General features: G+C 42.7%; 6 protein-coding genes across 12 annotated transcripts in view; 4 read left to right on the top strand and 2 right to left on the bottom strand.

Moving 5' to 3' along the window:
• Positions 1-21,832: 21,832 nt before the first annotated feature.
• On the bottom strand, positions 21,833-30,122 carry gmppab (GDP-mannose pyrophosphorylase Ab). The gene is made up of 12 exons (XM_027004692.2): positions 29,885-30,122; positions 29,489-29,586; positions 29,279-29,382; positions 27,682-27,874; positions 27,517-27,576; positions 25,788-25,918; positions 25,237-25,371; positions 24,948-25,045; positions 24,703-24,749; positions 24,530-24,622; positions 23,736-23,904; positions 21,833-22,683 (listed from the first exon to the last, which is right to left on the bottom strand). The coding sequence occupies exons 1-12, from the start codon at positions 29,922-29,924 to the stop codon at positions 22,583-22,585; spliced, it is 1,269 nt and encodes a 422-aa protein (XP_026860493.2). The 5' UTR covers positions 29,925-30,122; the 3' UTR covers positions 21,833-22,582.
• Positions 30,123-36,613: 6,491 nt separating this feature from the next.
• On the top strand, positions 36,614-49,644 carry mylkb (myosin light chain kinase b). The gene is made up of 17 exons (XM_027004617.2): positions 36,614-37,577; positions 38,487-38,603; positions 38,844-38,897; positions 40,084-40,134; positions 41,998-42,125; positions 42,298-42,454; positions 42,695-43,000; positions 43,173-43,214; positions 43,559-43,649; positions 43,824-44,027; positions 44,683-44,900; positions 45,345-45,468; positions 46,819-46,971; positions 47,269-47,392; positions 47,631-47,721; positions 47,813-47,947; positions 48,141-49,644. The coding sequence occupies exons 1-17, from the start codon at positions 36,818-36,820 to the stop codon at positions 48,380-48,382; spliced, it is 2,997 nt and encodes a 998-aa protein (XP_026860418.2). The 5' UTR covers positions 36,614-36,817; the 3' UTR covers positions 48,383-49,644.
• An 829-nt stretch (positions 49,645-50,473) lies between these two features.
• fmnl2b (formin-like 2b) lies at positions 50,474-65,573 on the top strand. Of its 3 annotated transcripts, none has more exons than XM_035532879.1 (27): positions 50,474-51,022; positions 52,443-52,526; positions 53,287-53,367; positions 53,914-53,990; positions 54,151-54,234; positions 55,389-55,538; positions 56,155-56,263; positions 56,390-56,466; positions 57,005-57,098; positions 57,290-57,364; positions 57,520-57,630; positions 57,954-58,103; positions 58,433-58,534; positions 58,872-59,244; positions 59,594-59,773; positions 60,134-60,258; positions 60,456-60,658; positions 61,013-61,247; positions 61,339-61,407; positions 61,493-61,573; positions 61,735-61,864; positions 62,668-62,831; positions 62,959-63,060; positions 63,185-63,286; positions 63,421-63,544; positions 63,692-63,806; positions 64,230-65,573. In XM_035532879.1, exons 1-26 carry the CDS (start codon positions 50,906-50,908, stop codon positions 63,781-63,783), a joined length of 3,291 nt encoding a protein of 1,096 aa, XP_035388772.1. In that variant the 5' UTR covers positions 50,474-50,905; the 3' UTR covers positions 63,784-63,806; positions 64,230-65,573. The 3 variants fall into 3 exon arrangements, with proteins under 3 accessions (XP_035388772.1, XP_026860534.2, XP_026860535.2); XM_027004733.2 differs by lacking the exon at positions 63,692-63,806 and adding an exon at positions 59,894-59,914; XM_027004734.2 differs by lacking the exon at positions 63,692-63,806.
• A 3,218-nt stretch (positions 65,574-68,791) lies between these two features.
• On the top strand, positions 68,792-89,948 carry arl6ip6 (ADP-ribosylation factor-like 6 interacting protein 6). 4 transcript variants are annotated; one of them, XM_027004656.2, is made up of 5 exons: positions 68,792-69,268; positions 69,380-69,433; positions 69,517-69,649; positions 89,034-89,236; positions 89,827-89,948. In XM_027004656.2, exons 1-5 carry the CDS (start codon positions 69,025-69,027, stop codon positions 89,880-89,882), a joined length of 690 nt encoding a protein of 229 aa, XP_026860457.2. In that variant the 5' UTR covers positions 68,792-69,024; the 3' UTR covers positions 89,883-89,948. The 4 variants fall into 4 exon arrangements, with proteins under 4 accessions (XP_026860457.2, XP_026860458.2, XP_026860460.2 ...); XM_027004657.2 differs by lacking the exons at positions 89,034-89,236; positions 89,827-89,948 and adding an exon at positions 80,206-82,649 and having other exon boundaries at positions 68,796-69,268; XM_027004659.2 differs by lacking the exons at positions 89,034-89,236; positions 89,827-89,948 and adding an exon at positions 73,145-73,450 and having other exon boundaries at positions 68,800-69,268.
• Positions 89,949-92,367: 2,419 nt separating this feature from the next.
• Positions 92,368-99,720, top strand: kcnj3b (potassium inwardly rectifying channel subfamily J member 3b). The gene is made up of 3 exons (XM_027004655.2): positions 92,368-94,059; positions 94,909-95,125; positions 98,782-99,720. Exons 1-3 carry the CDS (start codon positions 93,382-93,384, stop codon positions 99,501-99,503), a joined length of 1,617 nt encoding a protein of 538 aa, XP_026860456.1. The 5' UTR covers positions 92,368-93,381; the 3' UTR covers positions 99,504-99,720.
• A 9,952-nt stretch (positions 99,721-109,672) lies between these two features.
• Positions 109,673-114,229, bottom strand: part of ino80db (INO80 complex subunit Db) — an 8,961-nt gene continuing 4,404 nt past the window's right edge. For both annotated transcript variants that reach the window (XM_027004687.2, XM_035527721.1), the window contains 5 exons: positions 114,002-114,111; positions 113,657-113,790; positions 112,438-112,670; positions 112,187-112,344; positions 109,673-111,697 (listed from right to left, as the gene is read on the bottom strand). In XM_027004687.2, coding sequence (XP_026860488.2) covers positions 110,931-111,697; positions 112,187-112,344; positions 112,438-112,670; positions 113,657-113,790; positions 114,002-114,111 — 1,402 coding nt within the window. In that variant the 3' untranslated portion in view covers positions 109,673-110,930. The remainder of the gene's footprint in view (positions 111,698-112,186; positions 112,345-112,437; positions 112,671-113,656; positions 113,791-114,001; positions 114,112-114,229) is intronic.

The raw sequence follows: 114,229 nt of genomic DNA, 5'->3' as shown, positions 1-114,229 counted from the left end.
TGTAGCCAGGAGGTAGAACTGGTGATCCACTATGCTGTCTCCTTTTATGGGGAGACTCTTATTGAATTGTGTCCAGAGGAAAAGCTATTTGGGGCCCCTACAAGGACAAACATATGATAATATGACATTTCACTCCTGCCCTGTCAACAGATCTATTCTGGCATTTGCCATGAAATGTTAGGCAAACATATCCAGAGCCCAAACTATCCATATTAATAAAACTTTACATTCAATTAATGAATCTTCTCATATTACCTTCGCCAAATACTAATTGATCTCTACGCGATTGTTCGATGACACACTCAAGTCAATTAGAAGGTCATTAAGACACTTTCCTTAATCAATCATAATTACCCTCATAAATTCCACCTAAGGGTAATTAATGACAGTCTGCCGCAAAGTGATTTAATGAACTTGGAAATTAACCATTGTTTTCATCAGAGGCCTTGAAGACATCATAATGGCCAAGATTGAGGCTTCAGATGAGCCTTAACAAAACCCTACAGTTACAGTCGCAGGGCATGAGACAGAGACAGAGGACACAGAAGACATGGTGTGTATAGTGTGCAGTTCATACTATGGAAGTTTCAGTCTTTATGGCTTATAGTCATTTTTAAGGTGGTAGTGGTTTTGCCACAGTGAACTAATTAAGAGTGATGATAAAAGGCACTTTAAACTGGACAAGACTTTGGATTCATAATTTACATTTTAATTCTACACATTATCTGAAAGCCTTCAAAAGGTTCAAACATTCAGCTCTTAGAAATATGTGTTCAGTAGTTTCTTGTTTTACATTATAATTTCAAAATCTACTCTTTTACGAACTACTTTTTTGCAAACTACTCTTTTCACTTCACCAGCCTCGTACTTGTGGTGTGTTGGCTTCACCCTCCCATCACAATAAGGCCTGATTGAGTTACAGCGAATTCAAGGGCTCATTTCAGACAGCCTGCAGGCATCGAAACCACTAACACAGACTCCAAAAAAATTACGTTTGCGCGCTCAAATACTGCTGCTTACACACAAGCTCCTAATGGTTGCTGCAGGCTGTTACCGTGTCCCGCCATGCCACCCACGTCCTACTGCACGCAAAAACAGGTCACCATGGGGGGATTTACTCTAATCTAATACTGCATGTTTACAACCACAGGAAACATTAAGCACTCACCATCTTGGACTGGCCTTGAAGAATCACTTTCACAAGACATGAGCTGTTTGAAAGTAATGAACGCCATCCAGGTCCCATTCGCTTGTGGAAAATGGCAAGCAACCTCTGAGTAACCCAGGCATAAAAACACAATCACAGCACAGTGAGCCGCCAACTGCACAATGGAAGAGTTTCATGTTTAATTAGACACTGTGATTGCAGGGAGAAATAACCTAAATGGGCCAGAAGAGCCCACTGTGACAGGACAGAAGAGCTCACTGTGACAGGACAGAAGAGTCTACCATGAAAGCAGGACAGAAGAGCTCACAGTGACAGGACAGAAGAATCCACCATGACAGCAGGACAGAAGAGTCCACCATAAGAGTAGAACAGAAGAGCAATGACAGTAGGATTTTACTGCTAATTGTGTTGTGGAGAAGGTTTGGTTTTAAAAATCAGTAGAGTGAAATTTAAACTGGACTGGCATAAAATATGGAACTGCCACAGTAAAAAGAAGAATCAAGTGGGTAAAAGGGGTTAAGATGAGGGTTTAGGGTTTAGGGTTAGAAGTCAAATATTTGTAGGAAGTCAAACACTCACCAAGTTTTTTATAAAAGAAACATTTGCTGTAAAATGGGACGATTTCCTTGAAAAAAACGTTATATAAGTTAAATGTTAAATGGGCTTAATTCAGAAATGATCAAATATACCATTATTTAAGTCAAAATGGACCAAATAAAACTTGAATGAGGTAATTTTTTGTAATTGTTAACTCCAGCTATAGCCTGGCTCCGCCATCTCCATCATTGCCTGCACGTCTATATTTACAGTTGCTATTGTTTCATTTGTCCTTATGAAGCCTTCTGTGTGTTTTGCAAGTATTCAGTGCTTAATCACATGTGTGTGTTTTGCAAGAATTCAGTACTTAGTCGTGCGGTTTTGCAAGCATTCAGTACTTAGTCTTATGTCATTTTCTTTGTTCTCCTGTTCTCAATATTCTACTGGTTTCTTTGGCTTTTGTGATATGCCTCCCAGTTTAGCATTATTGACTCTCTTTAGGTGACTCTCTCTTGTGCCTGTCTCCCTGTTTGCCATGATGTGACCCTGACTGGCTGTGTGCTTGACTCCTGTTCATAAAGGCCTTCATAAATGATCCTTTCATTTTCACGCAGCAAAATGAGGAAAGCAGGTGTAAATTAACACCAGGTTTCATCATTGGGCCCGCGGCTCTGCCGCTGGATAAGGGAGAATCTGCTCTTGGTTCCCTCTGCTCATTTCTGGTGATTTCGTCATTGTCTTCCGTTACCTGCCGATAATCATCAATGCTGGTTGAAAGGAGGAGAAAGCGAGGGTGGGTGATTGGGAGGGGCACTGAATGTCGGTGCAAAGCCTGGCGCAAAGACGAGAGCAGAGGGGTGAGTGGGGAACAAGACAGTAAGAGGATCAAAGTGTTGTTGTGTCCCTATAATGGAACTCAGAGTCTGAAGGCTCCAACCCCCCCCGGCCTCCGTTTGGTATGGCCTCCCCAGGCCTAAGGGCTTTTCCTCTGTGATGCTTTTTCCTTTCAGAACACTTCACGCACCTCCTGCATTTAACAGAGGAAAGAGGCATGTTTTTAAAGTCCGAATATTTCTGATTCACTTAAGGCTTTTAGGAATGGGAACACTGATTTCTTTTTCTGCTTGCTTCACAGAGACATCTGAAGTGGCTCAGCGAAATCTTTGCTTGTGTGTAATGTGTGAGGTTACCGTGCCAGTAATGTGGACATTCCTCCAATAATGTAAGACACAGAGGAAGGTTTTAGTCTGGAACAAGGACAAGCAGTGAGCGTAAAGTACATTATGCTGGCTTTGTCTCGGCTGTCCCTGGTTATGAAGTCCTCTGAGAGTATGCTCCACAACAAACCCTCACAGTTCAGGATGTCTGTATTTCTTTAGAACTTCACATTTCTGCGTCACATTTTTTTGTCTTTCATTAACCAATGCAGTTACAAGTGAGACAGTTATGGTAGCCAGAATAACTGCTATCACTTACAGTGACTGAGAGCTCTTGAACGCAACACTTGACCTCTCACAAATGACCCCGTACCTCTCGAAATGACTAAACCCACATAGCTGCGTCTTCAGGCCCTGAGAGTGTCTGTCTGCTACTTGCCAACAGAATGAATAATCCAGCCCCTGGCACATGTGCCTATTTCTGTCTAGTGTCCAGTGACTTCAGACAACAGCCTTAGTGAAGCTTCACAAACACAGATCTACTACACACACCCCTCTCTCTCTGTCTCTCTCTATCTCTATCTCTCTCTCTCTGTCTCTCTCTATCTCTGTCTCTCTCTCGCTCTCTTTCTCTCCTCTGCTCTCCTATACACTCAGCCAGAAATAACGCATAGCATTGTCATTTGGGGTATTTTTAAAAATTTGGATGCTTTTGAAAGAGCTTCATTGATGGGGTTTGGGGTATCTGTAATAGTTCACTGGAATGTGTAGGGAAATTCACCCTGGTTGTCTCAAACAGAAGCTTCTACTTCACGTTGCTCTGATACACCAGATGGGTGAAATCTGTTCCTGGAAACTTACACCTAATGGAATGAAGTTTCACCTCATGGCCATATGTGTGACTCTAAAAAAGCTTCTATTACAAGTATGAAATTTGTCAGTAATGCAAATGTGCCTTTTGTTTGTCATTCTGTTAACCAGAAGCATGTAAATCATAAGAAATGAACATGTGCATATAAATTCATTTAAAGCAAATATGTTTTGTTGTTGGGTATAGTTTCACACACAGAGCTACCCCCTTCATCTCAGACCTAGTTGGACCCAGTTTGGGAATGGCAGTAACGTTGGCCCGTGTGCTGCAGAGCGCGGGGCAGGACGCACAGACTCCCATGACATGGTGAAACATTTATTAACGAATAACATAAAAGACAGTGGCGGCACTCACACTTAGCAACAACGTTAAACACGAACACACTTAAATGGAACATCAACATGAACATGCATAAACAGTTTATATCAGCACTAACAACTACACTAACAGCGACATAAGCAAACGGCATCAACAATAACCAACGAAGAGGCACACACAGATGGGGTTTAAATAGACAGAACACTGAACCGTGTGCAGGTGTGTGCCATCACGGAGGGCGTGGCTACATACACGTGAACCCCCCCCTGCACTTAAACATGAAATACCTTTCTAAATATGTTCTGTCACACCAAAAATAGTCTCCATCAGAGATGGAGGCACACTGACATTTTTCTACATGGTGCTTCACTGTATTTCGAGGAGTTTAATTAACTTGATTTTATTGATCTTCTTGCTGTGATGTAATTCCCTTCCAATTACAAGTTTAATCTATGTGAAGAGAACCATGTATCTGTCCTCATATATTCTGTCTAGACAAAATCGTTCACATAAAATGTCTTGTGAAACATTCTGAATTACTGTGTATATGAAATGTGCCATAAAACTGCCTTACTTTGCTTAACAAAACAAGACTTAACTATATAACCCTAACCCTAACACTATACAATGATGTGGATAACCCTAACACTATAATTTTCACACAATTATGGTGTCACTACACAGACCTTTAAAAAGGCATGCACCAAGTCAAACAGGCATGACATGGTTCTTGGCAAGATGGCATATTTCATTGAGTTCTTCTAAATACAATATTAATGCACAAAGTGTGTAAATTGGTACTTATTTTTTAATATTTGGAAAGGACAGGCTCAGGTGAGAAGTACACCTGAGGGATGTCACTAATGGATGGAGCTTATCAGACTCATCAGAGTTTAGTATTCAGGGAGATAGAGCCTTGAGTCTAATAGTCCGTGTTGTCCTCAGTGCTAAAGCGACCCTGCTGGCTTTCAGACAGCAGAGTGCTCTCTATCTTCAAGACTCTGGCACTTTCCAAGTGCCTCCACTACCTTAACTACACATTATTATCGTGTCTGAGGACAGACTGACAGAATCCAAGGTCCACATTGTGTGAGATTGTCCAAGCCATTATGATGCCCAGTGAGTGGGCAAGTCAAAGGCTACACTTAATGCTTAGTTTTAATCTCTGACAGCTTTAGTGCAGCATTCTTTAGTGCCAAGTCCAATCTCCGATGGCTCTCTTCAGTGCAGAGATGAATATGAGCTCCTTTGTTCTTACCTTTCGTCAACTGTCTCTGAGAGTTGTTAAGGAAGCAGTTTCATTTGTACCTAACATTTAGGTTTATACTTAAATGTCAGTGCTGTTTGTACTAATGGAAGCGTTTAGTGGAATGCAGGCTGGAAGGGAGACAGGATTAAAACCTGTCAGTACAGTGTATAAGAGGGTAGTGCTCAAACAGCCAATCACTGTCACTGAACCTTGATGATGATGATGATGTGTGTGTGTATGTGTGTGTGTTTGTGTTAAAGAGAGAGAGTGAGCTACAGCGATGTCAGTACTCTGGCTGAATAAAGCAGTAGGGTGCCAAAGTGCTATACCGCACCTCATTAAATTCAATTGCACTTTTGTTTTAGCTAATTAACGCCCCTTTGACTCATCAGGATAACACACAAATAGCTTTAGGTAAGCATGTTGAAGTGTGTGTCTTACCAAGGCAAATCAAAACCAGTGGCCCATATAAAAACGCAACCCTGGGGAGAGGGCCAGGGCATTGATAATCTTATTCATGATAGCAGTGTGCTATGCTATATTTTGGACTGCTGTTGACATAAGAGCACACTCTGTCTACTTAACTAATGTGCCTGCAGCCCAGGCTCCAGAACAGCTCGTCTGATAACACGTAGTCTGACTAACAGGGAGCCAACGATTAATCTGGAGAACAAAAACCGATCAATCAAGGAAGCTAATTTGCCCCAGCTGTGGGTGGTGGCAATGATTCTTCGTTGCACAGAATGTCAGATAAAATCTTCGTGAAATTGGTTAAATGGGATTAAATTACTGTGATGTGTGTGTATGTGTGTGTGTGTGTGTGTGTGTGTGTGTGTGTGTGTGTGCGCGCGCATGCAACTGAAAACAGAAAACACATAAACGTACCGCATATGATGACGTTATATAAACGCCTGAAGTTATATGAACACAATAATATTGCATCAAGCATAGTGCCTAGCTAATGCATCACAAAGGCTGAGTTACGCTTCTATGTCTGCAAATATGCAAACATGCATGGTCAATTTGCACAAACGCATCTCCATGTCCACATACTTGCACCATGTTAACGCGTTCACCTGGGTGCAGTATTATGCAGCTAGCATTAATACGTTCACCAGGGTAAGAGGACTGTGTTGTAAGCTAATGCTAAACTCATCTAAGACTAAACCCATCTATGGCTAAACCCAAACTGGCCAGCAATGACTAACATCTTTCTTTCCAATGTGAGGTCTCTGGCAAACAAGCTGGATTAAAGATCTCCCTCACACATTAAAAGTCTATGGACAAGAGGTTAAAAAAATTTTCAGAAATGGCTTAGCAGCAATGTTTCTAACAGCATGGAGGAACTGGAGGAGCATACTGTTGTAAGAGCTGATGGGTCAGCTACAGTTTCGGATAAGAACTGTGATGTTGGTGTTTGCATTTAGGTAAACAAAGAATGATGCACAGACTTTGTCGTTGTTGGTTCTCACTGCTCTGCTGATCTGGAGTTCCTGATTATTACATGCAGATCCTTCTATCTTCCACACAAGCTTACCTGCATTGTTGCTGCTGCAGTCTATGTTTCTCCAGATGCTAATGCTAACGTGGCTATGAAAGATCTTGGTGCTGATTCGGTTAACCTGCTGGTTGTCAAAATGGTGGTGTTCACGAGCTCCAGTTCATGATAAAGACTCTCAGCCATTGTATGCAGAGCCCCCCGTGGCATTCCTCAAAATAGATTTACCACCTGATGACCAGCCACTTACACTCTCCAGCATGGATGTCTGCTGCACTCTGAGCAAGGTGGATGCACAGCTGATGGAGTACCGGGTCCTGATGGAGTACCTGGCCAGGTGCTTAAAGCCTGTGCTAAACAGCTGGCCCGGGTCTTCATGGACATTTTCAATGTGTTGTTGACCCAAGCAGTTGTGCCCATTAGCTGCAAGACCACTGTGACAGCGACAAAGCATTTACCTGCGGCAGCCCCAAATGATTTCCGCCCTGTCACACTCACCCCATCATCTCCAAGTGTGTTGAAAGACTTGTGTTTTCTCACTTAAAATCATGTCTGCTTACAGCACTGGAACCACACCAATTTGCTTACTGCTGCAACAGATCAACATAGCATGCCATTTCTATGGCACCACACAAGGTACTGACCCACCTGGACTGTGAAAACTCATATATCAGCATGCTGTTCATTGACTTTAGTTCAGTCTGCAATGTGGAGATCCCCTCTAAGATGATCTCCAAGCTTAGTCATCATGATATCAGCACATCTCTCTGCATTTTTGATTTCCTGACTGACACACCTCAGTCTGTTAAATTAGACAAACTACTCTGCTTCCTATCACTCTGAACGCCAGCGTGCCACAAGGCTGTGCTGAGCCCTCTTCTGTACTCCCTGTTCACTCATGACTGTTCCTCTTTATGGCTCTAACTCCATAATCAGGTTTGTGGATGACACTATAGTGACAGGTCTGATTAGAGGTGACAGTGAGATGATCTACAGGGATGAGGCTGCATGGACTAATGACAACAACCTGGTGCTCAACCTGGTGGACTTTAGTAAGGTTAGGAGTCAGGCACACACCCCAGCTACATCAGTGGTGCTGTAGTAAATCATGTGTCTGGAATCAAGATCCTTGGCATCCAAATCTCTGATGATATCACTTGGTCCCTAAACTCCACCATCATAGTCAAAAACAGTGTCTTTACATCCTGCAGAGCCTCAGGAAAACTCACCTGTGTCCAGGGATACTGGTGGGCAAACTCACAAACTGCTTCTCAGTGTGCTGTTGGAACTACTCAGCAACAGAGCACAAAGCAGGTGGTTATACTACACAATGCATCACAGGTGCTCAGTTACTCACCATTAAGTACAGTTATCTTAAATACTGCCTGGGCAGGGCAAGAAACATCATTAAGGGTGTTTCTCATCCTAACCATGAACTTTTCACCCTCGTTCCATCTTGCAGGCATTACAGGAGCCTCCACTCCCACACAGCAGATTCAGGAGTTTCTTCCCTGAGGCTGTGGCCCTGCTGAACTTCACACCGCCACTGTAACTGCACCATAGCAATCACTGCACTGCACTGTACTTTATGTCCTAGTATCATTGCACTATTCATATCCTTTACTATATATACTGTATATAAACCTAATGCATGTTATTTTTACTCTGCACATTTATCAGTTTGCATATGTTACTCTCTGAAAACATACAACCTACATTTGCACTCCACTCATTTGGTACATATGTATACTATACTTATACTGGAGGGTTACCTGTCTACACATTCCCTTGTTTTTCAGAATTCTTCAGTATTCTGAAGCATTCAAAACATTTTGAAATAACCCATTTGCAATAATCCTGTATCTGCATCAACAATGCAAGGCATCCAGCAACAAGTCCAAAATGTCAGGACGGGGGTTTAGATTAATTAGAGGAACACTGTGAGAGTACACACACTCTCAAAAAAGGATCAAAGAAACCACCAAAACACTCTCGCAGGTAAAACTGCATCAAGTTCCTCTCCAGACAGCTCATCAGGGGCTGATGGGAGATAGAAAGTGGCTGAGGCGATAATTCAGTGGAGATATGTTTTGTTTTGACACACAGTTACCTCAGGAGTCAGGGCAGCACCTTAGCTGTCAGTGTTGCCATGGACACCGCATTGGGGGGTAATGTTTCCTAAGCATGTCAAAGTCTTTCATTTCTTCATCATTATTTGCACTGTGTGGCTGATATAGTCAGATCACAGTATACAGTTTCTCCACCCATTGCACCATATATATCATTATATACCATTATTATATACCATTATTGCTGTATAGCATCTCAAAATGGAAAACAAGTCTCTCCTCAGTGTTTATGAAAACACTGCAAGGGGCACAATATTTTTTTTGTGTGTAACATATTTGCAATTAAGCCAAAGGTTTGCAACTTTTTCAACTGTACATTTGTAATCTGCTCAACAGTTATTCAACATAATTGTAACATTTTAGCAGGGTTGAAGCGAGAGGCAGAATGCAAACATGGGAGGCTAATAACAACAGGAAGACACTGAGGCAAAGTAACAGAAAATAAGTATACAAATAAAACAAGGAAAATAACAGAGATAATGACAATGACTACACACATGACAAATCTTGGGAAACCAAAAACAGGGCTTAAATAACCAAGACAATTAAGCACTAACCAGAAACAGGTGAACATAGGAACAGGGAGAACCAAAATAAGAACTGGAATTAAGGAACAGACGAGGGTCGGAGAAAACAAACCAAGGAACGGAACAAGGAAGAAAGGAAAACAGACATGACAGGGAAACCAAGGAAATAGGGATGCCAGGAGGATGGCCAGTTGTGACAATAATATAAAAAAGTTAAACATTGTACAATCTCAATTAAGTAAGAAGTACTCCCAGTCATCCCATCACCCAGCCATCCCATCACCCAGTCATCCCATCAATCAGCCATCCCATCACCTAGTCATCCCATCACTCAGTCATCCCATCACTCAGCCATCCCATCACCTAGTCATCCCATCACTCAGCCATCCCATCACCTAGTCATCCCATCACTCAGCCATCCCATCACCTAGTCATCCCATCACCCAGCCATCCCATCACCCAGTCATCCCATCACTCAGCCATCCCATCACCTAGTCATCCCATCACCCATCACTCAGCCATCCCATCTCCCAGCCATCCCATCATCAGTCATTTATCAGTGCATAATTCACATATGCTTTAATGCAACATCACAGCCACATTTCATCATGGTCAGACTACACCCCACCAACACAACATCACCAGCTCTACTAAGCCAGACTTTGACCAAGGAAGATAAAATCTTCACTACCCCTGACAGATGCTTTTAATATGGAAGGGGTGGGCTACACACCAAGCTATATTTATTTCTACCAGAGATTGGCGTTAATCTTCTGTATATATAACCAAAGTGAAGACAATTGAAATGTCCGGATGAAGCACTATCCCTATTCAGGGATTTAATATTCACACACGCTGAGGCTGATAACAGTTAGCAGGAAGCCCAAGTGAAGCTGGTTTTGAAATAGAATGTTCAGTAGAACCTATAAAGAAAATGATCAATATCACGTCCCAGGCAGCACCCAGTCAGAGCAGCACTGACAATCACACATGCTGATCACCTCCCAGATCCCAGTCAGCAGTTTCCTAGATCATTCCCTGCACCTGTCTGCCTCTCCCCATTTATTCCCACAGGTCCCCATCCAAGATGATTCGCTTTAGCCTGAAATGCAGCGTCGTCTGACGCTTACCTGCTTCCGGAGAGTTTCCTCGTGTTTTCGTTGGTCGCTCACTTTGTTTTTGTTTAATGAACTGGGCCTCACTCCCTGACTCACTCACCCCATGACCGTGTGTGTATCGCTGAAAGCAAAGTCAGACGCTTGTGGATAAAAGGCAGGAGTTTTATTGTAATCTGTATTTGTGGTGGTTAAAATAGCCAGGGTCAGAACCAGAGAGATACAGTCAAGGGTAATCGCAATCATAGAGGTAAACAGTCCGAGTCCAAAAATCCGTAGAGCAAAAATACAGGCAAACAAATCCAACAAGGAGTAGGTGAAAATTGTAGTTGAGAGAAATGGGAAAAGGCAATACTTCACAACAAATACTTCACAACAGTCATCTTAGGATGACTTATATACATGAAAAACAGGTGAACTCAATAAACAAGTGATGAGGATCTCGTGAACTGTTGATGAGTGGATGAGTCATTCTCCTGGAGACTAACTGCATGATGGGTATTGTAGTTTGTTTGGGTGTTGGGCGGTGTGACAGTACCCCCCCCCCTCCCCAAAGAGTCTGGGAAGGCTGAGGCACATGGACACCCTCAATGACCAACAACAGGTGCCGAGGAAGGTGATCCAGGCCTCAAAACCACTGAAAGAGGGCGGCGAGGACAACCCCGAGGACGAGGAGCCGGCTTGTCAGGAAACCGAACGTGGAATTCTGAAAGGAGGCCAGGATCCAGAACATCATGACAAGGCACCTCACTCTGTTCCTCAGGGCCAAACCCCTCCCAGTTGACCAGATATTGAATGGTGCCCCCACGTCTCCTGGAATCCAGAATGTAGCGCACTGCATATACCGGGGTACCATCATAGTCAATGGGTTGAGGCAGGACATCGTCCGGAGACACTTCAGCCAGGGGATCTGAAATGACAGGCTTGAGAAGAGACATATGGAAAGAACTGAAAACGTGGTAATGTGCAGGTAAATTGAGTCTGTAAGTAATATCGTTTATTCGCTTGATGATTTAAAAGGGACCAATGTACTTGGGACCCAACTTGCGACAAGAACCGGGTGTACGGAAATCTCGTGTAGCTAGCCATACTCAGTCTCCAGGGTGGTATACAGAAATTTCTCCTCTGTGTCTATCTGTAAGGGATGAGTTAGCCCAAGTTAACAGCCGATCTCAACATGATGCCAGTACATACCTCCTTTCTGTGGGACATTCAGCAGGGATGACGATGTCTCATGTGGATTGTTCAATCTCTTCGTCTATCTCCCATTGGATAGAAGCCAGATGTACCCGTGAAGGAAGAATGGTCTCCAGATCAGTAGACTCCTCCTCTGTCTCCCCTGGGTGGACATCTGCTTTTGTGTTACGGGACCCTGGACGGTACATAATCTCGAAGTGAAACCTTGAAAAGAATGACCAGTGGGCTTGATGTGGAGTCATCCATTTGGCCATGTACTCTAGATTTGTGTGGTTGGTGATCACTAGGAATGGATGATTAGCCGCCTCCAACCAGTGTCTCCACTCTTCCAATGCCATCTTCATGGCTAATAGCTCTCATTCCCCTATTCCATAGTTATGCTCTGCTGGGGTGCTTTTTGGATACTTCATTCCGTTGTGACAATACCGCCCCAACAGCTATGTTCAAGGTATCTACTTCAACCACAAATGGGAAAGAGAGATCGGGATGCTTTAGTAAAGGAGTGGTGGTAAAAGTGTCCTTTAACTGTTTGAATGCCTGTTCAGCTTCTTGGCTCCAACATAGCTTAGTTGAGGCTCCCATAAGGAGGGCTGTGAGAGGAGCTGCTATATCACTGAAATGCCTAATAAAACATCTGTAAAGGTTTGCAAAGCCGAGGAAGCTCTCACGTTTCCTGATAGTGGTGGGAACAGAACAGTTGCGGATGGCCTCTATTTTCTGGGCGTCCACGGCGATCCCGCCATGGCTGAAGACATAACCTAAGAATGTCATTGTAGAGAGATGAAACTCACACTTCTCTCCTTTAACATATAATCCATTGTCTAGGAGTTTTTGTAAAACAGAATGGACATGGGTCTTGAGATCAGGTGAATAGATGAGGATGTCATTGATGTACACTATAATATATTGTCCTATGTAATCCTGAAGAACATCATTGATAAAAGCTTGAAAAACAGAGGGTGCTATGCTGAGGCCATAAGGCATGACTTGATACTCATAATGACCCCTGGTGGTAATGAAAGCAGTTTTCCATTCATCCCCTTTTTTTATACGTACCAAGATGTAGGCACTACGGAGGTCCAACTTGGTGAAATATTTGGCGGTTCTGAGTTGTTCAAGGGCGACTGGGATATGAGGTAACGGATAGGCATATTTCTTGGTGATCTGGTTGAGGTTTCTATAGTCTATGCATGGGCAGAGACCTCCATCCTTCTTCTTTACGAAGAAGAATCAAGACGCTAGTGGGGAAGTGGATGGTTGGATGAACCCCTGGTTCAGTGCTTCTTTGATGTATGTCTCCATGGCTCTTTACTCTTCCTGAGAGAGGGGGTAAATGTGGGCTTTAGGCAATGTGGCTCCTTCTAAGAGTTCTTTGGAGCAATCATAGGTATGATGAGGTGGTAAAATGGTGGCTTTTTGTTTGCTCAAAACCTCAGCAAGATCCTGATATTCCAGGGGAATGGAACAGGTGTGGGAATCAACAGGGCTTTCTATGGTAGTGGAACACATGGTAACTGTGGGAAGGGTCAGAGTTTTTTGGCATGCAGATGATCACCACAGATGACCACCAGATGACTACCAAATGATCCCTTTCTGTGACCATGAGATACTAGGCCTAACCATGAGAGGCCTAGTATAATGGGGAAGAATGAGGCTTCTATAACCAAAAAGGATATGATCTCTATGTGAAGTGTACTGGTAGAGAGTTTGATGGGTATGGTGCAGAGAGCGATGGAACCAGCCCCTAATGGGGACCCGTCTAAAGCGGACAGGCGAAGGGTTTCCGGTAAAGGCTCCACTGGAATGTCCCAAGTCCTGAACTAGACAGTTATGAATGAAGTTACCCTCTGCTCCTGAATCTATTAATGCTGTAAACAAGGAAGATGAGGAGTGTGAACCAACATAAACAGGTAAAGTGAAGGATTTAGCAACCATCCCTTTAACAGGAAAGACTACTACCTGGGCTAGTGGATTGGTCTCCAGAATTCTCCTATGGGCTGGGGAAATGAACCGGTTAGGTCTAAGACTGCACTCCCTCAGAACATGTCCTGCAGCACCATAGAGGCACAGACCCTCCTGTAAGCGGCGTCTTCTCTCCTCTGTGGACAAACGAGTGGAATCACATTGCATGGGCTCGGCTGGATTTTCTCTTCTGGGCTCCACTAAACTAACCGATCCAACCAAATGGATAGTGTGATGAGTTGGTCAAGATTCAGCTTGTCATCACGACAAGCCAGTTTGTGAAGTACTTCAGTGTTGAGGCCATTACGAACCGCGACCAGCAGAGCTGCTTCATTCCATCTGCTACCAGCGGCTATAATGCAAAACTCACGAGTGTAGTCTGAAACCGCACGATTGCCCTGGTGGAGTTTGGTGATCCTTTCTCCGCATTCTCTCCCCCTATGCGGATGATCAAAAACAGCTTTAAACTGGGTGAGGAAGTCATTATGTGACAGTGTCTGAGCAGTCTCCCAGAGAGCTGTGGCCCACTCAAGTGCTTGCTCTGTTAGCCGTGTGGTAAGAAAAGATATCTTGGCTTGGTCAGAACAGGGAGATATACTATTAAAATAAAGGGTGCACTGTATCAAAAAAAAACCTACATTTGTCCGGGGAGCCATCATATTTATCGGGTTTACTCACTGGAACAACAGGAGGAGCAGCGTTGGGAGTGGGTGCGGTAGCAGCAGCAGGAGGAGGCGAGTTGTGCTGGGGAGACGTAGTCATGGCCTGTAGTCGAGCAGTAAGGTCTCTTATACACTGTCCGAGTTCAGCCATTTGGGCCTGTTGGTCTGTTTGTTGTTTGCCAAGTACAACGCCATGTGACTCCTTCAAGGACATGCTGGTGTTGACTGACAAGCTGTCCTTGGCTGTAAACAGCCTCCGTCAGAGCCTCCAAATCCACCATGTGCATAAAGGCGAAGTATTCTGTAACGCTGAGAACAAAGTCAGACGCTTACGGGTAAAAGGCTGGAGTTTTATTGTATTTGCGGTGGTTAAAATAGACAGGGTCAGAACCAGAGAGATACAGTCAAGGGTAATTGCAATCATAGAGGTAAACAGTCCAAGTCCAAAAAACCGTAGAGCAAAAACACAGGCAAACAAATCCAACAAGGGGTAGGCAAAAATCAGTGTCGAGAGAAACAGGAAAACCAGGTCAAACACACAGGAGATCAGAAACATGAACAGACCGCTCAGTATGCACAGATAAACTGGAGGCAATACTTCACAACAACACACACTCTTAGGACGGTTTATATACATGAAAAAACAGGTGAACTCAATAAGCAGGTGATGAAGATTTGGTGAACTGTCGATGATTGGAGGAGTCGCTCTCCTGGAGACTAACTGCATGAGGGGTATTGTAGTTTGTTTCATTCTGAAAATGAATATTCTGAAGTTTAAGTTGTGCTCATGCGTACTCATGTACTCATATACAATACTGCAATTATAATGTATGAAATGTTAAATTTAAATAAGACATATAATAGCATATACAAAGCACCATATATTAATTACACCATAAAATGATGACTGACAATGTAAATGATAAAAATAATAAAATATAAATTTGAGTGTAGAGGACAGAGCTAACTCATCACATCCTCACAGAGAAAACAAACGAGGATTGTTTTACTTGGTGCCAGGAATAACAGCTTAGATTTCCTATAGCTTAAAGAACTGAAGTGCTGAGACCTCAGAACTAAACTACGTAGATGCACATGACTGAGTCTGATGAGAAACGCCGCTTGTAGATAGAATGTTAATGCTGCCAAACTGCTATGCTGCATACAAACCAGACACACACAGGTCACAGAATACCAAACAGAAATCTGCATCTTCCCTTTATCCTTACACTCCACTGATTTTGAGGTTTTTGCCAGAAAAGCTGGTGTTTATTTTAGAACTCTGGGAATGCTTGCAAATATGTCTTAAACACCAAATACTAGAACATTTCCCAGCTAATTGTTTTGATAAACCACACGGTCACCTATGTGACAATGATTAAGCCAGTTGTGATTTTTTTGATTGTCCTGGTTACTACAAATAGCAAAGTTTTGAAACTAATCATGGCTGAACCCTTACCCTTAATAACTAGTTGCATCATGAAATCACATTAACATTGTCTTTAGCAAACGGATGCTACAGGTTTGTGTTTACTCAATCAGAAATTAAGATTTTGTGTCTCATTGCTTTGATTCTCTATAGATGGACAGTCTGAGTTTGTAGTTTCTCTGTAGATGGACAGTCGGAGTTCATGGTTTCTCTGTAGATGGACAGTCTGAGTTTGTAGTTTCCAGGAAAAGAAATTTAAAGCCTGCTGACTGCCATTCCAGCTTGGATGCGTAGTATCAAATGACCATGAAACAGCCTCCAAGAGAATGTGATTGGAAGCCTTTATCACAAACTGTAGAAAAACATGTTGACTGTCTACAGTATTTCCCACACATGATGTCCAGACAGTTATTCAATTCACTGCACAAGACTAGATGACGTTTGTTTTAAATTAGTGAGTTTGCTTGTTTCCGCTGTTGAGAAGAAACAGCGGGGTTTCCACTGCATTTCCTCACTATGGGTCCCGACTGCCTGGAGCTCCTTCACATGTCTCAGATGTCCAGTGGATGAAGCAGATACTGTTGTTAGATTATAAAAGAAAATCTCTCAGCAGATGAAACATCCAGTTACCACAGACGCACAGGATCCTCTTCCAGAGTCCAGGGAGATTGAAACCTCATACTCAAACAATTAGGCTTGCTGGTGTAAGAAACTCAACATGCACTAACTGGGGCAATAAAGTCATGATATCTGAAGAGGTGTATGATGTCAAGAAGGTTCAGGACCAACGCTCATAATGCTAAAAGTAACTATAGCGCTTTTTACAACAGGTACAACAAAGTCCAAGCCCCCAGTGAGCAAGACAAGGGCGACAGTGGCAAGGAAAAACTCCCTAGAGCACGAGGAAGAAACCTGGAGAGGAACCAAGACTCATCCTCCTCTGGCCTTTCAGTGTGAAAAATGAAATGATTTTAAAATAAGCTACACTGCATGACATGTTTTCTCCCTTTGTTATGGACATTAATAAGGGCATTAATAAGGGCATTAATAAGGGTATTAATAAGGGCATCTCAGCACTCTCCGAGAGTGGTAAAATCATTCTGGATTTAGTTCATAAAAAATAAAATGTCTGAGAGCGTTAAAATCATTCTGGATTTCGTTCAGTCAGGTTTTTCCTTATTTTGTTTTGCCTCTTTTCATTTTTCAAAGCAATTCAAACAAAACAACAGTCCTGGACCAAGCTATTACATTTTCATCTCTCTCTCTCTCTCTCTCTCTCTCTCTCTCTCTCTCTCTCTCTCTCTCTCTCTCTCTCTCTCTCTCTCTCTCTCTCTCTCTCTCTCTCTCTCTCTCTCTCTCTCTCTCTCTCTCTCTCTCACACACACACACATATACACACCATAGTATATTTTTCTTCTTTATCAAACTCAAAAGGACCTGCATAAACTCTATTTCCAGGCAGAATTATGAGTGGTGGCTGAGGAGAGAAACATCTCACAGGGTTCTTTACAAAGTGGCCATTAATCCCTGTGACTCTCATACACACTATGAACAGCAACAGTGTTTACAAGAAGCGAGTGGGAGGTTCATCTCTCAGCACTGGATATTATCTGCTCAGTGAGGACGCATTATTTCCTGTTTAGGGGTTTGAGCCAGGATTATGAGAGGCACCAAAAAATGCCCAAATCCATTCTGGTCTTTCAAAACTGTCAGACCACCTGTGTGCGTATGACGGAGACGGAGTCAGGTTGAGCCAGTGGCAAGTTGTTACTCAGTATATTATACTGCAGTCATTGGTGTAATTATATTGTAATTATTTAAAGTATTATCTGTTAGTCTTTTTTCAAATGTTTTAGACATATTTCCCAATAATAATTTTACCCATTTCTATTCTTTTAGTCTGCCTCCCATTACTTACCCAAGAGATTATTTTGGTTTCTCACAAAGACTTTGTAGAGTTTTTGCATGTAAAACTGCAATAAACAGAATCATTTATATCCAGTTTAGCGGATTATGATTTCAGGTGAACAGACCATCATCCTGTGTCAATGTGGCTCTGCAGACGCGCGCCTGGATATGGGGAATAACGGAAGAAGAGCCCAAACAGTGAACAGCCTTAATACAAATGATTGTTTCCAATGTCTATTTCATTAGAAACATTAATTTATTAGAAACACCTTGTATATTCGGAGTCTATCTGTCAGCAATGCACAGTTTGCAAACTCTTGAGTGGAGCTACAGAAAAGCATTCAAATAAGATCAGATCAGTTCAAAGATTTGTCACATAAAGTCATACACAGTACAACTAGCAGTGAAAAGCTTTGGCAACTGCTCACTCACACTAAGAGAATTTAAGGATAGAATCTCCAAAGTATAAAATGGTAGATAATATAACTAATAACTAAAAATAATTGTGGAATGGATTCATTCTGTAATTCAGGCATTCATCCTGTAATTCATAAATTCATCCTGCAATTCATGCATTCATCCTGTAATCCATGCATTCATCTTGCAATTCATGGATTCATCCTGTAATTGTGGGTTCACTGATTTGATTCACTACCGTTCACGGTGATGTCACCAGTTGTGAAAGCTGTGACGAGGGTAGTTAGTTCTGTGCTCTGTGTTCCTTTAGCTGTGTCTGTGCAGCTGCTTATAAAGAAGTGATGCTTGACAACACATGTCTCAGAGAAAGCACCATCTTGGGACCCTCTGCAATTAGGGATATAACGGCTGGTAGGTGAGCCAGCTCGCTAGGTGGTGGCTAAGAACTGGCTTAATGGCTAATGGTTGGAGAAACGAGCCCCAGCCTGGAGCACAAAGGATTATTCCCAGACACACATAATTCAAACACACTTAACTCAGATTATTCATCAATAACCTGGATTAGTAGATGTCCAGTGGTGCATGAATTTATTTATTCCAAGTTTATGAATCGCAGCAGCAAATGCTATAACATGAAAACAGCAGACCACACAAAATCCACCAAGGTTTTCAGTGAGTGATTTTAATAGACCATTGTAGTATTTGCCAATAACCAACTGAACACAAAAGGTTCATTGTTAAAATATGGTGACATGAAATTTTTGACTTTGCAGGTAATTGAAGACCAAATAATGCAGAAGAGCAGAAAAAGCAATAATATGTGAAGGAGCCTAGCCTTCCTGGAGTCCAGCTATCCAGGAGCCTGGCCTTTTATCAGTGGTCAATTTCTGACCCTCCAGAGCACAGTTGGCCAGATACTTCAGTGGGCCGGCCGAACTCAGTAGTGATACTGAAACATAAAAACCCAGCCACACCACTGTCCCAGATGAACAGCATGAATATGTTTCTGAGAGTGGTCTTTTAACGCGGTTGTCACACCCACAGACCGGAGCGTCCCCAGTTTCCCTGGCAAACTAGTCACTTCCCTGTTTTCCAGTTTTCATTTGTCGCCATGGTTCCCTGTCTCCTCCCCCTTTATCTTCAGCTGTTCCTAGTTTGTCCCTATTTGTCGTCCTATGCAAACAATGGTCCCACGTCTCTTGTTTGTTGGTCGTTTTGCTTTATGCTGCTTGAGCTCTCTAGCTTACGTGCATTTTCCCCCTGCGTTCCTGGTCCAGATACCCTCTATGTCTATGGTACTTTCCCTGTTCATGTTCACTAGTTTTCTTCTGTTCGCTAGTCTGTTGTACTGTCGCACTTTCTATGAGGCTTTCCCTGTTTGTATTTCCCCGTTTGTATTCGCTCTCTTTCCTCATCCAGTATTCTCCAATCACTTCGCTTCTGCTCACTTTCCCTTTTTTATATACGTAAGTGTTATCTGCTTTTCTTTAGAGATATGATTACTTGTGTTTTTGGTTTTGGTTGTTGTTTCTCTATCGTTCATAGTCCGGTTCAGTGTTCTCCCTGCTTGTCCTAGTTTTATACTTCTTTGTTGTCCTCTTAGTCTTTCCTTTATGTTTAATTCCCTTGTTCCCTAGTTCTCGCCCTCACCCTGTTAATCTTATGTTAGCCTGTTTGTTCTTTGTTCTATTCTGTATTGTTTGTCTATGTCTGTTATTAAACTTATTATTTAGTTATTCTTTTCCATCCATCCCTTCTATTATGGCTTCCCTATTTAGTTCAGTTCCGTTTCAAGTCCAAGGCGCTGGTGCTTCGCAAGTTTGTTCACTTTACACCTCTCCAATATTACAGCGGTTCTCTGTTAGAACCACAGACAATGATTCAACTTCCCAGAAGACCCTGCACCATGTCAGCAGATCATCCTCCCCATATTAATTATAAGCAGCTAGAACTTACTTGTTCAGCCCCAGTTATCTTGGTACTGTCACAGTATATGTATGGTTTCTCTGGTTATGATTTTCTGCTTTGGATGTTTGGATTCTGATTCTGGTTTTGTCTTTGGTTTTGTTTTCCTGTGTGTTCTGACTGCCTTACTGGTTTTGGATATATTTTTACATGTACTGACTACAGCTCCCTGTGGCGTGCTGTGTATTGTTATCTGGCTATGACCCGGTACCGTGTTCTTTGTATTGTTATCTGGTCATGACCCGGTACCGTGTTCTTTGTATTGTTATCTGGCCATGACCCAGTACCGTGTTCTTTGTATTGTTATCTGGCTATGACCTGGGACCACGTTCTTTGTATTGTTATCTGGCTATGACCCAGTACCACGTTCTTTCTATTGTTATCTGGCTATGACCCGGTACCATGTTCTTTCTATTGTTATCTGTCTATGTGTTCTTTGTATTGTTATCTGGCTATGACCTGGTACCGTGTTCTTTGTATTGTTATCTGGCTATGACCCGGTACTGTGTTCTGATTCATACACTCCTCGGCTTATCAAAAACTCCAGTGATTCTGCAAGCCTCTGTTTGCTCATGTAACATAAGAGATCCACAAACCACATAATATCTTGATTAATATCTTGATTAATATCTCGATTCATATCAGGTGGCTGACAAATTGTATAGCACCAGATGGGCTACAAGGTAATGTAATCTAATCTAATGTAATCTAATCTAATGTAATCTAATCTACAATCTCTAATAAAGTTATTTATTAAATCTAAAACTCTATAAAAGGCACCCATAGGTGTACTAGGTGTACTTAATGAAGTGAGAGTGAGTGTAGGTTTTGTGTTCCTAATAGTGAGCAGAGGGCACACTGTATCAGATTTAATTCATTCTCATGACATTCTTGCTGGAGTTCTAGCAGACTCTACCAAGGTTTAATTAAACTTTTGATTCAATAAATATTCATTTCTGGACTGTCATTAAATCGATGAGGGTTGATTAAGTAGCAGCTGGAAGTCTAGACCATCAGGTGAAACATACGACCAGCAGGACTCTCCAAGCATCCATCAGGAAAGTTCCTTGCATCAGGAAGAAGTGTGTGTTTAAAGAGCACGTAAGTGATGTCAGGTGCTGCACACATACTGAACTAATGAAGTGACTCTTGGAAGCAGTGTGCTGTGCTGTTTTTGCCTACAGTGCACAGTGTGCAAATCTATCGCTTTGACGTACCAGGGCAGAAGAAATCCACTTAATCTCATCTTCACTGAACTTTCTGCAGTTTCTCTAAGTGGAACCCACCATTCTGCCTCCCACGCAAATGGATTCAGGCAAGTTAATGTGTTTTAAGCAGTGCTCTCGCTCTCTCTATCTGTCGCTGTGATACGGATCACTGCAGGTTGGCGTAATGTGGCTGCAGGCTTTATGTGGTAATTGGGTTTGATTAAACCGCCCCACCACCATCCTCCTTTAGTGGAACCTCTCAGGTCTAGTCCCAGGGAAGGATAAATTACCAATAACAAGCTAACTCATTCTCAGACTGGCCAGGAAAACCTACCCTTTCCATCTGAATTTAAGATGACTTGATTGTGCATCTCAGTATATTCAAATCAAATTCAAAAATCGAATCAAAATGTATTTACATAGCGCTTTTTACAACAGATGTCACAAAGCAGCCTTACAAATGTCCAGGTTCAAGCCCCCAGTGAGCAAGTCAAGGGCGAAAGCGGCAAGGAAAAACTTCCTAGAGCACGAGGAAGAAACCTTGAGAGGAACCAAAACTCAAAGGGGGGGAGGCCATCCTCCTCTGGCCCATGTTCTCATGCAGAAAAGCTGGTAAGCACAGTCCTAGCAGTGTCACTGGCTGGTACTATACGCCCGACTCTTTCTTTACAATACTCTCACTCATCTGCGTCTCCCATCTTCACACTGTGGCAGAACTTGATGCATGTAAACCTCATAGGCGAACAACCTCATATAGGCGAAACCCAACACGAGACATTGATGAATATTAGGACATCAAAAAGCAGGTCAATGTGAATGTGAAGCCATGTTCTGGCTCCTAAAAACTCACTTCTTCACTATTAAGTGAATAATACAAAAACCAACATCAGTGATGTGCAAAATCATTACAGGAGTCCAGGACCCTGATGCAATCACTGGATTAGGAGACTAAAGTTTGTGTAGTATAAAACTAACATTAAATTTAGGTTAACTTGAAAAAATTATTTTAAAATTTTTAAATGAAAATGTTCGTCACATTCGAAAACATAAAAGTAGTGATTGAAAAAAAATATTGTTATAAAGTTTCTCAAAAACTTATAAAAAGAGGGACATATACAAGGGTAAACACAAGACACCAAACAAGCAACAGAAACACACCAAATGTCTGCTAAACAATATTATGTCAAATTAGTAGATTCCTTATTCACATTATTGTGGATCATTCCATGCCTTTTCCAAGAAGGAGAAGAAGGAGATGGCGCCCTCTAGAGGATGATCTGGTTTTTGAAGCTCCTATTAAGATCTTTGTGAGGGAGTACAATTGAGTTTCGAATAATGACCTCTGATGGAATGTTCACATTGCAACCTATGTAGAAACAAAAAACCTTAAATGAGAAGTTTAATTTAAGTAGATTAATGCCTTATTAATGCTACATTCAGGTAATATGCTCAAGCTTCTGACCTACTCAGACCTAGTGAAAGCTACTTCTCCCTCTAGTAGTAAAAGTCCCATTATTATATCTAATTAAAAAAGAAACTTGAAAAACTGCTCCAGGAAGAGCAATAAGTATGACATATAATATAGTATAGTACAGTGTTGTATAGTGTAGTACAGAATAGTATAGTGTAGTATAGTTTATTATAGTATTAGTATAGTGCAGTGTAGTATAATAGTGCAGTATAGTAGATTATAGTATAGTATGGTATAGCGTAGTGTAGTATAGTATATTATAGTATAGTGTAGTTTGGTATAGTATAGTATAGTATTGTGTAGTATAGTGTAGTATAGTATAGTGCATTATAGTATAGTATAGTGTAGTGTAGTATAGTATATTATAGTAGTGTGGTATAGTATAGTGCAGTGTAGTATAGTATAGTGTAGTATAATATAGTATTGTATAGTATAGTGCAGTATAGTATTCTATAGTATATTATACTATAGTGTAGTATAGTAAAGTATATTATAGTATAGTGTAATATAGTATAGTATGGTGTTGTATAGTGTATAGTATAGTATTGTATAGTATATTATAGTGTAGTGTAGTATAGTGTAGTATAGTATTGTATAGTATATTATATTATAGTGTAGTATAGCGTTTTATAGTATAGTGTAGGATAGTATTGTATAGTATATTATAGTATAGTGTAGTATAGTATAGTATGTTATAGTATAGTGTAGTATATTATAGTATAGTGTAGTATAGTATAGTATTGTATAGTATGTTATAGTGTAGTGTATAGTATTGTATAGGATATTATAGTATAGTATAGTATAGTATAGTGTAGTATAGTATAGTATGAATGTCAGAGCCTGACTCACAGGTAGCTTTTTCATTTCGTTATTATTCTTTTTGGTCCTTGTTTCTGAACACCTGAAGCAGTGTCATTGTGCATGGAGATGATATAAGTGTCACATACCCAGGATGGTAATAGAGGGGGTCAAACTCCCATCCCTGAACAGAGTCTCACTGTCGATTTTAGCATAGGGGTCGTTGGGGTTGGGGTCACTTGGGCTACCCTCCACTCTTGCCCACTTTCCTATTACACTGCCCCACCCGACGATGCTGTTCAGCACACAGCAGTGGTCCTGGAACAGAGTGAGGAAAGGATTTCAGCACCAGTACACCTCAGTCTACACCTGAGACTACACCTGAGACTACACCTGAGACTACACCTCAGACTACACTTGAGACTACACCTCAGACTACACCTCAGACTACACCTGAGACTGTACCACAGACTACACCAGATTACACCTCAGACTACACCTCATACTGTACCTTTGACTACACTTCATATTACACCTCAGACTACACCACAGACTACACCTCAGACTACACCTCAGACTACACCTCAGACTACACCACAGACTACACCACAGACTACACCAGACTTCTCATGAAAATGGTTTCCTGGTCATCATGTATAGTAGTAGCAACGTGGAAACGTTTAGTTTGGGTTCATACTGCTGTGTTGTGGCTAGATGTTAATGTGTTGTCATTAATGTTTCAATATCACACTTTAGTTTTTTTTACATTGTCACAAACACGGCACTTTTAAGATGTTTTGTTGAGGTGATGTCCTTGTATTTTGACTATTTTGTATTTGTGCTGTCCCTAAATGTTGCTGTTTTACCACCACAGGAGAACCATGCCAAACAAATCTGACTAATCAAAACCACGACATATCTAAATGCAACCTGACTCCTTTACCTGTAGCACGGCCCCATGGAGGACAATGGATTCCCTCACTCGAACCCCTGCACCGATCAAGACCCCTTTCCCTATTGAGACGTTGGGACCTAACTGAAGAAAAACAGGTAGTTTAAAGCAAATGCCTACTGATCCTCTCTAATGGCGTGTTTGTGATGTTGTGATATGCTTACCACAGCTGTGGGGTCAACGTTAGCTGTCTGATGGATGTAAACATCCCCTACAGGTAGAACATAATTAATGGTAATTATTAAGTCAGTAACAAACACAAAGACAGGTATTTAAATATGCATGTATTAAGTATACAGGTTATAGCAGGACTAAATCCAATGATGATGTTAATAATAATAATAATAACAACTATTGTTTTTAATATTATCCTTATTCTTAAATGCAGTACTTGTAGTATTGCAGGTACCTATTATCTTTGGTGCCCCTTCCTGGTTTGTGGCCAGTCTCTCTGGGTGAGTCTCATGATACTGCTTCAAGTACAAACGACTGCCATATATTGCTGACCTGTCAATCAAATTAGACTTGGGTCACATGACTTGGCTGCAGTGAAGGGTGAAAAAGAAAATGGGAAAGAAAGAGATTGCGAGAGAGGGAGTGAGAGAGAATGAGACAGGCGGCGTGAGAACACGTGCAAGAGGGAGTTAAAGAAAGAGAGTAAGAGTGCGCGGGGGCGGGGGGTTGTATTTCAGACATACCCTGCAGATTTGATCTGGCTCCAGAAGTGCTGTGTCTTGTAAACGTAAAGTTGTTTGTGTGCCGCCAGCATGGTAAAGATGTCCCGCTCCAGGTGGATCACCTCAGCCATCTGCCTTGTGCACAGAGGACCCTCCCTGTGCCAATAGGACCCTCGTTAGTGTGATTCACTATCACAGCTCCATGTGCCAACAGGACCCTCGTTAGTGTGATTCACCATCACAGCTCCCTGTGCCAACAGGACCCTCATTAGTGTGATTCACTATCACAGCTCCCTGTGCCAACAGGACCCTCGTTAGTGTGATTCACTATCACAGCTCCCTGTGCCAACAGGACCCTCGTTAGTGTGATTCACTATCACAGCTCCCTGTGCCAACAGGACCCTCGTTAGTGTGATTCACTATCACAGCTCCCTGTGCCAACAGGACCCTCGTTAGTGTGATTCACTATCACAGCTCCCTGTGCCAACAGGACTCTCGTTAATCTGATTTACTATCACAGATCGTCCAAAAAACACACATTCAGCACAGAACTGGGTCATTCTAGCACTTACTGGAGCCTTTCCTCCTGGTTCCTCTGAAACACTGTCCCAAGGTGCCCAAAAATCTCAGGTGTGAACAGGTAAATTCCACAGTTGATAATCTCACTAACAAAAGTGCTGGGTTTTTCAACAAAATGAAGGACCTGAGGATAGAATAATAAAAACATTTACATTATCTGGAAAATGCTCTTATCCAGAGCATCCTACAGGTGTATCATTATGACAGGTTACAGGAGTATTAATATGACAGGTTACAGGTGTATGAGTATGACAGGTTACTGGAGTATTAGTATGACAGGTTACAGGTGTATGAGTATGACAGGTTACAGGTGTATGAGTATGACAAGTTACAGGTGTATGAGTATGACAAGTTACAGGTGTATGAGTATGACAGGTTACTGGAGTATTAGTATGACAGGTTACAGGTGTATCAGTATGACGTTAAACCCATCACCTTGGATTTGCAAGTAGCTTTTGCTCTTTGCAAACTGCTTGTTTACACTGTGTGCACAATTATTAGTCAAGAGAGTATTCTGACAATATCATAATTTTATGCATATTTTCCCACTCCAAGCTGCATAAACTTGAATGCTTATTGGATTTAAGCATGTTAGGTGATGTGTATTTGTGTAATGAAGGAGGGTGTGACCTAAGGTGATCAAGACCCTATATCAAGGTGTCCATAATTACTACACACCTTCTTTTCCTCAGGCAAAATAGGCCAAAAAAGAGATTTAACTGACTCTGAAAAGTCAACAATTGTAAAAAGTCTTTCAGAAGGAAGCAGCACTCTTAAATTTGCTAAGATATTTGGGCGTGATCACAGAACCATCATATGTTTTGTTGCAAACAGTCAACAGGGTTGCAAGAAACGTCTTGAGAAAAAAAGACGCAAATTAACCGACAAAGATTTAAGAAGAATCAAATGTGAAGTGAACAGGAATCCATTATCCTCCAGTGCTGTCATATTCCAGAACTGCAACCTACCTGGAGTGCTCAGAAGTACAAGGTGTTTAGTACTCAGAGGTGGGGTACTACTATGGGCAGGTATTATTAAAGATGAGCTAGTTGGGCCTTTTTGGGCTGAAGATGGACTCAAAATCAACTCCCAAACCTACTGGAAGTTTTTAGAAGACATTTTTTTCAAGCAGTGGTACAGGAAAAAGTCTGCATCTTTCAAGAAGACCATGATGTTTATGCAGGACAATGCTCCACTGCATGCATCGAAGTACTCCACTACGTGGCTAGCCAGTAAAGGCTAGAAACTGACAGACTCCATGCATGGAAGCCTTATGACTGTTATTGAAAAGAAGGGGGGCTATAGTGGTCTCTGATATTTCTTTCAAATGTTAGAAATGTTCGTGTGTAAATTTTGAGTTGTTTGTTTATTATTATTATTATTTCACTTTAACAGATGAAAAACACGCGAGATGGGAAAATTTCTGTTTTTCATTTAGTTGCATAATAATTCTGCACATGAATAGTTGCCCAGTAATTATGCACACATAATAAACTTCACTTTTACTTTCTTAAATATTCGGGTTTGCGTTTATTAACATTTTGGATTGACCAAGAGCATTGTAGTTGTTCAATAATAAAATGAATCCTCAAAAATACAACTTGCCTAATAATTGTGCACACAATAATAATCTCTTATTACTTTTACTTATTACTTATTATATTTGTTTGTTTGTTTGTTTGTTCTTGTTTGTGTGTGTATGAAGGTCAGTGTTATTGGTACCTCATTTGTTTCTGGATTTTCCACAATGCAGCCATAATTCAGTGACTGTTTCCTGTTAGCCTGGTGAAAGGTAAAACAAAACATCACAGTTCCCAAAGGGTTGTGGGCAGACACAGCCTGTACACACATTTGTAAAGCCCCTGTTCATATCACTGGTTGGTTTACCGTGGTCCCCAGAATGATTCCACAGTGGGAGTCTCCATGGCGACGGTGGAAGCGGAGGATGTCTGCCAGGGGGAATGCAGAGCAGACGTCAGCGTTCATCAGGAAGAACGCACATGGCCCCCCGGACAAAATCTGGTCTCGGAAGTGATAAATCCCGCCGCCAGTGCCAAGAGAAGCAAACTCCTGCAGGTACCTAAAGATGTCAGGACAGGATCAACACAGACTGCCCACATACAGCTTGACATACAGAGACGGCTTAGCTGGGTGCTGTTCCAGAAAGCAGCTTTAACAAACCTTAAACTGAACCTTGAACTCCTGAGATGAACTAACCTGACCTGACATACCCAGAGTAACCAATTCCAGGACAGCGAGTTAAACTTTGGGAGAAGTCAGAAATGAGCAGATAAAGTCAGTCAACACTGAGCAGACTGAACTCAATTTAAGCACATTCTCACATCACAGTTAAGATCAAAAGCCATCATCAACTCACTACTAAAAACAGGATTCAACAAAGATGCAAATGAAAAATCTTCTTATTCAACTCTACTGGAACTTAAATTAATGTTTACATATGCAAACTATGAAAATGTTTTAAAAGGCAACTGAGCAACATTAGGAAGGGAACAGGAGTTGATGTTCCAGAAGAGATGACTGGGTCAGTAGAACTGTAGAGTCTAAAGCTCATTTGGTCATTCACCATCTAGCACATCTATCAGCTTTCTGGGGTTTCTGCCCTTTTCATTTGGATTGGTTGTGATGATTTTATATTTTAAAGTACCATAACTAAAAAAGGGTAATTAAACAGCATTTAACACATTTGTTTTTTAATTTTAATAAATACGTTAACACTCGTGTACTGACATTGTTGATGATTTTTACAAAGCAACAATTTTTACTGTGTGATTGCTCTGATATTTGCTAAGGTTATATTTACAGTTCCATGTATTTGTACATGTTTTGCGATTTTTGTGTCCAGTATCTAGGCCTCTTGTCTTGTGCCCATATGCTGAATATACAAGCCCCACCCCATTAGTAACGTTATGCTTGCCAAGTTATAGCACACTGAAATGATTCAAAGAATGGAAGCCACTTGTAAATAAGGTAAAACATGACGTGCTGGACATGAATGGAAGCTTTGTTTGTGATGCATTTTAATTGAATTTATTAAGCTAATTATTGATTCCTTGGCTGATGTGATATTCATATGAGAACAGCCAAGGAATTAAACAGTATGCAATTCATTATACACTATAATATAGTGTCTTTACCTTTGTACTCCGAGGTTCTTATAGACTGTATAGCCTTTTAGTGTGCCACCCCAAGATATATTAATACTAATATTAATAACACTCACAATAGTAATGATAGATAGATAGATAGATAGATAGATAGATAGATAGATAGAGATAGATAGATAGATAGATAGATAGATAGATAGATATACTTTTTGCCACAAACATAAACATCACAGACATGTTTTTACTTTTATTTCTTAATTAGAAGCGATTAGTGATGAGCTATATGGTATGTTTAGAACCTCAGTAATGGGATAATAAAACATAGGTTGTTTACTATATAACAGTTACTGTATACCTACCTTAAGGAGATTTTAAATTCTTGCTGGGCAGAAGCTAAAAAGCGACTAAGCTCCTCGTTCGGCTGGTAAAAGCCAATCAGGAGGACTTCCTTTATATCTGGAACCTGTTAGCAAAAAACAACAGCTGCCTACTGTGTCATACAGGTCAGGATCACCCAGTCGTCACTTCACACTGCATCTTGTAGGCTTCAGACGGGATGCGGTACCCACCTTGGCGCAGGCTTCTACGAGATGCTGCAGCATTGGTACCCCAGCCACGGGGAACAGCGGCTTGGCCACCTCGAACGACAGGGGGCGGAAGCGAGTTCCTGGTGGAGAAGACAGAAGGCAAGCTCCTTTGGCGTTAGGTTTTCCTAACGTTTGTACTCGAAAATGCCCTAATGTCTTAACAAGTGGAAATTCGTGAAATATTTCACAATTAGGCCACTGTGATATTTCGTCGAATTCCAGAGCTTTGTATACAAATAGTTGTAACTGTCATTAATATCTTCCTCATCGCCACGTCATCGTAATCCCCTAAATGTTTAGTTACTATTTAATTATGTTGAATCACACGATATTTTGGATGTAAAGCGTAGTATAACAGCACGAACAGGAGCGTCTCACCTTTCTGAGGACCCCCGATTAGTACGACTGCTTTCAACATCTTCAGATAAGTCACTCTGTCAGAAATAATCCAAGAAACCCTGAAAACCTGTTTACTTTTTTGTCACCTTTAGTAGAATAGCACGTGGATTATAGTATTAAACGTATTTGCACAGCATGTGTTTGAAATTCTTGTTTCAATCAAAAGCTTCAAGTTTTAGACTCCCAGAGCAATCCCGTGTTCACTGGCATTACAGTGGCTCCAATAACGCGGAAGATTCTTTCCCGCAGCAGTGACGGCAGCAGTTCCTCCGCCTCCCCTGAGCTGCGGTTAGGTGGCGCCCTCTGCTGCACGGTAGAAAAACCTGCTGGTGAGAGGAGAGCTGTTTGAGTAGGACGAGTTTGTGGATGGATGGATGGATGGATTGATGGATGGATGGATCTTTATTGTCATTCCTCAGTACAAGTATAGGCAGTCAAATGCAGATAGCATCTACCAGAAAGTGCAATAGTAGCATTGTGAGCTGAGCTGTGTGTCAGAGATAATTGTATAATATACAATTATATATATATATATATATATATATATATATATATATATATATGTATATTTGTATATTATACAATTATAATATATATAAAAATATATAATAGGCTAGGATCTACTACACTAGGCAGGACCCCCGATATGGACTGTACAAATAAAAAAAAAACTGAACTAGTGTGCTAGCGATAATATAATAATATAATAAATATTAAAAATGTGAGAATATATGATAAATATATACACAATATAAACATGATGTATAGGTTAATATACCTACACCTTAACCTGCTTTTTAAATGACACGGTTTAATCCACCAACCAAATTCTGATATTTTTACATTCATGGCTCATATTAAACACAAGAATTTGGCTTTGCTCAAGAAAGCGGATGAAAATGGTAGTAAAAGTACTGTTACTTTAAAATAATAATTACTCAAGTAGTCATTAACATTATTACTTAAGTAAAAGTATGAAAGTATCTGTTAAAAAGACTCAAGTAGTGTTACTTCATAGGAACTCATTTATCCTTAAAACATCACACACTCTGTTAAGGTTTTCTTCAAGTGCAAAATCAACTCACTATGTCATGGCTTTTGATTAGATTAAATGTCCACAGCCTACAGCATTTTCTAGTTAACTTTAAGATGATGATAGAATGGTCATCTCATCTAAGGCAAGACTTTCTTCCTGCTTTGGAAAATGACCACTGATGCCAGGGTGGTAAAAATTACATCTCTACACCACTAGATGGCAGACCTAATCTTATAATGTTCATAACCATTTCAGAGACACAGTTTTACATTCATTTGAAATATTTCTTTGTTGTTTTCACATGTGGGAACTATTGTTAGAGGCAAGTGACTGTTCCAGAATTTTCATTAACAATTGACATAAATGAGACAACATCACATTTATGTGTAATTATCTTACTAACAGAGCTTGCCTTATGATTCAAATGACTGAAAGCGTGGGACCTTGTCTGAAACATCTCATATCTACCCACAGCTGGGAAAGAGAGGTCGCCACAGTAATCTCGACTCTGCAGTCTGTGCTAGGTTCCAGGAGCTTGATGGATCAAAAGATAGAGGTCTCAGTATGTACATATATGGGACTGGTGTGGAACCAAGAAGGACCACACATGCTCTTTTATAAACTCTGCCCCTCTGTATATGTCTCCCAAGATAGAACCCTCCAAACAAAAAGTTAGGGTTAGGATTAGAGTTAGGGTTAGGGTTAGAGTTAGGGTTAGGGTTAGGGTTAGAGTTAGGGTTAGGGTTAGAGTTAGGGTTAGGATTAGAGTTAGGGTTACAATTAGAGTTAGGGTTAGGGTTAGAGTTAGATTTAGAGTTAGGGTTAGGGGTTAGGGATTAGGGTTAGGGTTGGGGTTGGGGTTAGAGTTAGATTTAGAGTTAGGGTTAGGGTTAGGGTTAGAGACGATTAGAGTTAGGGTTAGGGTTAGGTTAGGGTTAGAGAAGGTTAGGGTTAGGGTTAGAGTTCGAGTTAGAGTTAGGGTTAGGGTTAGGGTTAGGTTTACAGTTAGGGTTAGGGTTAGGTTAGGTTAGGGTTAGAGAAGCTTACCCTTCAAACATTTTTATCTCTCTGTTTTCATCTCCTTATTTTGTATTAACGTTTAAAACATCTTCAGTCAGAGATTAGTATCAAGCAAAAATGCCTTGCAAGTACACTTAATATGATCTATTATGTCCTTCTATTTATGCATAACTCTTTATGCATTTAGTATTAAGAGAATTTTCAGCCCAGTAAATGGATTTTTAAACCATCCCTGTGCTGTTTGCATTCTGCCTTCTCGTCCTGCCTCTCGGGACTCTGCTTCTCACAAGACACCAGGAAACCACATGAGATCTGTGTCTTTGGAATATTAATCAGAGTCGCCTGTTACTCATTGGTTTGCTTGTATTTAAGCAGGTTCAGGACACTTTCCTGTTTAGAGGTTTGTCTATCTTTAGTACGCATTTTGAACGGTTTCTCTGGACTGCATCCCGTGTATCCAACCCTGCCTGCTGACTGCACCATGTTTTTTTTTTCCCCTGGTAATACATTATATGTTTTCTGCCTGCCCAGGGTTGACCTATGCCTGTCTCCTGTATGTTTTTGACCTAGGCTTGTCTCCTGTATGTTTTTTGACCTACACCTGTCTCCTGTATGCTTTTAGACCTATGCCTGTCTCCTGTATGGTTTTTGACCTACGCCTGTCTCCTGTATGGTTTTGACCTACGCCTGTATACTGTTTTCATTTTGGATTTGCCCTTCTTTTAGTACACTGTTATCGTTGAACTCTATCTGCAAGTGTCTGAGTTCCTGTCTGCACAGCAGCATGTATGTGGACTCACTGGACACTTTATTAGGTAGCAGATATTTTATTGGTGTATTTTAACATTCCTAACGATAGCCCATAGCTATGGCATCTCTTTACCACTGATCACTGCTCAGTCTCCAAACACAGGACCACTGCTAACCAGATATAATTTGGCTGGTAAATCATCCTCAATACAAAATTAAAATTGACATGGAAGAGTCTTGGTTGGTAATGTTAAGCTGTTTCACACTTGAATTAGTTTTAAACATGGGATTTTACATGTCAATGTCATTGCTGGGTTCAGAGTGGAATGGCAAGCCCCCCCCCCCAAAAAAAAAAAAAACTAACAAAAGCAGAACTGTGACCATTGATAAATCACTACAGGATGGCTGACCAATTCCACATGGAAACAGAGACGTGTTTCTGCTAAAATTATGTTTCTAATAAAATGGCTGTTTTGTATATACTACGGTTAAGTACATGATGCAGGAGAACCCTTCCTGAGTGCACACCCACCCACATTTAAGAGCGTCTCTCTGTCTTGACTGCTGACAGTTGAGTTGAAAATGAGTTTATAGGTTTGACAAAAGGGCTTGCACCATGGTGGCTGTTGTTTGTTTATTAATGTGCTGTTTGCCACGCTCGCGGGTGACGCCAAGGTCCTATTTCGTGTTAACAACTGAGCAGAGCTCGGAAGTATGCTGAATATGTATACAGACACCATAATCCAGGAACGCCGTCTTGTCTGTAACGCCAACGCTGAGGGTGCGTGTGCAGTGTACATGATGAAACTTTAGCCTTCTGTAGTGCTTAGGAGATGGAATAACTCCAAAATCAGATTCCAAAGAAAAAAAATGTTTGTTATAAACATTTGGCTTTTAAGCCATGGTCTTGTATTCATCAGTGCCAATCTTGTGTTGTTTCAAACTGTTGTTCTGACTGCAGTACTGGATGTAGACTGAGCACCGAGGGATTGTGGATCCCCAGGGAACCAGCAGATTACTGCTGCAGGAAGTGCACTGTAGCCATGAGGAGATGGATTAGTAGGACCTTGTGTTCACATTAACTTTAATTTTCACAGCATTAGCCAAGTATAGTAGTATTAGATATGAGTAAAGGGCTCACACAAATACACTGACAGGCACACACACACACACACACACGCACACACACACACACACACACACACACACACTGACATTCTCACTCACGCACGCTCAAGTACAGATGTACACATATTCATACAAGGCAAAAGTTGCTCTAATCACATATGTGCTGTGGTCAGATGTTCTCTGCTTTTCCTCTGAACCAGAGACCTGCCACAGGGGCAAAAGCATGCAGTCAGCAATAGGTAACCTTTAACCCTAACCCTAACATTTAACCCTAAGTCTAACTTTTAAGCCTAACCCTAAGTCTAAGCCTAACCTTTAACCCTAACCCTAATGCTAAACCTAATATTTAACCCTAAGTCTAACCTTTAAGACTAACCCTAACGCTAAACCTAACATTTAACCCTAAGTCTAACCTTTAAGACTAACCCTAACCCCAACATTTAACCCTAAGCCTAACCTTTAACCCTAACCTTAACCCTAAAATTTAACCCTAAGCCTAACCTTTAACCTTAACCCTAACCCTAACCCTAAACCTAACCCTAACCTTTAACCCTAACCCTCACATCTGATGTACAGTCCTTAATGTAACCTGGCTTTATTTATCATATAATCTATGAGACTGTTTAATGGTGGTATGCATTGAATACCTCTTAGGGTTAGAGTTATGGTTTAGGGTTATGGTTAGGGGTTATGGTTAGGGTTAGGGTTAGGGTTAGGGTTAGGGTTAGGGTTAAGGTTAGTGTTTAGGGTTATGGTTATAGTTATGGTTAGGTTTAGGGGTTAGGGTTGTGGTTAGGGTTAGTGTTTAGGGTTATGGTTATAGTTAGGGTTAGTGGTTAGGGTTGGGGTTAGGGTTAGGATTAGGGTTAGTGTTTAGGGTTATGGTTATAGTTAGGGTTAGGGTTTTAGGCTTAGAGATAAAGGTATGCATGTGCATGCTTAGATCCCTGGCCACACTGGTGTGGTTCTACCTCAAAGCCAGAGCAAAATGTGCACTGAGTTGCAGTGAAAAATAAGACAAGATCTCCGTTTGCTCGTAACAGGTCTGTTCAGTGATCCTCTCCAACAAAGGAGCTGAACTGCGACACTTTTCCCACAGGTCCTTTATGGGTGGCAGGACCAGATAACAGATCTGTAACCACCTGGTCATTTATTGTGGCCCGGAGCATCCAATATCCTGACTGGCTGAGATCTTTGGAAGGAGACCCCCCAACCCTAACCCTGACCCTAATCCTAACCCTGACCCCGACCCTGACCCTGACCCCGACCCTGACCCTGACCAGACCTGGACCAGGTGAATGTCTATAGAATCTGTTTAGAACTGCAGAACAGAAAAACTCCACATAAAAGAAATATTTACTTAAAAAAAAACTAGCACAAACGAATCCAAAAGATTTTTACTTATAACATATTTATATCAAACACTATCAGTCTAGAACATGTAATACTCAGTCTGATTCTACAGAGGAGAATAGACAGAGGACATTCTGTACAGAGGAGATCTGGGTCCATCGGCGTTATCAACCTGTAGGGTAACAGTGTTGCACAAATACCTTAACATGCAAATTGATTTACTGCAGTGAACTGTCTCTTAACTTCAGATTACACTCTTCTGTGCTAGGTCACGATACTCCTGTAGATAACAGACATTTATAATCTAGCATAGGAGCTGTAAATCCCTGACATTTCCCATTTACAGTGTGAATTATGAGGTATTCCTTTTTGTATTCTGCAATAGCACAAATTTACTAAACACTTGTCAAAGTACTAACAGTGCTGTCTTAGGATATTAACTCTTCTAACCACTCTGTTGAAGTCCATCCTTTGTGTCCCCACACCCTTACGCACACATCAAGCCTGAGGGTAACCGAGACGTTTGGCCATATAAGGCAGCCAATGTAACATTTTAACATAAACTGTGGGAGACACGCAACTTGATCCTGATTGGTGGAATGCATCACTAGACCGTCCAATGAGGGGCTCCCGTTTGTAGAGAGGTCAAGGGGTTAGGCACATCCAAACAAGCACCCATGGAAAATCCAGAACACTTCTCTTCTGGTTTCCATCCAAATGCAGCCCCAGCCTGTCTCTGTCTCTTTGTAGCAGCATTACAGGAGCTGCAGTAATTCTTGGCCATATTCGCTTCCCTGCTGTTCATTCTGTCCCTTTTTAATCCTCCTTCTATCCTTTCTGCATCCTGCGATGTTCCCAGCGCTCCGACTCATGTAAGAATGTCCATATACGGCGCCGTGCTGACATGGCCTGCAGAAGACATGTGGTCATTTTCCACAGTGAAATCCACCTCTTCTTTCTACTTGAACCATACAGGTTGTTTAAAAATCCCTATCTGATCTCCAGTCAGCCCGTGATGCTATCCCCAAGTCCCACATCACTTGACTGTGTCCAAGAGATGCTGATCCTGAGTCAGTGGTCTTCTCTCAGAGGTTGTTTATCTTATTTCACTGTCGTGCGTGTATGTGCCCATGCACTGGAACTATTTCCCTAATATGGAGGTTCCCACTGATGCCATGCAGACATGAAATGTGTCGCGGTCTCCAATTAACCTATTATAGAATGGCGTCTAAGTTTTAAACACCCCTCCTCCATCAGCATCCTTCGGCATCCCTCTCTACAGCCCCCCTCATTTTTTCTCATGCGCTCTCTCTCTCTCTCTCCCCCCTCTCTACTTTCTCTCCCTCCCCCTCTCTCTCTCTCTCTCCCCCCCTTCCCTCTCTGTCCTCCCTTTCTCTTGTCCTGGGCGTTTGTGCCAGGAGTAGCTCGAGGAGAGAGGCTGGAAGCACAAGGACCAGGATTTCCATACAGTTCCTTAACAACTGACATCCGTCTTCTCAATCCAACAAGGCAGGAAGAGGACACGGACCCCCTCCCCCAACGCAGAGGTCTGGTGGCGAGGGAGCTCAAGCTCCAGGGTGCAGCAGTAACTTCCAGCAGTCGCAGAGTCTGGTCTAGGAGGGCAGATGGACTTCAGGGCGACTCTCAAGCCCCGGCCAGGGCCTAAGCTTGGGTCAGAGGTCAAGACAAATATACCAACCAAAGTGGATTTTAGGTCAGTGCTGGGGAAGAAAGAAGGGGGCTCATCCAAGCCCCCCCTGCCAGAGCCACTGGCCAGCAGCACGCCTGCTGACTTCAGGTCCGTCCTCAATAAGAAGAACCTGGAGTCTGAGAAAGCAGGAGGCAAACAGGTGACTTCAGTGCCGACAGCCGGTAACAGCAAGCAGAGCAGCATGAATGGCATGAACGGAGCTGCGGAGAACAAGATGACTGGCATGGCAGAGAAAGGAGGTACACAAGAAAAAGTTGATGGGGGTGTTGCAGAAAAGAAAAGCAAGTCAGCAGAAAAATTGAGCCCAGCGCCAAGGACAGATATTGGGGCAGCAGAGCCAAAGACCAGAGACACAGACAGCACCATGGGACAGGAGACCAGAAACACAGACAGCACCATGGGACAGGAGACCAGAGACACAGACAGCACCATGGGACGGGAGAAGACCAGCGATGCAGATAGGGGCCGGACTGAAAAGACTTCCAATTCTGTGGATGGAGAAGATGAGGGGAAAGTGCCCTCATTCACACAGACTCTGAAGGACGTCACTGTTGTGGATGGAGAGAGACTGAGGTTAGAGTGCATGGTGACCTCTGAGCCTCCAGCTGTCATTACTTGGTTCTTGGATGGGAAGCTTGTGAAACCATCAAAATTCATTGTCCTATCTCAGGAAGGTAGGCGTCAACAAATCATGACTTCTTTACCACATATTTACTGCAATTAGATTAATCAAATCTACAATGCTCTGATTGTGATTCATCATGTAAGTAAGAGGCATTTTGTATTACTGACTATAAAAAGATATTTTGTATTACTGACCACTGATCAGGTTAACTTCACCTTTCAATTTTCCTAGTAGTTCAGGTGCTAGAGCTGTGTGTATCTGGTTCATGTATGTCAGAGAAGAATGCTTCTGGAATCCAGCTCCTTCATGTTGATGATCTCTTGAGTTAGGGATTGCTCCTGTGTGTTTGGGAGTGCTCCCCACTCTAAAGTGCCACTCATCGATGATCAATAGCTCATAGAGCCTCGTAGAGAGCAGAAAGCAGGGAGCCTTCTTCACAAACGCGACAGCAACTCCCGGAACGTGCTGTTATTTTTGCTCAGTGAGCTCACAGCAGCTGAGTCACCCGATATGGGGGCTCAAAACCTGCCCCTGTATTCAGGCACAAAGAACCCCTGCCCCCTGGGCACAGTCAGAACCCCTGGAATAGCAGTGCAGGATTCCCTGGGCTTCATGCAGGGTTTAGAGGTGTCCCGGACCCCCAGACGTTGGAACCGACCCCTCTGTTTTCCTTACACTGTGTCACTGTACATTAATACCCGTCTGGCTGGGCAAGGCTAAGATTTCTGGAAATAATATGACTGACTTCTTCTTACGCCTGTGTATGTTTATCATATTTAATACAGATTTTCAGTCATGTGCCCTCAGTCCCAGCTCAACCGAACCAAGGCTTTTATTATTAATGACTGTTACATTAACTGGCCATGCATAAGATAATGTAAAGTCCAGTTTGAATGTCCTATATTTAGGTTTAGCAGATTATATTGCTAATCTCTCACTTTGTCTTTTTCAAAATCAGGAGGCAAGTGCTCTCTCACCATAGACAAGGCTCTTCCGGAGGACGAGGGGCGCTACAAGTGCAAAGCAGAGAATTCTGGAGGGAAAGCCGAGTGTTCCTGCATGGTCCATGTAGATGGTCTGTTCCACAGGCAATCCGGCAGGGAAGGGCCTCTGTTTGTAGATACGCTTTAAACTAGGGTTATGGTTAACCCCTACCTTACCCTAACCTTAACTTTAAACTAGGGTTAGGGTTAACCCCTACCTTACCCTAACCCTAACTTTAAGCTATCCTTGGTTTAGGTTACTATTTATTAATGATTATTATTATTATTACTATTATTATTATATTTGGGAACTCTATGCTATGTTTCTTTAGATCCATCAGCAGAAAATAAAAACAGGAAAAGTTCTTCTGCAGCTACTACAGAGAGTAAGTTCAGACAAATTCATGTACTTTATTTATGTTTACCTCTTTTCTTGCTTATTAGATTAAATATGACATGAGTGTTGGTCTGAGTATTTTGTGGTAACGTCTTTCATTTCCCAGCATCCTCTTGTGTGGCCCTGACATCAATTTAAATGACAATACCATGATACTCTTGGATGAGTGTGTGTGTGTGTGTGTGTGTGTGTGTGTGTGTGTGTGTGTGTGTGTGTGTGTGTGTGAGTGTGTGAGTGTGTATGGGGTCTGCTGGTGTTGGTGGACTGTTGTGGAGGTGAAGGTTTCTGGTCTGCTTGCTTGTTGGTTTTGTCCCAGACATTTACAGTATATCCTCACTGCTAATCCATGGGCTCAGTGAAGCTCCATATTACAAACCTGATCTGGGAACTTTTAGAATCCCATTATATCCGCAGGGAGCAGCTGATCCAGGAACAGTGCTCCTACAGGACCAGTGTTCAAACTTTGAGATGTTTAATAATCTCTAATTGTTTTGGAATACCTTTCCAAGAATTATATAGGTGCTTTACCAGTATCTAGGATTTGAGAACATTAACATTAACATTAAAGCTAGGCTGAAAGAAAAGAAGGGAAATGGAATATGTGTAATGGAGGCAGGGCACAATGTCCTAAAATGGTCTTGGTCGTTTTCTCTAGTGCTGAGGGCCTCCGTCTGCGGCGTCTTCCTAACACGTCTGAGTGCTTCTGAGCATTAGCCCGATTTATGTGTTGCATTGTTTCTTGATGGTTATCAAACAGTCGAATAAATACTGGTGGGGGCGGGGGGGCATTTCCAGAACCATTTCCTGGATTCTGGAGGCCCTATTTTTAGCATATCTATAAAAGGGGAACTCCAGCAGACAGGGTGAGACAGGCCAACAGGTCGTGATGCTTCCTCTGGATGTCCTGCACATTCTCCCAGGCGTCGCAAAAAGAATGCTCACCAGGTTCCAGGATAATGTACCACACATACTCACCTTTGACTCCCCCTAACTGAAAAGGTCAGCCCTTTAGGACACTGTGGTTCACCTGAATGCTTCAGAGTTTGTTTAGAAGTTTCCTTTCACAATAACTTTGTTGAGACAGTTCAGTAAAATCTGGAAATAAACACTTACATGCAAACTCCCATATCATGTCATGGCAAACATATATAAGGAATGTTGTGTTTGTCATGCAGATGAGGCCCGGATAAGAAAGAAGCCAGCCCCAAAGACTCCCACCAAACAGGGTAATGTTCTAACAACAGCTTATGAAATCTTACAGAACTGTTAAACGATTAAACTGCTAAATATCTCATGAAGTCTGAATAGACAGTTTCTAAGGGAATACTTAAAAAATTAAGGTAATAATGGTTGTAAAATATAGTAATTTATAGAGTTTTATATGTGTGTGTGCATGTGAATGTGTATATGGGAAAGTGAGTTTGTTACTGTGTGTATGGGGGGGTCAGAGAACGTGTGTGTGTTTGTGTGTGTGCGTGTGTGTGTGTGTGTGTGTGTGTGTGTGTGTGTGTGTGCGTGCGTGCGGGTGTGTGTGCGTGTGTGTGTGTGTGTGCGTGTGTGTGTGTGTGTGTGTGTGTGTGTGCTAGGATTGGGGTTATATGGGAGGCCGGTTAGGGCAAAATTAGTGAACCCCTTGTGCACACACACACTACTAGCACATAGATTAAATGAGAATAAATCTCCTAAAAAGGAGAAGTCTATAAGACTGTGCCAGATTTGACAGGGGATTATATTAACCAGTGTCTGGATCTGAGATTTAATGAAATCGCTTCAGTTTTTGGAACTGATCTATGGATTATTTGACACAGACAACATATTGGTGTCCCTCCACTAAAACACACATGAATGAGAAATTTAAGACAACTTTGGAATACACTTGCTGCGCTAACGAAAACTATGTTCAGATAGTTCACATTCCAGTGTGAATTGAATTAGAATTGATAAAATTATATGCTATGTAGCCTGAAGACCTTATGTAGCACATAATCTTATCATTTCTAATAGCAACAATGTCCGATCAATAATCCACAATCATAAATCAATTTTCAAATTTGCCTAACTCACCAGGAGTTCTTATACCATAAGAACATATAGCTCATTTAAACAAACGTCAGGGTGCTCTATGCTTTATTTTCACGAGTGTTCTGTACACATGGAAAACATTCCTGTTATAATGAAATGACACAGGTATGCCTGCATAGATACAAGCATAGTGCAAGTGTGTGTATATGCAAATGTAATTTATCTTATGCAAATGTAAGTAGTGTATATGTGCAGGTTTTAAGTGTAAGCAGTGAGTATGAGAGTGTTTCCTAGGTATGTGAGAGTGTTTCTTATATATGTGAGAGTGTTTCTTAGGTATGTGAGAGTGTTTCTTATGTATGTAAGAGTGTTTTTTTATATATGTGAGAATGTTTTTATATATGTGAGAGTGTTTCTTATGCACAAGTGTTTCACTGATTTTGCCTTAGTAGGGGGGCTATATCCAGTGTTTCACTGATTAAGTTTTAGGGTTAGGGTTAGGGTTAGGGTTAGGGTTAGGGTTAGTGTTAAGTTAGGGTTAGAGTTAGAATTAGGGTTAGGGTTAGTGTTTAGGGTTATGGTTATGATTATAGTTAGGGTTAGGGTTAGAGTTAGAGTTAGTGTGAGGGTTAGGGTTAGGGTTAGGGCTAGAGTTAGGGTTTATGGTTAGGGTTAGAGTTAGAATTAGAGTTAGAGTTAGGGTTAGGGTTAGTGTTTAGGGTTATGGTTATGGTTAGGTTTAGGGTTGGGGTTAGGGTTAGTGTTTAGGGTTATGGTTATAGTTAGGGTTAGAGTTAGTGTTAGGGTTTAGGGTTAGGGTTAGGGTTAGACTTAGAGTTAGAGTTAGTGTTAGGGTTTAGGGTTAGAGTTAGGGTTAGGGGTAGGGGTAGGGTTAGGGTTAGGGTTAGGGTTAGGGTTAGGGTTAGGGATTAGGATTAGGGTTACGGTTAGAGTTAGAGTTAGTGTTAGGGTTAGTGTTAAGGTTAGAGTTAGGGTTTAGGGTTTAGGGTTTATGGTTAGGGTTAATCCTATCATAATCCAACACCATATGTCTGTTGCCTTTGCAGGTTCTCCTCCCCAGGTGCTACAGTTCCCCGGAGACCTGAAAATCCGAGCAGGAGAGAAGGTGGAGCTGTTGTGCCAGTTTGGAGGCTCCACCCCCATGACCTGCATGTGGCTGAAGTTCAAAAAACCAGTAAGGGTTAGGGGTCAGGGATCATGGATCAGGGATTAAGTGTTAGGGTGCACAGAAGGAAAGGTAGTGAGAGCGGAAAAATGGAAGCTGGTTACAGATCCACATGGTGTCTCCTCCACCTTAACACTGTCCTGTCTCTCAGAACATGACGTGTACCCTTTCTCCATCCCAGATTCAGAGAGGAAGTGGAGGCATTACCATAGAGAGCAGTGAGAACAGCAGCCAGCTGACAATAGCAGCGAGTGAGCAGCACCACTCTGGCTGCTACACGCTGGACCTGCAGAACAAGTACGGCACCAGGCAGGCCTCACTCAACCTCACCGTCGTAGGTATGCCACACATCACCTGCAGGGTTAGGATTATTTATTAATGATCTAGCAAAACCCTAACCCTTTACCCAAAGCAACTTACAGTTATGACTGAGTATAACTTGAGAGTTAAGGGTCTTGCTCATGGGCCAAACAGTGGCAACTTGGCAGTAGTGGGGCTCGAACCAGCAACTTACAAGTCATGTACCTTAACCATTGAACAAGCACTGCTCTAACCCTTGCCACATTTCTCTGCTTCAGACAAACCTGACCCACCAGCGGGTGTGCCAGCCGCCTCGGACATCCGTCAGTCTTCACTCACCCTGTCCTGGTACGGGCCCACATACGACGGTGGCAGCATCGTCCAGTCATATGACCTGGAGATCTGGAATTCCCTGGAGGAGAAGTGGCGCTCGCTCACCTCCTGCAACAGCACCTCCTACCATGTGCAGCAGCTGCTCACCGACCGCCAGTACAAGTTTCGTGTGCGGGCTGTCAACATGTACGGTGTCGGCGAGCCAAGCGCCGAGTCCGAGCCTGTGACCGTGGGTGTGCCCGAGGAAGCAGGTGAGGGAAAGAGAGAACGACAGAGAACAATGCAGAGAAAGAGAGAAAGAGGCAATAAGAGTGAAAGAGCTTGACAGAAACAATGCAACTGAGAGAGTTACAGAGAGAAAGAAAGAGAGATGAAATTTGCTCTGTTTGTTAAAATGTGAATGACCTTGAGCTCCCTCTATAGAAAAAAGAGAAGAGGAAGCCGAGCCTGCAGTGTCTGATGATGGTGAGGGCTCCGGGACATCCACCCACCTGTGCCTCCACCCCTACATCCACCCACCTGTGCCTCCACCCCTACATCCATCCACCTGTGCCTCCACCCCTACATCCACCCACCTGTGCCTCCACCCCTACATCCATCCACCTGTGCCTCCACCCCTACATCCACCTACCTGTGCCTCCACCCCTCCACCCACCCACCTGTGCCTCCACCCCTACATCCACTCACCTGTGCCCCCACCCCTTCATTCAGTTCAACTCTGTGAATTGCTGAATTCTAGAAGTAGTCATTTCTTTCTTATTCTCTCAGTTGCTCAATAAAGCTGTGGCTCTTCTCTCACAATTTCTCAGATTCGGACAAGGATCCTGAGTACAGGGACGTGGTTATAAAGAAGGATTGCAGTGTTAAGGATTTCTATGATGTGGAGGATCGTCTGGGAACGTAAAACAAAACTCCACTCATCCTGGTAGCCCAAAAATGTACTTATCTACTTGTCTACTGCTACACATTTAAACTATTTTCTTCTCTCTCTCTCTCTCTCTCTCTCTCTCTCTCTCTCTCTCTCTCTCTCTCTCTCTCTCTCTATCTATCTCTCTCTCTCGGTCTCTCTCTCAGAGGCAAATTTGGTCAGGTCTTCAAGTTAGTTGAGAAGTCGACCAAAAAGGTGTGGGCAGGGAAGTTCATCAAAGCCTTCTCCCAGAAGGAGAAGGAAAATGTCCGTCAGGAGATTGGCATCATGAACAGCCTTCACCACCCGAAGCTCGTGCAGTGTATAGACGCCTTCGAGGGCAAGTCCGACATTGTCATGGTTATGGAGATGTGAGTTCACTACACCTTTCTTAACCAGGTGGCGCACAGACCAACCAAACTCACTTATCTGGTTCTAAAGCAGCTTTTTACATGAGAAGAGCATGATGGTGGTTTTTAGGGGAGAGTGATGATTGCGCACTTTTCTAGAACACTTCTCAACAATCCAGGATGTTTGTATGGTCTTTTTTTTTCTCCCCAACACCCTTAAATCATTTCACAAGTTTTTCTTTTTAAGGCGATAGCAGAGCACAGAGACAGAGGCGTGTGATTAGGAAGGCAGTGGTCACATGTCCTTATATAGCTCGAGGGGATGAGAGGAGGAGAGGAAAGAGGGAATGAAAGGATGGGAGTGAACAAGAGAAGGGGAGGAGAGAGGGAACGAGAGCAGGGGAGGAGAGAGGGAGGAGCCTTCTTGGGCTTCAGCTTGGCAGCCATGATGGAAAAAAGGCCCAGATTTGAATCTTGTTTCAGGATGAGAGTTTGCATTCTGCACAGGGAAGAGAAATAAGTGAAACGTTTACTGGACCTGCTGATGAAATGTGTTAAGGCTTCTTCTTCTACTTTCTATCCCATGTTGATTTCTACATGCCACTCCAATTCCAAGGTCGTGAACCTGCTGCTGATTAGTGAGGACACCCTGTTCCCTGTTCCCTGTTGGCTACAGGATCTCTGGCGGCGAGCTGTTTGAGCGTATCGTTGATGAGGATTTTGAGCTGACGGAGCGTGAGGTCATTAAATATATGCTCCAGATCATTGACGGAGTTCAGTTCATCCACAAACAGGGCATCGTGCACTTGGACCTCAAGCCTGAGAACATCATGTGTGTTAACAAGACGGGCACCAAAATAAAGCTCATTGACTTCGGCCTGGCGCGGCGGCTAGGTACTGACCACCTCAGAGCTCCCTGGCCCATGAGGTCATCATACAGTTTAGCTTGTACACAAATGAAAAACATGATCTAGAGATTGTAAAGATTTTTCAGTCAAAGCACAAAGTGTATGTGAAATGACATGAAACTGGTTTGTGATACAGTACTGTCCTATCAGTCAGTCACTGAGTCAATCAATAAAATTGTAATTATCCCCGCAGGACAATTCTAATGTGTGCATAAAACATCCAGTGCACAAGACACACACAGAATAAAACAAACAACAGTGAACAGTGGTCCTCCAGTTCTGTCTTGTCCACATAGTCCAAAGTTTAAAAGTCCCAGTAATCAATATGGTTAAGATTTTTAAAATTGTTTATTGTTTTTCCACATCCTAAAGATCCTTTAGATATGAAATATTTAAACTGATGCTAGTGGGTCTTTTCATCTGTTCTCAGAGGGCTCTGCCTCCCTCAAGGTTCTCTTTGGGACTCCTGAGTTTGTGGCCCCAGAAGTGATCAACTATGAGGAGATCAGCTATCCAACAGATATGTGGAGCATCGGTGTTATCTGCTACATCCTGTATGTTAACCAGTCTTCCTCTCACTCTGACCCTGGCCCTAACCCTAACCATCCTATATGTGACACAGTCTTCCTCTGACCCTAACCCTAACCCTAACCATCCTATATGTGACACAGTCTTCCTCTGACCCTAACCCTAACCCTAACCATCCTATATGTGACACAGTCTTCCTCTGACCCTAACCCTAACCCTAACCATCCTGTATGTGACACAGTCTTCCTCTGACCTTAACCCTAACCCTACCCATTCTGTAAGTGACAGTCTTCCTCTGATCCTGACCCTAACCCTAACCATTCTGCATGTGACAGTCTTCCTCTGACCCTGACCCTAACCATTCTGTATGTGACAGTCTTCCTCTGAACCTAACCCTAACCATCCTTTATGTGACATAGTCTTCCTCTGACCCTAACCCTAACCCTAACCATCCTATATGTGACACAGTCTTCCTCTGACCCTAACCCTAACCCTAACCATCCTGTATGTGACACAGTCTTCCTCTGACCTTAACCCTAACCCTACCCATTCTGTAAGTGACAGTCTTCCTCTGATCCTGACCCTAACCCTAACCATTCTGCATGTGACAGTCTTCCTCTGACCCTGACCCTAACCATTCTGTATGTGACAGTCTTCCTCTGAACCTAACCCTAACCATCCTTTATGTGACATAGTCTTCCTCTGACCCTAACCCTAACCCTAACCATCCTATATGTGACACAGTCTTCCTCTGACCCTAACCCTAACCCTAACCATCCTGTATGTGACACAGTCTTCCTCTGACCTTAACCCTAACCCTACCCATTCTGTAAGTGACAGTCTTCCTCTGATCCTGACCCTAACCCTAACCATTCTGCATGTGACAGTCTTCCTCTGACCCTGACCCTAACCATTCTGTATGTGACAGTCTTCCTCTGAACCTAACCCTAACCATCCTTTATGTGACATAGTCTTCCTCTGACCCTAACCCTAACCCTAACAATCCTGTATGTGACACAGTCTTCCTCTGACCCTAACCCTAAACCTAACCATCCTGTATGTGACACCAGTCTTCCTCTGACCATAACCCTAACCTTTCCTCCAAGCTGTGCTCAGCACTTGAAACACAAAGTCTAGAGTTAAAATAAATTGTACTATATCACATCCTGAATGTAAATGCAAGTGTTAATATCTCTGACACTGATAACACCACCAGTCCCCTAGAAATGTCAATACTGAGAAATTTAGTAGATACGTATTGACTGAGGTTTTGTCCACATGTGTTTATGCACTGTGCAGTTTTCATTATGAAGAATGTGAAAGGTTAGGGTTGTGTTATGTTTAATTGCTCTTCTCTTCCCTGATTTTATTCTCAGTGTGAGCGGCCTCTCTCCATTCATGGGGGACAACGATAATGAAACCCTTGCCAATGTTACCTCGGCAACCTGGGACTTCGAGGACGAGGCTTTTGATGAGATCTCGGAGCAGGCCAAAAGCTTCATCAGCAGGCTTCTGAAGAAAGACATGAAGTGAGTTCAGAAGAGAAGGTCTCCACATAAACCTGTGACGGTCATGAACCCGAAGATTAAGGGCTGTGTCATGTGTATTCTTTTATGTGATATCCCTGCACTTATATCACATGATCACATTGATCACATACCATATGTCGAGCTGTTGATGATTTTGTCATCGTCAACACACTGTAAAAAATCTTTACATAAATACCCTTGTAGTACATTCACACTGGATGTGAAATTGGCAAGAAGACACTTCATAAAGCTTTAAGATTAAGGATGCCCTCTGTTGGCAATGTTTGTGCACTGCAGGGCCAGGTTGACCTGTGCACAGTGCTTGGAGCACACATGGCTCAAGCAGGACACCAAAAACATGGAGGCCAAGCAGCTGTCCAAGGAGCGCATGAAGAAGTACATACTGAGACGTCGGTGGCAGGTCAGAAGGTCCCACACTGAGAAGACTACTACCCTGCATTCTGCTTGATGTTCTATTAAACAGAAATTGGGCTCATAATTGGTACATAAGAAGAAACTGGAAAATGGTTTCCTAAGATTGGATAGACAAACACTGTCAGGGGTTGTTTTTTTTTTGTTTGTTTTTTTGGTTAGTTAATTTTGTTTGTTTGTTGGATGTGGTCAGGAATTAAGCACATTTTATACATCTTGTGTATCAGAAAACAGGGAACGCTGTGCGTGCCATCTCCAGATTCAGCTCCATGGGAATGTTGGGAGGGATTGGCCCAAAGAAAAGTTCTCCAACAGAAGGTAATGGAGCAGGCCTGCATGCCTTCACGCTATCAGAGCACATGATGTCATTGCTGCAGACACGGAAATGCGTGTGTGTGTGTATGTTTAGAAAAGGCCCCTGCACCATTCTTAGAGACTGTGGAAGATGAGAACCACACCCCTGCACCCCCCAGCTTCTCATTGGTGTTCCAGGATGTGGAAGTCGTGGAGGGCAGTGCTGCTCGCTTCGACTGCAAGATCGAGGGTAATTAGCAACACTGCATAACGTTAACATGTCAGAACGGTCTATTTCTGTAAATGTCCCTAATCTGAGTTACTACAAGATGTACTGCCCCTTGGGACAGTCTTACAAACTGGCACTTTAAAGCTACTTAAGAGTACAGATAGAACAAAAGGCTGTGTGTGGTCTGTTAACTCCCTCTGTCTGGGTTCCTCAGGCTACCCAGACCCTGAGGTGGTGTGGTACAAGGACGACCAGCCCATAAAGGAGACACGACACTTCCAGATCGACTACGAGGAGGACGGGCACTGCAGCTTGGTGATCTCTGAGGTGTGTCCCGACGATGACGCCAAGTACATGTGCAAGGCCGTCAACACCCTGGGAGAAGCCTGCTGCACTGCTGAACTGATGGTGGAGTTCATGCAGGGGGAGGAGGAGGAGGAGGAGGAGGAAGAGTAAAGAGCAATGGGATGAGCCGGGACACATGGTTAAACACATGGTTAAACAGATGGTTAAACACATGGTTAAACAGACGGACGATCAGATGCGGCAGACGCTACAAAATCCCCTTATGCTTATGCTACTTCTCAGCTCCCTTACAGACATTAAACCCAACCCTTATAACCACTAAACCCAACCACTAAACTTCACCTTTACAGACACCAAACTCAACTCTTACAGACACTAACCCTAACCCTTACAGACACAACCCTAACCCCTGCAGACACTAAACCCCACACTTACAGACATTAACCCCAACCCATGCAGACACTAAACCCCACCCTTACAGACACTAAACCCCACCCTTACAGACACTAAACCTCACCCTTACAGACATCAAACACAACCCGTGCAGATACTAAACCTCACCCTTACAGACACTAACCCTAACCCTTACAGACACTAAACCCAACCCTTACAGACACTAAATACAATGTTTATGGACACCAAGTCCAACGTTTATAGACACTGACTAACCCCAACCCTTACAACACTTATAGCCACTGACTGTATAAATCTTTCACTGATGTATCTATTTATGCACTTTTGTCTTTACAGCACAATAGTAATGGGAAAGTATTGTTTAGGGTGATCACCAGGACAAAAGACATTCCACTGTGCTCTTGGTTTCAGAGGATTCCCAACATCTGAATATTGAATATTGTTCTTGCCAAAAATGGACTGTTATGCGAGATGTGATACGAGAATTGCTTGCTTGTTGATGCCTTTGGTACTTACACTTGGATTATTAGTTTATTGAGTTTGTTTTTATGAACGTCTTCATCAGTGTCGGATTACCAATTAGGCAGCGTGACCTTTAGGGTTCCAGCGACATCGGATTTTAATAAAACCGTTTCAGGAGACAATTGGCGAGATCGTGGCTGTCTATGAGCCGCCACAGTTTAATCCGGTACTGGTTTTCTTTTTTTTCTTTTTTCTTTTTTTTTGCGAAACAATTCACGCTCCTTTAGCTTCCTCAATGTCCATCAATCGTTTTATGCACGCTTCACTGTTTTTATTCCCAGTGATGAAAAGGTTTTATTGATTTAAGCACTAAATTATCTTAGCGTGATTTTCTCCTCCTAACCAGAGGCTGCAAGATCAAAGACACTCTTGGAGACATAACTGTATAAAAGTGTTGGAATTGATTAAGATCATTTGACTCCTGTGTTGAACACATTTGTAGACAAAAAATTACACTTCTTCAAAGAAGAAATTTGTATGGCGTTTTTGTTGATGATATATGATTAAAAAAAAACAAAAAACATTAATGAATTTCTCCACACAAATAAACTTTTAATTTTAGAATTTATTTTATTCCCTAGTCCTCTAAAATGCCATTAATGTGAAGCCACCCAATATATTATAGCTTCGACTGTTTCATTTCTGAAGGTTGTTAGCCTTATTTTAGCAGCACACGTGCATGATCATGGCGCAGAGGCGAAGCTCCCGCCATACCTTGTGGCTTTGAATTAGTTTAACTGTGAACTCCAACTTGTGTCTGGTGAGTTTTACAATTTACCCATTAGTTCAGAATTAGTCCCTCATATTTCTATTCCTATTATGTAGAAACAAATATTCACTCAACATTTCAGTGAAATAAAGATTTAAGTAAAATAACGAAGAATGACAGAGCAAACTGTCATCTTAATCGAGGAATCGCTTAAATAAAAACGTGATGTAAACTTTAACACAGATTTTCCTGCAAGGTCCTCGGTGCGGCTTGGGAAAATTTGAATTCAAATGAAAGTTGTGTTTACATAGTAAAATAACTAGACTTTCTCCTAACGTTAATCTTCGAATGGCTAGGATAAACTACATCATGTCTTCATTTCTTGGCAAGATGCATATAATAAAGCAACTAACAGTCTTATATTCTAAGTTTGACGGGTTCAGAGGAGCAATGTAGGCTGTAGCTGGAGCCGGAGCCCCACTAAACTCTGAACTACAGTTACCAGCATGCAACAGTGCCAAACGCCCTCCGCCCGTCAGCACGGCGTTGGCACGCCCAGCGGGATCAGCGCTGAACTGGTTCATTGTGTCGGGGACTGGACGAGAGTTTGCGCTCAGGCGTCTGTGATCAACACCACGGATCCACCAGCTTGCCATGCACGCTGTCAGCCTAACGGGGATCGAGGCGTTAACGGCGCTGGCCACATAGAGAGGCCGTGACACGCTGAACAGGAGATGAAGAGTGAAGCAAACTGGCAAGATGAGGATTAATGATGATTAATGATGTAGGGGTGCTGGGCTCGCGCAGCTGATACTCGCGGCTTGATGTGTTTTATCTCGTGCTTGGGTGGAAACGTGTAGTCATCTGTAAAAAAGCACAGGATTTGTATCTACATATCTACATCTTTATGGATATAGATCCCATCCCACATCGCGCTGGGTCTTGATCGTTTATTTATTTGTTTGTTTGTTTTGTGTAAAAGTAAACGTTGGGAAGGTTCGTCGTGTGCCATCAATAGCGAACAAAACATGGGGAACGCAGAAAGTATGGATACCCAGCTCACCGATTTCAGGGCGAGAAATAAGCCCCCAAAACTGCCAATGCCAGACCCAGCAGAACTGGAGGAAAGATTTTCAATTGCTTTGGTAATTATTCATCAATATTGTCCAGGAATTTACTTACCAAGCGTAGCACGCGCCTTCTGTAGTTGCGCTGGTAATGTTGGCAGTCTCGTGCAGATTTAGGCACTCATCTATTGTGTGCAGTCGCATGCGTGCCGCTGTGGGGCTCATCAGCCACATAGATCGCCTACTTTTTGGGGGTGTAGAGCATTTTGCTATTTACAGCATCGGTAGGCTTATTAAATGTAAGCGTGTAAATGTATTTCTGCTATTTGTAGGTGCGATTAGTCGTGTATCAGACCCCATGACCATGAATTGGGAATAAGGAGCAATCCACTGTGAAGTGGCCACTAGTGTTTGCCTTGGTGTCTCAAAGCTATTGTTTTGGGATCGTGGTTTTGACAGCGCTTCATACAGCATGTAGTACTGTTGCAACAATACACAAAGTGCAATATGGCACTAACGGCATAGGCTAAACGTACTAGTTTATTACATTGTTGCAAATTTAGTAATGCAATAGTTGGAAGATTTTTCTCTATGGAATGTATGCTGCATGTGTTAAAAACAATGACAGACGTAATATTACTAATGTTATAATATGCTTTTGAATGTGCTATGGGACTTCCTCCTGAAAGGGGTACATTGTTATGGTCTGCAGATGTATGGCAGGGAGCCTTTCTCTTAGAGGCATCTAAACTCACATGTTCCGTCTACCTAACAGAAATAGATCTGTGCTGAGAACCGATAAGATCAAATCAAAGTTTGCTTGCTCATGACGGAAGCAACATCAGTGTAACTACGTTCTGTGTGAGTGCGCACGTGTGCGTAAGGAGGTGACAAGACAGAAAATGGAGGGAATGCAAATCATTTGGATGCTTGCCTCATTTTCACAAATTTGCATTCCAAATTCTGACCAGTAGCAGAGACTGCAGTCTGGAGTCTGTACCTAGTCTGTCAGATTAGAAGACCGCTCCTGCCTTTTCACACATTTAATCATTCTATCATCCATGAGATGCATTTTGTTTCCAAGTTATGCGCTGTGTGCCTCAGCGGGGACACGTGGGAAACTGGCAGTAAAGCAGTATACTAGGGTGTGTGTATATAGTGGAAGTATGTGTATTATAGTGGACATTTGAGTGTTGGATTTGTCCTACTGCTTTAAAGAAAAAAAGTGTGACCCTCACACAGTGGCTCCTTCACACCCAGTCAGCCCGTAATCAGAGGCATCAGCTGTGACGCAGTAGTCATGTGTGGGACCACAAACTGTTTTTAAACTGCTTCTAACCAAATTCAGACACCAGTTTAAAATTAAAAGCTACATGTTGGATCCCTCTCATGTTGCAAATACCTTTGCAGCCATCACAAAGCAGGGGTGTATCTTGGCAGAGTATAACAACAAACAAGGATGCTCTTGATTTGATGGGTGCTGGTGTGTGTGTCTCAGAATTCCATGAACCTTCCACCGGACAAGGTCAGACTTCTGCGGCAGTACGACAGCGAGAAAAAGTGGGAGCTGATCTGCGACCAGGTGAGTGACATGCCTCAAGTGACCAGGCAAGTCCTTGCAGTGCTGCTCATACCTGAACATCAGTGTCAGAGGTCGGGGTTAGAGTCAGAGACACTTTGTTCAGAGTCCCAAAGGTCCTGCCAAAAGGAAGCTCAGAGAATTGCAGTATTGTAACGTTGGCATGCTGTGTCTTCTGCTGCATCTGAGAACTACTTGAATGATTATATTGTTTTTTCAGAGCTGTCCAAATGGTGTGCCTCTAATCGGCATGGCAACCCAGTTATGGGAACTGTCGTGTTCAGTAGTGCAGCCCTCTGCCTGTCTGTCTCCATCCACCACCTCAGATCTCACAAAGCTTTCACCTCTCACTAGTGAGCAAACATGGATTCCTTATTAAAACATATCCTCTGCGTCCGCCATGTCTGGTTACCATGGTTACGCTGACATGCGGCCGGGAGAGTGGTGTGTGCAGAGGTGACAGAGCAAATAAGGTATGAATAATAAATGACATGCGCTTGGCACCATGGTGGGAGCACAGGGCCAGCACCCTGATGGCAGCACAGGGCCGGAGGTGACGGGACTAGACAGACTGCTCAGAATAAAACCGAAAGGGTGTGCCAAGGAGTTTGATGAGAATAGTTGTGACCAATCAGAGGTCACATATTTTGCAAGCGGGTCAGCTATGTTCCAGTTTAATTTTGCTTTGACTTTGTGCCAGATCTGTAATCATGTTAGTTCTGTGTTTGAGTGTAATTTAAAAAGGTGTCTGTGTGTATAACAGGAGCGTTTTCAAGTCAAAAACCCTCCGCACACCTACATCCAGAAGCTGAGAGGATTTCTGGACCCTGCCGTCACGAGGAAGGTGTGTTACATGTCATACCCAGTCTGTGTTTCAGATGGAACTCTCTGAACTTGCAAACAGTGTTATTGTCATCTTTGAATTTTGAACAAAACTGAGGAGCACCTGAATGTGATGTTCTTCACTGATGGCCTGACCTTTAACCTGGGACACACCTTTTATATGCTGGTCCTGGTATCAATGTGTCAGAGGGTGTGGAATTTTGTTGTGCTTAGCATGTGTTTGTGTCTTTGTGAGTGTACACACTACGGAGCAGCACAATCAGTGTCCAAAGTTCTGCACAGAAAAAAAAATGTTGTGTGCATTTTTACATTTTCAGCACATAGCAGGAAAGGTGGTCAGACTGCCCAGTCATTCTCCCAATCTCACAGAGAAACTCAAAAGGAACCCCACTGCGTAAAAACCCAAGTGAACCCCACTGCGTAAAAAAACCAAAGTGAACCCCACTGCCTTAAAAAAACAAAACAGTAAATCCCAGTCATGGCATATGTTGGTATGGTGCTGATATTTTAGTACTGGGCAACTGAAATATTGAGGCTTTTCCGGCAGAAATTCAGGAGGAGAGTTCAGGAATCCACCCAAGTGCTCCGCGAGCTGGAGATTTCGCTCAGGACCAATCATATTGGGTGAGTGGTCCTTGACCTGTAAATCAGATTGTTTTGACTATTTAATCCCCCACATTAAGTGGAGCTTTGTTTACCAAGGACCATTGTCCATTTAACTGGGTAGCAGGTGTTCTGCAGAAAGAGGTTTTTGAAGTTTAGACTGATCTTACTGTGTCTTCAGGTGGGTGCGAGAGTTTCTGAATGAAGAGAATCAAGGCTTGGATGTGCTGGTGGAGTACCTGTCCTTCGCACAGTACGCCGTTACGTAAGCAGTGTGCTTCTTTTCCTCCATCCCTCCCTCCCTCCCTCTCTCCCCCTACTCTCTCTTTCTCCCTCTCCGTTCCTTTCACTCGCTCTTCTTCTCTCTAAATCTGACAAGATTTTGAGCCGTCCTATCACAGCTTTGCAGACAACACTCTTGGCCCTCTCCCCAGACAACTATGGTCCCCTCATCCCTCTTTATAAGAGTCTTGAACACATCATTAAGTGGATGGGCCAAACCCTTCTGCAGTTTAAGATGAATTAAGATGAAACAGATTCTTAGATTTGGCAACAGCAATGAGAGGTATAGACTGGCTTTTTGGATTCATGCTAGCTCATAACCTTGGTGTACTTGTAGACTGTGATTTCCTGTTTTAGCAATCTCATCAAATCAGTTACTGAATCAGCATTTCATCACCTTAAGAACATAAACAACATGAGAGATTTCCTGACAACTCCGTGCTTTTATGTCTAGTAGAGACTACACAAAAACCACTCAGACAGCTTCAGTTCATTCAAAAGCTGCTGTAATTCTCAATAAAAGAGAAAGAAGAGACCACACCTCGGCCAGACCCCCACACTGGTGACCAGTAGATTACAGAGATCACTTTAACGTATTAATACTGGCCCATCAGTTGCTTAATGATCTAGGACCAGTATATCTGTCTGATATGCTGCAATGTTATGAGCCAAGCAGAACTGTCAGATCATTAGGGTCTGGTTAGTTAGTCCTGACAAACGTATAGACTTAGAGTGGGAAGGTAGCGTTTAGCTGTTATTCTGTTTTTAATGGAACCGGTTGTCAGGATCTTAGAAGAGCAGCAACACTAGATGATCAGATTTTGGTTAGTGACATTTTTATTTCTTAGGCTGTTGGCTCAGATCAAACCTGAATTTTCAGCTCTACAGGGCACTTTTATTTACGTTAATTCTTATTTTCTTTATTTTCATCTTTTATATTTTAATCTTTCATCTTTTATCTCAACACTTTACATTTTTATTTGTCAAATTTTAATTCAACATTTATCATCTTATTTAATTTTGATGATTTTAATTATGTGTATGGGTATGAAACATTCTGTACAAATAAACATGTCTCACCTTGCATGGCTCTGCCTGTCTCACCTTCCCGGTCTTTGCATGTTTCTGCCCCCTCAGCTTTGATGGCGATGCAGCAGAAGGCGCAAGTGGGGAGGCATCCGTGGAAACTCCGTGGAGCAGGTCTATCGAAGATCTCCATGGCGACAGCAACCTGCCCTCGCCAGTCAGTAGCAGTAGCATCCCACGCGCCACACGCCACTCCTTAAGGTACACACACATACACACACGTGTGTGTGTGTATATATACACACATAACACTCCTTAAGGTGTACACTCACTCGTGCAACTCACTCCTTAAAATGTACATGCATGCTCCACACAATCCCCACGTGCCTCTCTATAAGGTGCACACACACACACACACACACATACATACATACATACATATTTACACATGCGCGTGCGTGCACACACCCATATACATACATACATACATACATACATACATACACACACACACACACGTGCACGCGCACACACACGCATATATACATACATACACACACATACATACACACACACACACACGCACGTGCTTAACACACTACTAATTAATGCGCACACACACACATTCCACACAGCATTCCATAAGGTATAGACACATAGATACATGCTTCACACACCAATAATTAAGGCACACACACATTCCACACACCAATAATTAAGGCACACACACACAGCACTAATTAAGGCACACACACACACTCCACACACCACTCCTTAAGACACACACAGGCAAACACACAAAGAACAACACAAATGTTTCCATTATATTGGCTGAGCTACTGTTTTGGTTCTGTGAAACTGTGTGATGCCATCTCAGGTCCAACACTCTTCCCAGCCGAAGGACCCTTAAACACTCTCGCTTGGTGTGTAAGAAGGATGACGTGCACGTCTGTGTCATGTGTCTCAGAGCCATAATGAACTATCAGGTATAACAATGTTATTTACTGAAAGTTAAACCTAATAACCATAATAAGACACAAATGCCATCTAATGGCTAAAGCTCATCTACAGCTGTTTCCTGTGGTACATCTTCATGTTCTCTCTGCATACAGTATGGCTTCAATATGGTCATGTCACATCCACATGCGGTGAACGAAATTGCCCTGAGCCTCAACAACAAAAACCCCAGGTAAGGCTATGTACAAACACACGCACACATAGTATGTATGTTGTAACGTCAGCATTATTTTGTAAAATCTGACTTCATTATTTGACCTGTACATGCACTTCTTCACTTATCAGTCAGTACTGATAATAATCTGACAATTAACATTTCAGCCAACAAACTTGATCAAAGACCCTCATTGAGTTTATAATCAACCCTAATGATAAACTCAATGATATCATTAGGGTTGATTATAAATTCTTTGAGTTAATAAATCATTAGGGTTGATTATCAACCCTATTGATAAACTCACTGAGTCAATACTCAACCCTAATGATCAACTCACTGAGTTAGTGACCTCTTGTATCCTAGATCTGCTCACTGATCCTCTGAGGTGGAATTGATTGTTTGATCTTAGTTTCCTGTAATGTAGTGTATAATCCCTTGCTGTAGCTCATAGAGACGAGCGTTTCCTGTAGAGAATTCATGCCTCGTGTGTGTGTGTGTGTGTGTGTGTGTGTGTGTGTGTGTGTGTGTGTGTGTGTGTGTTGTTCGTGTGCAGGACCAAAGCCTTAGTCCTGGAGCTGCTGGCTGCTGTGTGTCTGGTGAGGGGAGGCCATGAGATCATCCTGGCAGCCTTTGACCATTTCAAAGAGGTACAAGAATGATTTGCAACCATTGTGTGTTTTTTTTTTTTATTCTGTTTTAAATGCATTATAATGATGCTGCAGTTTAATTAATTAATGATGTTTGTAACAATCAGAAGCTCCATGATTTTGTCCTGTTTGAGTATGTGCTTTTGTGGGTTCATTAGGAAGCTTATTTGTGGTCTGTTCCTTTCTCCCAGGTCTGCTCAGAGACCCAGAGGTTTGAGAAACTAATGGAAGACTTTAAAAATGAAGACAACAATATTGATTTCATGGTGCGTTAATATGAGAGCACTCTTGGCCTGAGTGCCTTCCCACTCACAATGTGCACTTGCGGGGTTAGGGTTTATGGTTTAGGGTTTAGGGGTTATGGTTAGGGTAACCCTTAACCCTAACTATGTTTGCGGCCGCCTTGTGTGACCCGCTGCAGGTCGCATGCATGCAGTTCATCAACATCGTGGTGCACTCTGTAGAAGACATGAACTTCAGAGTGCACTTGCAGTATGACTTCACCAAGCTCTCCCTGGACGAGTACCTAGAGGTAAGGCTCTGTTCCTGTGCCAAAGTGGGAAGAGACCCTACTGGGTCAGGGTTAGGGTTAAGTACTGAATGTAGTAGACCATATCACATGTACAATTAAAAAGTGTATGTTAACATTGTTGAAATAGCACATGCATTGGGCACGGTCATGGTAAAAAAAAAAAATGAATGTGGAACCACTGGCCAAATTCAACTGGAGTAAATCCTTCTTCTTTTTTTTTTAAACAGTATAACAGCTTATACACACACTCCTGTAAGGCACATGTGTGTTGCGCGTGTGTTGCACGCATATGTATTGAGTGTATGTGTTTGTCTATGGTTCAGAGGTTGAAGCACACAGAGAGCGATAAGCTGCAGGTGCAGATCCAGGCGTACCTGGACAACCTGTTTGACGTGGGTGGACTGCTGGAGGACGCCGAGACCAAGAACGCAGCACTGGAGCGCGTGGAGGAGTTGGAGGAGAACCTCTCCCACGTACGGCAAGCCGACCACCACTGCACCACCATTCTCCTCCCACTGCAAGCGCCTGCACGTCCACTCATGGGCTTTCAGATGCCAAATGAATCACTGTCAGACTGTGTAACAACTGGGTCATCCATTAGACTCTTAATTGCCAGATCTGTTTGCTTGCGGCCTTTCTGGGAGCTGACATTAATGAACATAGTTACGTAGTCATAAGGAAATAATTTTATTCATTAATAAAATGTTGTGTCCTGAGGGATAACCTTGAGAATTAGCTTGGGCTGTTCGGAGGCCAAACCTGTTAGTACAATATTCTCATTCTCTCTCTCTCTCTCTCCTAGTTGACAGAAAAGCTGTTGGACACAGAGAATGAGGCCATGTCCAAGATCGTGGAGCTGGAGAAGCAGCTTATGCAGAAAGACAAAGAACTGGACACCATACGGGTGAGAGTTACAAACACACAGCCCAAAAACATTAGTTCTCTAAAACATTTTTTTTTTTTGCAAGACCCTTGTTGCTTGTGATCAGTTTTATAATGCAGCTTTATTATAAACTGTGTGCAGACATCATACCCTCATATGGGTTAGATATGGAACTATTGTGGAATTATAGGAGGGGGTAAAATTTGTTTGGACTAGGGTTCTGGGAAGCCTCCCCTCTGCCCCATCAACAGCAAGGGACAACTCTAACCCTAACTCCAGCAGTCTTGAGGGGAGGTGTGGGGCAGGTGAGCTTCATGGAGAGTGAGTAGGTTGTCTGACTGGCATGTTTGCGATGCAGGCCGTGTACCGGGACACCAGCTCGCAGGTGCACACGCTGCGGCGCATGGTTCGGGAGAAGGACGAGGCCATCCAGAAGCAGTGTGAGCTGGAGGAGAAGGCTCACCTGCTGGCGCGTCGAGGTAGCCAGCACGTGCAGGCGCGTGGTGAGGGCGACGGCGAGGGCCAGGCTTGCCCGCTGCCCTCCCCTCCGCTGCCCACGCTGTTGTCACCCTGCCCCTGCCCCGATGCCCTGGCGGTGGCCTGCATGGGCGCCGCGTACAGCCCTGCGAGCACCTCGCAGAGCGGCACCCCGAGGAAGGTGGCCGCGCCTGCTTCTACTCCACCCCCCCCTCCTCCACCACCTCCACCACCACCCATGCCATGCTCCTCTGGTGAGTTAACAAGACAGAGTGGTCTGATGATCCACTGTTTGGTCAGCCTTTTTATTTGTAGTTAATAAATACGGATGGTCACTAGGAACCATCGGCGCTAAGGGAGCTTCTGTAAGGTGAAGGCTGCTGAAGGTGTGTGTGTGTAGCATCAACACGGCCGTGGTAGCTGGCCTGAAGAGTGAGCAGTGTCCTGCTCTCTGGCACATTGCAGCCCAGTTTTAAGTATAGTTAAGAAGGCTGTTATCTGAATTTCATCGTGGTTTCATCGTAGTTTCATGGTCCAGTGTGTTGCCTTTGTTCAGATGCATTTTGTGTTTGTGAGCCACGTCTTCTTTCTTCTGCCATCCAGTGCCTAATGGACCTTCAGATGTTCCTGCTCCACCTCCTCCTCCACCTCCACCACCACCTCCACCTCCACCTGGGCGTGCCATGGAGATGTCCACACCACTTCCCCCTCCCCCTCCCCCTATAGCCCCTCCCCTTCCTGGCTGTGGCACACCCACTGTCATATTCAACTCTGGCCTGACAGGTGTGTATGTATTAAAGTCTTTCTGGTTTTGCTTTTAGAGTTTTCATGCTTATTTTCCTTTGTAAACTTTGTTTGTGCTTTTTTTTGTCCTCTACTTTTTACTCCTTCCTGCCCTCAAAGATGGACCAATCAAGCTCTTCTGTACGTTCCCTCCGTTTGGGTGATCTTTGCTGTGTCGTGATTTATTTTTGGTGTTTTTATATCATTAATGTGATCACTTTTTTTACGCCTTTTTTGTCTGTGCTGTCTTGTGTTGCGTATACTGACCCCAGCCATGAGACATGTTAATTAAAACCTAACGCACTCCATCTGAACAAAACCAGCACTGACACTCTCACCTGTGCCTCTACCTGTCTCCAGCTGTGAAGATTAAGAAGCCAATCAAAACCAAGTTCCGAATGCCGGTCTTCAACTGGGTGGCCCTCAAACCCAATCAGATCAACGGTACTGTCTTCAATGAGATTGATGATGAAAGGATTCTGGAGGTATTTATCTGTCATCAGACTCGGACTTCCTGACATTGATTGGACTACATGACACTTCATAACAGTGATTTTAATTGCAGTATACTACGTGTGCCACCAAGGGATGGTCGTACTTAAATTAGGTCAACGCTAACATGATTTTTACTGTAAAAACGAATTCATATTTTGAGGTGGAATTGCCCTTCTGTCTCTACCAGGACCTGAATGTAGACGAGTTCGAGGAGCTGTTTAAGACCAAGGCTCAGGGCCCAACGGTCGACATGACGATGAGCAAACAGAAGGCCCCGCAGAAGGGGCCCAATAAGGTGTCACTACTGGAGGCCAACCGGGCCAAAAACCTGGCCATCACCCTGCGCAAGGCAGGAAAGAGCTCAGAGGAGATCTGCAAGGCAATTCAGACGTGAGCGCTCCTCAAGGACATTTCACCTCCGAAACCTGTGTACAGCCAATGACCTAGAATTAGGCTCCGAAATATTGTGTAAATGAAGATAAATATTAATAAAAATTACTTTAAGATATATTTATGTGCCAAGTTCTCACTTTCCAGTACATTAAAACAGCAATAGTAAACTCGGCAGCTAATCACCATAAGAGCTGACAGTGTGTCATTGAAGAAGTTCTGTCTTTTTTCCTGCAACACTGCAAAACGTCTCTAGAATCCTCTAAAGTTCTGGCAGCAGTTTTGTCTGTCTGGTTCCGCTGGCCTAGTAACACATGCGTCGCTCAGCCCAGCCCCTCTCTGGCTGTCCCCCAGGTTCGACCTGCGCACCGTCCCCGTGGACTTCACAGAGTGCCTGATGCGCTTCATGCCCACAGAAGGGGAGGTGAAAGTCCTGCGGCAGTATGAGAGGGAGCGGCGCCCTCTGGTGGAGCTCACGGAAGAGGACCGCTTCATGATGCTCTTCAGTAAGATTGAGCGCCTACCCCAGAAGATGACCATCATGGCCTTCACGGGGAACTTCAACGACAGCCTGCAGATGCTCACGCCGGTATGAGTCACTCATGAACAGAATGTAAAATATAACCCAAATATAACACAAATATATCATAAATATAACACAATATCCTTTTTTGTTACAGCAACTTCATGCGATTATTGCTGCGTCTGTGTCCATAAAATCTTCCCAGAAGCTAAAAAAGATCCTTGAAGTTAGTAGCACTTCACACTGACCTTAAATTTGACAGTGTTTCTGATCCTGTGCTGTCAGTCTGTGATCTGGTGTTCTCTTCTCAGATTATACTGGCCCTGGGGAACTACATGAACAGCAGCAAGAGGGGAGCTGTGTATGGCTTCAAGCTCCAGAGCTTAGACCTGGTGAGTCAGTCAGAATCTGCCACATGGTTGCTGAGGAAACCAAACTTCGCCTAAAAACACTGAAACATGAAATGTGGAGGCAGTTATGAGTGCCCACCTGTTCCCACATTCTCTGTGCAGTCACACATCATCTCCATTTTGTTTGTTTGTTTTGCCCACAGCTGCTGGAGACCAAGTCCACGGACAGGAAGCAGACTCTGCTGCATTACATCGCTAACGTGGTGAGGGAGAAGTACATGGCCATGAGCATGTTCTACAATGAGCTGCATTATGTGGAGAAAGCTGCTGCTGGTAAGACTCACTCTGTGTGCTCTTTACCATGCAGCACACACACATATACACAGAGTGTCACAGTGTAGCACACACGTATACACAGAGTATCACATGTACGCAGAGTGTCACAGTGTAGCGCGCACACGCGTACGCAGAGTGTCACAGTGTAGCGCGCACACGCGTACGCAGTGTCACAGTGTAGCGCGCACACGCGTACGCAGAGTGTCACAGTGTAGCGCGCACACGCGTACGCAGAGTGTCACAGTGTAGCGCGCACACGCGTACGCAGAGTGTCACAGTGTAGCGCGCACACGCGTACGCAGAGTGTGTGCAGAGTGTCAGTGTAGGGCGCACACGCGTACACAGTGTCACAGTGTAGCGCGCACACGCGTACGCAGTGTCACAGTGTAGCGCGCACGCGTACGCAGAGTGTACGCAGAGTGTCACAGTTTAGCGCGTATGCAGAGTGTCACAGTGTAGTGCGCACACACGTACACAGTGTGTTACTTAGGAAATAGAATTTACAAAGTAACACACATGTACACATATAAAGTAGCATTTACAGTGTAGCACTTTTACTTATACAAAGTGCCACATTTGCTGTATAATGGATACATATTCTTGATGCAGCTTACGCTGACCACAGGAAATTTGTCATGTTATATGACTCTGTAAGATGTCATTGTTATTTACCCTGTGTAAGATGTCATTAGGTTTATTAGAGAATTATTTGTGTTTATGTATATCTAAATAAGAGAAGTTTAGCACAATGTGGTGTTTGACTGGCGGCTGTAAAAAAAAGGGGGGTTCTCGTGTTTCAGTCTCTCTGGAGAATGTCCTACTGGATGTGAGGGAGCTCCAGAGAGGTATGGACCTCACACGCCGAGAGTACAGCATGCACGGCCACAACTCGCTGCTCAAAGACTTCATCCACCACAACGAGACCAGACTGAAGCAGCTGCTCGACGACGCCAGGATTGCGCAGGTACAGCTTGGCCAAACCCGGAGACACAGGACCGCATGGCCAAACCTGGAGACATGTGTCTCTGAGGACTACATCAGCTGGACAAGTGCTGGTCCTCTCATCACAGCTCACATGCATGTTCTCACAGGATGCTTTTGACGACGTTGTGAAGTACTTCGGGGAGAGCCCCAAGACCATGCCTCCCTCCGTCTTCTTTCCAGTGTTTGTGCGCTTTGTCAAGGCCTACAGGGTGAGCCAGGCTTCCACTCATCCACACATCACTACTTCCACCCATCTTTCAGTCCAGTTCAGGTCAGCTGGAATGTGTCTCTCTCTCTCTCTCTCTCTCTCTCTTTCTTTCTTTCTTTTCCCAGCAAGCGGATGAGGAGAACGAACAGAAGAAGAGGCAGGAGCAGCTGATGATGGAGAAGCTTCTGGAACAGGAGGCCCTGATGGAGGAGCAGGAGGACCAGCAGGTATGGCTTTACCAATTAGCATTTTAGGGATCCCGTGATGCAAAGGATCCGGAGAAAGCCAGCTAAACTATCATAATATTGTAAGTGGGATACTTTCTAGGAAGTTGCTTGTCTGTCTCTCCTAAACACACTAGTCACCATCACATAAGGGCAAGAGACAGCAGCAGGATCTGATCGCTGAGCTGAGGAAGAGACAGGGGAAGGACAGCCGTCACGTCTACGAGGGCAAAGATGGTGCCATTGAGGATATAATCACAGGTACAGCAGACGCAGTCAAGGGTGGCGTGCCTGCTCCCACCTGTGAGAGTGATTCTGTCATATACTGCGATAAAGATACTTCTGTTTCTCTCAGGTGCTTTTCTAGAGCTAGAGTCAGTGTTGTTTTTGGCTGTTGTCTTGCTACAGTGCTGAAGACCGTCCCCTTTACTGCGCGATCGGCCAAACGGGGCTCGCGCTTCTTCTGTGACCCCGCCCACTCAGAGGACATCCATTACTAAACTAAATTCTCTCCCTCAGAAAGGTGGCTTAATGTCTGTCTCTCTCGCTCTCATCTTGCCTTGCTTTCATCCATCCCTCTCTCCATCAGTGTTTCTCATTCTGCATGAATGGGCGAATAACGTGTGTGTTAACTGTGTACACGCGATGAAGTGTGTTGCCTGTGTACAAGTGATGAGGTGTCTTGCCTGTGAACAGGTGATGGGATGTGTGCTGCCTACGTGTTGCCTGTATACAGGTGATGAGGGGCAAGTTTAATCAAGTCACCTCTTCTCAACATTTCATCCTTCCTTCTGTGATACCACATGCATGGCTGAAAATATTGCGCAGATGTAATTTCAGATGTGCCCATTGCTCCATATGCATGAGCCGCTGCTCGTGGTCAGCGCTGCAGGTCGTCTCGTATATGGAGACAGGTGTCTAACTGTCACTCTGTTGCCACACGCAGACCTGCGTAGTAAACCCTTCCGTTGCACCGACGCCCTCCAGACGAGTAGGACGAGGAACTTTTGACACCTTTGAGCACCTTTGGTACTCTCCGAACAAGTGACGACCTGCTAATCCACCTTACTCAGCCAATGAACAGAAGTGGGTGTGTCTACTTATTAAAACAAAGGAGAGGTAGAAAGTGCTCACCCCAGCCGCTTCTCCATCCTTCCACTCCACCCGCCTCTCCATCCTTTCAACATTCAAGCAGGAGGTGAATGAATGTTCATGTCCCCAAGATGTAGAAAACTGACTTTACTTGAGCACTGGATATGCAGGACACTCAAAACTTACAAAAACTGGAATCAATCAGTCAAACCCTCCGATCTCCAGTGGAAGGAGATGTGGTTGTGGTTGGGTTTTATTTATTTTTTTAACCCCAACCCTTTCTGACATTTTTGAAAGGCCAGTGCTCATGCTTTGAGAGAGTGTGTAGCCAGTGTAAAAAAAAACAAACACCCTGGCTGGGTGAACGGAATCGTCTTCATCAGGTGCTCGTGGTCCACAATCTCTTCCCTACTTTGGGATTCGATAAAGCTGAGCAGCTGTTACTGTCAAAATGGGAAAATACCCATGATGCACTTTGCTTATAAACATTCAGTTATTGTCCTTTTGAACTCTCATGCAAAAAGAACTGGTTAAGAAGAGAAAGAGTTGTGGGTCTGATTTCTACACTGGTACTGAGGACTATAATCTCCCTGTCTGCGGACTCCCTATTAGTTATGGTCAGTGTAACCCTGACCTATTAGTTAAAGTTTCCTGAAGGGAGGGGTTGTCTGAAGGACTCTTGTAACTCCGTGTATGTCCATCTTACTTCAAGCACAAACGTCCTGTCCTGCTTGACCTCTTGTGATGTATGATGTATGTAAACTGTTGAACAGAGTTTGCTTTCTTTTTTTAAAAAAAGACACTGCGTGGGGAAAATCCTTTTTTAAATGTAAAGATATTTTGCTACAAAAGTGAATCCCTTATTTTTTACATTGCCCATCCATTGTGATACTGTATATATTGTTGAAAAAAAAACAACACTGAAATCATTTGAATGTTATGATGTCACATTGTATGGCAGTATTATTTAGTTCAGTGGTGAAGAAAATGAATCAGTTGACTCAGTGCTGATATCTCTCCCTCTAATCAAACATACTCAGTATTGATAATCGTCTGTGATTGCACATTACACAAAAATGCTTGGACAGACATTAGTGGCACATGTAACTTTTTTTTTTTTTTTTTTTACATTGTTCTTTAAAAACAAACTGGAATCAAAGGTTGTCTGCAAATAAAGCAACAACATCAACAAATTAAATGTGTTATTGCTGCCTCGTTCTTGCAGTGGCTTATAAGACATTCATATCATACCCAAGGCTACTGGGGGTATTTCATAATACAGGTCTCTCCCACTCTCCCAGTGTAATGTTACACTACGTTTCTTTTCCAAGTCCACTTCTCCACTGACATGTTTAGTGCCTTTAACAAGTGATGTTCAGTGTATGGTGTAAGCTGTTCCTTAGCTCAGGTTATCTAATCAAACATACACTCCATCCAGTATGCCACAGCACAGGCAGACATGAGTTGGGCCTCCAGATATGTTTTTCTGTGATTACGAGAACACAGCATAGACTCTTGAAAGGAGTAACTTAATGTTTTACCATTATGAAATTGGTGCCCTAGCAACCCCTAATCCTAATTCTAACCCTAACCCAAGTTTTAAAACTTTCTCTAAAATGTAAGCAGTCAAATCCCAACTGATGGTGTTGAGTTTAAGCAGGGTGCCCCCGGGTCCTTAAAAATCTTAATTTGTATGAAATTACATTTTACAAATTTAAGGAATTGAGTATTAACTTGTTTTAAATTGAAAATTGTGTGGTGTTGAATGTTTTGCTTCAGACGCATATCTTTGCTGTTGCCCATTTCAATTACGGAAATTAAATTCGTGTGACTAACACAGTTAGTCTCAGACGCCCAAACGCCGATTATAAATCTGACAACTGCTTTTACTTCAGGAGAAGAGAAATGTACTTAATCAGCTGATAATTAAGATGTTTTTAAAACATGTTTGTTACCATGAGTCAATATATCTTCATCTGTAGTACAATGAAGGGCAGTGGTGGTACCATGGTTAAGATACTTGAATTGTGATTGGAAGGTTGCAGGTTCCAGGTTCCAGTCCCACCACTGCCAAGTTGCCACTGTTGGGCTCCTGAGCAAGACCCTTAACACTCAGTTACTCAAGTTGTACTCAGTCATAATTGTAAGTCAGCTCTATGCTGTAAATGTAACCCTCAATATAGCTTCATCTGCAGTACACCCTAGCCCTAGATATTATGTGAAGACCAAAATGAGGAACATACCCTGCATTTCTCATTAAGCCACAGCAGCAACCAACATTTAGTACCAGGAAGTTTCATAGAAGGTACTATCAGAACCTATTAAGCACACAAAGTATGATTTACTTTGCTTAATTACAGTACTATGTCCTATATCCTCCTTTATCCATTGCTCTTAGTGCTATAGAGTCCTGAATGCTGTAATTTATTTACACCCAAAAGGTAGCAGTTTCTGTTTCTGAGCGTGTCCTAAAAGACCCTCTAATATGTTTAATACCTGTAACAGCTTTAGGATACAAGGTTAAGGACTTTGTGATACTGTCTTACAATTGTTTTGTATTGTATTGTAATGAACAAAAAGCTTTAAAAATAATCACTTGGTTCATACAGAACTGCACTGCCCATTTATTGCACCAAACTAGGAAATCTGCCCTCATCTCACCCATTTCCCCTTATAGTTTGTATCTTTAATATTTGATACCTTACAAAGCATATCATGGATTTTGCCCTTCCTATCTTTCTGGATCCTCCGCACCCAGAGATGGAGATACATAAACATTATATATATATATAATGTTTATGCATGGTACATATACACACTATATTTTGTTTCTGTGCTTTAATTGGGTCTATTACTATGAAGGGCAATGCAAAAGAATGCACCATCACCTTAAACTATTATTAGCAGTACCACATTATAACCACAAGGTGGCAGCAAAATGTCAGGCCACAGAATAAGGACAACCCACTCAGTAACGCTTAAGAAGTAAATGAATAAGCATGATCTAAACGCTTTAAAAAATGTAAACAGTTACTACGTTGCTCACATTATTTTAAGACCTTCGCTGAAAAGGCAACCTAACAGACAGGCTGAAAAGAAAAGATCTGATTGTTGATTTTAGAAAGAAACAGAATGTCCCCCTTCCACTGTAAACGGAGAGAGAGTAGAAAGACTCTCCAGCTTCAGGTTCTTCAGCACATCTCAGAAAATCTCACGTGGTCAACCAACATAAACGCTCTGGTGAGGAAGGCACAGCAGTGGCTTTACTTTCTGAGAACATTTCGGAAAGCCAACCTGCCACCACAGCTGCTAGTGTCCTTCTATCAGAGCTCCATCGAGAGTGTTCAGACCCATGGGATCTCACTGTGGTTTGGCAACAGCCCTGTAGATGATAAGATGGTGCTGCAGAGAGTCAAAGACACAGAAGATCACCAACACTCATCTGCTCTGGAGGACATTTACAGCTCCTGATGCCTGTGGAAAGCATCCTGCATCATAAAGGACCCGCTTCACCCTGTCCATCACCCATTTGACCTTCTGCACTCAGGAACATGCTACAGCTCCATCAAAGCATCCACTACATGAGCACTGAACAGTTTCTATGCCAAGGCCATCACCACACTGAACTTAGCACTGAAAGAGCTGAACGTGTAAAGAACTATGCTGATCTCTTTACACTGTACTCTTTACGCTGCACTAAGGAACAACAATATATAATGTAATATATATGAAACGCAATATTCATTCTAAAATAGCTACCTTTGTGCAATATCTGTGCAATACTACTTGTGGAATTACAGTGCAATTCTTATTCTATCTGTGAAATACTCTTAAATACTTACTCTGTAAATATAGGTGCAGTATTTATCATAAGAAAACTTCTGGGTACACAGGATGTATACGAAGACACCCACTTTGTGAATTGTATATATGTCTATATATTTTTAATTCTATATTTTTATTTTGTCCTGTTTTAACATAAGAGCTCTATAATTTCGTTGTACACATAGCACAACGATAAAATATCAATCTTAATATATGTATGCTAGTTAACGTACGTGGTCATTTATATGGAATTATTTTTTTTTTAAAGAAAGATTCCGATATCTATACTTTCATATATCCCAACTATGATATAGATTAAGTATGAGGTAAATACAGTAACCACTGCAAAGCCTAAAATGTATATGCACTACATACACACGCCTAATGAAATATGTGCAGACCTGCAATTGCGCAATAATCTGGCCAACGCTGAACTGATCCCGACAGTCACGAGATGTTAGACGAGTTTATGAGGCGGTTTGATTGATATCAATTCCACCCGGTCCTTTGGGCGAAAGCCGTAGATGCGTAATTTGGATTGGACAAAATTGTTATAGGCGGTGTCTTCTCACGGCTGCGGAAGCACAAACCGCGATGTTTTGAAAGCGGACAAAATCCTAAACTTAAAAAAAAAACTTTACTCCTTGTAAAAGGATTAGGGTTTACATATATGAACTGTACACGTTCTAATATTGTTCTGAGTAAACTATTGAAAACTCAACCTTTACTATCTCAACTATCCTTTAGAACAGTAGAGTAAACGCTAGCCGGCAGGCTAGTTTGTGTTGGCTATAAAGCAGAATTCCCTTTTCTCCGCTTCAGCCATGTGGAGAGGCAGAACAACCACGTGGAGAGGTAGGAAAGGTCCTGAGTCTTTTTCCGGAGACGAATGCGACGCGAGTGTGGCAGTGACGGCTGAGTCCGGTGCGTCCCCGGAGGAGAGAAGCGCGCCCCGGCGCGTCTGGAGCGGCGGACACTGGCCCGCCCGCATACTCTCCGTGCTGTGTTGCCTCGTCATTTTCTTGTTCATTGGTGTACTTGCCTCCTTTCTCTATATCATTCTGAAAGGTATGAGTCCATTTTGTAAGTCCCGTCAGTGTTTTATTAACACCCCCCGGTTTGAAGGATCTGTCGCTAACTACCTCAGTATTGTCCTATCCTGCGTTGTGTGTCTTCCAGATCTAAGAGCAGAGAGAACCACCACTCCAGACGGAACAGAAGTAAGACTTTTAGGTAGGTCTAAGTTACATGTTCGTTAAATGTATTTCGCGTAGACAGTCCGTGTCATGTAGTCTAAGATACGTATTTGTTTCCAGGGTTTTGGAGTATGTTCATTCTTTCCTCCCTGGCTGGACTGCTATGTTGCAGTTTCTCCTGGACTCTTACCTACTTTGACTCATTTGAGCCTGGAATGTTTCCCCCCACGCCACTTTCCCCAGCCAGACTCAGGTACCTCCAGTTAAACACCAACACCACCTGCAAAATTCAAATTACGCACCAACTAACCAAATCGATGGCAGTCTAACAGCCTGGTACCAAAGTCACAGTGTTGTACAGTGTTGTATTAGTGTAATAGTGGTATACAGCGTTAGTGTAACAGTGTTATACAGTATTAGTATAATAGTGGTATACAGTGTTAGTGTAATAGTGTTGTACAGCATTAGTGTAATACTGTTCTACAGCATTAGTGTAATAGTGGTATACAGTGTTAGTGTAATAGTGTTGTACAGCATTAGTGTAATACTGTTCTACAGCATTAGTGTAATAGTGTTCTACAGCATTAGTGTAATAGTGTTATACAGTATTAGTATAATAGTGGTATACAGTGTTAGTGTAATAGTGTTGTACAGCATTAGTGTAATACTGTTCTACAGCATTAGTGTAATAGTGGTATACAGTGTTAGTGTAATAGTGTTGTACAGCATTAGTGTAATACTGTTCTACAGCATTAGTGTAATAGTGTTCTACAGCATTAGTGTAATAGTGTTATACAGTATTAGTATAATAGTGGTATACAGGGTTAGTGTAATACTGTTCTACAGCATTAGTGTAATAGTGTTCTACAGCATTAGTGTAATAGTGTTATACAGTATTAGTATAATAGTGGTATACAGGGTTAGTGTAATAGTGGTATACAGTATTAGTATAATAGTGTTCTACAGCATTAGTGTAATAGTGGTATACAGTATTAGTGTAATAGTGTTCTACAGCGTTAGTGTAATAGTGTTATACAGTATTAGTATAATAGTGGTATACAGGGTTAGTGTAATAGCGTTATACAGTATTAGTATAATAGTGGTATACAGTATTAGTGTAAAGTGTTGTACAGCATTAGTGTAATAGTGTAATACAGTATTAGTGTAATATTGTTTTACAGCATTAGTGTAATAGTGTTATACAATATTAGAATAATAGTGGTATACAGCATTAGTGTAATAGTGTTATACAGTATTAGTATAATAGTGGTATACAGGGTTAGTGTAATAGTGTTATACAGTATTAGAATAATAGTGGTATACAGCATTAGTGTAATAGTGTTATACAGTATTAGTATAATAGTGGTATACAGGGTTAGTGTAATAGTGTTATACAGTATTAGTATAATAGTGGTATACAGTGTTAGTGTAATAGTGTTGTACAGCATTAGTGTAATACTGTTCTACAGCATTAGTGTAATAGTGGTATACAGTATTAGAATAATAGTGGTATACAGCATTAGTGTAATAGTGTTATACAGTGTTAGTATAATAGTGGTATACAGTATTAGTGTAAAGTGTTGTACAGCATTAGTGCAATAGTGTTATACAGTATTAGTGTAATAGTATTCTACAGTATTAGTGTAATAGTGTTATACAGCGTTAGTGTAATAGTGTTATACAGCGTTAGTGTAATAGTGGTATACAGTATTAGTGTAATATTGTTTTACAGCATTAGTGTAATAGTGTTGTACAGCATTAGTGTAATAGTGGTATACAGTATTAGTGTAATAGTATTGTACAGCATTAGTGTAATAGTGGTATACAGTATTAGTGCAATAGTATTGTACAGCATTAGTGTAATAGTGGTATACAGTATTAGTGTAATAGTATTGTACTGCATTAGTGTAATAGTATTGTACAGCATTAATGTAATAGTGGTATACAGTATTAGTGTAATAGTATTGTACAGCATTAGTGTAATAGTGGTATACAGTATTATTGTAATAGTATTGTACAGCATTAGTGTAATAGTGGTATACAGTATTAATGTAAGAGTATTGTACAGTATTAGTGTAAAAGTGGTATACCGTATTAGTGTAATAGTGTTCTACAGCATTAGTATAATAGTGGTATACAGCATTAGTGCAATAGTGGTATACAGCATTAGTATAATAGTGTTTTACAGCATTAGTGCAATAGTGTTTTACAGCATTAGTGCAATAGTGTTCTACAGCATTAGTGCAATAGTGTTCTACAGCATTAGTGTAATAGCGTTATACAGCATCAGTGTAATAGTGTAATACAGCATTAGTGTAATAGTGTTATACAGCATTATTGTAACAGTGTTTTACAACATTAGCGTAATAGTGTTATACAAGATTAATGTAATGGAGGTATACAGTATTAATGTAATAGTGTTGTACAGCATTAGTGTAATAGTGGCATACAGCATTGGTGTATAGGGAGCAGTTGCAATATGTCATATAGAATGTTTCTTGCTTTCTAGAGTGATTCAGCTATTTTGCTTTTAGCTATCAGCCCAGGGGCTGCATGATAGTCAGTAAAATGGAACATTAGTCTTGTTTCTTCACTCTGGTTGGGCTGCGCTGGGGTGTGTTCATCACGGGCAAGAACAGAAAACCAATTTTACTGTAATTGGCTTCCATCATGCAGCCAAGATACTAGAGCTCTGCAGAATGGTCAACATCTAGTGGAAAAATTGGCCTGATTGGGCTTAGTGATGCTTAAAGCCCTGTGAAATGTGGGTGAACAACTCCTCTTCTGCTACCGTGAAACCTTTCTAGGAAACTGACGCATTGGGGGGACAGGAGAACAGTCCAGCCAGTTTTAGGAAATATCACTTTCTGTTCCACAATGAATATTGTTTTCTGTTTTGTATTTATCAACAGAGGAGGAATGTACCTCTCAAACAGGCATGAAGTGTTTTGGGATGTTGTTGGACTTGCTGTGAGCCAAGTGCTAGAGAAAAGGACTGAGCAGGCAGCACAAGATTATCTGAAGCTTATTTACAACAGCACAAGATATTGAAGGTTAACAGCTTCTGTGAAGGTTTTGATACAGTATCTAAGAGTGGCCAGACTCCTTATCTGGGATTCAGGGAGCTGCAGTTGTCTCTATGACTTTCAGTGTGCCGAGCACTGCAGCAGCACACACACGATATTATTACCAAAATATTTCAACCATTCAGTTGTATTTATTTAACTCTATTTTCCTGGGGTTATTTCAGTAACACAAGCAGCACCAGTGATGTTCCAAATTTTGCAAATACTGTGGGGTTTTTTTTAATGTTTTTAAAAAAATCTTTTGGGATATAACTGAATTGCTCTCAGAGACAGAAGGTGTTAAAGTTGTATGTGGTCCCCTCAGTCTGTGCCAACCATGTTTAGTTGCTGTAACTAGGAGGGCAGTGGTGCAGGGTAATGCAGCATGCCATTGCCATGGCTACACAGTAGCGTGCTCTTCCTTATCCAGGTGAACTCCTGGAACCTTTTCTCTGCTACACATTCATGCCCTATTCCCCACCTATTCCTGCCCTATTCCCAGGCTATTTCTGCCCTATTCCCCACCTATTCCTGCCATATTCCCAGGCTATTCCTGCCCTATTCCCCTACCTATTCCGGGCCTATTCCCAGGCTATTTCTGCCCTATTCCCAGGCTATTCCTGCCCTATTCCCAGCCTATTTCTGCCCTATTCCAAGCCTTTTTTGGCCCCTTCTCCATCTAGGGCCAGTGAACAGGAGCATAACTGAAGGGTTTGATATTGGAGGTTGGGGTGAAGTGAGGTTTGTACTGAACACCAGGCACTATTCTCAGTCAGGCATGATGCTTAATGGTACGTTAAATGAGGACTAAGTGTTTGCATGTACACCTCAGGATTTCATTTGTTTCTCGTTTGTCTTTTTGATGGTGTCCAGCAGGGTTCTCGGATGAGGCCAAGAGGGACAGGGCCAAGAGAGACAGGGCTCAGAAGGACGGGGCCAAGAGGGACAGGGCCCAGAGGGACAGGGCCCAAGAGAGACAGGGCCCAAGAGAGACAGGGCTCAAGAGAGACAGGGCTCGGAGGGACAGGGCTCAGAGGGACAGGGCCCAAGAGAGACAGGGCTTAGAGGGACAAGGCCCAGAGGGACAGGGCCCGGAGGGACGGGGCCAAGAGGGACAGGGACCAGAGGGACAGGGACCAAGAGAGACAGGGCCGAAGAGGGACAGGGCTTGGAGGGACAGGGACCAGAGGGACAGGGCCCAAGAGAGACAGGGCCCAGAGGGACAGGGCCCAGAGGGACGGGGCCAAAAGGGACAGGGACCAGAGGGACAGGGCCCAAGAGAGACAGGGCCCAAGAGAGACAGGGCCCAAGAGGGACAGGGCTCGGAGGGACAGGGCTCGGAGGGACAGGGCTCGGAGGGACAGGGCCCAAGAGAGACAGGGCTTAGAGGGACAAGGCCCAGAGGGTTGGGGCAAGAGGGACAGGGCCAAGAGGGACAGGGCTTGGAGGGACAAGGCCCAGAGGGTTGGGGCAAGAGGGACAGGGCCCAGAGGGACGGGGCCAAGAGGGACAGGGCTTGGAGGGACAGGGCCCAAGAGAGACAGGGCCCAGAGGCACAAGGCCCAGAGGGTTGGGGCAAGAGGGACAGGACTCGGAGGGATGGGGCCCAGAAGCACCTCAGACAGTCTCTGCATGGCATGAGACATCTGAGCATGTAGATGTTGTTGAATCTCAGCTGCTTCAGTGCTGTGACAGCAGGCCACGTGGTTACTCACTGATGGCAGGCCATGAAGACAGGAGTGACTGATACAGCCTAAAACATGTAGCTATCCCCCCCTGCTGGCACATCCCATTAACAGGCTGTGGTTCACAAGTTCAAGGGCTCTTCATGTTGCACTCTTTTCTTTGTCTTCAGATGAAGTGTCAATTTTACTGTAAATGAGCCATGATCCGCTGTTTACTTAGTCAGGCTTCAGATATGAAGGGTCATACTGCATAAAGTACGACTGGAACAGCTCGTGATTCCTGAAGCATTTATAAACATTTGTTCATGCTTTTCACATATTCTGTGAGAGCACTTCAGTGTGAGAGGACCAACATCTGTGAACAGCAGGTGCCTTCTTTGAGTTTAACGAGATATTGCTAATGTGATTAGGAGTGTTACAGTTACTGATGAATGTTTAAATACATTTAAATGCATGTGGTACCTGTCAGCTAATTTCTAAGTCTGTGCTTGAGAATGTTGTAAAGAACATGGTGTGATAGGGCATAAACAGTGATGTTGGAGCATTGTTTGTGCATTCACCTCAGCTGTACTCCTACGTGGGAGGAAATGTGCTCTCTGCTGTGCCTTAATCCCATAACGCCTGCTACTGATTGACCAGTACGGTAGAATATCATCAATCATGTCTGGGGGAAAGGGTTAGGCTGAGCTCGCAGCAAAATGCAGGGTCACTCCACGGCCCCCGTGTGAGCTTGTTATTGCAAGGTCATTATTTAATCACACACTGCTGCTCTGCTCATGATTGGACCAATGTGGCTTTGACATATAGCCTGGAATGCTAACGGGGTGTCAACCAGGACTGCAGCTATATAGGACCATCATCAGTCTGCCATCAAACCGCCATCAGCCTACCATCAGACCGCCATCAGACTGCCATCAGCCTGCCATCAGCTCGCCATCAGACTGCCATCAGCCTGCCATCAGCCCACCATCAGCCCACCATCAGACCGCCATCAGACTGCCATCAGCCCACCATCAGCCCACCATCAGCCCGCCATCAGACTGCCATCAGCCCACCATCAGCCCGCCATCAGACTGCCATCAGGCCGCCATCAGGCCGCCATCAGACCGCCATCAGACCGCCATCGGCACCAGTGGCAGCTTCAACATGGACCCCTGCTTTCACGCTCCAAATGTCTGACCCAGAGGTTCTTCTGTAGTGGCTCGCCTCAATAGCCTACAGCCATAGCACTGCTAAAATCACAGGCATGAGAAGGTCCAGCCTAGCAGAGAGGCAGTGGTCTTTAGGTCTGAGTATTGCCAGTAACTTCACGATATGATGTGCATCGCAATGTGGGCTTCACGATATAATGCAATACGACAACGAATAGTCTGATATACAAATGACCAAAATTATTATTATTATTATTTATTTATAATAATAACATATAACGACCAATAACACAACCAATGGGGAGAGTAAATTTAAAGTACCAATACAGAGAAAGCAAAAGTAAAAGTTAAAAATAATTCCTGAATACAGTCAATAGCTTCTCACCGACCACTACCAGGAAAGACACTGATCTTTATTAGAACTCAAAAATGTTGAAACACTTGATGTAGAGTTATCAATTCATGTAGGTGATGTAGTGCTATCAGACCATGTAGGTGGATGTAGCTTTATCAGATCATGTAGGTGGATGTAGAGTTATCAGATCATATACGTGATGTAGAGTTATCAGATCATGTAGGCAGATGTAGCATTATCAGATTATGTACGTGATGTAGAGTTATCAGATCATGTAGGTTGATGTAGAGTTAACAGATCATGTACATGATGTAGAGTTATCAGATCATGTGCGTGATGTATTGCTATCAGAGCATAGTTTATTCTTGGGCAGAGCATGGATCTGTGACAGCAAAGTCGGTAGAGCACTCTGGACTACACGGGTGTTTGCTGAAAATATCTCTAGTCCCAAAAAAACAGGGGCATTCAAGACATTGATTAGGTACTGCCCTAAATTGCTACTTACGCAGTCAACCAAGTCCTTCCGATCTCTTTCAGATATGGCATTTAGCCTTTCAGTTGTTCATAGCTGATTGTCTATTCAGGGCACTTATAGTGTGCGCTTGGAAGAAAACAGTCTGATCTGCAGCTCTTCAATTGAAGTGGTTGAAGTGCTCGTAAAGTGATTGAAACACTTCTCAGATGACGGCCCTGGTGAGGTCAGTCTGTCTTATGGGTGCAGGGTCTTGGCTTCCACCGTATAAGCATTTAGTGTCTTATAGACAAACAGTAAAAAGAACCTTTTAAAGCACCTGTGAGAGTGCTGGCCACTGGCGCCTGCTGAAAACATGGGGTGGTGGTGATGTGGCAGCACAGTTAAAAGGCTAAACAACACAGAGGAAGCTCAGGGTTTGAAGTTTCATACAAAGGTAAAGACACCATATTATAGTGTATAATGAATTGCATACTGTTTAATTCCGTAGCTGATCTCATATGAATATCACATCAGCCAAGGAATCATTAATTAGCTTAACAAATTCCAATTAAAATGCATCACAAACAAACAAAGCTTCCATTCATGTCCAGCACGTCATGTTTTACCTTATTTACAAGTGTCTTCCATTCTTTGAATCATTTCAGTGTGCTATAACTTGGCAAGCATAACGTTACTAATGGGGTAGGGCTTGTATATTCAGCATATGGGCACAAGAGAAATGGATAGTGTTCAGGGGGTGGCCCCTTGGGGGCGCTCTTGCTCCTGGCTGTATTTGTCCTCTTTATCTTTAGAGAACTTTTGACTGACGAGATGGCCACACACACTGGGCCCATAAATTACATTCTCAAATATTGTCAAAATTTAAATAAGTGTCGATGGTAAGCAGATAATTGTTCTGTTGATTTCTGTCACATTCCATTGACATGGCATGTCTTATTTAAACATTCCTTTTGTTCAAGCAAAGTCTAATCTATGTTAGTTAAAAGCAGAAAACACTGCATTTGATTTATGGTCAAACAAACACAACATGACCAACTAATTAACTACAAATTTTTTCAGAATACTACCTGAAAAGATTATAACATATTTTAAGTCTGGCAAAGAATGCTAGGATTCATGCAAATGGTATACAGAAAGCTGCTCTCCAGTAGAGAGTGAAACGTTTTTCTCCAGAAGAGAAGGTCTAAGGTGTCAGTGCATCAGTAGTATTCTGGTTTCGCACAAAATTAACAAGGAGAACATGTTTAGAAGTGTTCCATAACAATAAGCTCATCATACAGTGTTTCTTTAGCATCTTTTTAATTTTCTATCACTCTCCATCACTGAGTTGCAGCAGTTCACTTATGTAGCGGTTACAAGAAAAGGCTCATGTGGCTAAACTGAGGAACAGTCCTGTAACTCACATACTTCTTAACAGAATTTGCAACACGATATCACTTCGTGCTATAATTCTGGAGACAACAATTGTTTGCATTACCGCCCAAGCCCAGTCTTCGGACATCCCTATATTCCATTTCTCTTGTTCTCTAAATGGTAGACAGGAATTTAAGTATTTAATTTAAGTATTTAATATACACTATGAACTGGTACACGATTTCTTCCATCTTTATTGTTTATTTGGTGATCTTCTACAAACGACAATGTTCTGAAGAGCTGCAAACAAAAAGAAAAACATTAAAATGTAAAAGTTAATTGATTATTAAACTGGGGAAATAAATAACTTAAAACCAGAAGATGAAATGCATGAATAATTTGAATAATCATTTAAATAATTTGAAAATGAAATAACACTGGATGAGCAGAAATATTATGGATCTTCACTGATATTTAACATTTCAGCTATGTCCCAATAAACTGAGACACAGATTCTGTGCAGATTGTCCAGGTCCACCACATTAGAGAAGCAGATTCAGATGTTTTGTGAGTCGATGTGTGTGCGTGTGGTCTCTGCACTCTCCGCCTGCCTGGGCTGCTTCAGAACTGAGTACAGCAGGAACAAAGACCTTTAGAAAGCAGCTTTGATCATAGTGGTCAGTCTCAAGGCATTTTAAAGATCTAATAGACTGAGAGTGAAGCTGGCTCCTCAAGAAAGCATTAGACAAATTGTCCATTATCAGGAGCCAGAGTGATGTCCTGGGACACTAGGATGCACTGTAATGGTGTTTTTATGTGGTTCTGTTCACTGTTTCACAGCTCTTACATTAACATGCTATGGCCTGCTTGCAGCACTGCACACGCCTCCTGGAGCAATTAGGGTTCTCTGGCCCCATTGGACTCAGCCACCGTAGGCTGGCTGTGTGTTGGAGAGCTGCAGTAGAAGTGGGACAGGGCTCGTGGGGTATTGTAATGACAGATGTCTATCGAACAGCGTGAGTGTAACGTGCATGTGTGTGTGATGTTCAGGCAGGTGACGGGCCACTCTTTCCATATGGGCTACAGCATGGCCATTCTGAACGGCATTGTGACAGCACTCACCGTCATCTGGTGCCTTTGCTGAAGCAGCTCAGCTTTTGAGGCTGTAGACCAGGACTTCTTCATCATCATCATCAACCTTCCTCCTCCAGCATTTATGGCTAATAAAAGCAGACCATGTATATTCTCGCCATTTTGGATATATTGATGAATGCCTTTGTATTTCTTCTTTGTCCACTACCATGTCACTGCCAGCTTGGCTCGCTGATTTGTTAGTTCTCACCAGCCTATCAGCATGAACATTACATATTTTAACAAAACTGTGTTCTTATGGTTGTTGAGTTAGACACTAACCAGATTCATGTGATGTCTGTTTTGTAAAAGTGTTTTGGTTTGTCCATACTTTCTGAGGATGTGCCACATTTTTAAAAACTTTATGAATATCTTGAAAGTAGCATGCATAATGAGTTTTAACTGAAAGGAACAGATGAGTTGTACAGGGTGGCACCTTGCTGGGAACCACTTTGGGCAATTATGCTTTCCTAGTCATATAATTGCATTTGTTCTGCTGCACTAATGTTTTCCCCTACAGTGACATAAATGCCCTTCAGTGACAGTGCATTAGCCTCTGTGGTTGCCCTTTGCTCCTGGACTTTCTGTGGTTTCCACAGCAACAGCACAGCTACAACTTAACTGCTCTAAAATTAAATGAATGTACCTTTTTAATTCTGCAGCTTAACCAAGAGCAGAGGCCTTTCCCCCATGCTTTATTAAGACACCAGCCGCTGAGCTGATCCTTGAAATGGGAGAAATTGCTTTTGAGAAGGTTATGGATATGGCGGAGGGTGTGTGCTAGAGGCGGTTAGTCAAGGCTAACCATAATCCTAACGCTAACCCTAACCCTAACACTAACCCTAACCCTAACGCTAACCCTGCTACTGTGCATGTATATGTGTTTGCCTTTTATAGAACTTTATAGTATAGGGTCATAACACTGGAACACTCAGGGATGAAGAACTGTGAAACAGTAACACCCCAGACTGAGCAGCATTCCACATTCTTTCTCTGGATGTACATGAGAAAGAGAATACTAGAATGTGTGAGACTGGTTTAATCCATGTGTGAAAGGCACAAAATGTCAATACTAACACCCGAGCTTTTCTTCTCTTTCTTTTTTTTTTTTTAAATATGTATGATATTAATATAAATGAGGTATATACAGTTCCACTGAACCTCAGAACACTGTTCAAGTACCAATGCAGTGTAAAAGTGACTTTCATAACAACAAATAAATAAAAATAAAGTGTTTCTTTTGTCCCCAGTCATGACTGGTTTGCATGGCCATTGTGACAAACGTCAGGGTTCTCTGTTCAGATGCTGCTGTGTAGGGAAGCAAGTATTAAACCACTTTGTTTGAAGTGCTTATATCTGTTCTGAACAAGCAGTGAAACTGATGAGGACATTGAATAAATAGATAATAAGTGAGGATGGAACAATGTTTCATTGTTCAGCAAAGACGTTTTATGACATTACATGCACCAAAGCAACAGCACACCCCAAAATTGTCTCAAAAGTTCTTTAGTCTTCATTAAAGCAATTACTATTATTATTCACAACAGCACTTGCACAGTGTTGTACAGTTTAATTCTTGTTGTTTCTTGTACAGTGCTGAACCTGCTCGAACGCCAACACAACATGGACATCACACGCCCTGTTTGTCCTGCTTGTGCAGTCGATGTATTGACGTGTGCAGACCACTACTGCTCCTCTGTGGCTCAGCAATCGTGGAGTTTGTCTTTTGAACACTGTGATCGTACACCACACTAGGACATGGCTAGACTACAGACATCAAGTGCCAGAGAAAATTGTGCAATGCACAGCTAGAGGCTTTTTAAAAATAATAATTACCCTCCACCCCTCAACCCCCAAACACAGAAAGATTTTTTCTGTAAATAATAAGGCAGCTCAAAGTAGTAACGGAGATGTGTCTCACCTTAGAGAGCAATATCTAACCAACCTTATCAGACATGACTAAAATCACTGAGAAATGCTGGTAATACTTCACCCTCCTCCCCATGTAAAACTCTGTCGACATAGGGCATTAAACGTATTTAATAAGACTTAATTTAGTATTAGTACTTTTAGTATTAAATTATTTTAATCCTGTGTGAATCAATATGTGTGAAAATATTTCATCATGTCATGGGGAAAAGGTTTTATGCATTTTTTCTCAAGTATGGAGGGACTCGAGTCATTTGGTTTCTTCGTGCATGGCACAAATACCTCGGGTGTAGATAAGTTATTTAATATTTTATTCATCATAGGTAATAATCATGTTGGGCAATATTCCATATTTTAATTATTTCTAGTTATTTTGAACCTGGATTTGGTGTTTTGTACCCTTCACCACCAACCACAAAAGCCTTTTGTCAAAAGCCTTTAATGTCATCAATTTTTTTGGGTGCAAAATTTTAATGTTGATGGCCAGCACCTGAATTCTAGGATGCCAGCATTTTCTAGTTCATTAACAACAGAACAACAGAAGCAATGCACATTTTTTAGAGGTGACAGTTGTGTATAAATCAAGTAGCCACTCCCATCTCATCTTATTCTGTGTGAATCGGTCATATATTCTACAAATATCCTGTAGTAAAATTACATTACTCCACCTCCCCATGTAAAAATAATCCCGTTAAAATAGGGCTTTAGACAGCAGCATGAGGCACTGCTGCATACGTGCCTTTCCTTCCTGTCCTGCACTGTTATAGGGGTCATGTGTTTAACCCTAACCCATGCGTTTAACCCTAACCCATGCGTTTAACCCTAATCCATGCATTTAACCCTAACCCATGTGTTTAACCCTAACCCATGCATTTAACCCTAACCCATGCATTTAACCCTAATCCATGCATTTAACCCTAACCCATGCGTTTAACCCTAATCCATGCATTTAACCCTATCCCATGTGTTTAACCCTAACCCATGCATTTAACCCTAACCCATGCGTTTAACCCTAACCCATGCGTTTAACCCTAACCCATGTGTTTAACGCTAACAAATGCATTTAACCCTAACCCATGCGTTTAACCCTAACCCATGCATTTATCCCTAATCCATACATTTAACCCTAACCCATGCATTTAACCCTAATCCATGCATTTAACCCTAACCCATGTGTTTAACCCTAATCCATGCATTTAACCCTAACCCATGCATTTAACCCTAATACATGCATTTAACCCTAACCTATGTGTTTAACCCTACCCAATACATTTAACCCTAACCCATGCATTTAACCCTAATCCATGCATTTAACCCTAACCCATGCGTTTAACCCTAACCCATGCGTTTAACCCTAATCCATGCATTTAACCCTAACCCATGTGTTTAACCCTAACCCATGCATTTAACCCTAACCCATGCGTTTAACCCTAACCAATGCATGTAACCCTAACCCATGCGTTTAACCCTAACCCATGTGTTTAACGCTAACAAATGCATTTAACCCTAACCCATGCGTTTAACCCTAACCCATGCATTTAACCCTAATCCATGCATTTAACCCTAACCCATGCATTTAACCCTAATCCATGCATTTAACCCTAACCCATGTGTTTAACCCTAATCCATGCATTTAACCCTAACCCATGCATTTAACCCTAACCCATGCGTTTAACCCTAACCCTAACCTGCGTGAGACCTCTGGAACACCTCTTTTGTATTCAGACTCTGTTCCATCTAGTAGGGGTTAGGGTTAGGGTTGTGGTTTTGCATTCAAGCTCTGTTCTATCTAGTTGCCTTTGTAAAATGTTCTGCCTACCTGTGAAACAAAACAATTAATAAAATGTTTTATAAAATGTTTTATAAGTATATGTGTATATTGTACGTACATTCCAGCATTCAGTTAATGTGCACAGGCCAGCTAAGCAAGTTGTGGTATATGTTTATAAAGTCTTAGACAATGACCCTACATGTGTCTTCATATAGCCACTCCGACAGCTGCTCAGTCTTCCATTGGTTCCCAATGTGTGCCAGTTCCACTGCCAGTAATGTTACTTCAACTGCAACTAATTACATTTCTTTCTGTGGTCACATTTACTCACAGAATTATGACATGTAAATATACAAAAAATAAATAAAGTTATAAATATCTCCCTGTAACTATAAGAGGGCATCACTGATGTATCATGACCCTTTTGTTCCATCAGATTATTCTTATTTCTAATTAAGCACAACTGCATTATTAACATACAAAATAACAAGAGTAAACCAAAGGCAAACCAGACTACTATGAAAAGACACCAAACTCCCCAAACTAGTGAATTAAAAATGCTCATTTATTTAGTAATGTCAATAATGTAATAATGTAACATTTAAAAAGTCCTAAAACACATCTACATAACCATGCCTGTGTGTCAGTGTTATTCACGTAGCAACCTATTCATTATTAATGTAATAAAAAGTATTCCAAATTATAGTTACTAAAAAGAAAATTGAAATTACTCAATAAAGTTTATGCGCTTGTCAACCTGTGTTTCGATTATTTACTTAGGGACATATGCTATTGCTGTAAACAAGCTATAATTCTAACTCAGTAAACAATTTAAATACATTCCAGCCCTGGTTCCTGAGCCTAAACCTGCCATCGCATGTGAATATTACCAGCCAGTCCTGCCTCATGATTACAAATAAATGTGTAATACTAACACAGCACAGACTGAATAAACGTATACTGGAACGAGAAGTACAATGTTTTAAAGCTGGACTGAATAAATACAAATGTAATATATAATTTTAAAAACCTGCAAAAAATACTCACGTATCATTAAAGCTTAATCCAACGCAATCTCACATGCACTGAGAAACGAAACGCAGGAATAAGACTAGAAGAGTACTGTTAAGTAAATTGCATTTATTTGAATGTAACATGGACTTTTTGTTCAAACAGTATTCAGGTTAGATTAAGTTAAATATCACAACTCTTTGCTAAACAGATTTGTTTATTATCATAATCACAAAAAGGAAATGCAGATCAGTGGATTCCAGTGAAAGTGTCCGGAATGTCACGGTTTCATGCGTCTTGAACAGCATATACAGTTCGTGTTGACGTGTGCCTGGTAATAGATTATTGGATTAGATTTTTTCTGAGAGGGCATCAATGTGATTGTGGCGTCGGGTCAAAACGAACTTTTCTGCACTTCTTCATGCATAGCTTCATGCACATGTCCACATTTTCAAAGCTAGGAGTTCCATCTTCTCTCAGTTCACGTTTGCCAGCGATGCCAACATATTTTGCTCATTAATATGACCCCACTATGACCGCTTCTACGTCCTTGGAGGATCTTCTGTCTTTGACCATAACGTTTATCATTCCTTCGGACTTGATCAGGAGGTTACATACCAAGCAAACGACGCCAAAAACCACAGTAAGCGCGAGCACGCACATGACAGTAATGTGCGCCACGCTGACTATGAAGCTCCGCTCACGCAGACCGGGGCTCGCGGAACCGCTGTCCGTGACAGCCGATGACAATGTGCAGCAGGTGAGAAAGCTCTCAGTACTTGGGCTGGAGAAGAAACTCATGTCCATATCGTCAATTGCAGACGAATTCATCGTGGTTTAGGATACTTTCCGGGTCCTCTCGTGAAAACAGAAACAAGTGCGTAGAAATCTGAAGTTTCTTGTATATATAAAACAAGGCTAAAATTGATGCATATTTAAAGAAGTCGGTTATAAAAAGCAGCTTAGGAGAGATTCTAGGTCTTTGCTGTTGGGACAGTTAGGTCTATATACATCCCAGGCGACAGACAGGGCTCGTGTGAGCTCGAGGTTGTTGAGCAAGTTCGAGACGAGTGCAATGGAAGTGTTTGTTTCATGCTAACAGCGCCTCCCAAAGCATTACAAACACTTGCCTGGCTTCATGCCTCATTCTTAAAACCAGGTTTTCTTATTACACAGTCACCGCTGGAATGTTATAGATACACTGGAATTAAATGTCTAAAAAAAAAAGGGCTTTCCACCTACTTTTTCTATTTCAGAAAATTAGGTACTTGCCACAGCTGTTATCCTAAAAGGTTGTTGTTGTTGTTGTTGTTGTTGTTGTTGTTGTATTGGTTCAAGTATCTTCAGTTACTGGTTAAAATATCTACATGTAATTGTTTCAAGTATCTTCAGCTATTAGTTACTTGCATGTATTGAAACCTATAGATGAAAATACGGTCAATCCAGTTTTTTTAATTGTCATTTCAGCTATATACAGGAATACAGTGAAACGAAATAACCTTCCTTCAGGACACTTCTGCAACACAAAAGGAGAACATACATCTAGACAATAAATATGAAAATACAGATACGATATAGGGCAACACCAACCACTACACGTCACTGAGTAGATGTGCAAAAGATGTACCATGTTGTAATATTTTAACAGATATGCTTACAGCATACAGCAGCCAGTACACTAATTTAAGAACATATAATTGTTAAATAGAATACAATATTTGTTCACTATTTGTTGTCATGTACTGGGAGTTGAGGAGTCTGATGTCATGGGGGAAGAAACTATTACAGTCTGGCTGTGAGGGCCTGAATCCAAACCAGGCAGTGATGCAGCCATTCAGGGTACTCTCTACTGCCCTTGTAGAACATGGTGAGGGTGCTCTCTACTGCCCCTTGTAGAACATGGTGTAGATGGTGTTAGGGATATGAGCTTTCCTCAGCCTCCTCAGGAATTAGAGTCACTGCTGGAGTCCCTGCTGGAGTCACTGCTGGACTTTCTTGGCTATGGAGCTGGTATTGAGGGTCCAGTTGAAAGTCTCTGCTAGATGGACCCCAAGGAAGTTGGCGTTTGTAATGATTTCCACAGAGGAGCCATTAATATTGATTGGACCTGTGCTTTCCTGAAGTCAACTACCATCTTTTATTTTTTTCCACATTCAGAAACAGATAGTTGACTTTGCACCAGTCAGTTAGCTGCTGCACCTCCTCCCTGGATGCTAACTCATTGTCCTTGCTGATAGGATCCATCACAATCATGTCATCAGCAAACTTGATGATGGTTCAAGATGTGTATTGCTGCACAGTTAAGGATCAGCAGAATGAACAACAGTGGACTGAGCTCACAGCCCTGGGGGACCCCAGTGCTCAGTGTGGTGATACTGGAGAGGCTGCTCCCAATCCAGACTGGGGTATCCAGTCACAAAGTCCAGGATCCAGTTACAGAGGGAGGTGTTCAGGCCCAGTAGTCCCAGCTTTTCAATCAGACACTGAGGAATGAAGGTGTTGACTGCTAAACTGAAGTCTACGAGCAGCATTTTAACATGTGTCCTTTTTGTCCTGATTGGTAAGGCCCAGATGAAGGGAGGTGGGGAACGGTTGGGGTGATATGCGAACTGTAGGGAGTCCAGTGAGGGGCAGCTGTGTCCTGATATGCCTCTCAAAGCACAAGTCTCTCAAAGCACTTCATGATGATGAGCATGATTGAGACGGGACAGTAGTTGTTGAAGAAGGACACTGAAGATTTCGTCCTAACCCTAATCTGGCCCTTGTCACTGAAGGTTTTTATCCTAACCCTAATCTGGCCCTTGTCTCTGAAGGCTTTTATCCTAACCATAATCTGGCCCTTGTTATTGAAGACTTTATCCTGGGCAGTGGCAGCTCAGAGGTACTTGACTTGGTATTGGAAGGTTGCAGGTTCAAGTCCCACCACTGCAAAGTTGCCACTGTTGGGCCCCCGAGCAAGGCCCTTAACCCTCAATTGCTCAAACTGTGCTCAACCATAATTATAAATCGCATTAGATAAAAAGCGTCAGCTAAATTCCATAAATGTAAATGATATAGCCAGTCACTGATGCTGTACACTCCTCCAGGTTGATGGTGTAGATGGCAGTTGTGGCTTCCCTAATTGTGCCCCAGACAGTGTGCTTAAAACAGTCCTGAAAAGCATGGATGGCTCCTGCTGGTCAGTATATCACCTGTCTCAGAACTGGCTTGGAGCATCTGACAAGTGGTCTGTATGCTGGTATTAACATAACAGAGGTGTGGCCTTAGTGTCTGAGGTGGGGGTGGGGCTCTGCTTGGCATGCATTAGGGATGTTTGTGTAAAGAAGATCCAACATGTTCACCCCTCAGTGTTCAAAACAGGCTGCAAAACGATTTGTTTGAATAGTGTTGGTGTTTGTCAAACTTCTTGAAATAAAATCATGGTATTAGGGTTTGCACTTGTTAGTAATGAATAAGTTGTAGCCAAAAATGTAGGACACAGAACTTTACAAATAATCCCCCAAATTCTCAAATTGGCAGTGATTGCTTGACTTGTACAGCAGAGGGCAGTGCTGTACGTCCAGAAATAAATGTACCCAAAGCAGACCACGCAGTGTCTGTCCTCTGAAGGTCGGTAACGCAATAGTTATCGTTCTCATTTTACGCGAAAGTATTCAATTTTCATTCCCCTTTTAATCTTTATTTGTCGTAAAAATGAACTAAATTATTTGATTCAACATCACGTGTCCTATGAGTCATTAAATCATTGCCACTGCCAGCAATTCATACAGACTTACTGTGCAATAGGATAAGTATGTTCTGGTTAAGTATCGCCTTCATAAAGGATTTACTGGAAGTCTATAACAAGCCTTGATTTTTAATATAGTTCTAATGATAGACCTTATGTATTTTGTGCTTCTAGGTATCAGCATTCATCCCTGTATTCTACAGTATTCTAGTTCATTGGCATGTCTGATTCTAACCTACTGTATGGTACTAGGATATATTCTATGAGTAAATGACAAATCACTTTTGTAAGTCGCTCAGGATAAGAGCGTCTGCTAAGTGCCATAAATGTAATGTCTGTCTGTAGTTTTAATGCCTGTCTGTAGTTGTAATATCTCTGTAGTTTTAATGCCTGTCTGTAATTGTAATGCCTATTTATGCACCATTGCTATTCAAAGTGCTCTTCCATCTGAAAGGGTCAAATTTGTCTCAAGTGAGCACTTACCAGTAGTTTTAATGCCTGTCCACACTTACCACATCTTCCCACTGTCTGATCTTCCCACTGTCTGATCTTTTGTGTTAGGCATGGCAAACTACATGTCTTAAATGCTCCTTTTTGTGAGCGAGGCTTTTTTGGGAAGATCGATCATGAAGGGTGCTTCTCTGCTCTTAAACCTGGCCTTACTGTCAACCATCTCTAACAGCAGTGTGTGAATTATTTATTTATTTATTTTTCACTGAAGTGTGGTGGGTTCACTTATGCCGACTATTTGGCATGTTCTTACTCCTACGTAAAGCTCAGACCAATCCAGGGGGAGCAACAAAAAAGTGGGGGTGGAAGGAGAGAGAGAGAGACAGAAGAGAGAGAGAAGAGGCAGAGAGAGAGAGAGAGATGAGAGGACATACTGCTATTTCTGTCTGGGTGTTTCTGTGCATTGTTGAAATACACTCTCTTCAGATGTGCCTTCTGTGAAGAGCTTTCTCCTTTCTCAGTGGTGTGTGTGTGTGTGTGTGTGTGTGTGTGTGTGTGTGTGTGTGTGTGTGTGTGTGTGTGTGTGTGAGTGTGAGTGTGTGTGTGTATGTGTGTGTGTGAGAGGGAGAGAAAGAGAGAGAGAGAGAGAGATGGAGACACACACAGAAAGATGATAGACTTGGCATGGAGAGAACAAGGTGCAGATGGGAAGAAGAGAGGGTGGAGTAGCAGGGAGACGTGGGGGGGAGAAAGAAGGGTGAGGCAGTGAGACAGAGGCAGGAACAAGGGGGAGAGAGAGGAAGAGAGTGAGGGGGAGAGAGATGGGGAGGCAGGGAGATGCATGGAGGTATAGATAGTGAGAGAAAGCTGTTGGCAGTCACTGAGGGGCACAGTGCTAGTGGACAAGGAGTGAAATACAGGGTGAAATGAGGGGTTTGGGGCTGGGGTTTTCGGGGTGGTTGGGTGGGTAACTGATGGTCATCCCTACGCTATTCTGTTCCATAATTTTCACTGAGTAAACAAATGAAGGTTAGGGTTAGTGTTAGGGGTAGGGTTAAGGTTATCCCAGCAAACAAATGAAGGACAGAAGCAGAGGATGTGCGTCAAGCTGCCAAGACCGAGTGTTTTTGTGAGTTAGTGAGTGTAACTGCCCTGAGCAAAGTCCTGTTTTTTTTTGTTTGTTTGTTTTTTTGGCATTTTATTTTGCTGTTGTTTGTTTGTTTGATTGTTTTTTGTTCATTTGTTTTGTGACATTCAGTTTGTGAGTATACTGTGACCCATATTTTATTGTTTTGGCTCTGTGACTGTGAGGTTGAAGTGTTTCCATAACCCATATAAACATGTAAATATGGCTCTTTTGAAACCTGGTCTTCCCCTTGCAGAGGCCCAAGTAACTGCAAACATTAAATGAAACAACTTTAATGGAAATGGCCTGATTAAACAGTGATGGTCCACAGTTCTCAGCCCCATCATGGTGTTTCCCTGGTCAGGCCTGGAGAATGACCAGTAACCTTCACGTTCTGCTTCTTTTTAGGGCTCTTTTGGTGCTGTTCGGTGGGGTCCAGATGTTTCACTTGCCCAAGAACACTGCACTTTTCCTGAAAAACTCTAGATCTGCTTCAGTAGTTTATGAGTCACTGTCCTGCTGCAAGGGGAAGCCTTTCTTTGGACCAAAGCAGCTCATATGCTTCTGTATAGGTCACCATTCTTCCTGCTGGTGCTGTTGGTTGTCAGACTGTGAGTATAGATGGATGAGCCAGTCCCACTGGCAGTTATACGTGCCCACGCTGCTGTGTTGCACAGATGAGGTGCTTTATTCTGAACCATGCACACTGACTTTATTCTGAACCCTTCAGACTGCCTTTATTCTAAACCTTGCACACTGCCTTTATTCTGAACCCTTCACACTGCCTTTATTCTGAACCTTGCACACTGCCTTTATTCTGAAACTTGAACACTGCCTTTTGCCCATGCATTCCACGTCCTTTCTGATGCATGCTAATCTGCAATTATGTTAATCTAACCCTCTGCAGTCTGGGAGCATCTGTCCATGAGGTTTGTCCCTGACCTCTACATTCTTTATGTTAACCAGTGGACACCATATATGGTATTTTTTGTTTGATGATAGTTTTTAAACTGTCTAGGCCAACATCCTGGATGTTACATATTATGATTAACAATTTTGCTCTTAACTGAATGTACCTTTCAGTCATGCACTACTATGGCCTTCCATAGTCAGCTATGTGGTAAGATATTGCTAACCTCACAAGTTTGTGTATTTCATACAATTCTAGCTCATGATAGCATGTGTTTTATTTTTTTTTCAGTCAGCCTCATTCTTTGGTCCTCATGTTCAGAGCCTGTGGTTGCACTGAAGATATAAATGCCACATCTTAAACAGACTGCTGCCCCTAGTGATGTGGTGTAGGAACTGCAGCCGGCCAGCATATGCAGCGCATATATATATATATATAAAAAAAAGACTTTCTGTCATCTCTGATGCTCTCACTGGTCTTTATGACTTTTGTGAGTGTGTCTGTGTGTCTCTGTGTGTGTGTGTGTGTGTGTGTATCTAAACCCTTATGTTTGTGTGGATAGTATCCTTGGTGTCGACATTTTCCTTCTGAGGCAGTCACATATTCTGCATACGATATCGTCTGGTTGAGATCCCTACAGACCATACATACAGTGTTTGCAGAAACTCAGATTTGTTTTACACACATTTATACAGCTCTCACTCTTAGACACCACTCACCCACCCAGTGAAGCTACTGATCCACTGACGCAGCACTGACCATCAAGTACAACCACTACATTCACTTTCTTATAGAATGGTTGGAGATTGGTAGCACATGGGAACAGCATGGAACAGAATGGAGACCCACATACTATATCTGCTCAGTGGCCTGAGACAGGAAGTATAATAGAGCTTGTTGCAAGAGGCCATAAGGACAAAATACAGTGCCCTTCATACCTGACCAGTCTCTCTGACCTGACCATTCTCCCTGACCTGACCAGTCTCTCTGACCTGATCAGTCTCCCTGACCTGCTCAGTCTCCCTGACCTGACCAGTCTACCTGACCTGCTGTTAACCACAAATGTCCTACTTTACATTCAGAGGAATAAAGTTTAGGTTGAATCCGCTTACATTTTTATTCTCAGTTTATATAACTTTAATATGAGTTTTGTTTTGTTTACTAGGGTAATCCTGCTAAGTGCTGATGTTACCGTGTTAAATATTCAGTCTGCGGCGTGTTGCGCGAGTGAGATCAGGGGAACAGAACGCTGCTGAATGCATGATCAAATCTTAGATGCTCTTTTACCGATCAATATATCAATATATGAAATCAATATATTTTATCCTAATTTGATAATATATGGTTTGTCACAAAATTAAGGTAAACAATTATACTATACTCAGTTTGTTTATTTGAATTGTCATTTTATTCTGGAACAGGCTGATATAATATTACAGATTGTATGTTCATTATACTAATGTGTAATACCATAAACTGTATGTAGCGTATATCTATGTGTAATACCATAGACTGTATATACAGTATATCTATATACAATACCATAGACTGTATATACAGTATATCTATGTGTAATATCCATGCTTCAAGTACTCTGCTTGTTTGGACTGGCATGTATTTCCATGGCAGTTATCCAGCTAATTCCAAAAACTAAGTACACAGAAAAGGACTCTACAGTGGTGTTTTGATTTTGTTGCTCACCAGTATCCCCCACAACTAACAACTTATTACTGAAGCCCAAAATATATACCACAAAATCAGGTGTTATCTTTTATTTAACCCCTCAGAATAGGGATATTGAAACATGCAGATCCCCAGCACTGCAAATGTCTCACCAGTGGGTAAATAATAGAATTCACTCCCATCACACAGGAAACACGAGGCTAATTTTCAACAACTGTAAGGACACACCTCTCGGGTGGTGGCTCAGGGCCTGGAACATTTGGGTTCTGAACAAAAACACTGAAGGCTCAGAGTCACGAATCCCAAAGCTGTCTGCACACTCCCAGAGTCCCAGGGCTGTTCCCAAGCAAGAGTCATAAAAGAGTCAACATGCATATGATCGGTATACCTGCCTACCTTCCCTGTACCCTTTGACCTGTATCCTAACCCTGTCTTCCCTGTGCCCTTTGACCTGTACCATAACCCTGTCTTACATGTGCGCTCTTTAATGTTAGCCCTGACTTCTATATATGTACGGAGACTGAATGGTTTCTTGTATTCAGTTGGTTGCACTTTACTTAAACGATAGATCTGTGAACATACGATCCTGCTTGGTCTGAATACTGAAATCAGTAGTTCTATGAAGGAATGCGTGAGGCTTTTGGGAGAGGCTGGGTAAGAGAATAGTGGTGAGTGATGCATGAGATGGTGATATGTAAGCACCCTCCAGTACAGTTCATCACTGTGGACAGCACTAACACCTACAGAGCTTCACAAGAAACCTTTGATAGGACCCAGGCCATTTGAATGTCTCTAAAATAACACGCTAATGGTGTTCTTATCTTTTTGCTCCCTCAGTCAGGGTTACAGTGGGGAGATCGCTTCAGAGGTGAACACACACACATGAACACACACACAGACACACACACACTTTTAAGGGCTTATGCAAAGATATTGTCAGGAAATATGTGATAAGCATAATGGCTCCACATCTGACCACCCTATTATTGCAAGTTGGTTTCATGATCAGTACACTCTGCCTTGGTCCATTTATTCCGACACAAACACATTACACTAATCACGCGTGCAGCAATCGCCTCGGTCATTTTGGCGTGTAACGGCTGGCTTGTTTATCTCCACTAGCGCACTAGCAACAGCGTGATAGACGTGATAAATGTTTGTGTTTGTGATAGCCCTGTTTTACTTCATATTAATTATAAATTGGATGACATAGTACAGTACTTAAACACGACTTTAAAAGACAGGGAGAGTAGCCCGTATCGTCTTCACATTTTATGTAGATAAAGAGAACTATCTCGTGTTTCTCTACTATCTATCAATAGCGTAATAAATTGGATGAATGTGCTCATAGCACTGACCTATCTAATATTAATTGCAAATTAAATTGCAGAGTACAATATTGAATCACCCTTGACAAAATAGAGAATTGAGTGTATCCATCATCAAGGACACATGTGCTCACCCCCTCCCCACCGTCGCTTCCTCCTCCGAGAAGTTTCTCATATATGCCGGGGTGGCTTGAACTGCGCAGGAGAGCAGCATTGCGCAGGATGCATGAAGAGAGAGAACACGGCGGAGCTAACATGTCTCGATAAAGTGTACTAAAGCTCTCCTGAACATCGTGACAAATAAAGTTGTACCGGACATTGTGAACGTTGACCGCGTCTATTCGTCAGGTCAGTGGCTCCAACCCCCCTTTTGGAAAGCCTCGCGCGGCAGCAGACTGCACCAAGCTGGTGTGAGAGCGCGGTTTCTTCCGCGGTGTACCGGCTGTGTTGCGTCTGTCTACCTGTTTCCAAGCATCTCCTACGGTGCTCTGCTGATGGAGAACTGAAAGTCGATACCGAATCTGCTTCATCGTGTCCCATGAGAGGCGCGCTATAGACGCGCACTGGAGAAAACTCCGGTCCACAGTTGAGGAGGTCGCCGCTGGCGCCCGTGGGAGGAAGCCCGCACTCACGAATCCAAACGCGCTCTCGCTCGCAACACCGAACCGCTCGTTCCGACAGTTGCTTTCATTTATAACTTTTTTAGCGTATTTGTTAGAAATGTGGGGAGGTAGGCGTTTGCGCGTGATGTCTGAATAAACCAGTAAACATTGGTTATACACAGGAACAAGAACATTTTGGAGGTTCTGCCGTGTTCAACTTAATTGGCAACACGATGTCAGCGTTACGGAAGAAATTTGGGGACGATTATCAAGTGGTGACCACATCTTCCAGCGGCGGGGGATTTAACCAGGGCGCGCCCGAGAAAAAGAAAAAGCGCCAACGTTTTGTAGACAAGAACGGGCGCTGCAACGTCCAGCACGGGAACCTCGGGGGAGAGACGAGCCGATACCTCTCTGACCTCTTCACCACACTGGTTGACCTGAAATGGCGCTGGAATCTGTTCATCTTCATTCTCACCTACACGGTGGCCTGGCTGTTCATGGCCTCGATGTGGTGGGTCATTGCCTTTATTCGTGGGGACCTAAATCAAGCCCACGACGACAAGTATACGCCATGCGTCGCCAATGTGTACAACTTCCCATCGGCCTTCCTTTTCTTCATCGAGACCGAAGCGACTATAGGCTACGGTTACCGCTACATCACAGACAAATGCCCCGAAGGCATCATTCTGTTCCTCTTCCAGTCTATCCTAGGCTCTATCGTTGACGCCTTCCTAATCGGGTGTATGTTTATAAAGATGTCCCAGCCAAAGAAACGGGCAGAGACGCTAATGTTCAGCGAACACGCTGCTATCTCCATGCGAGACGGCAAGATGACCCTTATGTTTCGCGTGGGGAACCTGCGCAACAGTCATATGGTCTCCGCGCAAATACGCTGCAAACTACTCAAAGTGAGTAGATTTATGTTTAAAGCTGCACGGGAATGTTGGAATATGCCACATTCAAACATTCCCACACACACACACACACACACACACACACACACACACACACACACACACACACACACACACACACACTCCCTTTTAACATTTATCTATTAAAGGCACATGCAGGTGTACAGCTAGAAACTGCCATCCATCTGATTTCATTACCTGGGTTACTCATCCACCAACTGTTCATCAGTGTTGCGTTACCCACCCACCAACTGTTCATCAGTGTTGGATTACCCATCCACCAACTGTTCATCAGTGTTGGGTTACTTATCCACCAACTATACATCAGAACACCTGCTGGCTGGGTATGTATTTGGGTGGGAGACTCAAGACAGCAGTGACACTGTGACACATCAGAAATCTCCTGCAGCACGGCTGTGCGTGGCACACCCAATGCACTTATAAAATATGTGTATCTAGTTAAGGGGCTGGTAAGTGTAGGAATGCAGTAGGTGATTCTTATCAAATTAGTAATTAGGGTATATATGTAATAAATGTGATAATTGAGAATTGCTTTTCTGTGAGTAGACCTTATTTAACACTTTGGCTCTTAGTAAATAGTGTGGAAATTATTTTAGGTGTTGAAGTTCTGAAATGTATTTTCTACCAAAATGTGTAGTTAAGTTAGTAATTAATGTTGATGAAATTTCCCCTTTGTGTCAGAGGATTAGGAAGGGTCAGACGGATTCATTATAAAACAACATGCTCTCCTGCTGTCTCTCTTGCTCCCCCCCCTCACTCACACACACACACACACACACACACACACACACACACACACACACTCTCTCTCTCTGCCCCTAGTCTCGTCAGACCCCTGAGGGTGAGTTCTTGCCCCTGGACCAGCTGGAGCTGGATGTGGGTTTCAGCACGGGCGCAGACCAGCTCTTCCTGGTGTCCCCTCTTACCATCTGCCATGTGATCGACTCAAAGAGCCCCTTCTACGACCTCTCTCTCCGATCCATGCAGACCGAGCAATTTGAGATTGTTGTAATCCTGGAAGGCATTGTGGAGACCACAGGTGAGACTCGATTCCCCAGTACTCTTAGGAATGACAGCTCAGAAATGCCTCCTTGTTACCAGTCCCAAACATATTCTAGTGTCACCTCTGTTTTAGAGCTACCTTTTCAATCTTTTCCCGACAACAGTGACAAAAGACAATAGTTGAGTTGTTTGGTGCTGGTAGAGTAGCATTTAGCAGGTTGTATTAGACCCAAAGTGCAGGACGTGAGTTAGGTGCCCGTCTGTTGATACAGATGAGCTTGTTACATAGCAAAGACATTGTGAGCAACTAGCAGAAAGCAGGAGAGAAACGGGGAGATAGAGAAAAGGGAGGGGGGAGGGAGAGAGAGAGGGAGTGAGAGGGAGTGAGAGAGAGTGTGGGGGAGAGAGAGGGACAGGGAGATCGGGTGTGCAACAGCCTCGTTATGTAAGATGTGTGAAACATGAAGGTAATCCTTTGTTCAGCACCGTGTATCTCAATAGCTGAATATGCACTGACATCAGTCCACCTCTCTATCAAACCTCAGATCACCTACGCACTTTGTCCCCTTCAGCTCCTAACGCACTGGCCCATACTAACAAACCAGACAAATAAGACTCGGTGAAAAAAATATACAATATATACTCAGTCATACTGACACCAGTAAACAGCTTTGCATGCATTGTACACATACACACAATACACACACAAATACACACACACACACACACCCTGACAAGTCTTCCACACAAACCAGTTTATACACAGCAGTGAGCTGTGCATTTGAACATTCCACCCACAGATAGTGAGTGGATTTGTGGGTAAAACGGGGAGGGGGGGGCCCACAGAATTATGTACAGTTAGTCAGCACTCTGTTCTCCCCATTGTGAGTCAGTTTCCATAGCAACTAAATCTCCCCCTCCTTCAGTGGTCTCGGTACAGTAAGGTCTCACAGCCTGTATGAGGTAAGGAGAATGAGCCACTGAGCTGTTTTTATATACTCATGTATTATGATCAAAAAGTAATTACCACATATTACTACAGTGTGTCAGAAGTGGTTAATTGTGTGCTGTTGCGTGTGTCTCTATGCATGTACAGTTCTACCGGAGTGTGAATTTTGGAATGTGCAGTCTTCTGACATGTCTGAACTTGACGTCAACTTTGTGAGCCCATGCAAAGAGACGTCTGCAGGTTAACTTCACCAACAGTCCACATTATTACTGGCCAGCTGAGGGAGTAGGAGTCGTCACAGGCCCTGGGCTGTCTTCTCACTTGCCGTGCACCTCCAGAGAGGTTAGCATGAAGCCAGTGATCTGAAAAGCCAGTGATTTACTGGCAGGAATAAAACCTGTAACCTATATATATATATATATATATATATATGTATGTACCAAGAATAAAAACGCAACCATACACGCCACACTCCACCTTCCACACCCCACCCCCCACAACTGTACACGCCACACCACACCTCACACACCCCACCCCCACAACTGTACACACCACACCACACCTCGCACATCACCCCCACAACCGTACATGCCACATCCCACCCCCTGAAGTGTATGGTCATGCTGTATGTCACAGAGTCCACAGAGAGGACAGATCTTAGCCACATGGTTGATTAGAGTTCAGTGCATCCCAATACCCGAGCAGACTGCAGAGGGAAAGAGAAAGAGTGAGAGAGAGAGAGAGAGAGAGAGAGAGAGAGAGAGAAGAAAAACAACCAGATCAAGTTGAAGAAACAGCAGGGAAGATACAAGGGGTCAGAGAGACTACACGAGAGGTAGACAAAGGGATAGAGATAGAAAGAGATGTTGAGGACAGAAAGGCCACACTGGAAAGAGTCGCAAAACTAGTCCACCCTGCTGGGCTGCACTGGGAGGTTGTGGAGAGAAAAAGAATCAAAGAATGACACGTAAAAGCACCAGAGTCACACAATGCAGTACAGGCAGAGTGACAGGAAGAGAGAGGAAGACGACAGAAACGGGTCACAGAGAGAGAGAGAGCACCTCTGCGCTAAGCGCGTAATGACGGTCACCATAGAAACGCATTATTCCTCTTGGAAATAGAAACGGTTCCCACAGCCTCCAGCAGTATATTTTTGTACACTTGTTTGTCTTTTTATTCAAACATGGCCGAATGTTATTCCACTGTGTGCAATTTTGTTGAGAAGCGTGAACATCCCAGCACCAGGACACGTAAACATCTGAACCAGATTGCCTACATGAGCACACATGAACATCTGAACCAGACTCCCTACACGAGCACACATGAACATCTGAACCAGACTCCCTACATGAGCACACATGAACATCTGAACCAGACTCCCTACACGAGCACACATGAACATCTGAACCAGACTCCCTACACGAGCACACATGAACATCTGAACCAGACTCCCTACACGAGCACACATGAACATCTGAACCAGACTCCCTACACGAGCACACATGAACATCTGAAGCAGACTCCCTACATGAGCACACATGAACATCTGAAGCAGACTCCCTACATGAGCACACATAAACATCTGAACCAGACTCCCTACACAAGCACACATAAACATCTGAACCAGACTCCCTACACGAGCACACACAAACATCTGAACCAGACTCCCTACATGAGCACACATAAACATCTGAACCAGACTCCCTACACCAGGACACGTAAACATCTGAACAAGCCTGAAACCAGCACCACCACATGTAAACATCTGAACCAGACTCCCTACACCATTACACGTAAACATGCTTAATATTTCATGTGCTGAATAATAATGTTTCAACTTGCTTGCATCAGGGAAGCCATGGATAAGAGGCAGTGCGTGCTTTAGCCCAAAAGACCTACCGCTATGTGTATGTGCAGTGTGTGTGCAGTGTGTGTGTAGACACACAGGTCTGAGGTAGCTCATGCAGAGCTCTCCACCAGTTATCCTGAGCCCTGCTTTGGGGCCAGGCAGCATCAGTCCGGCACAATGCTCTGCAGCCTTGAAGGCCTGCGGGGCAGACTGCTCTGTAGCCTTGAAGGTTTGCAGGGCGGACTGCTCTGTAGCCTTGAAGGCCCGAAATGGGGAAGGAGAGAAATGGGGCCTCCTAGGTTGATTCAGAACCTTTTCCTGTTTCTGTTTTGTGTTTCGGTGTCTGATTAATCATGGCTGGAGTTATTCTTGGGCGAAATATCTTCATTTTTGTTATTTGGTTTGGGTGAGGTGCAGGTTCAGAAACATTCTGTTCTTGATTTCATATGAAGATTCTTTTTATATCTGAGGCTTCACATAGATTTAATTAAAGAGTCATGGTGCAAGTAATGCACAGGCCTAATGAATTTCCCTCTGATAAAGCTCTTGTTTTCATGCAACCAAATGGACCGTGAACAGACGTTCCCGTGGGCGTTGCTCCACAGTAAATGTTGCACCCATGTGCGTGCATACATGTGTCTGTGTGTGTGTGTGTGTATATATGTGTGTGTGTGTGTGTGTGTGTGTGTGTGTGTGTACGTACGTATGCATGTCTTTTGTGTGTATGAATGTGTTAATAATGCATGTTTTGTTCGTGATTACATAGAGCAGTACTTTATATATTTAAATAATTTTTGAATGTGTCTTCTATGCAGTGGCTTTTGGGTAAAATGTTGTTACTTTTTTACTCCTTTACTTTTGATTTCACATTTTTCCCGTGTGGCCGTTCATTCAGGTATGACGTGCCAAGCTCGGACCTCGTACACAGAGGACGAGGTTCTGTGGGGCCATCGCTTCTTCCCAGTCATCTCACTGGAGGAGGGCTTCTTCAAGGTGGACTACTCCCAGTTCCATGGCACTTTCGAGGTGCCCACGCCTCCCCACAGTGTGAAGGAGCAGGAAGACAGCTTGCTCCTGTCCTCGCCCCTCACCGCCCCCTCACTCTGCCCCAGCACAGTGGGCCTGACCGAGGGCAGTGGCACGCTGGAAGGCCTGGAGGTCCAGAGTGACGCAGAGACTGGCTCTGTTAACATGGCTGCCCCACTCACCAACACCAAGCTCCCTGCCAAGCTGCAGAAGCTGACAGGCAGGGATGGGGGGCGGGACGGAATGCCCCGGAAGTTGCTCCGCATGAGCTCTGAGATCACCTACAACCTGGGAGACCTGCCTGTCAAACTGCAGCGAATCAGCTCGGCGCCGGGTGTGGCCGAGGAGAGGCTGCCGCCCATCAGCTCACTTCTCAGCCCCACAGAGGACAAGCTGCCTGCCAAGCTGGGACTGATGGGCGGGATCGAACCCATTAGCCAATCGGTGACAGACCTGCCCCCCAAGTTGCAGCGGTTGGCTGGAGGGATAGGTGGAGGTGGGGTTGGAATAGGAGGAAGAATGGATGGTCACTTGCCTCCCAAACTCAGAAAGATGAACTCTGAGAGGTTTACAGGGTTAAGTCTGAAATGAACTGACATATGTTCAGCTACTCACTTACCTCCTTTGTAATGAGATCTGATTTAAATGGACAATAATGTTATATAGGGAACATTTTATATATGAATATCATATTAACTTGATATTCCTCAGCACAGTCTGGCATGTCGGGTTTTTCTCCCACAATGAGCATGAAATAAGGACACATATTTAACTAATAATTAATAAATACATTATCAGTGTTGAAGGACTCAGCTTATAGTCTCTCCACACTTCTTGGGAGGTTTACTATTCTTAACAATGTTAAATATATGTTTAATATATGTTAAATATATGTTTAATATATGTTTAATATATGTTAAATATATGTTTCTGTAATATGTTAAAACATCTAGATATTGTTATCAAAGTGAATTAGAGATTTGACAAGCAACAGTTCACAGCACAAATGTTAAAATATTCTTGATTGTTGAAGAAATGGAAAATTGAGTGGCTTCTTTTCTGCCTGAATTAACTCTGTTCAATCTGTTCGGTCTGTGTTCACAGTGTGTCCAGGCCGACATTCTCTGTCTTAAAGTATGCAATAGGGTAAAGATAGAGCAGTGAAGATAGAGCAGTAAGGGTAGAGCAGTAAGGGTAGAGTTGTGAAGGTAGAGCAGTAAGTGTAGAGCAGTAAGGGTAGAGTAGTGAGCCTAGAGCAGTAAGCGTAGAGCAGTGAAGGTAGAACAGTAAGAGTAGAGCAGTAAGGGTAGAAAAGTGAAGGTAGAGCAGTATTAGACATCTGTGTCAGCTGGTACCCTTTAGCTCTTTGCCTCATCCACGTTTTCCTTCAATTGCATGTTTATCCTTTTATCGTTTCATAACCAAAACCAGATGATGTCAACTTAACCAAAATAACTTAATTAACTGGGTTAAGGTTATGGATTGATAGGCTTAGGAACCGTTAGGGTTAGGGTAATATGATGTCTGGTCAATAATCTTTTTTTTCCTGTTAACTACATGATAGAGCACAGGGAGGTGAGATGTTAACTGTGTGACAGAGCACAGGGAGGTTAGATGTTAACTGTGTGTCAGAGTACAGGGAGGTGAGATGTAAACTGTGTGATAGAACACAGGGAGTTGAGATGTAAACTGTGTGATAGAGCACAGGGAGGTGAGATGTAAACTGTGTGATAGAGCACAGGGAGGTGAGATGTAAACTGTGTGATAGAGCACAGGGAGGTGAGATGTTACCTGTGTGATAGAGTACAGGGAGGTGAGATGTAAACAGTGTGATATAGCGTGGGGAGGTGAGATGTTTTTATTTGTCCTGATGGACTGACATATTCGCTCAGGCAAATGGAACTCTCAAAGGGGCAAAGCGCCATATGATTGTGTTTAGTGGTCTTACACCTACTTTTTAAAAATCTTATAACCTCGTAATGGAATTGTTTAGGTTTTGTGTTTGACAACTGAAGCAATAATTGATACATTTGGTTACACGGTCTTGTGGCTGTAGTTTGTTAACCTTCGGTCATATTTGCAAGATTTCTTTTCATCTCAATACACTCAGATTGACTTCTAGCCAAAAGTGAATGTGCTATTTTGCATAGTTTATAAACATTACAGTGAATGTGCTAATTTGCATAGTTTATAAACATTACAATGAATGTACTCATTTGCATAGTTTATAACCATTACAGTAAAAGTATTTTGTAATAAGGACAGAATGATATGCCAGGTTTATGAGCACCAGTCTGAGTGTTGGTGCTCTACAGGACCAATGATGTGCTCATCAATACTGGTGGAGCTCCACAGTGTAAATATGATTCAACATTACCGATATGATGATTGGCTATTTTGACATTGCCGATGTGATGATTGGCTGTTTTCGACATAGCCGATGTGATGATTGTGCTGTTTTCGACAGCCAATGTGATGATCGGCTGTTTTCGGTATTACCAATATCGGCAATATCGTCTATGTAGCCGATGTGATGATTGGCTGTTTTCTGACTTCGGTAATATTTTTCATACTATCCCTGCATTGTTTTGGAAGGGTCTCTTACCTTTTCCATATACCATTATGGTCCTCTCATTATTCTAAAGCAAAAAGGTTATCTAATATAGAACTGCATTATGCCACAAAAGGCTTTTATTAAGAGCCAAAAAGGTATGTAAGTTTAGACTGTACTATGAATGACTAAGTATTTTCAAAATATTATCATTATCTTCTTAATAATACAGGCTTTACTGCATTATTAAGAAGCATTCCACATTTTGTTAAAAATACAATTTAACAGTCCATCTGTAAAACAGCGCATGCAGGAAAGTCAGGCTAAGACAGCAATTTCCATTTTTCTCATCCTGTCCACAACTGGACTACTTAGGGATGAGACATTAATTATTTCAGAGAGATGTTCATAAGAATTGTATGAAATAAATTATATTTTAAGGTTTCAATGTTAAATAGATGCCATGGAGCGAACCCCTATATGTATTAAAGTATTAACTCTCCACAGGAGGCCTATATCCTGAGTTTTTATCAGCAGGAAGTTAATTATGAAAATGCCTCTATGTGTGTGTGTGTGTCTGTGTGTGTGTGTGTGTGTGTGTGTGTGTGTGTGTGTGTGTGTGTGTGTGTGAGAGAGAGAGAGAGTGAGTGAGTGAGTTTGTGTGTGTGAGAGAGAGAGAGAAAGAGAAATGGAATAGAGAGAGGGATATGAGATGTAAAGTGAAGGAGACTTTCAGAGAAAGAGAAAATCATCTTGTCACAAAATGTCAGAAACTGAAGTAACAGATGAAGGTCAGTTGAAGGCCATCATTTCTCTTTCCGGTTGAACTCCTCATGGAAATTTCAAGCCATCACTCCCAATCTAAGCTTTGTGCTCAATTCCCTGAATTTAATACTTATTGACTTAATCACATGCTAGCTAAGTTAATATCCTGTCACTGAGCCGTTAATGAGCTCTTAATGAAGCATTTCTGCTTTCAAACGAAAATTAAATCACAGCCCCTATATAAGCACTGCTTTGCACTAGACTGGGCCTGACTCATTTATTACAAATGAGTGAAAGCCAAGTCTCATCTTGAGAAATATAAATATAAGTAATAAATAAATAATAAATAAATAATAAATATGTTTCTCAGAAGAAGTGTCTCATCAGCTGCTTTCTCATACTCCTTGGTTTATTTGGAAAATATTTGCTGTTGCATTCCATGCCCATTACCAGAAAAACACACAATGATCATGACTCAGTAACACATAGTGCACTTATAACTCACTGACTGCTAACCATGTGTGACATATAAATTCAGTAATGCTAAGGCAATTGTTATTGCCATTTTAGATGCTTCAGTCAGAGGTTTATGCAGCATTTCAGAGTACCATATGTGACAGGAAAACAAGTCAGCAGCAATTCCGCATAATTGCTGCTGTCCAGACTTTTATATAATTGTTAAATCTTCTGCATTGCATTCTGGAATCTAATATGCACATCTTTACACATGTACATGTACATCTTTGCCATCTAGCGAGCCGTGTCTGCTACTAATACTACCTCTGATCAAACAGAAAAGTTGTTCAGGTTAGGGTTATAGTTGTTCAGGTTAAGGTTATGGTGGTTTGGGCTAGGATTAGAGATAGGATGGTTTGGGTTATGATTAGTTAGGGTTTAGGTTTGGGTTAGGGTAGTTTGCATTAGGGTTAGTTAGGGTTAGGGTTAGTTGGGGTTTGGGTTAGGGTAGTTTGCATTAGGGTTAGTTAGGGTTAGGGTTAGTTGGGGTTTGGGTTAGGGTGGTTTGCATTACGGTTAGTTTGGGTTAGGGTTAGTTGGGGTTTGGGTTAGGGTGGTTTGCATTACGGTTAGTTAGGGTTAGGGTTAGTTGGGGTTTGGGTTAGGGTAGTTTGCATTAGGGTTAGTTAGGGTTAGGGTTAGTTGGGGTTTGGGTTTGGTTTAGGGTGGTTTGCATTACAGTTAGTTAGGGTTAGGGTTAGTTGGGGTTTGGGTTAGGGTGGTGTGCATTAGGGTTAGTTAGGGTTAGTTGGGGTTTGGGTTAGGGTGGTTTGCATTACGGTTAGTTAGGGTTAGGGTTAGTTGGGGTTTGGGTTAGGGTGGTTTGCATTAGGGTTAGTTAGGGTTAGGATTAGTTGGGGTTTGGGTTAGGGTGGTTTGCATTACGGTTAGATAGGGTTAGTTGGGGTTTGGGTTAGGGTAGTTTGCATTAGGGTTAGTTAGTGTTAGGGTTAGTTGGGGTTTGGGTTAGGGTGGTTTGCATTACGGTTAGTTAGGGTTAGGGTTAGTTGGGGTTTGGGTTAGGGTAGTTTGCATTAGGGTTAGTTAGGGTTAAGGTTAGTTGGGGTTTGGGTTAGGGTGGTGTGCATTAGGGTTAGTTAGGGTTAGGGTTAGTTGGGGTTTGGGTTAGGGTGGTTTGCATTAGGGTTAGTTAGGGTTAGGGTTAGTTGGGGTTTGGGTTAGGGTGGTTTGCATTACGGTTAGTTAGGGTTAGTTGGGGTTTGGGTTAGGGTGGTTTGCATTAGGGTTAGTTAGGGTTAGGGTTAGTTGGGGTTTGGGTTAAGGTGGTTTGCATTACGGTTAGTTAGGGTTAGGGTTAGTTGGGGTTTGGGTTAGGGTGGTTTGCATTACGGTTAGATAGGGTTAGTTGGGGTTTGGGTTAGGGTAGTTTGCATTAGGGTTAGTTAGTGTTAGGGTTAGTTGGGGTTTGGGATAGGGTGGTTTGCATTACGGTTAGGGTTAGTTGGGGTTTGGGTTAGGGTAGTTTGCATTACAGTTAGTTAGGGTTAGGGTTAGTTGGGGTTTGGGTTAGGGTGGTTTGCATTACGGTTAGTTAGGGTTAGGGTTAGTTGGGGTTTGGGTTAGGGTGGTTTGCATTACGGTTAGTTAGGGTTAGGGTTAGTTGGGGTTTGGGTTAGGGTGGTTTGCATTACGGTTAGTTAGGGTTAGGGTTAGTTGGGGTTTGGGTTAGGGTAGTTTGCATTAGGGTTAGTTAGGGTTAAGGTTAGTTGGGGTTTGGGTTAGGGTGGTTTGCATTACGGTTAGTTAGGGTTAGGGTTAGTTGGGGTTTGGGTTAGGGTGGTTTGCATTACCGTTAGTTAGGGTTAGGGTTAGTTGGGGTTTGGGTTAAGGTGGTTTGCATTACGGTTAGTTAGGGTTAGGATTAATTAGGGTTAGGGTTAGTTAAGGTTAGAGTGGTTATTTTACTCGTCACTGCTTTTTTTTGCAGGCCACCTCATTGAGATGGACTGCAAGGGACAAAGCATAAACTAAAAGTGTTTCATGCAGTAATAACTGGCACTCGTGTTTGTGTCAACATTTCATCGAATAAAAAGCACTTTTATGCAGTCTACTACAGACTCTTAATGGTGGTGGAGGATTAACAAACCTAACAGCCATAACCCTGACCATAAATCACGCCACAATAGAAGGAGCCCAGGCAACTTTTCCGCTACAATCAAAGACACACTCATGACTCCAGTTCCCAAGAGTTCTCCTGAACACTGACTATTGCTTCATATCACAGACACACCCTGTAATAGTTATTTACTGTCATCTCTGTCATTCATTGTCATGTCTGTTATTCACTGTCATCTCTGTTATCTCTCTCTTCATTATCTTCTCAGTTTGAAACCTTTTCAGGTGGGATTTGCTCTTGTCTTTTTTTCATACAGGGCAAGTTGATAGGAAGACAGCAGCAATCATTCCTGGATGATACTACCTGCTTGGAGGTGTTTACCTGCTAGGTGGTGTTTACCTGTTTGCTGGTGTTTACCGCAACAACCTCTTCATCATGGTCTCCTTCATCTGTCTCGCGCATCCCCATTTCACCAGCTGACAGCATCTAAGATGTAAAACAGAGAGCCCAGTGAATGCAAGGGCTTTCTCGTTCAGTGTGTGTTGTCTTGTGCCTAAAATCAAGATAGACGCTTGATCCTGTACAAGTGGCCTTCAGCATACTGCAGAGCTGCAGACCACAGCTGACCCGTCACTCCTCTAGTCTAGCAGACAGCAGCTGTCGGTCAGTAAAGGTGCCGAATCCCGAGTGGAGGTGAGCAGCGTGAGCAGTTACTCACCTTCTCAATCACTGCTGACATCATGGACTCAGAGGCCCCTTTCTTTTTCAGTGCTGATTGATTTTGGAAAGGCCAGTTCCCCTTTCTACAGATGGTGAAAAGGCTACGTTCTCTCTCTTTTTCAGTAGGTTTCAGTTTACTATTACTTGCTGACTAGAGTCAAAGAACACTTAAGCAGATGTGCTTTCCCATCAGTTTAGCCTGGATTCCATTGCGGCCCATGAAGAAAAACAAATTCTCCCTGTTTCTGCTTTCTAAGAACCAATACCTGGGACATAATAATCATCCTGGTAGAGTACTCATTGCCTAGGTTCCACAAAAACCAGTCAAAGTATAGCAAGATGGTGGAACTGCTGACTCTTTATGTATAAGTTTGTTGTCTCTCTTGCAAAACCCTGTTCAATTTGTGCCACCAACAAGGTACCATGCCCACGACCTGTAGCAATGTTGCTACCACTGCCCACTCCAGAAACCACGGCCCCTCATACCTGTATATAGTACAGGTATATATAGTCGCTGATCTGCTGCACTCTGAGCATAAAACCAATATTCTCCCATTTTCGATGGAGGTCCTGCTCCCTCTGGACTCACCTTCTCCTCCACTAGACATGGGCGGTGAACACAGTCCATCCCCTGCTAGACTTTAAAAAAAAATATGAAGAGATGGATGCTCTACTTGATGGACAGGGAGAGCTGCAGTCCTGAGTGAAGCTGGATTTCTGATCAAGAGGTGATCATCTTCACCCTGAGCAGCCAGCCTCACACTATCCTGGGCATCCTGGGGGAAGGATGGGGGTGCTGTCACACCATGACATGCGACATCATAGGAGTAGCCCTGCATTCAGGCAACAGTCCCAAAACACATTGTTAGGAATTCTGCCCAGCCCACTAGGTTTACCACACCCAGACCTAGATCACTTTCCCCTGAGTACCAATGAGCAACACCTGTTTATCTCTATCTGTTTCCTTATAGACTCCCATCTCCCAGACCTGTTTGTAAAGTATTGCCGTCCTAGTATGCATACCAATCATTCTCTTCTCCTGTTGATTTCTCTGGCTACCAACCTCTGTTCCTTACCCAGACTACGCCTCACTCCCAGCCCACAGCCTACCGGTTCTGACCCTGCACTTGACTTACTATTCTCTGCATTGTGATCTCCTGGTTACTAACACCGATCTACTCCTATGAACTACAACTACAAATTACTCCTTATCTGTATTGTGAACCTAATAAAAACTTTCGGATTTGGATCCAAACATATCTGTGTGATAGCATTTGTGACACACATCAAAACTCCAAAACACATCTCCAGTCAAAATACATCAAAATACCCAAAATACATCAAAACTCCAAAACACAAAACTCCAGTTCCCAAGAGTCCTCATGCACCCCAACTACCACTACATCACAGATACTGATGTCTGAAGCACCATTCATACCTTCACACATTTTTGATAGCAAAAATTTAATTCTTACTAGTAAAAAAATGATCTGACCCACTTGTGGGTTGGGAAAGGCTGCAGAAAGGCTGATTGTTAAGAACAGAGTTGGTGATCACTGAGATAGTTATTTAGGTAGTTATCTTTGCTAGCTGGCTAGCTACCATTCAGAATTACTACTCTATTATAACCAGTCTGGGCAAGCTTAGCATTGCTAGTAATTTACAAAGAAGATAAATAATAACCTCTTTATAAATCAGATTTTTATTCTATGGATTCTCACGTCATAAATATGAGCACAAATTTTAGTTGACAAGTTCTCACATTAAAATTACAATTACATTTTATATTACAAGTTTTCAGACAAGTTCTCCAATTGAGCGACATAATTACCTTCATATTCTGGTTCTTTTGTGGTTTTATTGCTCATTTTTGTTCATTTGTTCTTTGAATAAAGAACGTATTAGTTTTGGACTCATGCTTCACCTGTGATTAATACACAATGTCTTAATAATCTAATTATGTACATGAACAATCTCATTATTCTTGGTGAGTATCTGGCAAAGTCTCAATTTTTTATCTTCGATTAAAAGTTTAAGCATATTTTAGTCTAAAATTTACAAATTTAAAGTTTACAACCACCTCATATTTATATAAAACCCTCTAGTCAGCCATTTGCATCTGGAAGCTCCTTTGAAAATATGTTTCTAGATGAAAATCACTTGCCAGTAGCCAACAAATTTATGAGGGACAATGGATGTCCAAATTTCAAACACAACTGGATGTACACAAACTGAACAAGAGCAATCAGCAATTGCTTTGATTTATCATGTAAATGAGCTACCCACATACACATAAACAAATGTATTGTGGCTTTCTTACAGAATTTAATTTAAGGTAGGACTTTCCCTTTAATTTTGTAAATTATAAATAAATCGTGTTGAAATTAAATAATATAAAAAGACAATTGCATAGGCTGAGGCCACTGTTGAACATGGCATTTCCAAGGTTTATACACAGTTGGCCAAGATATATTGTGGAGGGCAGCAGGTATGTAGACAGAGAACAGAGTAATAGTATGGACTTTCCTTTCAGAAATGGGGCACTTCCTGTCTGAGAGTGAGAATTTAAAAAAGCAAACAAACACTTTATGGGCCTTCAGGAATTTATACAGCCAGGCTTTGTCCTCTTCAGTTTGTACCACTAGCCTATAGCAGCGGCTTTTGGGATAGACTTGATCTAGACTCACAGGGTCATTCCCTTCCAGCCTCTGAAACCATCACAGCATGCAGAAGAAACAGTCCGAGGAGTGAGACAGAACAGGGATTATTCAGGCATCCTGCTAGAAACAAGGAAACGTGCAGGAGCTTTCGGTGACACTTGTCTACGGTGTAAAATAATGTCATAGCCATAAGTATATTCTTGGCAAATATAACATATCAGTAAAAGTGTGGATACAAATTCTGAAGCAGCTTGAAAAATCTCCATTTGAACATTTACCTCTCTGTCCTGGCACTGCTAGAGCTGCTGTGGGAAATGTTGGGTTGGAAGCAACACCAATACCTTACACAACTGTGTTTGGACGACCTGTTCACGTACAATCACAGGGGTGCTTACTTTGCCATGTGACATCTGGAACAGTTAAGATCAACAACTTATCCAGGTGTTATCTAGGTCTATTACCACATATACTGTTTCTCTTCCTCAAGCACAGCCTTGTATTTTTACTATGTGAACATGTTAACATTTGCTTAGGTGGGAACACTTTGGCTATGGTAGCACAGGGTTTTATCACATCCATTACATCAACGTAAGTCAAGTTACCCTTGAGTAACTAACCAGTCAGTCAAGACTGATGCACCATTTGTCAGAAGATGATCCTTTTTATCCTCCCAAACAAAAATGCTCATTGCTTTGCAATCCGCCACATGTGAAAATGGAAATGGCCGTGGCATGAATGTTTTAGCAGAGACGATGACTGCAGCGCCACACAGAAATAGCAACAGCAGCAGAGTTGGAGCCAGGCACTCAGAGAGAGCATGAGTGGGCACAGTACAAGAGAATGTTGCTAGGTAACGCAGAGCCAGTGAGCGAGTGAGGGAGTGCCCTGGTGGTAGCTCTCCTATTGCAGAAATGAGGAAAAACAACTTTGTATCATTACTGTCATTATCATGGCTCCTGCAGGCTTTGCTGTAAACAGAGTATTATTACTTATGTAAACACAACCCTTCATCACACCCACACGAGTGTTTAGGTTCAAGCTAGTCCACTGTGGAAGTAGCCTATAGCTACATGTTATTTTTAAATAGGTTTTTCTTCCATCGTCTTTCTCTCCATAAGATTTTAACAATGTACTGATTTGCCGCATCAAAAGTTGTCCATAAGTCTACTGTAGGAGGCTGGAACAGTTTTAAACCGATTATTTTCCAATTGCGCTGACGCCCTCTGCTGTGTGTATCTTGTAAAACATCAAACAGTCACATAAATTCAGTGAAGTTCTTTCAGGGGGGTCCAGAGGCTGTTTCTTTCTCGCCAGCATAAACTTTCTGACTTTAATCACAACTAAAGTTATTTTTCTTTTTACATTGGTTTGATCTGCACCCATGAATACAGTTTGTAAATGTTGTGGTGAGTAATTAATACAGTGTGCTCCAGTGTTCATTATCCGAAAAAAAAAAAATCCCACAGTCATCTGTGCTTATAGCAGATTTAATTTACCTGTTTCAAATAAAACAAAAACAAACAAAAAAGATCATTTATCATACGTGTGTTTACCACATACCCACATCCACACACTTTAGTAACAAAAAGTAAACATGTCATTACATAGAAATACCTTTCAGCAGAGTACTGTTAAATTGTATTGGGTTATAATAAACAAATCTTTTGGAGGTTCAATACATTCACTGAATACAAGAATAAAATGAAATCTATACCAGCTTCTCTCTCTTCGTAAGGATAGCATATCGTTACACACGCTGACGAGCGCAGCGCTGTTGACACACATTCTACTTTACTGTCCTGTTTTCTCTCTTTGTGCTCAAGACAAACTTTAAACTGAAAACAGATATTCATCCAATGTGTGAAACAGAGCTGTGTGTAGATTAGGCATCAAAACCAGTCGCAGAGAGCTCTGTAGAGCATGACTGAGCATTCTCAGATCGACTACCACGTTAGCATGGAGGGTTACTGAGCTGCTCAGAACACTCGAACACGAGCTGTGCCTTCAGTAACTTAAACCACAAACATGAAAGCTTATGCCAAAAGCTACAACAAAAAGATATGGAATCTTGACATCAGTGTTACATTACTTCGACAGTACGTGACATTGATGATCATGACATTTCAAGCATATTTATAGCTATTCTCTACATGACACCAGCATGTGTAAATGTTTATTAATTTGCACTACATTGATTTTGAAACTTACATAGCTTGCATGGCACTCACATTAAAAGCAGAAACCCGTTGCCTAAAGGCTACTAAAAGCACAATCATCATCTGCCAATACCACCAGTTTAATCATTAGGGGATAAGAGAGAAGGATAAATGATACATCTGTGGCCTGTTTCCCTGAATCTTGTTCGTGGGTGATTTAACCATTCAACATCATTTCTACACAAGGAACCACAACTCCACCAGTAACCACACATTTTCACTCATTAGTAAAACTATTTGTGCAGATCACTACTCTATAAATATATTAAATATGCACATACGAGTGGTATGTTTCCATGGCTAAAATCTGTTTATGTTCGTCATAGAAAATAAACGTGACTATCATGGAGATTTTTATTGCTAACTGTCTAAAAACGCTGAAGATGATTGGTAGAGAAGCCAAAACAGAAGAATCTGTGAAAGTTTTTTGTTTTGTTTGTTAAAAAAAAAAAAGAGAAAGAAACCTCCCTGAATACTGAGACATCCGGGGCTGTGCACTCGCCCGACGGTGGCTCAGGTCCGGTCCACCGTGGGAGCTGGGGCACTGAGGTGAGGGTGGAGGTCGGCCGGGATCCTGCAGTGGTTCAGCAGAGGGGGGAGTGGGTGTTTGAGCTGGCCGGGGCGCAAAAGGTCCACTCGGGGAGCAGAAGGAGAGGAGGAGGCGGATGATAGTGCGGTGGCTGGGATGGTCAGGCTGCTCTCAGGAAGGTTGGAGAGCGTGGCAGGTGGCTGGCATGGGGCTGATTGCGTGGGAGTCAGGGGCGTGGCCAGGGTTGTGGACATCAGCAGGCCGTCCGAGGTGATTAGACTGTGAAATGAGGACACGTCACTGATCGGCAGGGCGAGCACACCCCAGGAGCCATGGGAGATGTCTTCATCCCGGGTGAGGGGCAACAGGTCCTGTCTGGGATTATCTGTTTTGGGTAGGAGGTGGCAGGGGGGCTGTACCTGTGGAGGCAAACCATCAGCCATGTAGCCAACTGAGGAAGGGGGGGTGAGAGGGGGCTGGGGAGAAGCCGGAGAAGGGGGAAAGGCGTCCTCCGTGGCAGGCAGGAGACTGGGGTCCAGTTCCAAGTTGGACAGGGTCTCAGCAGACAGGCGGGCACTAAGCAGGTCCACAACACACCCCTCCATCCCACGACAGTCTGACCCCTCCACTGGGCCTAACTCAGTCATGCCACTCAAACATGCAAGGGATTCTGGGTAGGAGCCCATGGCCTGTAGTACTCGCACTAACTCCTCAGTTTCCTCAGAAGTGGGTAAGAGCTCACTGGTTTTACCTGTGAACAAACACAAACACGCACACACACAGACACACACATACACATACACAAGGACCAACACACATACACACACACAGTTCATTATGGCAAATGCTAACTGTATGACCATCCTAGACCTAACCTCGCAGCCTACTATAGTACTGTAAATCCAAGGATTTACAGTGCAGTTTCTGGACTGTGACACACTGTGTTAATCTGGACAGTGATACACAGTGTTAATCTGTTGCTGTGAAACGCTTTAAAAGAAAATATTGAGAATACTGAAATTTATATTTTTTGTCCCACAATTTTACAAGAATTTGTCTTCTTTTTCAGTGAGCTATAACCTTTGTTTTTGTTCCTGATCATATCTATTATTTATTTAAAGTTAAGTCAACTTTCAGCATAAAATGGGATAGGTTTACAATTACTTGAATCAGTATTATTTGTCCATATCAGAATTATTTGTCCATTTTCTGTTCTAGATCCTCAGAGTGAGCTTGTCACCTTCAAAAAGATCAAAGTCTTGCAGATCATCCGGGAATCGTGGAAGGACATCAGAGAAGTCTTCCTGATTCAGTTCCAGGTCATGAGGAATATCGCTGATGTCACTAGTGATGTCATCGGGAAATTCATCAGCACTCAGGTCAGGTGTCAAGGGACTCCTAAGTGAGACCATGAGAAAGGAAACATGACACACAGACTACACACATGCGCGGAAACATCTACACCCACACACACACACAGAGGGAATTTACCTGATGCCTTTGGGTTGCGTCGACAGGCACAGGATGGACGGCACTCCCTTGATGCCCTGAGGCAGCGCAGGGGGAATGGGCTTCTGGGGCCGACAGATGGCTCCCCTTCGGCCCTTTTTCTTGTGCTTTCTGCTGAGCGCGGGAAGTTTGGTCTTCTTCAGACGCCGGCACTGCTGCAGCTGCTGGTGGCGGTGGTACGTCCTGCGACGGACGTCTCCGCAAAGGAAGTTATCCTGCACGCCACAGGGAAGACATGTTTACCCCATACAGTAACCACAGCAACAGAACCACTTAACCAGGTCCACATACACAACATGTGCTGACATAATGGTATATCCATGTGTTTCACAATGTACACATTAGACACCAAGTCGGACTGTAGAATTTAGATAAAAGACATATAAACAAGTTGTGATAGGTATCATTTGAAATATTTTATCATCAAGTCACAAAAGGACATCTTCATTTATGAAGTAGGACAGTCTTCAACCTTCTCTGAGCTTTGAGTTTTTTTATCTACTCTGCTGGAAACAAAAGGAACAACAGGACAAATGATGAAGTGTATGTTGAAAATCTCAGCTGAGTTGGCTGGAGAGACAAACGTGAGAAGAAGCTCACTTCATCCCACTGTAGCAGATCGGCTGTTTGAATGGAACAGCTCCAGACTCCCAGTGTAAATGGGCAGGAATGAAGATCCAGGAGCTGAAGTTTGATATCCAAGCACACACCACACACACACACCACTACACCACACACCCACTACACACACACACACACACACCACACAAACACCACCCCACATCCACCACACCACACCACTGCTCCATCAGCTCTTCACATCAGTGGGCAGATGGCCAAGGTGCTGGCCAAAAGATGTTTTAGACAGTAGAAGCCGAATGGTTGAGGGCGGAGGCAGGAAATTATGCACAACCAGCCCCTAATCACCCAGCCGGAAGCCACTCAATGGACCGAACCCTAAAACCCTAACTCTAACTCAGTTGGCCTAACCTTTAAACCTTAACCCTTATTTAGTGGGCTTAACCCTAACTCAGTGGGCCTAACCCTTAAACCCTAACCCTAATTTAGTGGGCCTAACCATAACCCAAGCCTAAACATGGGCTGCAAATCCTCTTCCACTTCATCTCCTCTAATATATCATCTCTAATATCTGATCATCTCTAATCTATTATAGTGTCAGGTGAACTGAACGGCAACGCACCATTTTCTTGGCATGCTCCTCACAGAGTGGCGTCTGGTGCGTGATGTCGAGGACGGGGATGGAGCACTGTGCACCGTCAGCAAACCGTGCCGTGCAGCTAGAGAAGAGATGCTGGTTGCCGCTCTGCAGAATGTCTATGGGGCACCATGAAGGGCACAACGCATGGATACCACACAGTGAATACAACACGCCCTGGCACACACACTCACTCGTCTACACTGGCCTATACATGTTTACTGTTTGGGGTTTATTATCTTATTTTATACTTCATGATTTGCAGTGTAGAACACAACACACTATTATATGAATCGCTAAATCAGATTGGACAGGATTGTGACAGGATACGCTGGAAGCAATGTCTGGTCAAAGGCAGGCACTGGTTAGTGCAGGCTTTGCCATTAACCTGGGCCACGCAAAGTCCTGAGTGTGAGACTCCAGTCCATGACCCTGCAGAACTGTAGATATATTAAAAACATGCAAAAACACAAATGAGAAAAATCCAGCTCCTGGAAACACTTTTGAATTCTCTGACTGTGTTTAACAAACATACAAAAAAATGTACAGAAACTGATG

Source organism: Electrophorus electricus, chromosome 1 (genome assembly GCF_013358815.1).
Source record: "Electrophorus electricus isolate fEleEle1 chromosome 1, fEleEle1.pri, whole genome shotgun sequence".
NCBI lineage: Eukaryota > Metazoa > Chordata > Actinopteri > Gymnotiformes > Gymnotidae > Electrophorus > Electrophorus electricus.
The sequence above is the reverse complement of the archived record's forward strand: the minus strand, read 5'-3'. Positions and strand labels throughout refer to the sequence as shown.

What these genes read in the sequence shown, in the direction of transcription:
- fmnl2b (XM_035532879.1), top strand. Translation starts at nt 50,906, where the DNA reads ATGGGGAACGCAGAAAGTATGGATACCCAGCTCACCGATTTCAGGGCG. An exon ending in ACCCTGCCGTCACGAGGAAG is followed by an intron (nt 53,368 to 53,913) that starts GTGTGTTACATG and finishes CTTTTCCGGCAG; the next exon opens with AAATTCAGGAGGAGAGTTCA. An exon ending in GCCACACGCCACTCCTTAAG is followed by an intron (nt 55,539 to 56,154) that starts GTACACACACAT and finishes ATGCCATCTCAG; the next exon opens with GTCCAACACTCTTCCCAGCC.
- mylkb (XM_027004617.2), top strand. Translation starts at nt 36,818, where the DNA reads ATGGACTTCAGGGCGACTCTCAAGCCCCGGCCAGGGCCTAAGCTTGGG. An exon ending in GGGTGTGCCCGAGGAAGCAG is followed by an intron (nt 43,001 to 43,172) that starts GTGAGGGAAAGA and finishes CTCCCTCTATAG; the next exon opens with AAAAAAGAGAAGAGGAAGCC. An exon ending in CGGCCTGGCGCGGCGGCTAG is followed by an intron (nt 44,901 to 45,344) that starts GTACTGACCACC and finishes ATCTGTTCTCAG; the next exon opens with AGGGCTCTGCCTCCCTCAAG.
- gmppab (XM_027004692.2), bottom strand. Translation starts at nt 29,924, where the DNA reads ATGTTGAAAGCAGTCGTACTAATCGGGGGTCCTCAGAAAG. An exon ending in TCGTAGAAGCCTGCGCCAAG is followed by an intron (nt 29,383 to 29,488) that starts GTGGGTACCGCA and finishes TTTTGCTAACAG; the next exon opens with GTTCCAGATATAAAGGAAGT. An exon ending in CCCCTCTATTACCATCCTGG is followed by an intron (nt 22,684 to 23,735) that starts GTATGTGACACT and finishes GTTTCTACATAG; the next exon opens with GTTGCAATGTGAACATTCCA.
- arl6ip6 (XM_027004656.2), top strand. Translation starts at nt 69,025, where the DNA reads ATGTGGAGAGGCAGAACAACCACGTGGAGAGGTAGGAAAGGTCCTGAG. An exon ending in AACAGAAGTAAGACTTTTAG is followed by an intron (nt 69,434 to 69,516) that starts GTAGGTCTAAGT and finishes ATTTGTTTCCAG; the next exon opens with GGTTTTGGAGTATGTTCATT. An exon ending in GTGCTGTTGGTTGTCAGACT is followed by an intron (nt 89,237 to 89,826) that starts GTGAGTATAGAT and finishes TTTTTTTTTCAG; the next exon opens with TCAGCCTCATTCTTTGGTCC.
- kcnj3b (XM_027004655.2), top strand. Translation starts at nt 93,382, where the DNA reads ATGTCAGCGTTACGGAAGAAATTTGGGGACGATTATCAAGTGGTGACC. An exon ending in TACGCTGCAAACTACTCAAA is followed by an intron (nt 94,060 to 94,908) that starts GTGAGTAGATTT and finishes CTCTGCCCCTAG; the next exon opens with TCTCGTCAGACCCCTGAGGG. An exon ending in AGGCATTGTGGAGACCACAG is followed by an intron (nt 95,126 to 98,781) that starts GTGAGACTCGAT and finishes CCGTTCATTCAG; the next exon opens with GTATGACGTGCCAAGCTCGG.